General features: G+C 38.6%; 1 long non-coding RNA gene, 1 other non-coding gene and 2 pseudogenes across 5 annotated transcripts; 3 read left to right on the top strand and 1 right to left on the bottom strand.

The window, feature by feature from the left end:
• Window positions 1-37,560: 37,560 nt before the first annotated feature.
• On the top strand, window positions 37,561-37,667 carry LOC144256300 (U6 spliceosomal RNA). The gene has a single exon (XR_013344073.1). It is a non-coding gene; the product is annotated as a U6 spliceosomal RNA (small nuclear RNA).
• Window positions 37,668-53,332: 15,665 nt separating this feature from the next.
• On the bottom strand, window positions 53,333-89,732 carry LOC144256042 (protein kintoun pseudogene; annotated as a pseudogene).
• Window positions 89,733-90,393: 661 nt separating this feature from the next.
• LOC144255896 (uncharacterized) lies at window positions 90,394-112,821 on the top strand. 4 transcript variants are annotated; one of them, XR_013343976.1, is made up of 4 exons: window positions 90,394-90,576; window positions 103,094-103,203; window positions 108,774-108,966; window positions 112,599-112,821. It is a non-coding gene; the product is annotated as an uncharacterized LOC144255896 (long non-coding RNA). The 4 variants fall into 4 exon arrangements; XR_013343975.1 differs by having other exon boundaries at window positions 103,094-103,262; XR_013343974.1 differs by lacking the exon at window positions 90,394-90,576 and adding an exon at window positions 99,255-99,314 and having other exon boundaries at window positions 103,094-103,262.
• Window positions 112,822-123,136: 10,315 nt separating this feature from the next.
• On the top strand, window positions 123,137-124,186 carry LOC144256041 (transcription factor JunD-like; annotated as a pseudogene).
• Window positions 124,187-144,179: the final 19,993 nt, after the last annotated feature.

Below are 144,179 nucleotides of genomic sequence, written 5' to 3'. Positions count from 1 at the left end.
ATTACAAATTTATAATACCGTAAACTCTTCCACATCTATGATTATACCATACATTTATTTCTTGCATTTCTATTCCTGTGCATACGTGTGTGTGCATGTGCCTGCACACCTCTCACTTTCCCAGGGCTGGGAATTGAATCCAGGGTCTCACACATGCTGGGCAAGCCTTCTACCACTGAGCTTCACATCCAGCCTGGGGTTGTGACTCAGCTAGTTAGATAAAGCTCTTGCTTCGCACATGTGAGCCACTGGCTCAGTACCACATAAAAATAAATAACAAAATAAAGGTCTAAAAAAAATTTTTTTTGAAGTAGGGTCTACCTAAAATTCCCTGACCTTGAACTTGAACTTGCAATACTCCTTCCTCAGCCTCCTAATAACTGGGATTATAGAAATGTGTCCCCATATATTGCTTGTGTCTAATTTTTTAAAAAAAAATTAAATTTGTTTTAATTAGTTAAATATGTCTAATTTTTAAACCAATTTTTTTACTTTGAAAAATTAACGTGTGAAATTATACGAAAATAAACTATATCCTCATTTATATTGATTTATATGGATAAGCACCCATACTTCGCTAAGAGCTCCCAGTAGTGAAAGTTGAGTTTTATGCTTGTCTTGGTGGGTGGGTTCCTAGTAAGTGGCAGGCCTCTGGGCCAAGTAGCTTGATGGGAGACTCTGCCCACCGATGTTGCAGCCAACCACAGACACTTATCACAGGGTTCCGGGCTTCTGAATTCAGACAATGCAACCTACTCCCAGCAGCCCACATAACTCTCCAAGGGAGGGCGCTCAAGCCAATGCTGCCGCCAGAGCATGGGAGCCCCTGGCCCTGCCGGACCACCGGAGTGGCTGGAGTGCAGGAGCCCTTGACTTAGCTAAAGCACAGGAGCCAAAGCCGCCCACAAATCATGGGAGGAGGATCCACTGCTTCCGCCGCCGAGGCCACACCAGAGCATGAAAGCATCCGGTTCACGGGAGCCTCTGGAGTGCAGGAGCCAACGCTGCTGCCGCCCAGGGAGAGCGGGAGCCGCTGGAGTACGGGAGCCAGTGACACTGCCACGAGAGCGCGGAATCTAACGCTACAGAGGTGATGGCGTCCAGAACTCAGGAGCCACCAACACTGCCGATAGAGCCCCGGAGCTGCTGGAGTGTAGGAGCCAATGATGTTGCAGCTGGGATACAGGATCTGCTGCCACCAGAGTTGAGAGCCGCCATCACCAAAGGAGGTAGGTGCTGGGAGCCCCACGGGGAGGGTGCAAGCGCCTTGGGTTTGAGGATAGCGGCTTCTGGAGAGGTACTCTTTGGCGACAGGAGTTGCCACATTAGAGGTGGGCTCACCTAGGATGGGCATCTTCATCTGCAATGCAGGAAGTGTGGCCTATTAGTTTGGGGGTCTTGGACTGGAGGTAAGGGTACCTTTGGTGTCTTTAAGCTTTGTTCAGGGGCGGATGCAGCATGAGGATCCTTCAGAGGGGGACATTACCTTGAGGTGTCTGAGTGAAACCCCATTTTGTGGAGGTACAGGTATGAGTGAGGAGATCTTAAAGGAAAGACAAGATCCTGTGGATAGGCCTAGTGTGGGGGGTTGTTGATGTGGAAAGGGGATGCCTAAGGTAGCCCAGCCTTCAACAAAGGGGAGAGGTTCAGTTTGGGACCATAAAGACTTCCTTCCATACCCCAACATTCTTACTCCTGGGGGACAACTCTAGGAGCCAGGAGGCCCCTTACTGAGGGTTCCAGGTCAGAGTGTGTGGACTGCTTCTTTGGCATGTAGGTTCTCCTCACACCTTGCTTTCTATGACAGGAAGATAACAGGTTTCAGTTGTCCCACTGCCTTTTCAATCTCCCTTGGGCCAGACTGGAGCTTAGCCTGCCTCTGGATTCATAGGTAGCCACCATCCAGGTCCCTGTAGAGGTTGGGAATGTTTATAGTTGTGGAGACTAAAGAGAGACTTTGCATGTCTGGACTGTGAGTGTGGGTAAACAAATATGGCTGTGTGTGCATGAGGACATGTGCCTGGAGTATGCATATATGAGAATGAATATGCATCTGTTTGGAGAGGTCTAACTGTATACCTAGGTATTATGTGTTTGCTTATCTGTGTGCATGAACTGTTTTTGTGAGTCTGTATTTGTGTGATGCATAAGTTTGTGGGAATGAGTAAGGCTATGATTGTGTGCTTTTTCGGTGTGTGTATATTACCCTTCCCTTGTTGCACCCCGTCACTCAGCCTGGCACCTTGTTGCAGCTATGTTTGCATCTTGGGAGTTGGCAGCCCAAGAAAATGGGAATACGAAATAAAGGACACAGAATAGAGAAATGGAAAAAAAGGCAGAGGGCAGAGTGTGGGGTAAAGGTGTGAACAGAAATGGCCAGAGCATGCAGGGAAATCAGGGGCATAGGAAGTGGCTCTTCCCAGCCCTGAGTGCTTCCATTTGGGCAGATGCTGCAGCCACTGCCCAGAGGCAGCATATGACATGGGGCCACAAGTGCCTGTTGTCAGAGAACTATAGGAGCTGGGAGTGTGCACCTAGGGGCAAGTTGGTACCATCCTGGATCCTGAGTTCTTCATTGGTTTGCAAAGGTGGTAGCAGCATTCCTGGGAAGATGGGCCATGAAAAGAGGTGTGGCTTGGAGCAGGGACTGGAGAACCTAAGGACAGTGGCTACCTGAACACAACCAAGAGATGATGGACCATATGATCTCAGGATATTGGAGCAGCACGGAGGACCAGTGTGCAAAGGCCACCTGGAGCTCAGGTGCCAGGTAAAGACTGCACTCACCATCTGACACTCTGTCAATCTAGTGGCAGTAGTGGATGACATGGTTCCTTGGTTTAGCTCCTTGCTAAAGGAGGAAAATATTTTTGTGTTAGTATAAAATGTTTTTGCTAGAGGCATTAAAAGAAGGAACTGTGGAGAGAACAAAAGAGGTTGTTCTCTCAGTTTGGGGCTGGGGTCTGGCAGAAGAGGAACTTCTGTAAAATCCTAAAATATAATTCTCTGAACTAAGCTCATGATTATTGACCTTTAGAGGTTTTACTTTATGTCTTCTAGAATCAAGATCTTCTTAGAGGCCACACAAACACTATCTTTCTCAATTCCTTTTGCTAGATTAAATTTGAAAAATTTATTGAATGCATATGGATTAATCTTAGACATATACTTTAACTGAAAGATTGACACATTATGTAAACTAACCCCCATTAGGACATTTTTACAAATTTTCAGAAAGCATATGACATGTAGATAGTAACTTCCATCTATTAAATTGTTCGTGAATGTGTTTAACCACTCACTCACAGGGCACATGCTGATTAAGGATCTGCACTCTAGTATTGCTTCTCCCAGGAATTTATTGAACTTATACTTATTGGGTTCCAAAATAACCAGAGTTTCTGGTAGGTGTTAAATAGCAATACAACAGAAGAAACATTTAACTAATGTAATCTTTACATTGTATGTTTACTTACATGGGCAGGGAGCACAGGACCATACTTCCCACTCATGTTCAAAGCTCTACAACTAGTGTACACAAAACTCTGAATCTTTAAAAAAGTAAGTCCAGCTATTTCAGAAATTTATATTAATGAGTAACATGGGATGCTAATTACATGTTGTCTGAATAGATGATCTACAATTTTTTTCTTCAAGGGAAACTATAGATCTCTCACTAAAGAACCAATTTTGCTAGTCCCAAATTCAAAATATAACCAAATAATAGAAACTTTTCACTTATATAAAGAAGTATAGTGTTCATCAAGATAACAAGTGGATATTTTTACATATGGGATTTATAATGGCTTTTAAATTTGGAAGAAATATGAAACTAAGTAACATTTTTTTTCTGGTAATTTTATCCATTTATTCCACAAATACTTATTTAATACCTATGATGTGCCAAGCTTCACGCCAAGTAGCAAAGATAATAATCATGAACATACTAATGTCTTGTCCTCAAAGAGACTAGATATAGTGAGAAAGCAAGCATGAAATATAGTTACAGAGCAGTGTAATTCTCATAAAGGATATTTAACCCAGTTTCTTGAGGAGAGGAGATAAGAAAGTCTCAGAAACCAAAAAAAGTATTTGAGGCAGGGGGTACAGTTAATGCAAAGTCTGGAGACAGAGTTCATGTATAATAAACACAACTAACAGCCTAAATTATATATGATAGATATTTGGATATGCTTGAAACTTCAAACACTATGTGATCTGTAAAGAGAGTTTTGTAAAATAGTTAAAAGTAAAATTTGATTTTAAATATGCTGAATCCTCATTAAAGCCAGAAATGCCATATGCTACTAAAAACTCCATCAAAAAAGGAAACTAATAGAAAAAATACTTAGTTTAGAAAATTATTACTTTCTATGCCTTCTGCAAAGATGGCTGTAATTTGTTGGGAGAAATAATAAATATTTAGTACATAATTTTAAAAGTTATAACCAGGAATGTTGTCATATATAGATTATACATTCTGCATTTTGATTAATTTATTTTATATTGCAACAGTTACAAATAATAGTTCAACATTGGAATGTGGGCAAACTTTCACAATGCCAGTGGCAGGGTGGAACCTAGGTATCTCTGTATTGCCTGGGCACACACAGCCCCAAATTCAGGATAATGGGACCATGGTACTGAAGTAGCATTGCTAGAGGTTTTTCATGAATTTTGAAATACAGTCCCAACCTAAAACTGCTACAGTCACTAAGTTATTAAGTTTGATTCTGACATCCCACTTTGTGCATGTTCCATGTAATGATTTTATGAAGAAATGCTAATATATTACACTACGGCATTTCCTTTAAAAATAGCATGCTTTCAGTGTTAAGATTTGGACTGAAGGGTTTCTAATGGGCTCACTCAATGCCTGTACCTAGGACAACAGAGTTTTTCAGTCCTTCAGGTCTAAGTACTGGGACAGGCATGCAACTTGTACATATGTTGGTGCACACAATGACACCAATGACGTAATTACATTTGAAATCTAAGCATTAAAATAATTGCAGAATTAAAATATCTATTATCCTAATATAAAAGGTTAATATTGCATAATCAAACAGACTAAAAGTTAGTATTGGGGATAAATGTGTATTTTTAAACTTTTGGAAATATATAATATTGGCAGTTTCTCACAACTCACTCATTGGAGATATTTGCATGAATATTAGACCATTTTAAAGCAATAATGCCTTAACATAATACTCAATATGATTTGTATTTATTTCCAAGTATTATGGCTAAGGAAGGAAGAAAGAAGAGATTAATCCCAGTTGTTAAAATTGGTTGTCTGTATAAATTGGCCCCTAAGGGGAATTTTCCAGATCGGTTTCCTTATTCCTTGACAAGATCCAGTCAAAATCACATTTGTCTCTTTGTCGTGTTACTTTAGCAGGGCAAGTTGAATGAAGGGAACAGGTGCCCATGCATATGAATCAGTGATCATGGCAAAGCACTTATTAGCTGTGGCAGGGCACAGGAAGGCATGAGGGATTAGCGGGAGCAGGAGCACCAGGTTATTTATGAAGGTAATAACAAGGCTCTTGGGGCTGCGTGCACTCAGGCCATAAAGTTTACCAGACAAGCACATCAGGATGTGTAGATACATTGAGGGGGAGTGACAACATGAATAAATATGAAGCACAGATTCTCACCTGTAGAGTTATTAAAAGTCCACTGCAAGAAGATGAACCATTTCAATATATTAAACACTCCAGGCTGCTAAGGCAGAGTCACTGTCACCACCAATGTCATTGTTTGAGGAGCTTTTCTTGTCTCTGTTTTTAATTCTCTTTCTCCTTTTGGAAATTTGAATTTGTTTTCACTCCAGCCACATCTAAATCTCAGCTCTGTGCACAGGCTTAGAAAAGCAAAGAAGCACAGCCTTTCTGCATGAGCTCAGTTAGCCTCTAATTTCTGGGACTTGCTGATCAACTTGTAAGTCAACAGGGAGCCTGCAGTTAGATGAGCTTACTGTATTTTAAATATTAATTTGCTTGTTCATTTGTTCTGAGTCCTCTGTACCTAGCTTCACTGAGCTCAAAGCCTTGCCATAGAATTGTACTGGGGGTACTGAGCCTTGAATGGCTCTGTGGGAAAGGAAGACACTGAAGCAGAAATCCAGGCTTAACCAATATAATATGGAGGCAGAATGTGCAATTTTAAATTACCCTGATGTCATTAATTTGGGAGCCACATAATCTGAGGAAAAATAATTCTACATTTGCTAGAGTACAAAGAGCTCTAAATTGATATAGGCAACTCTCAATAATTTTGCTTCAGGGTTTAACCTCTTCCTTCTAAGGAAAGGTCACTGCATGATTCAATATTTTAAATCCTACTACAACATAATGACATTTTAGGTAGTGTTTGCAAATGCACACTAAGCTGTCATACTTAGAACAGTATTTTCCTTTAGTATCTAAATCAGCCTTCTGCAGAGGCCTAACACTGATATTTTTTATAACTTGACTCCAAAATCTGTAAGAGGGAAATTTTTAAATTAAGGAAAGTCTCACAAGTATTCTACCTCAGAGTCATTAATCTTTCTCTCTACACTTGGCCACGTTCCTTAGGAAGAAAGCAGGGAGACAGCATTTCTTTTCTTTTCTTTTTTTAGTTGTTGATGGACCTTTATTTTATATATTTGTATAAGGTGCCGAGAATTGAACCCAGGGCCTCACACATGCCAGGCAAGTACTTTGCCACTGAGCTACAACCCCAACCCTATAATGGTTTTTCTTAATATCATATTTTAGTATAAAAATGCTAATGATTCTTGCATAGCCACTTTTGGCTTGGTTTGGAGAACATCCTGACAGTCTTTGCTCATGCTCTCTGGGAACTTGCAGGGACAACACATACACACAATGTGTCTTATGCACTTTTGCCACCTATTTTATCCAAAGGATGGACTGCTCATTTCTCAGGAATTTAACAACTTTTTCTGTGGACTTGATTCATAAGCATCTAGTTTTTTTCCAAAATTAGTTATCATCCTCACTACTTTGGAATAGTGCTTGTCATCCTGTGACTGCTCCTGTGGGCTCCATGAAGTGCTGCTTGTTCTCACCACTGTCAAGGTGACAGAAACCCATTATAGCTTGTATTCATGGTATTGAGAGCAGGTCTTGGAGCCTGATGTATGGAGGTGCTTCTGGCCAGAGGAGTCCACTGCCCACCTTTTGCAGTCATCTGACCAGTCCATCTGTGCTCGAGGTCCTGCCCTGCTGGGATACCACTTTGGGAAGCCTTGCTGTTGAGAAAAGTTAGGATTCTGCTTCTGAACAAACCCATAACCTGCAGAAGTGCTCTTACTCACTGCCATGCGGTGGGTATCTTCGATGTCTCTCACTCCTTTGTAGGTGCAGCATGCCCCATTCTGTGGGGTAGCACCTCTACTACCATCATGGGTATGATGGGATCCCTCTGGTTAAACAACAGAAAACTGGTTTTATTTTCTTTTTCTGTAGTGACCCAAGAGTAAACCTGGCTTCTTGTCTCAGACTTCACATATGAGTACAGTGGAAATGGTCCTTTAAGGAAAGTGGGAGGCACAAAAAGATTTCAAGAAAAAACAAAACCATCCCCCAAACTTTTGTGTTTACTTGGGCTGAGACAGAACCCCTCTGTGGGCACTTGCCAGCAGAAATGCGAGCTGCTAGCACAGCCTGGTCTGCCCTGTGGTGGAATGTGCCTTGTGCCATGTGTGCATTTGGTGGCTCTGCTAGGAGGCAGCCTGTGCAAGCTACTTTGCCATCTCAGCAGATGGTGCCTGGGGCCAGAGTTTCCTCACATGTACTTCTTGAGGGCAGCATTCAGCCAGAGAGGTTCTTGTTCATGATTGGAAGTCTGCTGGGAACCTTGGGGAGTCTGCTTGGTGTTCACACCCCTCCTGTGTTTCCATCGTCAGCTCTGGGTGGAGACCACTGTGCAGGCAGAGGCCTGGAGGCTCAGCACAAGACCTGTCTTTGGTCTTCAGACTCCATAAGTCAACAGGAGGTGCCTGCCTCCTTGCAGGCCTCTCACACTGCAGTCCTTGGGGCACAAGCTCAGGAAGGGGCCTGGACTTCTCAGCCTAACTTCCTATCCTGGCTCACAGGTGGGGCTGCACCACTGAGGATGGTCCCTCTCCAGAAAGCTTGCCTTCAGAGGCCAATACCTACTCTGCCTGTACCCTGCCAGTCTGGAGGCAAACCCTTCTGCCTCCACACCCACACTGTTTTGTCCTGCACAAACTGAAACTTGTTTTTTTAAAAATATTTATTTTTTAGTTGTAATTGGATACAGTACCTTTATTTATTTATTTTTATGTGGTGCTGAGGATCGAACCCAGGGCCTTACATGTGCTAAGCAAGCTCTGTACCACTGAGCCACAATCCCAGCCCCTGAAACTTAGCTTTTTATCTCTCTTCTTTCTCTCATTTTCCCCCTCTTCTTCTTCTTTTTTTTAAAGATTAGACCCAGGAGGTGAAAAATGGATACATAAAAATTTATCAACTTAAGGGAAATACTAACATGAAGGGTAGAAGCAGAATGGGATTTTTGCGGGGGTTGAAGCAGAATGGGATGTTTGTTTCTGCTAACATTCCCTTCAGGGGTCTTGAACTGTGTGAAGAAGTGAGATAATGGGGTTTAGTGCCACTGACCTGGACAACACCTGTATCAGTGAATATGAGTGCTTTGCCCCTGCTAGGTGAAGGGGACAGCAGCCAAGACCATGGAGAGACATGCTCCCAAGGCATTGCCAGTGGCAGTTGTGGGAGGAAGGTGTTTCCCCAGCACCTGTAGCTCAATGCTGGGTAGGTGTGGCTTGGCCTCTCCTTCCCATGTCCCTGGCGTGAAGGTGTCCTGAGATTAAGACCTCTGTCTCTGAAGGCCAGTTCTTGACTAATGTCACCAATAGCCCTGTCCTGGAAAAGCAGTCTCGCCCTGCAGCCCACTCTCCCTGAGAGCCCTGGCCTCAGGCTTCACCCAGCACTCTCTCCTGGGTTCCTCTTTCTCTTCTCAGCTGGCTCCAGGATGGTCTTCCCTGGCCCAGCTGACCGAAAAGCCAGGGGAGCACCAGACCCTGGCACCCATACACCCCTCTAAGATGAAGGTTGCCTGCATTGATATATAAACATAAAGAATTTCACATCAGCCTTCTTAATCCTACCTATGATTGAAGCACATTCTAGATCTTTCTTTCACTATTTACAACACTAGGTCTTTCATCTGTGTTCATCACTTTCTTTCATGTTTTAGATAACCATTTACAGCACACTGCAGACCAAACACCTTTCCCACCTATTTTATCTGAGTGAAAGAGGCTAGGGAGGTGTCTAGTTTCTGCCCTCCAGTAGGCAGTGTTCCTGGACTTAAAAAGAGCTGAGATCAGCTACAACAGGGACCTAGGGCTGACAGGTGGAGAGGTGTTGATTAGTGACAAGTGTTTTGGCTACTTAGATTTTTGCATTTTAATAGGGACAATTCCTTAACTGAAAGAAAGTAGTTTCTAATGGTGGGAACTCACTTAGGGTGTTAAGAATGAAGTCTAGGGCTGGGGATGTGGCTCAAGCGGTAGCGCGCTCGCCTGGCATGCGTGCGGCCCGGGTTCGATCCTCAGCACCACATGCCAACGAAGATGTTGTGTCCGCCGAGAACTAAAAAAGAATAAATATTAAAAAAAAATTCTCTCTCTCTCTCTCTCTCCTCTCTCACTCTCTCTTTGAAAAAAAAAAGAATGAAGTCTAGCGGGAATGAGGGCTTCTGGCAGCATCTCAAAAGCTGTTCTGGTAGATGTTCAGTAGAAACTGAAGACTGGATTTTTAAATCAAAAAACCATTTTAACAAAGATCATTGCCTCTTTTAGAACTCCTTTCTCAGTAAGCTGAGTTCTGGATCATTCTAAGATGAGGAGAGATCCCAGCATTAGGTATAATTCTGAGTACCAGCTGTAACCCATAGCACTGAGGGAACTGGAGCCATCTACAGGGTTCCTGGAATGTGGGAGTTCCCCAAATCTTCTGAATGGAGGATTGATGTGTGCAAAGGCCCAGGAGTTGGACAATATCTGCCCATAGAAGAATGAGAATGATGTTGCTATGTCCCCATGTCCTGGGTTTGCAGGGGTGAGACTACAGAGGACAGGAACTGCTCTTTATAGGCATCGTGCCCTTGCTTGACTTCCTCACATCTAATGACTGATTTCTTATTCATTAGAAATCCTTACACTCATTTTAAAGGTGAGGAAAGTGGCTTGGTAAGTTCTTGAAAGGTCTTCTTGTCTCCCAAGAGTGTGCTCGGCCCAGGATGATATTTTTGCCTAGAATACTTCAAACTACACAAAGACATTGCTAATAGAAGCCTAGGCACCATAGAGCTTCTCCAGACACTGGGCTTCTTATTAATGATCTCAGAGAAGAGGCACATATTCTCCCAGACCTATCACAGAGCCTGCCTGTCTGGGATGATCTTCTGAGGGACTCTCTGTGAAGTGTTGGGTACCAGGAGTACTCCCCAGCTGTACCAGCCCTGTGGTAACCATGTTGAGTCTTTCTCTCCTGCAGCTGATGAACTTCTGTAAATGGTTCAGTTCTACTTCTCTGGTTTAGGGAGACATGATCCCATGTGGAAGACACAGCAGAGAGTCGGGGGCTGGGAAGAGTTGGAAGGTAATGACCACAAAATACAAAAGGAGAGACTGAGGCAGAGCAGGCCACCTGCTCCCTGTGACCATGCCTATCCTCCTTAGGATGGTCAGTACACTCAGGCTGGCATATAACACAAGCCCCGGAAGATGGAGCTCAGTGAGTTTGTCATACCCCAATGTCAACTGCTGCTGAAGGGCATCTCTTTAAACTGTAGTACAATACAATGCTTGTTGCTTTATTTTCTTTTTAAAATTTTTTTGAATTTATTCTTATTTTTATTTTTTAGTCATAGTTGGACACAAAACTTTTATTTTATTTATGTGGTGCTGAGGATGGAACTCAGGGCCTTGCACATGCTAGGTAAGCACTCTACCGCTGAGCCACCACCCCAGTCCCAACTTTCAGTCCTATATTTGAGATTCTTTAAAAGGAGAATTAGGTATCACTGCAAAGCATCCAGAATTTTACTAATTTGTTCAAGTTCAAAGGAGTTCCCTTCTTATGTGTGCATTACCCAGGTGCATAATTAGTGTAAAGGAATTTGAGCAGGAGTGAGCACAGTTTGGTGACTCTATTATTACCCAAGATTATCCATTCCTCTTTGTGAGGAATTCAGGCTAGGTTACCTCAATTAGAACAAAAATCTACAGTTCATTGGTTGAGTTCAGACAGAAAATGGGGCTTTCTGAGCTTTGGGTTGTGGGAAGTTGGAATCGCTCCTGTGTGTAGTTGCCTATGAGCTGCATGGAGTGAAGACACCTGAGAAGCTGAGCCAGGGGCTCCTTCTATTTCCATTGAGACACCTGGGAGGACTGTGTTCCCAGTGCATGTGCTTCTGTTCCTTCTTCTATGTAAGCCATTTCCCATAATCCGTGGCTCTAGGTTTTTATCCAGATCTTATACATTTCTCATTGTTTTGCTTAACTCAGGGGTTTTCAAGGGTGTAAAACAGGGAAAGGTAGACTTGGAATCACTTCTGGTACCTTTATAAGCAAATTGAATAACAAAATGCAACCAGCCAACGTGGCTTTCAAGACCCAGGGCCATGGCTTCATTTCTTCAGTGGCCTTTCATTTATTGGGGGCCTGAGGAGGCCTGGCAGGTGACTGTCCAAGGAAGGATTTCTGGTGTGCGAGCACGTGCAATCCTGTGCCTGTGCTTTGGCCAGGTGTCAGAACAGGAGCGAGGTCTGCCTTTCCAGGTGTGCAGTCCTCATGGCACAGATGGTTTCAGAGATCAAATGCAAACTTGCCTGGATCCAGATCTCTGCTCTAGAAGCCTCTTCCGGTAGGACCTGATGAAAACATTGAATCACATGAGACTCAGATGCCCCTTAGTGAGATGAGGATCTCAGCAACCACCTAGGATATGATTAGGAGGCTTAAAGAACACAGAGCAGCCCAAAGAGAAGCACCTGAGGATGAGTGGTGCAGGACCCTAGGCTTTGTGTTCCTAGGTACCTATTTTTTATGCAGCTGAGGAGAGGGTGGTGAAGTATCCTGGGCTTCCTGTTCCTAGGCACCTCTGTCTATGCAGCCCACATTACTGAGCTCAGGCTATTTTGAGATCTTATTTCTAAAGCTATGTGACAGTGATGAGCCCACTCTCATGTTGCCCAAGATGGGATGATACCTTCAGTACAGCACTCCCTGGGAACAGAGCCATGGTCTGAGTAGTGACGCCAGGTGCATCTGGAGTGTGGAGCAGTCAGCAAGCCCCAGAGATGAGCTTTGTGGGAGTTTATGTGCAAAGCTGAAAGCAATTTTGTTTATGAAAAGTTCTAATTTTTTTTTGCTGATAGTTCAATTAAGTTCCCTAAGATGCATGCATTCTTAAAGGGAGACCCAACAACTTTCTAATGAAGAAAGGGAGAACTCCAGCCCAAAGGCTCTTTGTATACTTGGCTTTCCTGACCTCTTGCCTCTGGCAAGTAGTAGCCTAATATTGTGTCTGTAGGCACTGGGTGCTGACTATTGTGGCAAGGTTCTTGACTTGGGTGAGACTCTGATCCCTTAGACCCCTTGGTAATGGCTACTACTGTTTAGCTAATGGGGAAAGTTTGTTTTATTTCAAAGCAGAGCAGATAAATTCACAGAGGTGGACATTACAACATGCAGTGACTGTCTTTGGGAGAATGACAAGGCCAGGACTAAACCTTAGAATAATATTGACTGGAATGTAAAGATTGGTGTTCTCTGCGACCACTCTGAAGGTAGGTCCTGTCCCCACTCCCTCCTCAGCCTGCAAGGGCAGCGCTGGGCTGTGACTGACCTTGTTCCTTTCCTGCATGGAAGGATTTCAGAGATGCCAGCTATCATGGATGCTTTTCTCCAGCCCTCCACAAGTCACACACCTCAAGCCCCACTCCTACATGTGGCCACTCTGCTTATCTTTCTCTATGAACATGCTGTTGTTTAATGATATAGGGCCAAAGGAGTCAGCGATCCATTTTTTTTTTATTTTTGCTGACACAGGAGCTTCCCAGGCCAGGGCAAGGTCACCCAGGGGCTGTTAGCCCTCATTTGCATGATTTTGCTCCTCCTAACCCTCTTCTAGAAGTTACATCTGAAAGATTTGGGCCAATGTCATGGGGCACAGCCGGGAACACCCTTGGCTTTCTGCATGGCTGTGTTTACTGTTCCCTATGCATATTTTGGGCTCTTGGATGTCACAACATGTTTCTCCTCTTTCTTCTGTGCTTTGAGATAGTCTTGAGTATGGAGGGCCCAGTTACAGAATGTCATAATACCATCTCACAATGTTTACAGTAATTTCAGTGTCACTTTGTGATTATTTCAGGGCCATTTTGAAGCATGACTGGAGAGAATCTTGGCCCTCAGCACTTTAGGATAGAAGCCATGAGCAGGAGCAGCAGAGCTGGACAAGAAGCAAGCAGGCTAGACATAAAGGCCTGGTTCTGAAGTCAGAGTGCAGAAAATAAGAGATGAAGAGGCTCAAGGGGAATGATGTACAGAAGCTTTCTCCCTGTGAAATCCTGATCTCAGCAGTACATCTTCCACATAGTGGCAGGGACCTGTCTTCTCAGCTCTGAGCTTTTGTGGTGCATATTTTTGAAGTATTGGAGGAGAGATGAGTGAGTGAGGGAGGAAGAAACAGAACTTTCCCAATTCCACAGGAATGATTGTGTGTTACTTATGTTACACCTTGCAAATTGAGTCTTCACAACAAAAGTCAATGCCATTTCTAATCCTTTCTATACTGCATAAAATAGCTTTATATATTTCCCCAACATATGGTTTATGCTTTGCAAGTAGTAAAATTTATATATTTTGGTCTCTTTCCAAATCATGAACAAATATCATGCAATGGAGTTGACATTTTAATCCAAAAAGTGTTTAAAGTTCACAAATCAGTGTGGCTGCTGACTGAACCTTGTGAAGTACAATGCAACTCTTCCCCAGCACAGGCAAGTCCCAGGTCACTATTTGACAGAGGAAAGGACAGGTGTATGGTACCTTTCTCCATTAATAACCCTTTGTTTTTAGCCAAGTTTTGCCCTGAAATTAAAGGCAAATACAAATGAATAAATGGCCCTCATAAAATGTCTTGATCTTTAAACCTACTTTGTCATAACCGTTCAGTGCCTAAGCACATACAGCAATATCAGGGCAGCTCAGCCCAAATTCTACAAAGCCAGCATCTCCTGGGTCAGGAGAAGCTTATGTCTTCCTGTTGCTCCAGTGGGACAGTCTGAATATTGCCACCCACAGGAGGTCCTGGGGCCTTAAGCTTCAGCTCCACTCCAAGGATGGTCTTACCTCTAGAGCCTAGGCCTGCCTGGACCTGCCATACAGAAGCAAAGTGGGTTTTTTCAAGAGATACAGGCTATGGGCCCCTGCTTGAGAGGGAGGAGCCTGGCCCGGAGGCTCTACCCTAGCTCCACCCCTCTCTGGAACTGTTTCTGATTCATCTGGGTTCTAGAGTGCAGGAACCTCCACCTGTTGGTAGCATCTGCTTCTGGAGCCTTGCCTCTGCTGGCCTCAGACCCACACCAGCTCGTCCTCCATTGTTCCTGGCATTTCCCTGCCATTCTCTACAATCTCCATTTCTCTTCCTTCTGGCAAACCAATTTGACCACCTTCTTGTAAGCCAAGGCAGAGGTGAGAGAAGACATTTGGGAGATGAATGTGTCAGTGACTAATGGGCTTTCATTTGGATTAAAAATCACATATCATAGAATGAAGAGTTGATTTAACAAGAGCCATGGTTCTGGCTCCAGGGAGGGTAAGCCATCCAGGGATTCTGCATCCTGGTGAATCCCTGGAGAGTTCACAGGATTCCATATCTAAGCATGCATGCATTCTCCAGGTGGGCCTGGGCTTCTGGGCTGCCATTTGGTTTTCTGTGTTTTGCTTCTATTTTTGCCTTATTTTGCTTTTGGTAATGACATATAACTTAAAAAATGGAATACCCATCTCACAAGTAGCACAGACACCTGGTACTCTGCCTCTACTGTGCCAGCACCCTTCATGCACAGTGGGCCATTGAGCAGTGGCTGTAGCAACCTTTCTACATAGAAAACACCCCTGCAACTTCCAAAAAATGCCAGTTGATCACTTAGAAGATCAGACTTGAATTACACTGGAATTACATGTCTCCTTAGCTGTACTGCTCCCAATAGGACATTTCCAAATGGAATGGCAAGCAGAGAATGAGTCATAGCACACAGTATCCCTAAATCCATCAGTACTAATGGTCTCATGAACCGTGTGAATTTCTATGTGCTTGGTTGTAGCCCAGCCAACCCCATCATGGTAGGACACAGGCTCTGTGCAGCCCAGCTTACCTGAATTCCCAATCCTTCTCAGGTGAAGACAGGTAAGCAGGTAGGCCTGTGCCTCACTGTTACTCTACAGCTTCCCTTGAGCCAGTGGATACCAAGTGGTCTTGGGCCCCCATGCCATTGAGCTCCAACAGCAACTGAGCTCAGGCTCTTGGATATCAGGGGTACAGCAGAGGGATAGGTGGCCTCCAGTGCCCATGGGTCCCACTACCACACTATTGGCTTCCTCTTAGGCTTCTGCTGCTCCTTTATGTGCCACAATTCAATAAACACAAGTGAATTGGGATAGAGTGAGGCATATGGGCACAATTCTCAGTCCTTTATGAAGGTCAGGTCTTATTCTTTTGAGGAGTTCTTTGTTCTAAGCCATTGTTGTGACTGCCTGAGATAACAGGACCACTAGGATGAGCCCTAGATTGTCCCTGGTGAGGTGCTGGGGCATTGGACCTCCACCCTGTGGGTGTTCTTTCCGTGAACCTGTGCTCAGTTTCCATATAGTGTCCACATACTAGATATGCAGCTCTGACATATGCATTAAACATGAGTCCTGTCTGTTACACCAATTGGTAGTTCTGGTGTTACCTATAAATAAACATGTAAACACCAGAAAAAGCACAGAGCAGGGAAGGGAGGTAAAATCAACTTTACATCTAAATATTTTTATTTTCTTCCCAACAATTTGAATATAAATAATGATATTTTGCTAAAATACTGCCTAAAATACCTGACTTTTACAGACTCTGATGTGGTATCTGCATCCATGACATGAGGTAGACTGGGGCATTCTTGGCCCATTTAAGACTGTGGGACTGTGGCCAGTGCTAGTTCAGGAACTGGATCCTGAGTTCCTTGTTTCCTGGAATGTAGGTTGTAGCAGTGACCTGCTCACGTGTGACTCAGGGAGGTACTGCTCTGTTCTCACATAGAGAGGCCATTCCCTTACTCCATGACATGGCTGCGGCTGATGGTGCTAATACTCTTGGAAGCTTTCCAGGAGCCTAATTTGAGTCCTTTGTGGCAACTGCGGTTTGTGGTCCAAATTATCTAACTCCACACAAGAGCAACAGTGATGACCGTGAGGTTTGCTCTTTGGGAATAGAGGTGCTAATCCAGCAGGGTAGGACACCCATGCCATTGAGCTCTGGTCCAGGGTCCAGGAACAGGCCAGCCAGCTGTCTTCCTTTTCTGAACTCAGCTTTGCTTTCTCATCTGCAATGTATGAGAATCAGTGTGCTAATGCACAAGCTTAGCACAACAGAAGGCCTCAGAGCATCCATTCCTGTCCAGTGCCCACCCTGTGCAAGTCCCTCCCAACCCAGCGCCAGACACCCTGACCCTGTGGCTCAATTCTGGAGAGCATTTGGTGGTGTGTTTCAGTGCACAAAGGGTTGGCATGTTGCATCACTCTGTTCAAAAGAAGAAGAAAAAAATACACCAAGTTTAAAATAAAACTTGGATCTCATCCCCAAACTGAGAATGTTTACATGAAGCATATTGATCACATGAGAAACAAATGTTCTTTTTGGTCTGAGCAGCCCATTAATCTAAGGCATTGTAGAAAAGAATGACTGCCTGAAGTAGCAAGCACAATTTCCAATTTGGATGAGGAATAAACCAGGCTTCTCTTTTCATGTTAGGAAACCCTGTGTTGTGCTCACCAGGAGTCAGCGCCTGCTTATGGTGTGCATGGGTCCCCAGCACTGTCCTTCCACCTTCGTGGGGGCTTTCACAATATAGTCCATCTGCTTTCAGCATGGTGTCACCATCCTGGATCAGCAGCAGCTTGGTCTCTACAGCTCTTAACTGAGAATAATGCACCTTTCAATAAATCCTCTCATGGGCAAGCCTCAAAGAACAAAGATGTAGGACTATAACTATTAACCCCCCTGGAAAACACTGAGTTTAGGAGCATATTTACAAAGAGAAATGAAAATGAACAAAATTGTCCAGACACACACCCAAAATAGCCAAGAGCAATGTGGGTGTGGTCAGCCCTGAGCCTGGCTATGGGGATGCAGGTGTGGTCAGCATGGATCCTGGCCATGGGGTTGAGCCATTGCTGAGGGACAGAGCCAGCTATGCTGCTAGGGCATGGGCAGCTCACTGCTGGGCAGGTTTTAATCATCTTCTGAACAGGCAGCATGTCATCCAAGGCAGGACCACCTCGTCCTAAGGCACAGGTAGAAGTTACTTGGTGTTGATGAAGGATTTAAGTGATTCATATTTTTTTCTATTTTTTTCATTCTAAATGCTTTTTAATTTTTTTAGTTGTAATTGGATACAATACTTATATTTTTATTTGTTTTTATTTTTATGTGGTGCTGAGGATTGAACCCAGCAACTCGCACATACTAAGTGAGTGCTCTAGTGTTGAGCCACAACCTCAGCCCCTCTAAATGCTTTTTATTGTGTCTCTTTTAAAGTTTTCTTGGGACCAACTTCAAAAGAAGTTATCATTTTATGGTTATCTTTTGAATTCTAACATCTACCAATTTGCTATAATAAAACATAAAAATATATAAAGTCTTTTGAGTATGTATTGTGCATGCATGTGTGGAGAAAAAGCAGAGAGTGCCTCAGTTACACTGAAACCCATAACCCAACATGAAGTGTGCCTGAGGTCTCATCTCATCACCCTGGGAATCTCCATGGAGCACCAGAACACATGTGGATGTTAGACCATCATGGCAGCAGGCAAGAGATCTCCACAATAGCCACACAGTTCCTGTCCTGCCTGGACTGAGCTTCAGCCTGAAGGGTGGGAGCTGTACAGTCCTGATGCTGGAATCTGATGGGAGTCAAGGGGGACAGAGGCTACTCTATCCTGCTGCTCCAGCCCTGAGCTGTGTGTCCTGTCCAGGGCAGCATGGAGCACCCCAAAGACACAGACCCTTGTGGAAGTGTTAGAGAGTGCTCAAGGGGCTGTGCAGGTATAGCTGCCCAGAAGGAAGCAAGAACTTCACCCCCACTCCAAGGTCCTGGGTTCTGGAGGCTGCAGCTCAACACAGCTGACCTTCACTTTCTCATGGGTTAACACCACAAGACATATTTTAGACAAAATAAATCACCCTGCAGAGAGGAAAGCGTGACAGGAAGCCAATGTATGGTTCACCCTTTCTGAAGGGTCCATCAGTAACCAGAGCTGTGGCGTCATGAGCAGTGTGTGACCCTGATGCTCTCTCCCATAATCTCTCTCAGAAAACTCCCTGATATTCAGAGCCTCAGCTACCTTCTGAGAAGGACTCATACTTGTGTCTGAAGCCTGAAATCCTGCATCCTGCAACCCATCTATGCAGCACGGACCCAGTGTTCCCCTCAGCAGTGTTAGCAATGTCTAGTGCAGGCCAGCTATGCCTGACTCCAGGCCTTCCCTCTGACATTGATTTCTCTTCCAGGGTCCCATCTCAGGGATGATATTCCCTTGCCCCCAGTGCCAGGGGAAATAGTTAGGGAACAGTGAAGTAAAATGTTTTCAAGACATGGAGAGGGACAGAGGAAGGTGTGAGTCTTCAGAGCTAGGGCCACCCAACATCCATGAGCATGGTGATGTTCCTATAAACTCCAGTAGGGCATCACATGCTGTGATGTGCTGCTGGGGGCATGACCATCATCAGGAAGGGACAGGGGCATGGAGAGCAAAACACCAACAGCTCCTGCTGAAGCAAGGGTCACGGCCGGGACTGGTAGGAAAACTGGACTACACTCTCAGCCCAGCAGCACAACTCTGAAAAAGAGTGGAAGATGTCACTATGGGGCTCCCAGGGAAGGCTCTTGGGTGCTAACCTTGGCATCTCCTGTTCTTCTGAATCAGTTAATGCTTTTGGAGCATATGGAAAATGTGGGGGCTATGGAAGGCAGTGATGTTGGAGGGGATTTTCTGAGAAGGTGTGGTTCAGTGGTAGAGAAGGTCTGGCTCTAGGAGGTTCCTGGAGAGGAGACCACAGGCCCTACAGGTGCCTAGGCCAGCACTGAACTGCTCTGTGGTTCACAGCACAGCACAGGAGAAACCTCCCTGGCATCATGGCCCTAAACTCCCAAGTCCATCCACATGTCAGGCACCATGATGTGCTCACCAGGACACACAAGCACCCCTTCACAGGGGTTCACATGGTCACCCTGACAAGTGCCACGGGCGGGGGGGGCATGCCTGATGTGCCTTCCTCCCAGAAACACACCCAAAGACAACAGATACATATGTGCCATCACACACCCTGTCATGTGCCTGAGTCCACTTGGAGAGCTTTCAGTTTCCCCTTTGACTAAAAAATAGCAATTGTCCTGAAGCATATTTATGGTACACCGCAAGCTGGAAGGGCTTGGATGCAGTCTGCAGAGCCTGGAGTCTAGGCTCTGGAGGGCCTGCATGTCCTGCCCTGACATCCTTCATGTTCTGAAAGCTAACTCCACACTACAGGCTGCACACATGGCCTCTAAGCCCATGTGCTCCTGGGCACATCAGTTACACTGCTCCCACATTAGAGAAGCATGTATCAGAGCATATTCAATTAAATTACTAAGTGCAGATCTTAAGTTACAAATTCTATTTGATTTCAAAATTCTTCCCTTATAGTTCTCAGCACAACCTACATGTCCCAGCAGCCCTCTGTCAATTAGAGATACTCAAAGGCTTACGCTGGTCTGCTGGTGGGGGTTTTCCAGAAGTAAGCAGCAGCACACCATTTCCTTCCTGGCACTGAGGTCTGGTTTTCTTCCCTGGTTTCATGGGGTTAGACCATAAGGAGAGATGGATTAATAGCTGTGCTCACCCTCCCTGAACATGCCAGACCATCTGCTGCCTGGGCATTAACCTAGATGAGCACTTACCACAATTCCAAGATACATTTTCTTCAATGATATGATGAAATAAATAACAACATTACAAAAAGTAAATAAGTGTGTGTGTGTGTGTGTATGTGTGTCACTTCTTAGCCCAAACTACCATATTACTAGTCTATATAACACATTTGTGTTGCTTGTTGCTTGTGTTATTAAGTGTGACATCTTCCAAAGAAAATGGTTCTGTGACTAGAAAACAATGTAAAATTTAAAAATAAAATTTCTAGTTCTTTAGATGAAGGGATATTCTGTTGATTCACATTTTTCAGTTGCCATGACAAAACACCTGAGAGAAACAAGTTAAAAGAACCAAAGGTTTACTTTGTTTTTTGTCTGTGGTCATGTGGCTTTATTTTGTCTGGGTCCCTGATAAGGCAGAACATCATGGTGCAAAGAACTAACATCCAAGTGGCCAGGTGACATTGAGAGAATTCACTTATATCACAAAGTTCCCCAAAATCATTAGCATGTGAACCCATCACTGTATGAATCCTGACAGGTCAGAGCCCTCACGAGACTGTCACGTTCCATAGGCCAACATCTGCCCTAGGGCCAGGCTTGACACTAATGCATGACTGTCAGGATACTAACTGTTTTAGTATCTTTGTCTTAGCCTTGTTGGGCTTCTCAAATTAAAAAAACAAAAACAAAAAAAAAACAAAAAAAAAAAACAAAAAAAAAAAACTTAATAATTTCTCACAGTACATGGGATTTACCCAAATGGTTTTAGTAAAACTAGGATTAAATAAGTAAGGATTGATACGGAGTGTGTGATCATGGCCAGCCAACTGCTGCCCATGGAGTGTTGAGATATATTTATTAAGGAGTGGCAGAAAATCCTAGGCTGGGAAGGTGGGGTGGAAGCAGAAGCAGGCTCCTCCTCACCTGTCCGTGTTCTGGCCCATGGCCTCATTCCCTGTATGGAGCTCAGCCATGGCCTGACATGGATAGGAGGTCCAGGCTTGGGTCAGGCCTCAGTCTGGCTCCATATATTCTGTCCATTTCCACATGGGAACAGAAGAAGGCTCTTCCTTAGTTTATTCTAGTGTTCCTTGTTTTTAAAGAACTAGGAAGTAAGGAAAGAGATGGATATGCATACAATCCAGTGGTTGGGGTTCCTGATCCCCAGTGGGGCAGAATCCCAAAGTAGTGTCAGCCCAGTTCCACTGGGAATATCCCAATTGCTATGAAATCTTCTTGCATTTGTTGTTCCCAGAGCATCAAGGCTTTCTGGGAAGAAAGAGTGAAGAAGAGTGAAGGGTTCAGGAGTTCTCAGTGTCTCTCCAATCGGAACCCCAGAGCTAAAGTAACACTAGCACTCATGTCACTTCCACTTGGGATGGGGAAGGAGCTGGAATATCCTTGGAACACCATCCTCTGTCTATTTCCCCCTGGGACTTAGCAAGCAGTTCCATGCCCTGGTATGATATCCTGGGGAACTAAGCACTCCAGCACAGGGGACTTCAGCCTTGGGTCCACACTGTAGCAAGTGACCCAGGTCTGCACACCAAGGGGTTTCATCTTCAACCAGATCAGGATTCAGTATGACTGCAACAAGGTTGATGCTGGCGAGAGAGTTAGGGAAGGCAGCCTGGAGGCCACCTGGTGCCCATACCACCCTTTCCTGAGTCATGAACCTCCTCAAAGCCTCCACTAGAGACCCCTCTGGATCTCTGTGCAGAAGACCCAGAGAGCGTGTCAGCATCTCTCCCACAGCTTCAGAACTTACAGTGCAAGGAATAAAGCACTTCTGGGAAAATATCATGTATTCATCTCTGGGTAGAAGTAACCTCACCTTGCAATTTCTGTACTTAGTGTTCAGAAAAGGAAATAATTGTTTGCACAAATGTTAAGCTTGCATTTCTTTCTTTTTTTATAAACTAAAGAATTTACATAATTTAAATATACATGTGCATGTACATAGCTCCACATACAGAGACCAATTCTAATAGCATAAGTAGGAGAGAAATATTTTAAGAGAAATATTTCTAAATGTGAGCTAGTGAGCACATAAGAAGAACAATTACTTTCCAAATGACCCTTTAAACAGTGAATGTGAAAGTTAGTTGCAAGACAGAGTTCTCCATTACAATAGCCACTTCACACACTCTGATTGCTCTTGTTTATTCACAAGGCAGCACTTGTTATCTCTAACAACATTTAAGAATTATTTACAGTATTCTGTTGCTTGCTACCTTAATAATATATTCCTTGCAGTTAACTTCAGAATGGTTGGCAGTTTTTACATTGTTTTTCCCAATGTCTATAGATTTTCTTATAATTTCCAGTTTTAGCAATAAATTGCAGAGTGGAGAGTTGTGAACCCCTGGGAATCCTGCCCTCAGCACGGCATTCCCCTGCTCTCCCCACAGGTGGAGGTTTTTTGTCCCTTTCATAGCTCAGATCCATGATACCAGGACACAAACACTCAGAATCACACTTTGGAGTGTACATTCTAGAATGTTCAAGCTTCCTTGACTGCTTGTTCATGACACAGTTTGATTTTCCAAGTGCTATGCTATAAAATTGAGTTGAACAATAGCTATCATCTATTGGCATGACAGCCTTACCAACGTCAGAGCACAATGCATGACTGAGGTGATGCTGGTTCAGACAAACCCATCGTGCAGCCAGTCACATCAGAGTATAGCACATGTACAGTACACAGTACTGATTATGATATTAATATCTATGAAATTGGTCTATTGTGTGTATGTACTATGTGATTTTCATTATTTTACACTTTGCTCCTTTTAACTCAAAAAAAAAAAGGAGTACATTATAAAGCAGTGTTCCATGTTAAACTGGCAGCAGTTTTCTTACCTCCTGTTCTTGGTGTGTCTTCATCATCTGGTATGCCCTCTGACTGATCTATATCATCCATCTGATGTAAGCACTTTCAATGAATGATGCTTACAAAAGGAAAATATCACCAAGTGTCAGATCTCTCAGTTGTTAAGTAGAACGTGACTGCAAATAATCAATGATGCTATGAAATAATGCACAGCCTTAATGAAAATGAACAAAATCTGGATAGAAACAAGTGTGACTCATATACTATTTTGGCAGAGATTGAATAAAATGATAATCCCAGTATTTCTTTTGATGTGACTGCTATCAGGAAATAATTGCATACTTCACAAGTTTATGCCCTTTGACACATTACTTCTACTTTCAGAATGTTTCAAATAAAAATTATGAGTGCCATTATTAGGCACAAAGTTATGCTGCATGAATAAAATTCCTAACTGAAATGTTTTAATAATAAAAAAGTATAATCATTAAATATTCATTTACTAGGAATGATAAATTACATGTGTTCAACTAATAAGATAATTCTTTTAATAGGATACTATAAGTAAATTATTCATTTATAAAAATAAAATCTTTTTATACATTATATATATTTGTATGCACATATATACAAATTTATACAAATGCATATGTATTTGTACATATATACAGTTGTCCCTCAGTACTGTTTCCAGAACCTTCATCTCAGGATATTAAAATATGTAGATGTTCAAATCCTATATATAAAATGGTACAGTATTTACATATACCATAATATTCATATCCCCCTATACTTTAAATCAAATCTAGATTAATTATAATACTTAATACAATATAAATAATACAGAAATAGTTGTTATACCCCATTGTTTAGGGAATAATATGAGAAAATAGTGCAAATTCAGCACAGATTAATTTTTTTTCAAATATTTGATATTAGTTGAATTCACAAGTGCAGAACCAAAGGATGTGGAGGGTTGACTGCATATACTGTACACATAAACAAAACATGAACACACAACAAAATATTGTAGCATTGCATACACACACACACACACTATTAAGGTAGTTGCATTTCCTGATCTCTAGCATCTACCCTTGTGACCATGGTGATTTGAGTTTAATTTAACCTGTGTATTATACAGTCTGCTAGTACTTTCTGGTATGTTCACTTACCCCACCCATATAAACAATCATACAAGATTTGACTGGCTACTCTTTCTACATTTCACACTCCCTAAAGGCATAGGATTGTGAAATTTGTTTTTATATCCTTTTCTATTTCCAGAATTGCTATTTTAAAAAATTATTTCCCCAAAGAGTGACTCACAATTTGCAGTTTCTCAGTATTAAAATAAAGAAAATTTCTGTTTAGAGATGCATTCCTATACTTTTAAAACTTTACTGTCATAATTTCTGAAACTTGTAAATATTAAGTTAATAAAAAGGATGATAATTTGTTTTTAAAGTGGCCTTATTCAATAGTGTCTAACACTACATCCACGAAAATTCCAGTAATTTCTTTTACTATCTTGCTTTTGACAGTTTTTGTCAGACTGTGGTTCTCATTTAGAAGGGCTTATAAAACGTTATAAATATTTTTCAATAAAAAGAATTTTTTTTCAAGCCAGGGATAGTATTTTGGAAGACAATATATAAAATAAATACATTTTACTTTGCCTTTAAATTATTAGTATGTTCCATGAAAGAAGTCTAATAATATATTTGTGTTAAGAAAGATCCATAAGAAGTTATGTTTAGGATTTTAAAATTATCATTAGAGACAAAACTTTTCAATTTAAAATAACTCTAATGTCTCCATAGTACCTTCATCAACTGACAATAATTTCCCAGAAAAAAATGACAATAATTGTATGTACACATTTCCAGTTGACTTCAGAAAATTAGCATATTTCATCCTGGTTCATTTTTTTGAACCATGACACAACATACATGAAAATGGCACAATGCAGTGAAGGGTTCAGTTTTCAAATACTAAACAATGGCACTGACACTATTTTCCTCTTATTTCAAACAATTAAGTTATTATAAAGATTCTTAATCCATTCATTTTCTCAGAAAATGTATACTACAGTGTAAAAACAATTATACACATAACTAAGCAAACAAACAAACAAACAGAAAAGGCTATAGAGTTTAAAGAGTCAATGATTTTGTAATTACAAATCGAAGGGGAATCAGTGAATAACAAGAAATACATCATATATTAAAGTGAGACTTTTCAACACAGAGTGGAGCTAAAAATACCATGTTTTAGGGAATCGGAAGAATCGGAAAGAGGAAATGAATAAATGTGAAAGATCTTTAATAAATACACTGCGCCCTATACCAACTTATCATCCCCAATCCCCATGTGTAAAGGATTAGGGGAGGAGATAGAGTAGAAAATTGGGGAAGTACTGGGTAATGAAATCTAACAAGCATTGTATGTCCATGTACAAATATATCACAATGAGTTATACACATATAAACATGTATGTATGTAAATAATTATAATGTACTAATTAAAATAACAATAACATTGAATGGAGATCAGTACAGTAGAGCAGGTAGATTGTGAAGGAAAATGTAAAAGTACTGTGAAATACAACTGATGAAATTATGTTATGTGCATATATGAATATGGCATAATCAATCACACTATTGTACATAATTATAATATACCGATGGAAAAAAAGGAAAATTTGAAAATCTAGATAGGTTTGGGGAACAAGTCTTTAAGTTCCCTATGAAGCAAGCCCAGATGTGATACGTAAAATACATTGTGAATTTCCTAAGCAAGTTCATAGTGTCCCAGTGTGACCCACAAGCAGTCATGTGATCTTGTGTTCCTGAGAATGGCATGAAAATAGATGGTTCCTTTATATGCCACATACTTTTGCTTAAAGCAGCATGGCATTGAAGCATCAGAAACATACTCATGAGCAGAGCTGAGAAAATCAGAAGTTACAAATCTGTGACCAGCATGCAGGGTGTGATATAACAAATCAGGAGAAGCCAGGAACTTCTCATAGGATTTCATTATGAGTAAAGGAAACTGAAACTCAATTGTGCCTTCCCAAACTGTAATGACTTGGCACTCTTTAAACCTCCAGAATTTACACATGATCCTCAGGAGAAAAGGTGAAGCATAAATGAACTCAGTTTGTGAGTTTTGGAGCTTAGCACCATAGAAATTCTTGATAGATATCAGCCTGAGAAAATACGATATTACATTTCCTAAATATCTAAATTTGTATCATGAGATTATGTACTATACTTACAAACCTAAATATTTATAAATTTTACAATCTGTAAAATAATTGTTTAATTTGTATCCATCTTAAAAAAAGAATAGTAATTGAAGCTGTGGCTTTAACTTAGTGGCAGAACACTTGCCTAGCATGTGTGTGGCACTGAGTTAAATTCTTAGCACCACATAAAAATAAACAGATAAAATAAAGGCATTCTGTCCATCTACAACTACAAAAAAACTTTAAAAAATAGTTGATTTTTTTTCTAATTCAGAGAGAATATTCTTATTCCATTGAATGGAAAAAATTATGTAGGCAAACATTTCAATGTAGTCTATAACTACAATTAAGGAAATCTATAATCATCATTTATTTATAGTCATTAAACAGATCAGATGAACTTTCTTTCACACAATCACTGTTCTTCTAGTCAAGCACTTCATTTCTTATTCCAAAGAGGGAGGTAGATTTTGGATAAAGATGTATCATTTTTACCCAAAATAAACTTACTGTGAGAAGAAAAAAACTGTGACATTAACTTTTAGCTCAACAGTGGATAATGTTTTAGTCAAAAATTTCTTCATTTCTTTTACTTTCCCCAGTGATAGAGGACTAAATACTTCCTCTTTCTAGATCTCTAGGATAAAATACACAGCATAGTAACATGGGGTGCCTTTCCAGGCTAATCACATGGTTTTTCTAAGAAGTGTGAACACTATGTACCATGTGTTGAGAACTAGACCATGACAAATTATACTGGTGAAGCTCTGGCCTCCTTATTAGTCAATTCTCATTAAAGGAAATAGATATATTATTTACTGTGAAATTGTGTGACTGTTATTATTGATGATCTTGGGTGAATACTCTCATATCTCAACTCCTAAATTTTCTCATCTAAACAGTGGGACATAAATACAATCAGAATTTGAAACTCATATGACAATAGGAAGGGAAATGAGTGGATATATGTAAAAGTAGAATAAGTGTTTGGGAGTATCTTTTTTCAAAAAGTATAGTCTACTGTTTATTAGTACTTACTCTGTTGTATAAATTGCCTTGAAGATCAAATTAGTAAATATTGAATCAGTGCATTTAGGGGACCCAAAGTGTTAAATTTCTGGCCTCCTATCCTTTTGTCACATTTTTGTCAAATAATTAGAGAAAAAAAAAACCTTTTCTATGTATAAATCTCTTGAAGCCACTTTATTTAATACATATTGTTGATTGATTAGCATTGGACTTACATTCAATGATACTACACCTCAGACCTGAACAAAGTTATGTAAGACACATATTTTCTATAAGGCATGTCATAGCCCTCTTATGCTCAGAAACACTATGCAGCACTTTTGTACTGATTATGGGGCTGATTTTAAATAGCAAAATTAATAAAAACCACATAAAACTGAAAAAAGTGGCAGTAAACATACCATGAAAATGATGCTTGTCTATGGTATAAAATTAAACTACACTAGAGAGTGTCCTTTATCAGCCTCAGCTTAGAATATGCACATCACCATTTTTTCCACTTTGCACTTGTATGTGTCTGATAATGACCACTGGAGAGCCTCACGTATTGATGTCTGGATATCCAAGAAATTCAAGACACACTATCTGAATTACAAATACATAATAAAGAATAATGAAGACCAACTGAATTTTTTTATGGTCTAAGTTCCAAGTGTACATGTAGCTCACATTTCTACCATCTAAAACTTACAAGACTATTTATGATCTAGTCCCTTCATTCTTTCTTCTCATGCCATGATCATTCCCCTACAATCTACTTTGACTCAGGACCCTTGCACACACTACTCCTACTTCCTAGAGCAATCTTACCTTCTTTCTTTACCAATTAACTATTTTTCCCAATTTTTCCCCAATACCCTCTCCAGCATCCCTCTCCTTTTATTTTCCTGATTAAGCCAGCTCTCCCATTGGGTTTTGTACTCTCAGAAGATGAGAAACTACCTCTTCACACCACTTACCATAGCAAAATTGTACATTTGGTTTGTTTTTTTCTAATGTCTTTTTAATAATATAATATTATAATGTTGATTTATTATTTATCTAATGCTGCCCAGAGTAATTTTGAATTGAACTAAAATTAAATTACTTTTATTTAGGAAGATATATTTTTAGCTTTCTGTTTTGAGTAATTCAGGATTCTGCATTTTGGGTTGTTTTCATTAGTATGATATTTAATTAAAGAAATTTTCATATTCTTTGTCACCTTTGCCTTCCTCATGATCCATTTGTGAATTTTTCTTTGTATATCACATACATATTCCAGCTCGAACAGTATTAATCCCTCTTCTTTTGCAAAGTAGCAGCATTCTTTACTAAACTCACTACTCACTGCTTTCTGTAGTCCGAAGGTCTGTTTATTTGAAGACAAGTAAATACTAAATGATTAGCTATGAAAGAAGGATATTAACACTCTTAAGGTATTTGGAGTATGTAATGAATATATTTGAGTGCTTGTTTTTACCTGTTAACTCATTAGACAAGCAAACATATTAAAACTGAAAGAAAATTATATATAGTCCCTTTGCCTATGTTTTACCTTGGAGTGAGAGTTTCACTGGAGCTGGCGACAGCAGTGGCTTTCTCTCAAGTCCTGCATATTTTCATGGTTTCTCTGAGAAAGGAAGAAAGATGCACACTGCTGTCTTTCTAACACCCAAATCACACACATGGAGTCACCTTATCTCAGGGAAATTTCCACCATGACAGAAAAAAGGGGACTAAATTTTCTTTTTGAGAGAGAGAGAGAGAGAGAGAGAGAGAGAGAGAGAGAGAGAGAGAGAGAGTTTTTTAATATTTATTTTTTAGTTTTCAGTGGACACAACATATTTATTTTATTTTTATGTGGTGCTAAGGATCGAACCCAGTGCCCCGTGCATGCCAGGTGAGTGCGCTATTGCTTGAGCCATATCCCCAGACTGGGACTAAAAAATTAACAGAAAACCAGGGACTAAAATGTCCATCAGTTTAGAGACTGACCTCAATGCCTTGAATTACAATTCAAAGTAAACAGAAAACAGTTCAAAATGCAGGATGTGAGCTTAATGTATTCCATTTAGTTCAGTGCCCAAAATGAATTGTTTCAATGTGTGTTAATCAAACCATCCAGGAGTGACTCAAGGATGTGCTGGAGTAGAGGGCATCACAGTAATTCATTTAGACATCAGAAAAACAACCCCAGCCACATCAACAAGGCCAGGTAGCTGGGTCATATTTTGTGAAACTCCAATGAAAATCTGAACTTTATTGTTGAGTACTTAGAATTATTTTAGGACTGGGATTTTTCTAACTATAAAATTTTAAGTAACATGGCAAATGCCTTGTTCCCAATGGGAAAACATGTAGCAGAGGTGAATGAAAATATTCAGATGCTTTTCTATTTGGTGGAGGCACAAATTACTGAGGATCTGAAATAACCAGAGATGTAGTTATTGAATCAGAATCCACTCATACTAAATATAAACATATAAAAGATTACAAAGCATTTTATATTCTATATTATAAATTATAAAAAATAAACAGTATTAATATTACAATAATACAAAATAGGTAACATTGATGTTCTTATGCTAAATATCTGAAAATGTTTACATACACTATAAAATATTTCTAAAATCAGCATTAAAAATTGGAAAGCCATCTGAGTGATATTTACACAGGATGGTCACCACTGACAATGGTGTGGTAAATTCCTTTGCCATTTTTGGTCATCACACTCAAACCCTAAATAGTAATTGAATCTAAAATCATTTTCTGTGAATGAAATATAAGGCCTTACATTATAATTTCCTTCTGAATATATGGAATCTTGGAATATTATTTCGATGATTAATTTTATGTATTTGCCAATTTTACATTTAGGCTGAGTTCTATAATGTTTCTAAATTTTATACTTTTATTAGAAATTGTTAGGTTAAAACCGAATTAGAAAAAATGTTTTAGGTGCAAGATAATTGCTCATGGTCTGACACTTCTCCTATAATATTGTGGTAGAAAAGCCCTAGGAAAACTATCATAATATATCAATTTATTAATAAAATTTTCAGTAACCCATTAACCAATTTCTGTTTTGTAAAAAAGTTTCTCAAAATGTCCAGAGTTAATCAACATACACTAAAAATATTCAGAAAAATCTTCGAACTCTTATTTGAATGTATACTGCTGGTGATTCATCTATGGTGATATTTGTCAAAAGATTAGACTCTTTAAAAGAAAATCTGAGACAATATTTTTTTTTCTAAATTGATATTTTCATAAATAGGCTATTATCCTAAAATTTCAATCTACATTTCACAAGATGGTTAATATTGAGAATTATACTATTAGGAAATTTTAAATGTACCTCTTTGGACATTTCTATACTGCAAAGAAAGCTAGACAAAATATTGACTTTTGCATACTAAAATATTAAGGCATAAAAATACTGTACTTTGCATTTGAAGAAATAACTTATTAATTATTTTTCAGAAAAGGAATACTAACTCTTGAAAATAACTGAAGAGGGAAATGTAGGGTGCTAAGTTAGCTCTTTGGTACAATTAGTTGTTGCAACAACAGTAGTACCAAATATTCAAGGACTGAATAAAAACATTTTTTTCCCTCCACAAACAAGCAATTAGCTTCTCCAAGGGCAAAAACATATCTTCAAAATGACAATAAAGAAACACAAAATGTGAAAGCTCCATTTGATATTTAACCATGATATGAAAATATTTTTAATGTGTGTATTTCCAGTCTTGAATATAAAATTATATTTAGATAATTTTAGATTTTTTTTCCAGAAAGTATGTGCAGTTTTGTGACTAGGTAGAGTATTATGTATAGAATTCTGTACAGAAAAAGACTGTACAGAATACAGTCTTTAACTTTTGAAAGAATTTTGGATTTTAATTAATTCTATCTTGCAATCCTTTAAGTGCTTAAATTTAGTTATTCAGTTCTGAAAATTTCTGATTGTAGTTTCATACAAATCATGACATGGTGTGAGATGAAACAGGAAATAATGTTAAAGTATGATGTATCAGAAAGGAGCCAGTTGCAGATCCTGTCTCTGTCACTGCTGACTGTGTGACTGCAGGGCACATCTCTGTTTCTCAATTTCCTCATCTATAAAAGAAAAATTAATGTGCCTAATGTATTGAAAAAAACAAATTAAATAAAAAAGTCTGGAAAAAACAAGCTTAAATTAAAAAGTACCCTTAGTTTACAGGTATCCTAATATTAAAATAACGAAAAAGCATCAGGTATGTCTATGTGAAATACTAATTGAAGTATCATTGCTGTTTGGAATGAACACCACTATTTATTACTGTGGAGAATATAAAGTCAACCCAAATATATGTAAGAGAAATATGTCAGATATAATGCTATAAATGGAATTTTAAAAATTAATTCAAATATGTTTTCATTAGAGTTCATATTTTTCTTTTAACATGTTTAGTATTTCTACCAAGAAACAAATTTCTTTCCTCAAATCATAAGTCAATTCTAACATATTAAAAATGTTGTCTTTTTTCTGTGTTTTCTAGATTTTCTATAAAAATATTTAGAAAAAAATCATAAAATCTCCTCATTCTAACTCGTTTTATCAAATAGATATTAATTTTGGATATTACCTTATTTTCTGTATCTACATATCTCTTCACCTACTTGTGGCCCCCATACCACATGGCACCACTTCCTGAATTTTTGTAGCCTTCTCTCATTTGCTCTGGAAATCCCTCACAAATCTGTAGAGACTTCTATCTCTTTAACAAATGGCTCAATTGCATTTCTGTCATATTTTATCAATCATTATGATAATTTCACTACTTGGTTTCTCTTTTATTTATTACAAAAGTGTCCTTGGAAATTTCAAGAAAACTATAACATGTGTAACCACAGTTAAGCAAAAGCAATTTAAAGTTTATGAAAATTTATTTTATTGGCCCAATACCTTCAAATGCAAAATTAAAAAAAACCTGATAAACAAAAACTAAGCTGTTAAATAAAAGAAGTTTAAAATATAAAATGAATAATTTTATTTCATTGACAATTGAATTTCTTCTTAAGCCAAAAACTGTTCTCATATTGAATTTGTTGCCAACACTCACACCATACATGCACAAACATGCCTGGGTGCACGCATTCAATACCAAAGTTATATAGCATTATTTCCTGTATTTCACATATCCTTATTCAATTTATGCAATTGTCCCTCCTGAATTGGGACTTGATTAATACACCTGCATTTATATCAACCATAGTTTTACAAGTTTATTTTAGTAAGAAGATTCAGAGATAGATTTAGTTCAACCTTCCTGTGATAAAGAAAGAACTTGAGAGATACAGCTCAAAGTCTCATGGACTGCTCTATAAAACAATATACAGAGGATGATGAAAAATCCTCCGCTAATGATTTTACCAGCTGTCAACAAGAAGGTTCTGGGTCAGAAGATCCTTCTAAGGATCTTATAAATGTATTACTCAGACATACCCAGGATTCTCTACATAACTACTTATGATATCTCTGCATATTAATCAAATAGAAAATTTGAATAAGCTGCTTTTTTCAACATGTATGAAACTTTGTCTATTTTAATTCTTAAAATAATTGTAACAATGAATCTTAAAATTTCCTCTGTAGTGATGATTATATAGACATGTTCAAAACCAAGAAAGTTTTTCTTTTTTTTTTTTTTAGTTTTCTTCTGTTTCCTTCACTCAAGTCTAAGAACAGGTAATAATATAGCATAAAAGACCTTTTGCTTTATAATTTTGGTAAAATACCTATTAGCATATTTTTTCTTCTAACTTTGATGTAAAAAGAATAGATGATCTTGTATCAGAAATGAATAGTTACCACCTAGGGATAGAAATAATGCTATCCTGTTGTTCAAATGCTAAGAAAACAATTATCCTTGAATTTCATGACCATATGAAGGGAAATAAATCTAAACATCTGTTCTGTAGGGATTGGGATTGTGGCTCAGTTGTAGAGCACTTGCCTCGCATGTATTAGACATTGGGTTTGATCCTGAGCAACACATAAAAAAAAAAAAAGATATTGTGTCTATCTACAACTAAGGAAGAATTTTTTAAAAGTCTGTTCTGCAAACCTAGATGCCCTTCAATAGATGAAGGGATTAAAAATGTGGCATATTCACAAATGGATGATTACTTAGCAATAAAAGAGAATAAAATTATGGCATTGGCAGGTAAATGGATGGAATTAGAGAAGATAATGCTAAGTGATGTTAGCCAATCCCCAAAAACCAAATGTCCAATTTTTTTTTCTGATTAAAGGAGGCTGGATTATAATGGGATAGGTAGGAAGAGGGAGCATGGGAGGAATAGACCAACTCTAGATAAGGCAGAGTTGTTGGAGGGAAAAGGAGAGGGCATGGGGTTATAAATGATGGTGGAATGTGATGATCATTATTATTCAAAGTACATGTATAAAGACATGAGGTGGTGTGAATATATTTTGTGTACAACCAGAGATATGAAAAATTGTGCTCTATATGTATAATAAGAATTGTAATTTATTCTGCTATAATATATAAATTTAAAAAATCTGTAGAAAGAAAAAAAAACAAAGTTCTTTAAATACAAATAATTTATTTAATTTAATTATTTATAATTTATGCTTTGATATTTTAATCTCTTAATGATTAAAAAAATAATTAGCATTAGCATTTAATTTTAATAAATTTTGGATTCAAATATATCTAGTATCCATAGATATCTCAATAGAAACTATTTTACGACATTATTTCATTTTATGCATTTCTTCATTAAGAAGCCAACTGCATTTATTTACAGTAGCACCACTTATCTTTGGGGGAGATATATTGCAAATCTCAGTGCATGCATGAAAGCACAGATAATGTCAAATCCTATATTTACTAATTTTTTTCTATTCATTCATACACAGATTTAATGCCTCTTTCATTTTTTCCTTTTCCATTTTAACTAAGTATTTTATGTCTTTTCATTTTGAAGTATGAGAATAAAACTAGAAATATTCACATATCCTTCTTTGCAATTTTATAGAGATTTGTTTTTATGACAGTTCTTAGCAATGTCAGCATATGATTTATTTCTTTCCTTATTAAATTAAAATCTTTCATCTTTCCTTTTAAAGGAAAAACTGTACAGTTTCTCTTTGAAATGTCTCAATTCCAGTATTACTACTCTTGTACTTTGGGGCTATTATTAAGTAAAAAATATATTACTTGAACATAAATATTGCTGCAATGTTACAGTCAATCTGATAATCAAGACAACTATGAAATGACTAATGGCAAAGTAGAATACACTGAATAGTATGCTGGACTAAGGGATGATTTTTGTCCCAGGTGGGATGAAGTGGGATAGTGTGATATTTCTTCTTGTTACTCAGAAAAACCTTCCATTTTAAACTTAACATTTTTTTATCTTTGAAATTGTCAATTTGATTGAATGTAACTGAAAGCACAAAAAACAAAACTTCAGACTGGGAATTTGCTGCTAAATTTACTGTCATTATGTCAGTGGTCATTTATAAGAAATATTACTTTAAAATTAATCAAAACTTTTTACATAAATATTTAAGAATTTACTTAATCTATATGAGCACATTGAGATCTATCAATTACACTACTTTTTTCATTGTAATTCCTGCAATTATATGATACTTTTTAATACTAAATCCTAAACTTTCTTAATTTTAAATAAATGCTTCTGTCATGTAATAGTACCTTCTAAATTACAATACACATTTTCCCTCCAAAAATTACATGCTTGACAAACTATATTCTAGTCTGTTAAAGGCAAAAAAATATGTTTCTGTTTAAAATATTATTTAAAGTTGTTTTCCCCAAATATTTTATTCATGAAATTATTATTTGAATATTGTGCATAAAATATGATAATATTCATTCAAATGATCCTAATAAAGGAGAATCATAGGATTATGGTTACATAAATAACATAATTCATCATTTTTTTTATTCATTTAACTATAGTGTTTATCAATAGAAATATATTATGAAATCTTGGCATAATTTTGCATCTGTATTTGAACCTACAGATACAATTCTCTGTGCATTTTTCCTTTCTTATTGAAAAATCTTTGAATCTATCTTCATCCAAAGTAATGAATTATGTAGAAATTTTTCAATTACATCCAACTTATTATTAATCCTGGAGGTGAAGGTGTAAATTACTCTCTCTGTCTCTCTGTTTATCATTTCTATTCAGTGATCATTTTTACTTTTATTTGTTAGGACAGAGGAAGATGTGTGTTTTTTTTCATATGTAAATTACCAGGCCACATTTAGAATGTTTAATGTCATCTTCGTATGAGGCTTATATTTTGAAAAGCTGTGGTGCAGAAATGGTGTCTGATGCAAACATCTTAATGGCAAATAAGCTGATTTTTAAGGGATGAAGTTGTGGTAGCACTTAAAAATGATATCTGGTGTGCGTTAGAGAAAAATGCACATAACGTGTGATGAATGAATGAAAATGTAATAGACTTGTCTTTCCTATGTAATTATTTATTCAAAAATATGTATCCCTTTCCAGAAATAAAAATCTAGATGGATTGGATTGTCCTAATATATCTCTTTGGCTGTATGTAAGTAAGATTTTTAGCTATGAACAAGCAGATTGAAAATAAATTGATATGAATAATGGAATAATAAAGTTGTTATGTATGAATAGGGCTTCTTTGAGGATGTATTTTATTCCCATGAATTGAAGTGTGGTGCATTTAATTTTTCCCCTTACCTATAATGCAAAGAAATATATAGCCTTCAATAATTCCTCAAAGGCACTTGAATTTACTTAAGTATGTCTGTTTTCTTTTCCCAATGTGCTCCTTCTTCCCATCCTCCTCTCTTCTTCTTTCCTTCTCTCTCCCCTCTCCTTTCCCCTTCCAGGTCCAGTGAATCCAATACAGGCATCTTTTGAGATAATCAGTGTCAAGGAAGGAGAAAAGAGAGCAAACCAATAAAGGCAGCTTGATGCTGTGAAAAGTTCCCAGAATATTACACATTTGAACCAATTACTTAATCTTAATGATTCTTAATTCTCCTCATGCAAAGTTATTTTAAAGAAAAGAAGTAATATGAAAAATAGAATCTGCCATGTTTTATGCTAAGTAAATATTTATGATTAAAGAGAAACATTTATGCATTTAAAAGCTTTATGACAAAATAAAAGAAAATTGAAAATTGAGGGATGCATCGACAGGAAGCCCTTTGTTTGGACAGCTTCAACACACAGTTTCCTAGTTAACTGCTATTTCTACAGCTAAAGCTTTCTTCTACAATCAAGATAGAAATACTAAAAGTAAAACCTAAAAGGTAACCACATTTAGGAGATGGATCAAAAACAAGGCAATAATCTCAATTTCTTAAGGATAGTGGGAATAATAAAACCTATTGGTTTGTTCAAATATCTCTCTTCTTAAATGATGGAGTGTAATTAGGCTGAACACGAGTGGTCTCATGAAAATCTTCAAAAATGTACTAAAAATGAGACTGAGGCTCTGCAGCATTTATGTAAGCAATGAGAAACTACCACAGTTGGTAGGATCTGCTGGCATGCAGCTCTCAATATAAAAGGACACAACCATTCTGTAAACAAACAAATTCCATGGAGCCCAAAGGATGGAGTCAGGCCCCCAAGATATTGACATTGTGTGTGTGTGTGTGTGGAGGGGGTGTTACTGTGGGTTTTATGTGTGGCCACAAGTGCAGGTTCCAAATATAACCTACTTAAAGAGAAATGGTATCTTAATTTTTCACGCTTCCTTATAGGTGAAGGCTGATTATTACTTATTTCTTCACAAAGGACTTAACAAATAGTGGCTTGATAAACACCAGAAAGAGTCTGCAGTGGTTTTTATTGGTTTTAATCCCCAAAATATTTCTGTTCAAGAAATACCAGGCTCTGTTCACCAGCTGTCTGTACCTTTGATCAGGTGTCCACACATTTGACCTCCCAGCACAGACACTTCTTCTAGGACACCTCAATGGATTTTGACTAGTAGTCCATATCCATTTTATAAAAGGAACATTTCCTTCAGGGCAGATGTAAACATTAAAATAGTCTCACAATTATGTCAGGACAATTACAGTTCTATAAAGGAAAGCAATTTAAGATTTCTCAGTTATTGCTACATGGCTATTTTCTCTAGGGAGAACTAACCTAAGCAGTCTTCTTAAAATTTCTGCAAGTGCTCACTTTGGCAGCACATATACTAAAATTTGAATGATACAGAGAATATTAGCATGGCCCCTGCATAAGGATGACATGCAAATTCATGAAGTGTTCCATATTTTATTTTAAAAAAAGATCTCTGAAATCTTGGACCTAATTACGGGCCTCAAAATTTTAATAGAGCCTACTGATATAAAATGTTTATAGTAAGACTTAGAAATTTTAAAGTCTGAGATGTATTATTTGAGAATGTCTGAATGAACACTATAAATAAAACTGATTATACATTGTTACCTGAAACATATGTGCATAGCAGTAAGTAATAAATTGTACAGTCCTTGCAGTTTCCAATCTCTCTATTCTACCAGCTTATTAAATTCTTGTTTGTTTGTAATTTAATTATCTTTTCAATGATTGTTTTTCCCATATTTTTATTGGTGAATTATAATTATATATATTGATGGAATTTATTTTTATATATTTGTATATGCACACAATCTAACCATACAATCTGGCCAATATCACCTCCCAGCATTTCTCCCCTCCCTCCCTACCTCCCATCTCTTGGTGCCTTTCCTCTTTTGATATTCCTTTGATTTTTAAGAAAGTTCACCCCTACCTTTGCTTTCCCTTTTCCTCTCTAGCTTCGGCGTATGAGAGAAAATATCTGACACTTAATCCTCTGAGTCTGACTTTTTTTCACTTAACGTGATGGTCTATTAATCAAATGATTTTTATCTTTCTTTCCTGCTGTTTCTGTTGCTCCTGAATCTCCCTTTGCTTCTCCTTCTTTCTACTTATCTGGTATATGGAGACTAACACTACAACAATTCTCTTCATGTCCAGTTGCTAGAAGTTTAATTCATTTTACAGTCTTTTATGACAAAAAAATGTTTATCTTTCATTATATACTGCAAATTAACCATAATAATTAAAATGTATGGATTTTGCTCCCAGAAGTTAACCCAAAGACTCCATTGCCCTGCAGTTCTTCCCAAATATTTCTGGGATTCTTCTCTTAACACCTATTAAGGGCTCACACATGCACTAACCATTCGAATCCTCTTCCACTGTTACCTTTTCCCCCAGATTCTCTGCCTGGCTTTGCTTTGAAACTCAGAGAACCTTCTGCCCCTGGTACCTGCTAATCTAACAGGCAAGAAACTGGATACTAAACTGTATATGCATGTGCTGTGCCAGAATAATCACATTGTGTTGACTGGTGGATGGGTTGGAAGAGGCTAGGAAATAGAGTTTGTACCACACCCTAGCAGGATCTCAAAATAATGCATCTTAGGTAAAATAGAAAAGAGAGAGAGCTAAAAAGAATAAGCAACATCTTTCCTGATGTTGAACCAAGGTTGTACTGTTAAGGTACCCATTCTATTCTCAGAATCTCTCAGAGTTTTTTCCTTCATGGCACACCTGTGATCCCAGTGACTCAGGAGGCTGAGGCAGGAGGATGGCAAGTTCAAAGCCAGATTCAGCAAAATCTATGTGCTAAGCACTAAATGAGATCATGTCTATAAGTAAAATACAAAAAGGGCCAAGGATGTGGCTCAGTGATTGAGTGGCCTGATTTCAATACCCAGTGCCACCACCCCCCCCACACACACAAAAGTACTTCCCAGGGTTTTAAATGAGGATAAGTACAGAGTAAAGAGCTACTTTGTAGAACCTTCCTATTATTAAAAATTATTTAGAGAAACAATAGTTTAATAAACATTTCTGGATCCATTCCCAGGTTTGATCTGATTCTCAAACTTAAGTTACTTGACAGTAACTGTCATTTTCTTAACATTTAAGACTCAGTTGCAACATCACTGTGAAAGAATTAAGAATTAATCCTGTAGCCTGTGGCACATGCCTGAAATCCCAGTGGCTCTAGAGGCTGAGGGAGGAGGATTGTAAGTTCAAAGCAGCCTCAGCAACTTAAAAAGGCACTGAGACCCTGTCTCTAGACAAAATGTTTAAAAAAGAGCTGGGGATGTGACTCAGTGGTTAAGTACCTCTGGGGTCAATCCTTGGTAACCCCCCCAAAAAATTACCCCTATATCAGAGAATGTGTGTATAAGATTTCTGTAAAGAACATAATAGCTCACCTGTTATACAGTAAAAAAATAAAGGCAGCCACCTTTATCATCACTGTTATGCACACATTCATCTGATCTGTACAGCTTGACCTAATCAGTTGTGTGCACAATTTTTTTTCTCATTATGTCTTTTGGATCTATGTAAATTTTTGAAAAGCCTGTTGCAGTCAGCAGGCACACCTAAATCTCAGAGGTTAATACAGTCTAAAGCCAAATTGATATTTGCACTCTATTTTAAAATCCAGAGCTACTGAGCTACATTTAACATGTATAGAAACAAAACCAATTTCTCATAAGGCTCTTATTCCATAAAACTCAAATCTCTGTAAAAAGGAATTCACTCAAGATATTGATATTGTAATGATATGACAGGAGAAATCATTAAGCATAAGTCAATCACAACAACTGTACCCTTTCACCTACACATCTCTGGCACATAGCTAACATCATCTGGAAGGATTTTTATCTTGTAAATAGAAATAATCATTCAGCTCATCTTCTGAATATGCATTTATTAACTCATTCAGCACCTGTTACTGAACTTTCATTATGTCATATATGCTGTCCTGGGCTGAGATGCCTTCAAGAAGATAAGTAAACAAAGCAGAATATTTTGAAGTGGAAAGAGATAAAATAAGTCTTTAATAAATCAAGGAAAACAATGAATAAAAACAAATGAGCTAGAAAGTACCAGGGAGGAATATGTATTATGATGAAGTATGTCTGGATGGGAAATGATGAGGTCACGAAATGTCTCTCTGAGGGGACTATAATTAAGATGAAACATGTATAATAAACAGAAACCAGCTGCAGACCTGGTGAAAAATCAGCCTAAGCAGACCAGGCCTTACACAGACTATTTTGTTGTGTTTGAGAAATTAAAAGGGGATTCGTTGGCTGGAATCGAGGGAGAGGAGATAAAAGGTAAGAGAAAAAAACATGTGACAATTTTGGAGGTCAGAAGTTTGGAAGCCTGAAATGTTTGAAGGCCACTGGGAGTCTTTAAAAGTGATGTGACTCATCTGAAAACCATTATCTGGGTGGAAGAATGAAAGTTTCAGGGTAGGTACAAGGCTTCCATGATTTTCGATGTTCAAAGAAGTAACAGTTTGTTTTAAAGATGAGAACACTTGTTGATGTGGGCAGAAGTTATGGTCATTTATGGAGATAAGGTATGTAGAGGTATGGAGGAGGAATCTACTTTCTCCTGAATGCACATTTCCAAATCAAGGACCCTTAACTAACATAGATCTCTTTCCTCTTTCAGCATTCTCTCTCTTCTTTAAGAGGAGGTAAATATAAGAGATGGTGCTAGGAGGAAGGCTTCCCTTTTTTTCAGCTTTTCATGTCACAAAGCAGGTTAGGCAAAGAGGTGGCTTCAGGTTAGCCTGTGAGCTGGAGTAGACACAGGAATCTCACTGTGATACTACAATTAAGCTGTGAGCTCCAATTTAAAATTGATAAAACCCTTCAATTATCTGACTCCAGCATCCCTCTTTGAATAGATTTAAATCTTGAGAGAATCTGTAGAAATATTGGGAAACTCGTGTATTTGGGGAAATTTGCAAGCAAAAATTCGGCCTGAGAGGTAAGGTTTGAGAGATATGTAACTGGATATTTCAAGTATAATCATGAAAAAAAGATTAAATTCCAAGAATATGCCAAAGTAGAGAAGAAGAGTTTAGAATCAGTATTTCTTTACTATTAAAATGAACACATGGGCTGGGGTTGTGGTTCAGTGGAAGAGCATTCACCTCACATGTGTAGGACCCTGGGTTCAATCCTCAGAACCATAGAAAAATAAATAAATAAAATAAAGGTATTGTGTCCAACTACAACTAAAAAAATAAGTTCAAAAAAAGAATACATGTCCTTATCACTTGAAGAAATATATTTCATGGATAGGCAACATGAATCAAAATGGGTTATAGCACAACCTCTCAATATCCTTATACTTTTTTCACAGAAGAGATCAAACACTCCAAATCAGATTGGGTGTCATCAGCCCAAATCACTGAGAAGTTCTCTGCTGAGTCATGCCATCCTAGAGTACCTTCTAGTAATACTTCTTTCAGATTCTCCATTAGCAATTCATCCTTAGCTTGCTCTTTGTAAATGATTTGATCCAAATAAAATTCAACTAAAAATCTCACACACTTCACCTCTGACTCACACACAGTGTACACTGTCATAGTAATTGAAGACATCTGTCCTACTGAACAATGCAGGAACAGGCTTGTGCAGCTTAATCTCTCACACTGATTAAATTATTGCCTTTTGTGGAGCTGAGCAGGAATGAAGGCTGGGAACAGAGGAAACCTTAATTTGAAGAGATGCACTTCTGTATACCGTTAATATTCCGTGCAGTCATTATTTTTTTATTCAAACATATCAATCATCAGTAAATCTCCAGAAAATATTAACTTTTAATTTCACCTTACCCATAATTATTTATTTACATGAATGGGTAACATTAAATAAAAGACTGGCATACTGGTTTCCAACAGAATGGGTTATGATTTATCTTAATTATAAGATATTTATTTTTCATTATGGTCAGTGTTCTGTCAAGTTCATAACTAATATGTCTTAATAAATAAACAGTGAGAAATAATCAAAATAATGGTTGTTTAAAATGCTCATGCTTTTTTAAAACAAATATAGGATTTTCCTCAGATAGCGTTATTACAGAGAAAGAAGCTCTAATTTTTTATAATAATTTTTGGCAGTTGAAAAATTCAATTAAAATGATGTTTGTACTAGTGAATTTAGGAAAGGATAATACTTTTTAAAGATTTTTGATTTCTTGAAATAAAATAATAACTTAAAAATTTTAAACTATTTCTTTAACTTTTTCACAAGGAGTTTCATGCAAAAATTAAACCTATCAATATATCAGGATTTGATTAAAGAAATTTTAAATCTACATAAATCAATTAAAGGAAAAATAAATAAATAAAATAAAGGTATTGTTTCCAACTACAATTTCCTCTTTCAGCCTTCTCTCTTCTTTAAGATGACATAAATTTAGGAGATGATGATAGGAGGAAGGTTTCCCTTCTTTTCAGATTTTCATGTCAGAAAGCAGGTTGGGCAAAGATGTGGCTTCCGTTTAGCCTGTGAGGACTGGTGGTGTCTCAACCCAGAAAATTTATCTGGTTAAAATGTTTAGGATTTAAATTTTACTAGAAAGCAGCCTACATATGAAGATGGACATCAAAAATTAAAATATTGTAGAATGGCACATGCCTCACTATATATAAGATTTAGCAACAGCCCAGAGATTAGAAGGATCCCTATGGAGGGAACAGACAAGAAAGGAGATATAAAATTATATCTGCAATGAGTTGTGAAGGATGACTAAAAGTTTTCTTAAATTCAAAGACATTATTTTTCTTATAACTATGATTTATTTACCATCTGCAGATAGTAGCACAGAGAAAATATTTTCAACCTCAGATGGAAACAATATTAAAGTTTTATATTTATAACATTCTTAGATAAAGGTTTTTAAAAATGTGAAAATTTTAACTTCATTACAAAGATTTTGTATTTTCAAGGTAACAGCTGGTAAAATCTTTCAGGGTAAATATGTATATAAAGCAATAGGGTTTACCTGTTCAAATAATTTAGGGAATCTGAAAAAGAAATAATTAGGAATATAAAATACAAGGAAAAAGTATCAAGGATCCATATCACCCTACTTATGTAAAGTAACTGGATCTTTACTTAATCAAACATCTACTGAGTTTCTGCAAGAGACCATTTCAGACATCTAAAATACCAAAATGAAAGCAATTTTCTTTCATTTTAGAGTCTACAGTGTGGTTAGGAACATAATTTGCCTAGTCATGGTTATGTGGTGCAGGACTATGGCAGAGATAATCCAAAAAAATCAGAGGTAGGGACAGTAACAAAGAAATGGAGAGACAATCAAGACTTCACGGGAAAAGAGTGCTTGATGGTAAGGATGGAAGAAACTTGGAGGAGCAGCTTAGGTAAATAAAATAGCAGGTACTGATGCTCTGATTCAGGAGACCAAACTTACCATTAGCAATTTTGAAGAATGTTTAATATGAAGACATATTTCTTGGGGGATCTTCCAGGAAGAAGATCCACATTTCATTTTAGAGTGTTTAAATCTTAAATCATTAGGCCATATTTCATTTTTGTGAGAGTGTGTATGTGTATGTGAATTGCATCATTTAAAGTACATGAAAAAGGACTTTCATAACATCAACATATATACTGTGCTAGCATTATTCTAAAGAGAATGATATTTTTTATTCCTAGTGCATGAAATTATTCACTTAAGGTAAAAAAAATAACCTATTACCTATATTAGCAAAATAAGTTTATTACTACTTATGAAACACAATTTCTTCTTAGATATTTTTTGATGCATTTATGTTAGGATCCCAAGGCCTGGCCTAGGGCATTGAGGTGTCTGCCACTCCTCAGGAATAAGGAGTATTGAATTTGAACCTAATCTCTTTAAAAATCTGTTCATTTTGCATTAAGCCAAGATGCATGAAAACAAAATCTATACTATCATTAATGGCTAACATTTATTAAGCCACTTACAACATGCTCTTCAACAATGATGGACTTCACATGTATTAATTCATCCAATTCTCACAACTACCTAGTGAGATGAAAACTAAGCACAAAAATAAATCAAGGATCATGTGCAAGGTAGGCAGTTCATGAGGCTTCCCAACCTGGCATTTGACTTTAGGGGAAGTGCTCTTGTCAGCTGTACAATACAGCCTCTCTGTCAACTATCCATGCTAAATTATACATAGGACAATGCCATCTATATCAGTAATGCCCTGAAGAGTAGTAATATATGCTAAGATACTATGCAACTAAACTATCAACAGGATACATGAAGACAAAGCAATCTTTCTTTAGCACCTCTTCTTTGCAGATAACCTGAGGTGTTTTTAATAGTATTAAGTCTGAATCTATGTTCTATACACTAAATACTCTATACTATCTTTCTACATATTCAGTAGTCTACATATGCTCTGTACTCTGACCCAGTTTATTTTGGTGTTTCCCAAATGGAAACAGAGTATGGATTTCAATTTCATGGAATTCAATTTCAGTGTTTATGATTTGGCCTAAGCCACTCAACCTCTCTTGAGTTTCAGCATCCTATTTCTAAAATATTTGACATACATATTTGTGGTACATATTTGACATTCTCTGTAAATTCAACAATACAGTGGAATAGGATTTCTTACTTTTTATATGCATAGAAACATACATTGGAACAACTATCTCTGTACAAAAATATCTTTACAAAAGGTAAGGAGACCAGGTGAGAGATGAAAACACCTGGGTATAGCAAAGAAATATTATTATGTGTTGCATAATCACAATTTTTTGGTCAATGACAGGCCACATATACAACAGTATTCCCATAAGATAATAATGGAGCTGAAAAATTCCTGTTGCTTAGCAAGAGCCTTGAAAATATAATACTGAAATGTGTTTCTCACATGTTTGTGTGATGCTGATGCAAACAAACCTACTGTGCTGCCCATCATATAAATGGTAGTACAGATGGTATAGGTACATAATGCTTAATACTAAAAATAAATGACTGTGCTACTACTATATGTAGTTAGTATACCATACTTTTTTATCATTAGAGTATACTCCTTGTGCCTATAAAAACAAGTTTATCATAAAGTAGTATGCCATGTTATATCTGTAACAACTTCATACATTTCATGTTTATCATGTCTCTTGATTATATCCAAAGACCACATCAAGTGATTGATCTATGCTAGCTAGGTTTATGTAAGTACAAACTATAATGCATATATAGCAACACAATCATATAACAATGCATTTATTAGAATGTATTTCTGTTGTTAAGTGACGCATGTATGTAAGGAAAGAGGCTTTGAAGGATATAGGAAGGACTGATTTATTTTGCATCATGTCATTATAACTCTCAAACTACAATCAGAACAAGCAATAAAAGAAATACACTTCAGGTATGGGCACAGTGGAGTGCATCTTTATTTCCGATGACTTTAAAGACTTAGGCAGGAGAATCACAAGTTTGAGGCCAGCCTGAACATCTTAGCAAGACCCTGCCTCAAAATAAAATGAATAAACAATAAAGCTGAGGTTGTAGCTCATTCTTAAAATGTCTGTGGGTTCATTTTCCAGTACCAAAATAATAATCATCATCATAAACAATAATAGCAATAATAATAACAAAAATACAAACACACATACCCCTCCAGGTGGTAGAAGAAGAAAATGAGACCCAGGTTTGAATTCAGAGACCAATACCTGTCATTTCTAGTAAAATCCAAGTTCAGAAGATTTGCATAGCCCTGAACTTCAGGCTGCTTTTGGAGAATGAGCCTTCAGACTTGACTTGGTATCAGGTTGGATCCCATGGCCATAGGCTCCATGTCTGCCTAGCATACTTGGTGTATGAGATACTTCAGTGTTTAATGGACTCTAGTATCACCAGATTACCAGTTGGCCTAAATGCCAGAGTGACCCTGTGCCAGGTCAACCCCACTGAATTAGGCTACAGATTTGTCCCAAGGTCAAGAGAGCTCTACTGATCCATACTCTGGGCTGCCTCCCATGTTTCCAGACTTCAGGATTACCAAGCCTCAGGCCAGCCACTGCAGCCCAGGTTCATATTACAGACTATCCCAGAGTCAGCTAGGTGTATATAACTGCTAGTAAATCTCCTCTTGGGTCCACATTAGTGACCCTGACTTCAAATAAAATGACATCACCCATGTACTCAAACTCTAAGCCTCCACTGTGCCAGAATAGCCCCCTTGACCTATTCTCTATGCTAGCCCCCTAGTCTCAACTTCCAGCAGACCCATGCACATGTCTTCTCAAGGAGATCCAGAATCTAGTCCTTTACCAATAAATGCTATCCCTTGACTGGCCCCTATAAATATACACTTCAAGAACATGTCCATGGAACCAAAGACCTGGCAAGACTATGGCTAGTCTTCATTGACATGCAGGCCAGTATCCGTGTACCCCATATATCCAGCCTGCAGATGAGCACCAATGGACCCACAGACCAGCTAATCTCCACAGTCCTAGACTCCAGGATAGGATCCCATAGCTCTATGTATCAGGCTAGCAGGTTGACCCCAGGATCTAGATCAGTCACCAGGGACCTAGGTTCACCCTGGTAAACCCTAGAATGAGTTACACCTCCTTAGACTTGGGTTACCCAGGTTCTGCTGGTAACCTCTGCATAACCAGGTTTCAGGATGGTTCCTGTGGATCTTAACCCTATGCCTATGCCTATGGACTTAGGCTCCAGGTCCATTCCCATGTAATGCCCCTTCAATCTCAGGCCCAAAGACTACACTAACACCAGGTCAATCCCCATGAACCAAATTTGCAAATGAGTCCTGAAGATACAGATTCATCTCACCCTCCACAGATTCAGCCAAAGGCTTTAATTTTAGTGGTACAGGTTTCTGGCCCAGTGCCACCAACTCAAGACACCATGCCAGCATACCATAGGAATCTGACATGTTGACCATGCTGCATAGCTTGCCCAGAACTTCTGAATGGGCTGATTAGAGAAGACCTTCCAAGACAGAGTCATTCTTCAAAAACTGAAATAAGATCTTATTTCTTCAAATGTGCAGATGTAAAAATAGAGAAAAAAATACAAACAAAAACAAGGAGACATAATACCACCAAAATAATGCAATATGCTAGTAACTGACCCTGAAAAATTGGAGATATACAAAACTGTCTGAAAAATAGTTCAGATAAATGCATTAAGAAAATTCAGCAAATTTCAAGAAAACTTAAGAGAAAAAAGCCAATAAAATCAGGAAAAAAAATGAACATTCCAAATAAGAATTTAACAGAGATGAGAAGTATAATGAGTGAAATTAAAATGCAATATAAAGTATTAGCAACAAAAAGATTGAGAAGACAAGACAGCATCAAAAGAGCAAGTATTCAAGTTATAGAAGTTTAATGAAAGAAGTTAAAAAGGTTATTTAAAGAAATAGAAAATTTTCAGATTCTGGGGATAAATACAAATGTTCAAATACATGAACGTGAAAGATATAACTTATCTCTCAAGAAAATAGAAAAAGAACTAAAGTAGTCTGGCTTTAGAAGAAAGGAAATAATAAAGATCAGAAAGAGATAAACAGAAACTGTAAAAGTGATAAAAAATCAATGAAACTAAAATTAATTGTTTGCAAACATAAACAATGGTAAACTTTATCTGAACTAAAAAACAAGAGAAAATGCTAATATGTAAAATCATAAATAAAAGAGAGGACATTACAAGTGACATTAGAGAAATACAACAGGTCACAGGAGACAAAACTTATAATAAGTATATGACAATGAATTGTATAACCTGGAAAAAATGAATAAGTTCTTAGGAATACATAGCATTACAAACAAGACTGAATAAAGAAAAGAATTGAACATCTGAACAGATCAATAAAAAATAAAGAGAATGAATTAAAGAGATTAAATAAAGAATAATAAATTATCTCCCTTAAAGGACAGACCAGGGATTTCAGATGGCAGGCCAGAGGGAGTCAGCATCCTGTGTTACTGGATGACCCATATCTCACCTAGTTGGAATACTGCATCTCAGAGTGTGTAAGAGAACCCCTATACAGCTGATTTCCACAGAAATCACCAGCACCCGTGACCCCCGAACAGGGCGTAGAGCCTCAGCATTCAAGCAGCACTCCAGACCTCTGGGTCCCCAAAGCCAAAGCCCGCAGTTCTAGCCCACACATGGCTCTCAAGCACCTTAGCAGAATCACCAATCAGCACTTCTGCAGAACTCCAGACTGTTCTACTCTCATGCAGGTCACTTGGCTACTACCTATCCACAGCATAATGCCATCGTCCAGCTCCCCACAGCTTACCAGACACCCCGGCACTGGAAGAAGACCAACTCCATCTTGGATAACTTTTCTCACCATATTTCATGGGGGCAGCCCTCAGAGTGGTGCTCCATCTGGCCAGGTACCAAGTATCCAACACCCCCAAACCAGTGGTGATAACTCAGAAGAGTGACCACTCAACACTAAAACAGCTCCCAGTTAGGCAGGTGTGCAGTGCAATGAGGGTGCCGCCCAACTGGTGTGAGTCTGGGTGTAAGAAGTCCGGTAGGTGGGAACTGCGAAGTGAGAGGGGAGGGGACTAAAGTTTTTAGCCTAACGGAGAGACCAGGAACTGGGAAATGTCTAGGCAAGAGAGGGAGACTATACCGGGCACACAACTCAGACAAGCGATCCCAAAAAGAGACCCATGAGGTGCACTCTCCTTGCAGGGACTTGCAAGTGGCACTCCCCACTTCCAAATTCTCTACATCAAGACCAGACTTCCCACCCTGGTTACCTACACCATTTTGATGGCAGAGACATCAGCTTAAAAGAGACAATATCACCTATTGGATAAGAAGAGAAACAGAAGATATGGATCTCTAAAACTAGCAACAACCCTGGTTTTTCTTTTGAGTATATTTTTCTTCTATATCTTCTACCCCCTTATCCTCCAGCCCTCACATTCCCAATATATGTGAAAACAGAACTTTGCATTAAATAGGATTTTGAGGACTGAGTCATCTGGATAATTTAATATAGAGGTATTATATTTGCCCTTTTCCCTTTTATTTTCCTTTTTCTTCTTTCATTTTTCTTTCCCCCTCCAAATTTTACTATTTTAACATCTTTTATTTTTCTAAATACATGTGTGTTTGTTATATGTACTCTTCTGTCTTCCAACGTACCTGGTACCTGGCCAGATGGAGAACCACTCTGAGGGCCGCCCCCATGAAATATGGTGAGAAAGGTTATCCAAGTTGGAGTACAGAATACTTCCTGTCTATTCCCTTTCTACTAACTCTCTTCATTAGATTTCTCTGTCACACTCCCTCAGATATATTAACTCTATATTCTCAATCCCATCCCCTCCAAATCATTCTACACGACACTTGCTGTTCATTGTCCACCGTCTGAATCTGTAAACATTTTTACAAAACTACTGATTATATTTTAGACAATAATTGAATCCAACACTTCTATACATTTAGACTAAACTGTAAATGTCTTAATAACAACAAATTGTTATAGGTGGTATATTGTTGATATTAGGATCTGTTAACATTGTCCTTTGCCACAAAGGAGAGGTCTTAGAACCCTACAAGCGCAAAGCAAACCTATAGGGTAAAAACAATAACAATCTTGACCCACAGAGCTGGAAAGGAAGACACATATATTATAATTATCTTCCTTATACTTAAAAATACTTAGCAGATGTGTCTTAAATATATAGCATACAAATATGAGTAAATTTCTTTGTAATTCTTTAGAAAACATTATGAGATTGTATTGCATATAAGAAATAAGTTTGGGGAAAAAAAGAAAGAAAGCATGGGGGGCAACTTCAGTATATATATGAAATAAGTTTGTGAATCCAAAAAAAAAATTTAGAAAATGCCTATTTCAACAAAAAACTGTGACTGTCAGTGCTTCTGTGTTGTAAGTGGAGAAAAACTCTCTCTACACTTAAAAACCAACATAATAGTAAATAGAATACTGATTTTATCTGAAAGAGAGGCAGCAGCATTGCATCAGGCTAGGCCCCCCTTGGTCCTCTTGCTCCCATAGGATTCCCTGTAGGAAAACTCTCCATGAAGAACAATGCAGGTAACTCTGACCCATATTCTCATAATTTCCTTCAAAATGAACCTTACTTGCTATCTCTGTACTGGTATCTTACTTGGTCATTGATTCACCTATGGACAAAGCTTTGATTCTAAATAAATTTATTTGTTCATCTGTATCTGATGTGAATGTATATTACATGAATTGAAATACATTATACTGAATAGACCTAAGTAGTAATGGAATACAAAACACAATAATGGACTTAAAATTGTTTCTCTGTTTGCCACAGGTTCACCAGGAAGAAGTGTACTGTTAAACGGATTTTCCATCAATACAACCCTCTACTTCTGTGCACTCTTATTTAAGTCAATTAGAAAAATTCACTTTACATTTAGGTTAATTATTTTATTAATTTCTCACTGGATAGGTGAAACTCTTTGGCAAGCATCTTGTATGCAACTTTCTGTAATCCTCTTGATAGAGTCTGCCTTTGTATTTCAGTAAAAAATATTCAAGAACTGATAAAAAGAAATAATTTTCCCCTCAAAATAAATAAGGAATCAGAAATAATTACATAAAGGGAGTAAAATTTCAAAGATTTCTAAAAATCTGTCTTTGATAAAAGACTTTTATTAGGGATAGAGCTTAAAACACACTAAATTCATAATTTGGTTCAATTTGGAAACTGTTCGCTGAGAATTTGCTATGCAAACATTATCCACTTAGGGGCTGTGACAATTGAAAAAAAAATGGTAATATTAGGAGGCAATTAGGAGCTAATGATAATTAGGGGGTAATTAGTTTCCATGTGGTCTACTGAGGGTTGGATAGAATTAGGGAAATCTACCTCCTGTCAGATACATGGCTAGAACGAATACATTAAATGGTATGTGTGTGTTTATAAAGGTAATTTGAAAATATTTAATTATAGGAAATAATGGTCCTAATATTACAAATAGAAAATAATATAAGAGTAAATTATAATGGTTATAGATGTATAAATATAGACCAGGTAAAATAGAAACACAGTAGAAGTGAGAGTATTCTTCCAAAACAGAAGATGAATTTGTTTTTTAGTCTAGCACTCTGTATGAAGAAAATGTTCTTTCATTGTCCAAAGGAAAAAAAATGTGTTCAGATATACTCTTTCTGTGAAAACCTTTGTGTTTTTCTTTTATTATGCAGTCTAGTTATCTGAAATTAGATGAGAAGCAAGACTCAGAATGTTAATTAGCACTAAGCTCACATTTACTATAACTGAACCATTTAGTATTTTTGTCCACACACATTTTCCGTTTAATTTTCACAAGAGACAAAAATGGCAGCTCATCAATATATGTTGTGCACAGCAAAGTGCTGGTGATCCAAATATTAAATTGCTTGTGGCATTCTGACTGGCTCTTGATAAGATTAATTTATAATTTTAAAATGAGCCACTTATTCAGTCTTAATGTACAGTTTGCTAAAACTTTCAGGAGTCATTTTTGAATATCTGGTCTTCTCTCCATTTCCAGCCATGACCATGATCACTTGTCTTCACAAAGACACCAGGATTCTGTAGCTCTGTGGCCATACACACATTAAGTTTAAAATCTATTAGTACATAAAATCTATTAGAATATCTGCTCTCTAAAGAAACCCATACAGTGATTTGAAAGGTGAGTAAAAAGTGTGATGTCTTTGTTCAACACATTTGGTGAGCTGTTCTGCAATCATTTCCAATTACCTGAACCATGTGTACAACAATCAGCCTCTATGCTTTAAAGTTAGAACCACTGGGCTTTCACCTCAGGAAAGCTTTATTAATAGTGTTGCTTTGAACTGCCTTTAATTTTATCTGTATGGTCAAGTTGCCACACAAACTGAAAGACAAATAGAAAAGATAGGCTTAAAGATTCCTAAATGGCCACTCTATAGTCAAAGATGTAGTGGTGGAAGAATGAGGATATTCGTGATATAGAAAATATCCACTAAATATATTACCTTAATTACCTTAAATATAAGTGAAGTTCTCTGCAATCAAAGGCACAGTGTACCTAAATGAGTAGTTAAAATAAATAATTTATATGCTGCCTAAAAAAGACTTTCTTTACCTGTAAGGACATATATAACCTGAAAAGGAAGGAATAAAATGTTCTTGCCAATGGAAATCAAAAGAGAACAGGAGTTGAAAGAAAAGTGGCACAGGACTAATCACACACACACCTGAGATAAGAAGCGGGTTTATTTTCAGGAGTCTGACAAGGCTTCTCTGCACACAGAGGGGCAGAAGCAGCAAGGGAAAGAGGTCAACAGCAATTCCCCCTTGAATGTCATCATTTACATGGTGAGAGTGGTACTATGCTAGAATCAGAGCCACAGGCTAGTGGTGGATTTATTCTTGACTGACATAGTAAGCATCCCCTGATCTTGTGAAAGGCATGTTTGTTTCTTGGTAACAGAGACAGGTAGTTTTCCTGTTTCTCAGAGGGGTAACAGGGAAACTGGCATGTCTCTTTATCTTCTCAAGGAGAGAACAGGGAAACCAGTTTCTCCCCATTGCAGGGAGGAACTGGTTATCTTCTCAATGAGAGAACAGAGACAAGCACTTCTCCAGGCCAGTAGGGTTTTGTTTTGTGTGACAAACACAACTTGGTGAATATTTATTTTGAAATTTGAAAGTAAGGGTAAGCAGAAGAAGAAAAAATAAACACAGAAGTCATTATATATATATATATATATATATATATATATATATATATATATACACACACACACACACACACACTCACACACAGGTTGTATTAAAACTATTTTATATCTCTATTTCAAAAAATATATCTACTAGATGAATTATAAGACATCTCCAAGATTAAACTATTAAACTATTTAAAGGGAAAAAACTACAGTTTACCCAATGGAATTAAAATTCCAAATTTTAGTTGTATTTTTTGTTGACTACCTTTGTTTTACTGTTTAACAAAAAGAAACTACTTTAGGTCCAAAAATTTTTTACTCAACATTTAATTTCCAAAATAATATAGAATTAATCTAAATCATATAGCAAAGAATTCTGAAAAGTTAATGCACAATGTGTCACATAATCTTTAATAATATGCACAGTACCATCTTGTATATTGGTTTCTTTTATGCTATCAAAATCAGGTATATTGTGAACTATAGTTTTTTTCACTAAAGAAGATATGTGATGTCCATCCATTTCTTTTTCTTTGGTTATTACCTGTTCTTTTAAATTATCTTTGTCCTCATTTGAGTCAGTAGAACCTTTCTGTTTAATAAAAGCAGGTTCCATTTTTGCTTCAGTTTGCTTTGATTTTCCATATAGCATTTGAGAAACATGAAGAGACTCTTGTTGAAATCCTGCAACTGAACCACAAGTATCTATTTCTAGTGCTTTAACTGCTATAGATGAATCAGAATCAGTTGTAGAGGTGGTAAAATGATCTACATTTTCTATTTCAGTTAGAGAACATTCTTCATTGATTTTTTTTCCTTTCCTTGAAGCTGATTAGGATTACTACATTCTTGTAACTCTTCGTGAATTTGAATCTTCTCATCAGTAACCTGAAGAACTTCAATTAATGGTGGGGACAGTGACATTTTCTGTGTGAATGGAGAGCACAGGACTTTTTCAAGAAACTCATTAACATTTTCTTCATTAAGAAACAACTTTTCTTTCAAATAATCTTTGTTTAAACCATAGTACCACTCTTGCCAACGTCCATGGCTCTGAGGAGATTTGGCCAGTACTATCACTGCATTGTTTAAAGAAACACTGATCTCGGGTTCTTTGGTACTTAATTTATTTTCTGGAGCAAACTGCAAGAAGGAATAAACCAAGTCTTGTGTGAAGAAGCCCAGTTTGTTCCAGAGGGGGTTCAGATTCCACTGAAGACTTTGAGGCTGAATGTGCGGCACTTGAATTAGCAAAGTCAAGGATTCTTCATCCTGATTACACTGCATAGGAGGACCCAAAGGTTCCCTGCTCTCGTTCTGGGGCCATTCATTGCTGGATCAGAAGTCTCGCCATCCGGGGCCCTCCAGGTCCTCGCATTTCTCTATACTGATATCTCCTCATGCACTCCCTCTTCCTACAGGAGACTCCTGGTCAAGGGCCAGGGATGAAGTACTAGGGGAGCATATGCCACCATCCCCAGGTGAGCTCCAAGTTCCTGGGGATGACTCCTCCTCTAGGCCTGGCGGCAACACCGAATGCCTACCCAAGCCTCGCTCTTCCGGCTGGAGTTCAATCTCTTCCCCAGCGCGTGCTGACAGAGACTCCACGCCACCTCGAGGGCACCTGGGATGGCGATCCCAATGTCTATGGGGGCCTGCTTTCCCCACACTCCCAGTAGGTTTTATCTTGGGCTACTTTCTATTTCTAGGGAATAAGTACAGTATTCATAAATTAGGGGTGGGGAAAAGGAAGATAGCTGTAATTATGCTAACAGGAGTAGCTTATACTTTATCAGATAATATACACCTTAAATTTTAAAAAAACTAAAACAAGAGAAAAAGGCCATCGTATAAATATATGGGTTAATTCACTGAAAGGATATAAGAATTGTAAACATATAGGCACCCAAAATTAGTGATTCTAAGCATTAAAAACAGGTATTAATAGATCTGAAAGGTGATAGGCTGCAATGCAATGATAGTAGGGGACTTTGATATACCACTTTCAATTATGGACAGATCACACAGAAAGAAAAATATAAGAAAATTTTCTATATAAAGTGCATTTTAGAACAGAACAGTTAATTTAACAGCACCTGAATACATAGTCATTTAAAATACCCCTAAATCATTTTGAAGTACAGATTACATGTTAGGACACAAAATAAGAATTAATCAATTTTAAAAAACTGAAATGATTGCTGCAGTCTGGCCTGGCACAATTCAAGAGCCACTTATCAAGCAGAAACCAACTTTATTTTTAGAACACATGCCAGACCACATGAGCTCTTAAGGAATTCCCTCAGAGCCCAACTGCCACCACATCTTCCCACAAGCCTCTCAACCCTCCCACTCCTCCTGCTCTTGAGGCCAATTGGCTGGTTTGCATGGGCGGAGCCAAATAAAGCCCCCCCCCCAATGAGCAGCTCCATGGTCTGAAAGGGCAGGAAACAGCCCAATAGCATCACCACAGAGGAGCCAATCAGCTGGAAACTAGAAGTTTGCTGGGGCCGCTGTGAGCCAATCATCAGCTGGCAGCTGGAAGTTTGCTGGGGCCCCTTCGGCTGTGGCTCTCAACAAATAATATTGATTATCTTTTCTGAGTAAATGATATTGAAAATAGAGATTGATAAAAGAAAGGGGCTTGGAAAATTCACAATTAAGTGTAAATTAAACACTATGCTCCAGAATAAAGAAAAAAAATAAAAGTAAAAATTGAAAGTATGTTTAAACAAGCAAAACTGGAAACATGGTAATCTAAAACATGGGATATAGTGTGATTACTTTGTAAAGGAAAATTACTAACAAGAAGTACCTATACCAAAAATAAGTGCCAGGCATGGGTGGTGCAGTAGTGCAGTGGTGCACTCCTAAAATTCCAGAAGCTCAGAAGGCTGAGGCAGGAGAATCACAAGTTTAAAGCTAGCCCTATGCAACTGATATCCTGATTCAATAAAAAAAAAATAACAAAGAAGGGCTTGGAATGTCACTTAGTAGCTAAATGTTCCTGAGTTCAATCCCTTGTAGCAAGGAAGGAAGAAAAGGAATACCCCAAATAACCTAATGGTATACTTAAAGAAAAAAAGAAGAGAGAAAGTGATAAATATCAAGAGTAGAAATTAATGATAACAACTAGAAAAAAGCATACAATTTAAATGAAATTGAAATAATTTTGTAAAAATTGACAAAGCTTTAGCAAAAGTTACAAAAGAGAAGACACAAATAAGTGAAATTATAAATGAAAAGGAGACTTTACAACTGATACTGCAGACATAAAAAAGTATCACAAGATACTACTATGAATATTATACCCCCCAAAATTAGAAAACAATACATGTTTCAAGAGATGCACAGGGACCATCCCATTTCATGGCAGTGCTAATCCAGTGGATTGAGGTGATTTCCCGCACTCCTTTCTATTGCCTCCTGCCCACAAGGTGCAGTAGGAAGCTTTCAGCTAATCAAATCACAAAACTTACTTTATTCTCCTGTGTCTATTACAGCTTCCCTCTGTGAACTTGAGAAAATCAGTCTGTTCCCTATTTTGTAGTTGTTCACTCCTTCATAATCATTGATAAATGTGATTTTTAATGGAGGCTGAAATTGTCCACACAGTTCTGAGATCCTCAGAGATGTAGTTAAATAAAAATATGTGGTACATGTTAGTGTCCAGCATAGACATACTAATGAAAAGAAAGCTAAATGGGAAATGAAAGTGCCATGGACATTAGGGAGAGTTATTACAAATTCCGTAAGTCCCTTTTAAAGTTTAGATTAAGCCTGAGTCTTATTATTGAAAGTGCCTAATCCACTCAATCACATAAACTCTGGAGAGACTCTGACAGTACTGGGCCTCTTGGTTCCTTTTTCTTTCTCTAGATACCCTCAAATTTCATTTAGGTTTTTCACACACACAAAAAAAAAATAATGTGTAGTTCAATGCCTCTCTCTTTTCCATATATTTCACCCTCAAATATAAACTCTCTTCTTAGTTTAAACATTTTATATTAGTAATGATGGATTCACTCACTGTGATATTTCACAATTATTGTTCCTATGAGAAAATGTATTATAAAATCAAGATCCTAGTCTCTTTTTAGAGGCAAAAAAGGTGTCAGTTGACACAAGGCTGTAAGACAAACTAATGGGCATGCATGCATGGTTGCTCACATATGTGTACCCACATACACTCAGTGCCATACACACATAAACATGCTTACACACACCCCACTCCCAGTTAGATGCCTATATATATTGAGCTTAAAGAAAATCTCAGCTAGCAGTCAGACTTTGATATCTTTTTATTTGCTTATGCTTTCAGAGTCGGTGTTGTTTTTATCTTCACTCCTTCCAGGTAATGAAAGAGATACCCACAATTTGTTAATGACATAAAAGCCCACCCCTTGCAAAGCCTTAATATCTGAACAGAGAATTGAATTTTTTACACAGCAAAATATACAAGGAGAAATGACTACCAGTGGGGGAAACCCCTCTGTCAGAGGGGGTTTCAGATCATTTCAATGTTTATATTTGCAACTCAAGCATATTGACCTAGCAATGCAAATAGATGTACACTAGGAAATGCAGAAAAAAATATTTGCACAGAATTGGAAAAGATTTTCTTGTGATCTGAGAAATGAAAATGCAGTTTTCTATATTTGGTAAACTGTAATGTTATTAAGAAACAAACGTTATGTAAAAATAAGATAAGCAGAAATTGATTTGAATATTATTCCAGGGCAAAATAAATAATCACAATGCATTCAACCTTTATTAATATATTCTAAGGGATATTCATAAATGTGTCATTAAAGAAAGTAGGAGGCCTTAGAGAAGAAAGGAAAAATTCTGAGTTAAAGTTGAACAGATATCTTAAAGATATCCCAAATCTTTAAAGGTTAATATATATTTTGAATCTCTAAATAGAATTAGAGTATACAATATCTTTTCAACTTTTTAAACCTAGAAATTGAGGTAGTAAGAGTTCTGAGGAATACATATATAACTGGATGTTTTCCCAATTAATTTAAACTTAGAGTTAATCTGAATTGCACATTTCATTCTACATATTCCTAGGATGGTCAGTGTTGAAACCTGATTATTTTTTAAACACATGAATAAAATATTATAAAAATTCACATAAAGAAGAATTTTGCTATGGTTGAATGAGTGTTCTCCAAAGGTCCATAAGTAAATCTGATATATGCAGATCCCATTTCTCAGTCTCTGTTAGATTGGTAGGCACATGCTCCTACCATGATGTGCTGCCATGAATAGAGGTCCATATTAATGGACTTGAACTCCCAGAACTATAGGTCAAAATAAACCTCATTTTCCTTCATAAGTAGTGTCTCAGGTATTTTTGTATGCTGACAGAAATCTTACAAATACACCACTATTCTGTATTTCAGTCCCTAAAAACTAGATCTCCATTGCTGAGGATTGCAGGTTTCTTACCAGACTTAATACTGGCTAGATAGTTCTTTAAAGAGGCATTACTAGGTGGTCTCATAATATACTGATGAAGTTGCCATGATCTAGATCCAGGAACTTGACTTTGTCTTGGCCAATATCATGATATCAACTTTTAAATTTCACTAATTTACAATGCCAAATAAAATTATATTAGTATGTAGTATTTATTAACTCTTCTCTTTATAGATTAATCTATCTGGGATTGATTTAAAATCAGGAGTTTTTTTGGTGGGCATGGAGTGAAGCTCAAAGAGCTAGCAATATGACCTACATTATGCATGGCATCATATCAGACTCTTAGAGCCTTATCCATTCAACTGCAAAGGGGACTCTATTTCCAGGAGTTCTTCAGTATTTTGGCTAAAAACCTCATTTGAGCTAAACCCATGCTTGTAGTTATGACAATGCAGTTTACTCTGCAGCACCAGGAAGAGAAAGGATGTTGTACATAGATTTCACCTGAGCTACACCCTTGTGTATAGTTTAGAGGAACCTATTATTACTCCCTATAATATTTCATAATTTCATTTTATCCCCACATTCTGAGAATATATTACTATCATATCTTCTTACTTGGTACCATAGAACCTGGTAAATTCAAACTTGCTTAAAACTGCTAATTAACCCATGAGACTCTCTCTCTCTCTTTCTCTCTCTCTCTCTCTCTCTCTCTCTCTCTCTCTCTCTCTCTCTGTGTGTGTGTGTGTGTGTGTGTGTGTGTGTGTGTGTGTGTTTTCTAGATGTACAGGAACCACCTATATTTGTTAGGATTTTTTCCATCCACTGTCAAGAAGGAGAAGGATGACATATGCTGGAAAGATTAAACCTTTGGGACTACTCCACAACTAATGATAAAAAAAAAAAACTGCAGCCTCCTCATTCACAGATATGACAACTCTGAAGTTTATTTTATGTATCCCAGGGGTAACTTGCTTATTAATTGTATCATATATTGACTTATCCACTGGTATACTTGGGATTGATCCCCAAACAAGATACTAGCATGTCTAACACTACTTGGGTCTCAAGAGTTGCATGGGAACACAGACTCAGCCAACATGTAACTAATAAATATCCAGTTACAAATCTTGCCTAGACTCATAAATGTTTGCCTTTTCCCAATATCTCAGTTTGTTTTAAATTATTTTCATTATTTATGGCTGGACTTGTATAACTCTGCAGAAACTCAATTTGCTCATATAGTATTGATCAATCCATAACATACAGGGGCTACTCTATCTTTCTTGGAAAAAATCATATTTATCTCAAATGAGTTAAATTAACAACTATGGTTTGCTCCACATATAGAGCTCATTGCTTGTGGCATAAAGGAAGGAAAGCTAAATGAAAGAATTCCCAACAGCTTGCAGATTGAACTCAAATCTCCATTCCTTTTTGCCCTTTGCCTTAACTTGGATCAAGTTATTCATTTCTTTTTTCAGATTACACTGCAGTTTCAATAGAATATAATTTCATGGTAGATTAATTTGCAATTGTTGAATCTGGGCAAAGGTAAAAAATAATTACAGCATCGAATGACTCAGGCACCCACCTTGGACGACCACAGCTCTGTTTACTCATTAGAAAGTTGCATTTGTACTTTCTAAAAATCTGTAAATCTAAAATTTTAACTTCTATGACTCTGTCAAAAATTGTGCACAGTTATTTTGTTAAATTTATATAAATTATTACTATTAAAACCACAGGGACAGATTTGAGTCCCAATCCTAGAAGCTAAAATATGCAAGGTTATTTGCATATGTTTGCATTTGGAAATTACATATGTGCTAATTTTAGGCTAATGATGTTTTGAAAACTACAAGATTTAGGTCAGGACAGATCTTCAGAGAGAGTGTATTTCTATTTTATTTTTTGCTTTAAACTTAAACATCTGAATTGTGAATTTTATTGCAATGATTTCTAACATTGACATGAGAGAACATAGTAAAGTTACATTCTGATTTAAAAGAATTGATAATTTTATTGAATTACCATTCTTTATTGGAGAATAACATTTAAAAAGTTCTGTCTGCCATTGACCAAGAGAGACTTTGACATTTTACTTTGCAAGCTTCAATCTTCCCTTAGAAAATGAAAGATCAACTTTGAACTTGATATTTTCCCCATAGTCTGTAAGTAGAATATGGGTAAGTAAAGGATGGTTTCAAGGAAACATTTAATGACCTGAGAAAGAATTCTTGCAATTAAATTCTAAATGAAGCTCACCTTTAGGCCAGTCTGACACCTGATGGAATGTCCAGGGGCCTTACTGTCCACTGCTTTCAGTGGTGTTGTGTTGGGGTTTAAGTGTGCAGAGTTTAGCTCCCTCAGCCTGACACTTTGCAAAGAGCTGTGGCCGTGATTTAGGTCAGCTGAGGCAAACCTCAGCTAAGAGGAGGAAAAGTTCTCTTCCCCTTATCGCAAGCCACAAATTCTGCATGGTTTGGCCTAGAGGAAGAATCTTCCTGCATACTGGACCTGGGAACAGTACATTCGGGGATTAGATAATGTCTACAAAGAACTTTGGGAGGGTACTTATCAAATGAACAGGAACAATCTGAATTTAGCTCTGTGTACCCACTGAGACATGATATTTGGGCAATGTAGATGAAATGTTACTGAAGAATTGCTTGCTTTGTTAGAAGAAGAATATAAAAGGAACTTGCAAATAAACCTCAGCATGCAGTTGCAATTGCTGCCTTGGCTCTGCATCCCTGTGTCCCGGTGATTTCGAAACCCTTACCCAGGGACCCAAATGTACTAGACGTTCACAGTGTTGCAGTCCAAGAAGGCTTTCTGGATACTATTATGTCAAGTTTACCTAACTTCTCTCAGCAAGTACCAGTTTCTCTTATTTTGTTTTCTCAATTATTCAAAGATTTTATCTTTATTTCACTATCTTGCAGTAAAATTACCTTTGCTCTTCTTTAGGAACATCTGCCTGTGTTCCAAGTCCTTTTGGTATATAAAATGCCATTGATAAAGCTATTTTACTGTATAGTTCTGGACATAGAAAATAAATGATTCTGAACACATACTCAGTAATGAAAAGCAATCAGTATTCTAAAGATTTTCTTAATTTTGTTTCAGATAAACATGAGACTCCCATGGACTATTTCCCTCACTGTTTTGTAAGCTATAGAAACATTTCAAAGAAGGAACGAATTCATATGCTTGGCACTCCTAAGTCCCAGATTAAATAGCAGATCATTTTATACAGAATAATTATTATATGTATATTTTTTCAGACTATTTCCTGGATGCTACTCATAATTATCTTGCTAATTTAAGCTTCTCGATATCTGTCATATCTTGAATTTTGTCATCAGGTGATTATCAGAGATGTGTCTTTCTTTAATTGATTTTTAAATTTGCTTTACCTTCTCAGGGTTTAAATTCCTGCATATAGCAAAAATTAGGTGCCTGATAAAAACAAAGTTGTACTTACTGAGCACTTTTATTTGCAGATATTGTACTAAGTGTTTTTCACATTTTATCTTACCTAATTGTTGTACCTGAGAAGTCTGTATTTGATAACCACATTTTACAAATCTAAAAATTAAGGTCTCAATTAAGGATTCTTGACCAAGGCTGCATAGCTAATTTCTGTACAACCCAAATTAATATCAAATACAATGATCTAAATAGGGAATCTCATCCAGTTTCTCAATTCCTCCAGAGCAAATAATTTAATGGAATATACTTGGAAAATATTAATAAACTAGAAATAAACCAGCTGTCATGATCCTCTCAAAGCTTGCAGATGGCACCCTTCCACCATATAAATACACATGAACAACAAAGATTTGAATATGCTCCAGTGTCAATTAAAAGAAAAGACAGAAAGAAGAACCCAACGTGAGATTTCAAATTTGAAATCATATTTATCTTTCCCTCACAAATACCTTTTCTTTCTACAAACTAGTGTCAACTAGGGTGCTTGTTGACTATTTTCTTTTTGTTTTACACTATATTGCAGGTCATGTTTGTCAAACATTTTCATTTACCTCTTATGTAACTGAAATGATCAAATGAATAATTTGTTCTTCACTGGCATATCAGGACATATGGGGATATACCACAAATGTTTCCCAGATGTGCTGCCAAAGTTTAAGCAACATGTAAAATGTAGTTTGCATTTAACTAAAGATACATATGGTCACTGCAATGTCTGTCAGAAAGGAAATGGAGTAAAAAGGGTTTCTACAGTTTGCACTGGAGCAGTTTAGGACTTGATGAAAGGAAGAAGTAAAAACTGGTTGGTGTGTTTTCAAGCCAGCTTCAAAGTAACATAGAAGGATTACTTAGTAAATTCTGATATTTGACAATTGAGTATTTAAGAAGGTATTTATCTGCAATCATCAGTGATTCATAAGTAGAGACCCAGTATTAGAGCAGCCACTGCTCTAATTCAATGATGATTGAGGTGCTTCTATAGGTTCTGGGATGTGGTTATACTGTTGATGTTGTTATGTGGCAATCACCATCACGGGTGGTGATTCTAATCCCAAAAGCCCAAAAACTACTTAAATAGGCTAACTACTTTTTATTTTATATATACAGCTGACTCTAGAAAAAATTATCTTCCATCCTTTTCCTACAGGTGACTTTAGTATTTTAAAAAACAGTCCTTTGAGGCTGCTGCCACTGTTTCCATGTTCCTATTATCTTGCCACACTTAAATCTGACCTGTTGATTAGTAATCCTCTATTGTCATACTAGTTTCTGATGATATCTCAACAGGCAGAACCATTAACTTTTTGGAATAATTGACTACTGGTAGTAGTCTCTTAGCATTAGTAAAACCTAACTATATGAGCTCTATAAGTTTCATAATTAATTCTAATTTGCCACTTAGACAACACAGTCAATTTGGTTTTGTGTGTATTGATTCAAAGAAGCTTAGTATCTAAGCTAAAAAAAGATAAAAAGATCAATCCATAAATGAACACATATATTCCCCTATAGTTAGAGAAAAAGTTTATCAATCTTTAGGCCATTATGAAGAAACTCTGTTTCTACAAATTATTAAGTGTTGTAATACTGAACAATATTTTCTCAAATATTTGGAAAGAATATGATCACTTTTTGAAACATAAAAAAATCATGAAACATATGCATGCACCATCCTTTTAAAAAAATCACATTTGACACTTTTATATGACTGCCTTTCACCTATCTTCATAGATATTTCTCTTTCATTCTTTTTTATGAAATGCAGAACTTCTCTCCAAATGTGAGTCTATATTTTTCTATAAGTATAATGTTGTTCTTAGCCAAAAGTATAGAATTATATTTCTATGGCTCATCTCCAAATCCTCCTGGTTTCTTTCAGTGAATTTGCTAATTGCATATTTTAGCAATCCATTTTCTTATCTTGGCCTTTGTGACACATTTTACTAGATATTACATTTTCTTGTGTTTACGTTTTATTTACATGAAACTAAAGTGAGAGTTGGTTGACTCATTGCATTTTGTATACATGGTGCATAATAAATGCTGAAGTGAAGATTATCTTTTCTTGGAGCAAAACTTAAAACATGTGTTTCTTTGCCAGATCTGCTTTGACAAAAAAGAGAAACATAAAATGTTGAGCAGCATATGTTTTGGCAATCTTTCTATAATCCAATCTTCTTAGCAAAGTGAGATTATATCCCTTGCCTCTTTTTGTTATATATACCTTATTACTATTAAATTTTGACAAGTAAGAGCAAAGAAAACCCCATTTCAATTATTGAATTTAATAAAAGTGTGAGGTGTGATGCCTGTTTGTGTGTGTATATTATGGTTACCACATGATTTTGAACTTTGATACAATATGCTATATATGGCATATAATAAAAATACAGATTTATTCTTAAAAATATAGGAAAGAGAAACAATCAAAAGAAGAAAACAAAAATACAATCCCAAATCTTAAAATATTAGTATATTTTTCAAAACACCACTGTTCTTAAGCTAAATTCTTTTCCATAATATAGATTTCTGTTTGTTCTTGCCTCAGTACTTTTGCTATTTCAAGTTTATAATGTGTCAATACCTAATATTCAGATATCCATGCTACTCTATCTACTTCCCCACCCCACTGCCCATTGCTTTAAATTGAATTGCATTATATCTCTAGAAGACTCATGTAAAAAATTTTGTGCTATCATCCAACACAGAAAAAATTTCTACCTATGTATTTTCTGTTGCTTTGACTTCCCATTCAAAAAAAAAATCCAGATTATACAGACCTTCTTCTGAGAGAAGCACCCACCATTATGTTTTTTTATGTTTGCTGACTTGCTTATTATGATCTATGAATCTTGTTCAATGACACTCCGCTACCCCACCAATCTAGGAGCTGTTAGTGTCCCCTCACCTTCTAGTGCAGGCACCACTCACCTTCTCAGCTATAAGAAATAAGCCTCCTAAACCTAGAAAGAAAGAACAAAGAAAGGGAAGGAATTGAGAAATACAGGAAAGGAGGAAAAAATTAGGCTGGGAGGGAGGGAGGCAGGAAGAAAGAGGGATTTCTTCTAATATCATCACCTTTCCAGTTTTAGGTTTTCAACCCACCCCAACCCATCACCAGCAAATATAACTTAACCAAAGAATCTTTCTAGCCTAGAAAGAGCCTTAGTCTGACAGATGACAGCAGAATGGTCTCTGAAATCATAGCTGTAATTCCGAGAGAAAACAGGAAGGTTTGCACTCTGCATTGTCTGCATTCAGACTCCACTCTAGTTTGATCAATAATTACAATGATACTGTTATTTTTAATGTTTATTTTTAGTTGTAGTTGGACACAATACCTTTATTTAATTTATTCATTTTTATGTGGTGCTGAGGATTGAACCCAGGCCCTCCCACATGATAGGCAATGTTACTTAAAGTCTTTGTCACCACATTAAAATGCACAAAATTCTATTTTCTAAGGTTATCAGTGTAGGTAAAATGTGAAGAATAAATTTGCAAAATCAAATAATTTATCTCTCAAAAGCTTCTGAAGAAATAATCTAGATTTTTTCATTATAATATAGTTTTGGTTTGAAAAAAAAAGCATTATCCTGATGAAAAAATTCTAAGATCTAATACTTCCTTTCTGTGAAATGTTTTTTTTTTTTTTTTTTTTATCAAAAGCCTTAAAATAAGATAAAGGCGACTTGTCTGTTATTGTATTTTTTCCTCATTTTTATATTGGTGCATTATAGTTGTACATATTGGTGGGATTTGTTACAAATCCATACATGGACATACATCTTTAAATGTCTTACTGAGCATTGTTTGAAAGACACATTCAAAAACTCAGTTCTTTCAGTGATATGTTTTTGACACACTTACTGTTTATTATTTTATTAGGACCAGAAAACTATTAAGTTATATATTTTCGTCCACTAAAGATGCATATTCTTCTCTCTGGAAAAAAGAGACTGTTTTATTGCTATATATTATATTAATCAAATTTGTCTCTAACTTAGCAATATGATTCAGCATCCTTTCGTGATGGATGATAAAAACTACTGTTTTAAAGTTCTCAAACTATTGTACCATTTTGCTAGTTTACTTTTCTAATAGCTAAAAATCTTTGACATAGTTTCAGATTTTAATATTTATTCTTTAATTGTAGTTGGACACAATACCTTTATTTTATTTATTAATTTTTATGTAGTGCTGAGGATTGAAGACAGGGCCTCGCATGTGCTAGGCAAGCATTCTACTGCTAGGCCACAACTCAGCCCTTATTTTCAGTTTTTTATTTGTATGAGATTCACTTTTTAAATTTTTGAAATTATATTTAGTATTTATATTTTAGTTTTCATGTGTGTCTACGTGCACAAAATTACTAAATGAGGTTATTCAAGCAGTATTAATAAAATAATTCTATGTTGGTTTTAATTCTAAAAGGGTATACATGTAAGTATGTATGCATAAATGTACATGTATATTTATATGTTAAGAATATTAATACCTTTTATTAAAAGCCTACACAACAATTAATTTCTGAAATGTATTTGCTGAAAAAATATTAAACAAAATAAAACATATAGTAGTCATTCACTGTGTAAAAAAGTGGTTTCTGATTATTTCTGGCTTTACAAATGTAAATGTGACATCATTGTATAAACTTAATGGATAGCTTAATTTCCTTTGAAAATATGGACCTCAGTAACAAATATAATTGAGAAGAAATTAATGTTTCAAATATAAATTTATTTTTATGGCCCACTTAATTCTATAACAGGGTCTTAGGAACATTTTTATTTAAACTAAAATTACTAACAAGTAATCTTAGTTCAGGATTTTTAACATTAATAGAGAATATAAATGGCCTTAGGATGTATATTTCATATTTATTCCATTGTTTAAATTATCATCAAATATCCCAATAATCAAAGTTCTGTTGGCATGGAAACTGGTATAAATATACTGGTTAAATGTACTAGCTCTTCAACAGTTTTTCCTACACACAATAAAAATTCTTCAGCATTTGCTTGTTCACAATCTTTCTAGTTTATGGCAGTATGCTATTTAAAAGGTAAGTTGATCCACATGTGAAATATTAGCCAAACAGATTTTAATAATAGATATTTGAACTTCAAATTTGGTATGCCTATTTTATAAAAACAGAGTTATATTGATATTGTAGTAGTGGAATAATGTTGGAGAACCTGATTCTAGACCAGCACTGTCTAATATGGTAGACACTGGCCACATGTGGATCCATGTATACAAGACCAAATTAAGTAAAATTCATAATGTAGTTCCCCTTGGTACTAGCTACATATCTAATGCTCAATATCCTTATATTGTTTCTGGGTATGATGTTAGACAATGTAGTTATAGAAGATTTTATTCACTATGGAAAATTCCACTGGACAGTTCAGGTCTAGATTTCTGACATGTGGCATGTTTCTTTCTCTTTTCAAATGTTAAAGATAAATTTGATCTGATCTATCTTAAACAGTATGAGATTGGACTAATAAGAATGCAAACTACAGATTCTTAATGTATTGAGCAGGAAATTACTATATGAATTACACATTTATCTCTGTACTAAGTACACAAAAATTATGTACTTATTCTTAGATTAAAATGTATAGAATAAAATTCATTCATTCATGAGACTTCTTAAAATTGTTTCAATTGTGAATGATAACCATTTTAATATTAATTAAAATTAATAAATATTCAAAAAAGAGACATTCACAGTAATACATTTTAGATTAATTCAGAATTCACTTATTACTAACGCCCCCCCCACCAAAAAAATTAGAATATGGATAATTTATCCAATGACATCTTTTTTTTTGCATACTGCACGTTTTTTTTCTAATTTTCTTAAATATATGAATAATTTTCATTACTGGACAAAAGTTGGTTATCCTTACTTAACTAACGACTACACAAACCACCACCAGAGATATAACTGCAAGAATAAAAGTCAAAATCAGCTGTTGTTCCAGGCATATTTTTACCTATTCATTTCTAATCATAGTCAGGTGAATTAAATTGAAAATAATTGCCATAAAGTAATTTAATTTAAAACATTTCAATATTTAAAAAAGGAAAAATAAATTATCTATTATTTCCCATCTAGGCATTTCACATGACATCACTCCTGAAGATTAATCATGTTTTAATCCTTTTGTAAATCAAGTTATGTTTCATTCATTTTAATGGAATGAATGTAAAAACCCCATAGAATGCATGAACAAATCATCTTTTGTATAAATTTATGGACTTATTGTTTGATATTTAATGATAGGGATTTGCATTAAAAGTAATACAACTTTCAAAAAATTGTTTTTAAGCAAATTTAAGCAATCAACACAAAGTTCTGTGCCACTTGATTGAAAAACCATGGGAAGACAGAGAAGTTACTGATATGCTTTCATAAAAGAGGTAAGCCCACATTACATGTGAAGGCAAAGTTAACTTGGGTACTGAGCTTGAGGTCTGATTATACAAATGTTGTTTTAGGAGACAAGATACATGATGAAATGACAATAAATTTTATTTAAATCTCATATGTATCTCATACACACATGATCTCTCATATTAAGAGAGCTTAACCAAATAGTATTAAAGCCAATTATTTTAAAAAGGGGAAAATATAAACCAAAATTACAATATATATTTTTCATTAAATTATACCAACTTAAAAACTGCTTCACATTTCAAATCATAGATGAAATAAGGAAAGTTCATAATATTGTCTAATTACAGTAATCAAAAAATTAAGTTCTAGGTCTGAGAAAATGATTTTATTTCTTGTAAAATACATCAATTCTAATCATCTTGCATTAAATGCACTGTGATTTTTAACCATATGTTTGAAACAAAACAAAAATATATTACCTGGAAAGATTTAGTGCTAGTATAAAAGACTGGTTAACCATAAGAAGATTTGTCAGTATAATTAACTACATTACACGGCTGAGGGAAAAAAGAAAAATGTGGTTTCATTTCAGAAGATATTTAGAAAAAATTTATGATATAATAGACACTAAATTTGATTTAAAAAATAAAATCTTGGTAAACAAAAAATATATGGTTATCATTATAACCTTATGAAATATATTAAGAAAAAAAACATACAGTAAATATCATGTGAATGGTGACATTTTAGATGTAGTACTAACAAAGCAAGAGCAAGATAATTGTGACTGTTAGGTTCAGTCCTGAACAAAATTGTACTGGAAATCCTTGCAATAAAACAAGATAAGAAATAAGGGAACAAGAAAAAGAACAAAAAAGCCAAAAATATTTGGTTTTCTTTAGTAACAAGAAAGGAGAGAAAATTTCTAGGACAAAAGATGAATACACAAAAATTAATAGCTTCCCAGTAAGGAGTGGAAGCTAATCAGAAAAAAAATATTGTAACAACAGGAACCAAAAAAATTAATAAGCAGGACTTTCATTGTGAGGTTTAAAAACATTGTTGAAGGGCATATAAGAAAACCTGATGTCAACATGCCCTAAGTTCACGAATGGGGTGAACTTAATTATAACTAATTACCCACTAACTGTTCTGGAAAATTAATGCAATAAAAATGAAAATCCCACAGGATTTTATATGCAACCAGACAGCATATATTATTTAGTGGTTTAAAGACAGACAAAGAATCTAAAGAAAAAAATATAAAGTCCATAAAGACCCACAAAAACTAAAATCTTGTCACCTGACCAAATTAATAACTGTCACATGGAAGAAAAGAAATGTAAGCACCTTCTTCATAACAAAATTAAATTTCCAGTGCTAAAAGAATCTAAAATGTGAAAACTCTTAGATGACCTCATGAAAAGGAAAAAAATCTTAAGCCTCAGAGATCATAATCATAACAGAAATATTAATACATACCTTCACCTATACTTCTCAATAACTTTTGTAGACAGATATTTAAAATTACAGAATTAGTTTGAAAAGTCAAAAAATAGATTTTTGCTGAGTAGTATCTATAATCAGAAGTTTTCTATTCATTGAGAATTATTTTAATAGGATATTCAAGCAGACTCTTTTCTTAGTATCTGTATTTTCTACACAGAGCCTGGCATGAGAAGCTTAATACATGTCTCCTGAATGAACATTGGAATGCTTAAATAACTATCAATTATCATTTATCAAAACTGCAGATGTGAAAGAAATAGGGGTAAAGCTGAAACAACATTGCCCTGGAAATTGCTTTTATGAATAAACTACAGATAACAACTTGTTTACTTGTCATTTGTCTCTTTCTCTTAAAATTGAAAGGCAGAATGTGAAAATGCAGCCCTTTCTTGGCAATATAATGTAGCTGGCTTCCTAAATAATTACTTCAGAAGCTGAAGAAGCTTTTAGTAAATTCATCTTCTTTATGACTTTTTGTCAGTATGTATTGACCTTTTAACATTCAAAACACTTCCTATAATTTCTGCGTCAGTATCAGTACATGATATGCCACCATTCTTAGTAGAATCAATATTCCCTTCCATCTCTTTTTCATTAAGTTTACTGACTAGATATGAAGAGCATTGTTCCTCAACATTGTAAGGAGGTGACACCTCTCTGCAACCCCAGACCAAAATTATATCAGACTACACTTAAAGGAATGACTATCTGAGTAATTCCATGAACCAAAGCGACAACAACCAAAAATCTTTTTAAAAGAAAATCTTATTTGTCTTTCAATTCATATGATTAAAAACAACATATAGGCCAGTGTTTCTCAATGAAGGAGGGAGGAGTGAAAGACATTTTGCTGACCTCCACACATATGTGTTTAGCTATGTCTAGAGACATTTTTCACTATAGCAATTGTGGAGGGGCACACAATTACTTTCATCTCTTGGAATGCTTCTAAACATTTTATAACTCACAGGACAGTTCTGTACATCAAAGATATTCTCAGGAAAAAAAGGTCAACAGTGCTAAAGTTGAGATACCTTGATGTAGAGAAACTGAGTGCCTAATAAAATGTTTCTCAATCAATTTTATATTTTAAACAATTCCCTGGTCCTCTCTGCTTAATTCCATGTAGTGATGTTAGCAATACAAAAACACAGTAAGATTATTAATTACAACTAACTCTTCCATGGCTACCAAATAGAGTTCCCGTGGTGTCCTCACCTCCATCACTTAATGATCAAGTGTTTACAGCAGATAAGCAGATATTGGCTTTTAAGTTTATAAGACTATTATATAGAAAAGATTTGATTTTATATAAGCTCATGTAAAAACAATGATTTATTAATTCTGCTTAAAACAGTTGTTATTTGGATCAATATGAAGTTTAGAATATAATGAATCCTGTCTCAATACTCCCATTTCATCAACACTACAAAGTTATTCTGGGGAAAGATTATATTCATCAATTTTCTTTCTAAAAATAAAATATATTTTTCTTTCTTCAATATTAAATCTGCATATCTCTGCCAAGACACTCCTATCCACTGGACAAATGCTATTTTCAAAACAATGTGACTCCCCCCGTCCCAGAACACAAAAGTAATCTTTCACAAAACTGGCGATGCATCAGTCAACTGTTCTTGCTCACAGAAAACAATTACTTTTTTGAACAGCCATTAGGTTACAGATAGAGGCATCCCTGTATCATTTTGCTGAAACAATTGTAAACATGGTCAAACTGGACATACATAGACTATGGCATTTCTTTGCATTGTTATTTTAAGACAAATGAGGAAAACATTTTAAGCATGTTGCATGTTCACAAAATGATGCCAACATTGTAATTGTGCCTCAGAATTTCCATATTTTAACAAGTATTCTAAGAAAAATATATATGTAAATGATATGAGCACACAATTCACAAACATGAAATATTAATGGTTAACAAAAATGGTTAAACTTCATCAGTATTCCAGAATATGCAAATTAAAACAAAGACTCTACACCTATAAAATGATCAGAGCAGAGTAGAAGATATTCTTTCAAGTTTCTAGTGCAGAAATATATTAAGTCACTACTGTCTACATGGAATGTTCATACAAATGAATATTTGAAAAGAAAATTTTAAAACCACCTAATGGACAAATCTTTTATTTTTATTTTTATAGCAAATATCATGACATTGAAGGATTTTATACGACATTCATATCCTGGTAGATGGGCTACAGTGAGAGTGCTCTGTCAATCTGGTTCAAATATATTTTCTAGTTATGTAGAAGTTTAATTTGTTAGAGATTCTATAAAGAATGGTGTGTTCTTATAATTTACTATAGCAAATTAACTTGTCACATAGGAAGAAGAATATCTCCTCTTAATTGCATTTGAGTTAAAAGCCCAAATAATATCACAATGCCCAAAACAAATTCTTCCTGTTTCGGGCATTGGGAGATTATTGGGAAGAATTTGTTTGGGGCATTGGGAGATTATTTGGGCTTTGAACTCAAATGCAATTAAGCACTTTACTACTTAAAAAAATGAGGAGTTGTCCCGGTAAAATATAAAATGTACATTTCATTTTCTTTGTTTCTATCACTGCAAACTCCAATTCATGTTATACAAAAAGGCAGGTAAGGTCAAATTTCATTGAGAAGGATTAGGAAACTAAATTTTAGTGCTTTTTGAAATTATTAGTTCCAAAAATATAGGGAAACATAACTTTTCTTAGTAGAGGCTGTGTATACCAACTCATGCATTGGCACATTAGCTTCTAACTCACACCAAACAAATGAATCAGAGAATAGTAAAAATGCAAAAGTATAAGAACAATATCTTGACCTTTTTTTTTATTTGGTTACCAATCGGTTTCTCAGTGCAACCTTTTGCTTGCCACCATTTCCTTACAGAGGTTAAGTCTAAAATGTATTCTAATAACACAATTTCACTAAGAATAGGGTCTCTTGAACTAGTGTCTAAAGTATTATACAAATGTTTTAAGCTTCCAGGTTAATATAATTATCACACCTGAAAGTTACTACCAGTGCTTTGGTATACAAAAAGAGCAAAAAAACAAAAGCCAGGAATGTTTTAACAATACTACAACATAGGTGGGTTAATCAGTGCACTCACTCATGCTTTCCACCACCTATCCCCCAAGAAAATAAAATACATAATTCTCATACTCACAATTTAAAAAGAAAATCAAGAAAAAAGGTTTTCTTCAAAGAATTGATTCCCCTCCATTTGTTTTTCTGCTCTGAAAGAGAGAATTATCTGCTAGCAACAGCACTTGCTAAATGAAGCATTTCTTGAGATAAAGTTGCATGGTAGGGGAGAAGAAATTTTGCCACCTGTTTGATAGTCATTAGAATTTGAGTGCTAAATCTTTCACGGTATTTATTTCCACCCTTGAGAAATTAATTAAAGACTTGAGATGGTAAAAATCATTTCCATTGTTTTCCAGATAGATTCAAATTATGCATACAACATTGAATTCTAAGGATGTTAATAACTTTTCTACTGTCCTTCATCACCCCACCCAAACAAAACTTGAATGTTAGACCACAAGAATTTGTACAAACACACACACACACACACACTCAACTTCTGTTATGAAGAACTAGGAAAATATTTTAAATAAAAATCAGACATAGAATTTCCAACTCCTGAAATGAATTAACATCTATAAAATAAACTTGTCATGTTGATTGAAAAAAATGAAAAAAATCTTAGTTTAATTAATTCTGTATAAACACATTCTGTATAAACACACCTGCTAGGTAACTGTGGTTGACAAGATTTGGTTATGATTACAAATTTCATAAACATTATGGAATAGCTTTACATATTATGATTATATTTATAGCTTTGACTATAAAATGATTGATTGTAGATCACTCCCTTGCTCAAAACTATGCAATGGCTCACTCAACTCTAAACAACAATCAAATCCTGCACTCTTAGATTCAAAGTTTCTTTTCCAAGCTCTCTTTCACTGATTCCACATTTCAACAAAGGATTCAAAAGAAATATATATTTAGTAATTAGAGAATAAGCAAAAATACAAATTAATATTTCAATGTAATAATTTTTTCTTTAAAGTACATTGCTTATACATATTCACAGCTATAACTTTTTGTCTATTGCTAACCAAGTTATGTGGAAAAGCTATTTTATTTAAATATTTTTAATAGAAAGGAAATTCATTTCATGTAAATCTGCTAATCTTATAATTTAACTGTATTGAGGCACTTTAAGTATAAAAACTTCAAACACAAGTAAATGTGGATGATTTTTTGAGTACTAATTTTAAATACATTTCTCCTAAACCCCATTCAGGTTTCTTTTTCTCCTAGTCAGTCATTCTTTTTATCAAATTCCTTACATCAAACACAGTATCCTTTAACTGCAAGCATACTAGCTCCAAGATATAAATTTGTCTCAAATAGTTTTCTCTGTTATGATAAAAGATGTGAAAATAACTCAAATAACTCCTAACTTTAAGATTAGTTGCAATATTCCAGCAGATTATAATATTATTTTCTTTATCGAATTACCATTGGTGCACCATAACTAAGTATTTTTATGACTGGTGAACTACTTCCAATGAAACTACTTCCAGTTTGTGCTTGCATCTGAGTATTTATCAGCAATAATGAATATAATCTAAATTTTGTATCCATTCTTTAATAGGAGAGATACCCTAAATTGCTCTTTAGTAAGATTGTGATATATTATATATATATATATATATATATATATATATATATATATATATATATCCAACACTATTAAGTGAATAGATATAAACAGTGCTACAGACTTAAAAATTAGCCTCTCTAAATTCACTCATACATTGAACATTCATACAGTACCTGCTACATGCCAGGAATTGCATTAAGAAACAAGGAAAAAAAAAACCCAGCAATCAGGATACTTGCTTCTAAGATATCATCATCAGATAAATAATTACTTTCCAAAGGATTAACTGATATATTAAGATAACATTATCTACCAACAAATATCATGTTGTATAATTCATATAAACAATAATAATGATTAATTTCAAACTTTGTTCAGAGTCCATAAGGGTATAAGTTCATATTTAGCATATAAACACCAAAGTTTTTTAAAAGTCACATATTTTTCTTACTATAATATTAAAGGATTATTTTCTTCTGGATCAGGCTATCTGTAAGTCTGCATCAACAATCAATAATATCCACTATTCAAAAAATAAACTGCAGATCTGGCCGGCGGCCAGTTGATGAAATGGTATTATTTAAAATGAAATATAAACTAAGATTGGGTTGAATCATCAAATAAAAATATACCTAAGTGGAGGAAAACTGATTAGGCATTTCAAAGTACATGATACACCCAAAAGAGTGATTTCTAAGTTGCCTTTGAGCTCTTGGATTCAAAGAGCTCTTAACACGATAATTATGCTCTTTTTAAGATTTCAAGGTCTTATCTCATTGATTGGTGAAACACTCTATATTTTTGAAACCAGAAAAATGAAAATAGAAAATTATACAAGGAACCTTGGAAATCATGATTAAGAATCATTTAAAATTTTTGAAACACCTTCAGTGAGAGATTTAAATGTGGGAAGGAAGAAGAGAGGGGAGAGACAGAGGGAGAGCATAAGCATTAGTTCAGCACAACTGTCCACATACCCTAGACTCAGCTTGCCACTTCATCCGTCATTCTCCTCACATTTGGTTCTTAAACTTTTGGTACTCAATAATACAGGATTTGAACTTTTTGTAGTCGTAATCAAGCCCTTGGTCTTCCCATGATAAGAAACAGTGTCTAGAGAGGTAGGCAACTCGATCTGAGTTAAGAAATTTCCTACATTCAGAGAAATGCCACTTTTCAGGCTAGAGTCACTTCCTGGTGAATCAGGTTTAAAAGCTCAGAAACAGTAGCATACTTGCTCATCACTTGTTATTTTACAGCTTGTATTTCATTCAACAATAACTGAGTAACAACCCAGATTTTAATATTCTGCCCATTCATCTGCCAAAGACAAAGTATTGAAGGGCATTATCAAGGCCAACAACCACATAATTGTTTACCACTGTTACCTAGTTCTATAATATTTTTAAGATTATTGAATTTCTTTCATTTTCAAATTAAAATAAATTTATTTTTAAGCTGACACATATGAAGATTTTCAAGGTGTTCACAACAATGTGTGCCATTTCAGAGACATGTGAGGACATTCCAGTGGTAAACTATTATTTTATTGTGGCCTTTGTTTCTTTTAAATTATTTATTGGTGCAATTCATTCTGACACACTCATACTTTCATAATTTGATCAATCTCATTCCAGAATACACCTGATTTCCTTGCTCTCCCCTACTGATATCACTTCTATCATTATTATTTAAATTAATGCAATATATCTATATCTATATATCTATCTATATATCTATCTATATCTATATCTATATCTATATCTATATCTATATCTATATCTATCTATATCAATATATATATATATATTTTTTTTTTATTTTTTTATTGTTGGTCGTTCAAAACATTACATAGTTCTTAATACATCATATTTCACAGTTTGATTCAAGTGGGTTATGAACTCCCAATTTTACCCCGTATACATATTGCTGTATCACATCAGTTACCCTTCCATTGATTGAAAAATTGCCTTTCTAGTGTCTGATGTATTCTGCTGTCTGTCCTATTCTCTACTATCCCCCCTCCCCTCCCCTCCCCTCCCTTTTTCTCTCTCTAACCCTTCTACTGTAAATCATTTCTTCGATTTGTATTATCTTGTCTTACCCCTCCTTTCCTCTTATATGTCTTTTTGTATAACCCTGAGGATCGCCTTCCATTTCCAAGCGGTTTCCCTTCTCACCCCCTTTCCCTCCCACCTCTCATCCCTGTTTAATGTAAATCTTCTTCTCAAACTTTCGTCCCTACCCTGTCCTTGTTTACTCCCCTTATATCAAAGGGGTCATTTGGTATTTATTTTTTAAAGATTGACTAGCTTCACTTAGCATAATCTGCTCTAATGCCATCCATTTCCCTCCAAATTCTATGATTTTGTCATTTTTCAATGCAGAGTAATACTCCATTGTGTATAAATGCCACATTTTTTTTTATCCATTCATCTATTGAAGGGCATCTAGGCTGATTCCACAATCTTGCTATCGTGAATTGTGCTGCTATGAACATCGATGTAGCAGTGTCCCTGTAGCATGCTCTTATTAGGTCTTTAGGGAATAGACCGAGAAGGGGAATAGCTGGGTCAAATGGTGGTTCTATTCCCAGCTTTCCAAGAAATCTCCATACTGCTTTCCAAATTGGCTGCACCAATTTGCAGTCCCACCAGCAATGAACAAGAGTGCCCTTTTCCCCGCATCCTCTCCAGCACTTATTATTGTTTGACTTTCTAATGGCTGCCAATCTTACTGGGGTGAGATGGTATCTTAGGGTGGTTTTGATTTGCATTTCTCTGACTGCTAGCGATGGTGAGCATTTTCTCATGTACTTATTGATTGATTGTATGTCCTCCTCTGAGAAGTGTCTGTTCAGGTCCTTGGCCCATTTATTGATTGGGTTATTTGTTATCTTATTGTCTAATTTTTTGAGTTCTTTGTATATTCTGGTTATTAGGGCTCTATCTGAAGTGTGTGGAGTAAAGATTTGTTCCCAGGATGTAGGCTCCCTGTTTATCTCTCTTATTGTTTCTTTTGCTGAGAAAAAACTTTTTAGTTTGAGTAAGTCCCATTTGTTGATTCTAGTTGTTAACTTTTGCGCTATGGGTGTCCTATTGAGGAATTTGGAGCCCGATCCCACAGTATGTAGATCATAACCTACTTTTTCTTCTATCAGATGCCATGTCTCTGATTTAATATCAAGCTCCTTGATCCATTTTGAGTTAACTTTTGTGCATGGCGAGAGACAGGGATTCAGATTCATTTTGATGCAAATGGATTTCCAGTTTTCCCAGCACCATTTGTTGAAGATGCTATCCTTCCTCCATTGTATATATACATTCCTCCATTGTATATATACATATACACACACACATATGTGTGTGTGTGTGTGTGTGTGTGTGTGTATACATGCAGGATTCACTGTGGTACATTTACACAAATCAAGCATAATTTGTTAGATTTGTTCACTAGTATGTCCCCATATGTTCTCCTTCTCCTCCCTCTCAAGCAACTTCATCTATTGGTTTCCCTTCTATTTTTCTTTTTGAATTCCTTTTTACCTCTCTCTAGCTTCTTCATAAAAGAAAATATTCAACACTTGACTTTCTGAGTCTGGCTTATTTTGCTTAGCATTATGTTCTCCAGTTCCATTAATTTGCCAACAAATGCCTTGATTTCATTCTTCTTTATGGCTGAGTAGAATTCTCTTGTTTATATATACCACATATTTTTATCCATTCTTATGTTTATGGGCACCTGAGCTGGTTCCATAACTTGACTATTGTAATGTACATAGCATAAATATTCTATCTGATTTTGAACTGTTTTAAACAAACTGAAACTGTTTTAAGATAGAAACATAGAAACACAGATTCCTTCAATTTTTCTTTTTTCAGTACAGGAGAGTGAACTGAGGGGCACTCTATCATTGAGCTATGTCCCCATTACCACCATCCATCTTTATTTTGACACAGGGACTCACTAAGTTGCTGAGGTAGGCCTTAAACTTGTGATCCTACTGTGACAGCCTCCTGAGTAACTAGGATAAGTGTGTGACACAACACCCAGCTGAGTCATTTAACTGTTGAATACAATTAACACTAACTTATATTATGCACTCAGTTTTGTAGTTTTGACAGTTCTGATGTCAATGGAGTAATTTTGAATACTTCTATTTTTTACATCAAATTTTATTAAGAAAAATTCCATTATTCTATTAAAAATGCGGCAATACTCCTTATTAACTTAAAGAACACTTGAATCTACAAATTTTCATAAAACAACCTACATCTGAAGAAAGCAAAGAAATATCAAAATTTTAATGTCTAGCATCTTAGTTTTTACTAATTTCGGCATTTATGTGATCATGCAAAAATTAATATACTTCCTGGGAACAGTGATGCATGCCTTTACTCCCAGCAATTCAGGAGGCTGAGGCAAGATGATTATAAATTCAAAGCCAGCCTCAGCCACTTAGCAAGTCCCTAAGCAATTCAGCAAGACACAGTCTCAAAGTATAAAATAAAAAGGTCTGGGGATGTGGCTCAAGGTTTAAGTGCCCCTGGCTTCAATTCCTGATACTCCTCCTGCACGCCCCCCCCCAAAAAAGTAAAAGTGTTGGGGGAGTACCATTAAAATAGAAGAGACATCAGTAGTGTAGAGGAAAGGGATTGTACTTATGTGTAAATAGGGAGAAGATTTATTTTATAGAGTTTTGGGATAACATCATGCAAGTTGCTTATCACTTTTACAGCTGCACTCAATAAATACTATTATATTTAACTAAGCTAAACCAGTACATTTTTACCTTGGGAATAAATATGTCTCATATAAAATTGAGAGTATCTGATATACAATATAAATTAAAGTTATAAACTGATTTTGTTTATATTTCCCTTATTGAAGGATTTTTTTCACTTCTCAATCAATAGTTTAAGAAGCACTCTCAAAACAAGTTGGATATTTTTTTCTTACCATATGATAAATGTGAAAAAAATGGATAAAAATAATAGGTACTTTCATCATAGCGTGTTATTCTAGTAAAAAAAAAAATCAGTGTAAGTGGAAACAATATCATTTTATTTTAAACTAAGATTTCATCCTGATGAGTAATCTGAGACCAAATTATTGCTTTTTGGAAAGCAATATGTGTATCCTTATATGATATTAAACATCTAAATAATAAATTTTTCCCTGTCCAACATGAAGGATGGCATTCTATTCTTCTTGATCAAAAGAATACCATTAAGTTTAAGCATAAACTTCATTTTCCATGTTGCATGATATGCACTTTGAAATTCGGTACCTATCTCCTACTTATTTCTCCTCATTTATTCCAGATATGCTTTGTTTCTGTAATGTTTTCATTGCCCTTGTATCCATCATCAATACTAAAATTACAGTAAACAAAAATTTTATTTAACCTATTTGTCTTGGTTCTGAATATTCACAACAGTAAAATAAACAATTTAATCGTTTATGAATAAAGATAGTGTGGAAGATGAAGAACAGTATTTCTGCATGAATACAAATCTATATGTCTAATACTCACAAGAGTTATGCCTGACATATAATAGTGAGTAACAGCTAAACATTTTAAACTTAATATAAGCTGAGTGCAGTGGCATGTACTTCTAATCCCTGCAATTCCAGAGGCTGAGGCAGAAAGATCTTGAGTTCAAAGCCAGCCTCAGCAAAAGTGAGACACTAAGCAATTCTGTCTCTAAATAAAATATAAGATAGGGCTGGGGATGTGGCTCAGTGTTTGAGTGCCCCTGAGTAGTTCATTCACTGGTGTTCTCTCTCTCTCTCTCTCTCTCTCTCTCTCTCTCTCTCTCTATATATATATATATATATATATATATATATATATATATATATATATATATTGCATTATTTGCATTGTATTATTTCTAAATATTAGTTTTAATGTGAATTAGGGAGATTGTTTTTAATATAAATTAACATTTCTGGTTCAGTGAGTAGAACATTTTCCTGCTATTTTTACCCTACTCTGAAATTACTAGGGACCTCCACATTGAGAGTAAGGGATGGATGCAGAGCTCTGCTGCCCCTCCTGGGGCACTATGAGGAGCCCATTACAGAAGGAGGAGAAGCTCCATCATCCTCACCATGTTGATAGGTATGACCTAGATCTGGCTACTGTTAGACCAAACACCATTTACTTCAATAGTGAGGAAATGGTAATAAGAATTAAGAAGAAGTTATTGTACATGATATCCTAAGTGATGAATAATTACTTGCTATATATAGGTACAGGATATTTGTATGTCAATTTGATTTACTATGTAATCTTTTGGTACTAATAATGTTGAATTTAGAAAGTAAAAACAGATACTTCTCAATGGCCCACAGTGTTCACCCTCTGATGTCAGAGTCCTGTGATATTTCTTCCCCAGTGCACTAGAGTTAGTTGTCCTAGGTTTTGAGTTGAAGACATTTGTATTCTTGGTACTTTGTTTCATCCTCCCTCTCTTTCTCTATTTTGCATTATGGCTTTGTCTCAATGTTTCTGTTTATTTGTCTTCCTGCTCATCAAGTCTACTGCTTTCACTGCTAAAGCTATGAAAATTCTAACTTCTCATTGGGAGTTCTCACTAGTGAATTCTTCGGATATGGCTTTTCCACAAATATATATTGTCTGTGGCTCCTGCTTTGGTAAGAGTGCCACTCATTTTACCCCAGCCTGGCTCCAGTCATTTCTTCTCCTTCTCCAAACTTGTCTTCCAGCTCTTTAATGTCTTAACCAAGGGGCAAATTCCATAGGAAATAGTATTTTAAGATGCGTTTTGAAATTGTGGTATTTATACACAATGCAATGTTACTCAAGTATAAAGAAGAATGAAATTGTGATATTTTCCAGGAAAAGAATGGAACTGGAGACTGTCGTGCTAAATGAAATAAGCCAATCCCAAAAGACAAAGGCCAAGTGTTCTCTCTGATAAGCAGATGCTAATACATAAGGAGAGGGGAGGGAAAAATAGAAATACTTTGGATTACACAAAGGGGAATGAAGGGAAGTGAGCAGGGATAAGAATGGGAAAAAAAATAGAATGACTTGGACATCACATTCCTATGTTCACATATGAATAGACAACCAGTGTAACTCCATATCATGTACAACCACATGAATGGGAAGTTATGCTATGTATTTGTGTAATATGTCATAAGACATTCTACTGTGATGTATAGTTAAGAAAAACAATTTTTTTAAAAAGGCCTTCTGTGAGCCCTGAAAAGCAATCTCTCCTTGTTATTCTTACAAGATCTCCTTCAATTTTTTTTATCTTTTAGGATAATTTGCCTGATTGAGTTGTCTTGTATATGTCTGAGTTTTTTCCTAGATGGTAAATTTTGAGGGATTTCTTAAAAGTATGGTATAAATTTATGTATAAGCATAAACATAAATGTAAATATTGCATGAAGGACTGATCCATTTATGGTTGACCATTGAGCTACATCCTCAATGGTTGTAGTGGTAGAAGCACTGGCTCACCATAGAGGGAGGGAAAATTGTGGACAGATTTGATACGGAAAAGAACCTGAGATCAGAAAAGCAGCCTGAACTTAGCTGATCCAGAGGCTACACCATTAATTTGTGTTTAAAAATGAGCTTTGTTTCTCTCAACTGCCCATTTTGAACCAGTGCAGGAGCCATCTTGAAGCAACCACACTACAGGTGCTGTTGTGGGAGCATGGGTATCAGAGCAAGCATTGACATATTGCCCCAGCAATCACCTACCATGTGATCCAGGGTGTACCTAGCAGAACATGAGTGAAACAGGCACTGGTACAGAACAATGGTATAAAATAGAAAAGAGAAAAAACCACACAGATTCAGTCATCAGATCCTTATTAAAGGTGCCCAAAACAAACATTAGAGATATACAACCTTTTTTTTTTTTTTTTTTAACAAATGCTGCTGGGACAACTGGTTGTATGTAAAAGAATAAAATGAGACCCTTATCTCTGACCCTGAAATCAACTCTGTCTGGATCAATGACTTCAAACATTGATCAGAATCTATGCAAATTCTAGAAGAAAATGTAAGGTCAATACTCTAGCTTTTAGGCACAGGCATTGAATTTCTCAATAGAACCCCTAAAGCCCAAGAAATGCTGCTAAGGGTTAATAAGTGAGATGACATCAAATTAAGGAAGCAATTATAAATGTGAAGAGAGAACCCACAGAATGGGATAAAATCTTTACTAACTACTCTTCTGACCCAAGATTAATGTCTAGAATATATACAAAGTTCAACAAACTTAACAATAGAAAACCAAATTACCCAGTTAATAAATAAGGGAATGAATTAAACAGATACTTCTCAAAAGAAGAAATAGAAATGGCCAACAAATGACTAAAAATGTTTAACATAATTAGCAATTAGGGAAATGCAAACCAAAACTACACTCAGATTTCATCTCACACCAGTTGGAATGTCAATGTCAGTAATCAAGAATACAAATGATTATGAATAGAAGGTACACTAAGCTGCCACTGCGTGGGTGAAATGTGAAGCCTGTGACACTGGGCCAGTCCTGGTTCTGGTGGCTGGAGGTAAAGAATATATTTCAGAAAAGCTCCATAGAACACTATCATCAGCTCCAAACTCATAGTAAAGATAGACATGGAAAACCTTATTGGAACCTCAGTAGATCTGACTATAACTGGCATTCTCAAGAAATATTTCTATCAAAAAGTAGCAGAAATGAAAATCAAAGATATGTTCCTACCACTTCAAGAAGTTCCTGTACAAGCCAACAATGTCTAGCAGATCAGGTAGTTTTTTTCATTATCAAGCAAATACTCAAGCCACCAACACAGAAGAGATCACAAAAATGTCTTTTTATCAATGTTTTTCACAGTGACCTGTTAGAGTCATGAAATAAATTCTGTGAGTAACTGTGAGAATGTTTTTAAAAGAAAATAAAATATAAAGTCCCAGACTGCTTTGTATAGATCTTTTGCCTAAATAATGCACATCTATAGGAATATTGAGGTCCAATTTAATATATGAGAAAACTATTGATAGAAGGAATATGATAAATAGAGTATATATTGACTAAGGAATGGCTTTCAGTCATTTGTTAATGGGTGTCACTTGGTGTCCATGATGACAAGGTTAATGTGCAGTCTGGCTTTATATTACCATGACTTTCACGAGCCACTCACAGCTTTGTAGATTCAAACAGCAATTCTTTATTTCCAAACTCACACCGGACCTCTACAAACACATTCTGGGGAAAAAATTCACCTATTCCACCAGGCTCTAATCAGCAGGATACGCCCTATTCCCGGCAGGGTACACCTTAAACCTGGAACCGCCCTAAACCCAAAGAGCGGGATACTCCCTAAAACCAGCAGGATGCACCCTAAACCTGGATCCGCCCTAATCCAGTAGGATCCTCCCTAAACCTGGATCCACCCTGGTCCTTGAGTAGGGTCACCTTTCTCAAACATACATGCAATGTCACTGTAAATGTCCAAGGCAAGTCCATTTCCACGAGTCCTTCCTCTAAGCAACATGGGGTACGCTGGCAAGGAAACTGTCATACCTACTTGGCTAATGGCTCTCAGCATATTAGGAGACTGATTTATAGTGAGGTAGAGAGAGGGAGCATGGGAGGAATAGAGGAACTTTACATAGGGCAGAGGGGTGGGAGGGCAAGGGAGGGGGCAGGGGGTTAGCAAGGGTGGTGGAATGTGATGGACATCATTATCCAAAGTACATGTGTGAAGACATGAATTGGTGTGAACATACTTTATATACAACCAGAGATATGAAAAATTGTGCTGTATTGTTGAGGGCCACGAATCAAGTCAAGTTGGCACCTGGCAGTTTGCCAGGAGGAGTGGTTTGTGAAGCAACACCAGTGAGCCATTAAGATGATGAGGATTCCTTATTGGCTGACTGCTGTATCTAGATGATGTTAATTAAGTTAAGCTGTGTGTAATTAGTTAAGCATATATACCTCTGCTGTCTGGCAGAGAGGCGGCTCCTACTACCTTGGGTGCCCGCTACTTTGAGTTCCCACTCAGTTCCCGCTGAGTTCACTCGAAATAAAGTAGTTCCTGCTTCAACCTTCAAGTTGCTTGTCACCTCTTGCTGGACTAAGGCACTGTATACGTGTAATAAGAATTGTAATGCATTATACTGTCATTTATTTTAAAAAATCAATTAAAAAACTTTCAAAAAAGAAATATATATAGTCTTAACAAATGGAAAATACTTTTGAAAATGATAGGCCTCAGTGTATTATTTGTAATTATTTTTCTGCAAATGAAAGCTTAAAACCTTTAAATATAAGAGATACTTGGGAACTCAACTTGCTGATCTTTTATTGATAAGCCTCTTGAATATTTTTCAAAGAAAGAAAAATGACATAAAGTTATTAACACATTTTTTTATTGCCCTACTGCTGCTGAGAAAGACTTACTCTCATTACATTTAGTAACATATAATGTGTCAAAAGAGAAAATGGCTCACACAATTGCTGAAAAAATATTCTTACAGCATATAGTAAGAATTTGTACTATTTGTACTATATATCTTCAGATTTGTACTATTGCAAAACATTTAGAATCAACACTTCTTACTCAATTGAAATCTAGTGTAGATATTGCAGGCCAGCTAGATGAAAGCACTGATATTAGAAGATCATTATTAAAATTAAAATTTTAATTGTTTATGTCAGGTATGCATGGCAGGATGATTTCATGGAGGATTTTTTGTGCTTTTTAAATTTAACCTCTCATTTAAGTGAATTAGAGATTTTTACAGAATTGTAGAAGTGCACATTTGGTCAATATGAATTAAACTGCAAGAAGTGTACAAGAATTACAACTGACAGAACACAAACATAACTGGAAAACACAGCAGAGTAATTAAAAAATTGCTAGAAGTTACTAATAATAGTGTTGTGTGGAATCATTCATTTTTCATGATGTATACATCATGAAGCTTTAGCATCCAGAGCAATTCCACACAATCCCATGGAAGTATTGGAAAATGCAGTAAATGTTTTTAATCTTATTAAAAAAGCTCACTGCATAGCTGATTTCTTGAAAGATTGTGTTCAAAAGTTGAAACTAATTACACCCACATTGGTTGTCTCAAGAAAAAAATCTAAGCAGGGTGTAGGTGGTAAGGAATGAGATTCACAGTTTTCTCATTGGAAAAAAAAAAACTCATTTAGCCAATATTTTTGAAGATGATTTTTGGGTAACAAAATTGGCATATTTAACTGATATTTTTGCATTTTAATGAACTGAGTTTAAAAACTACATAGGAAAAACCATGGTATTTTCCAAAATGTTGAATGTATCCAAGCATTCTCAAAGAGATTGTTGTCAAGGCAAGTAAGGCTTAAAAGTAATCGTCCTAGTCACTACATGTTCCCAAGGTTTTTATGACATATTGAAGAGAACATTATTAATAAAACAATTTGAAGGAAATGAAATTAGAAGTCTTGTTGTATCTCACTTCTCTATCTCAAATATTTAACCATTTCTCTCCAGGAGAGAAACTTGAGACAATAAGGGAAAACAGTTTTCTTTCCCATTTGCTTTTCAAAACCCTGAATCAATGATCAAGTTAAACTTAGTACCTGAAGAAGAAAATCAATTATTGCAGCATAGTTCTTCATATATGTTGAAGAATGATTATGAGATCCTAAGTTTATCAGCATTTTGAATTAAGATAGAAGGAGCCTTTCTTTATTAAGTAGACAAAGGATCCTGCAATTACTACCATTCACAACAGCTAGTTTGAGTGAGGTGGGCTTTTCCATCTTAACTCAGTTAAAATCAAAGGGAGGAGACAGACTGCATGGCATTGCAGGTATGTGGGTAGCATCATCTTCCTGTGCTCCAGACTGGAAAGAGCTGTTGAACAGAAAAGCACACTTGTCACGTTAAACAAAAACTTCCCTAGCTTTTGCTTTTGTATCATTTTTAATGTTATTTTGTAATATTATCCATTGTATTTAATTGGTAGTGGAACACTGTGATAACTTCATTATGCTTCATAATATGCTTTAATATTAATAAAAGCAATGATTTTGTTTATTGAACTAAAAAAATACAAACAATACAAAATTCTGGAGAGGATCTCACTGTTTTAGGGATTGTAAATTAGCACAACCAGTATGCAAATCAGTACAGAGGATCCTCAAAAGACTAGGCATGGAACCACCATGTGACCCAGCTATACCACTCCTCAGTATTTACCTAAAGAATCATAAGTCATCATACCACATTGATACATGCATAGCATGTTTAGAGTATAGCCAAAGTATGCAACCACCCTACCTGTACTACAACAAATGAATGGATAAAAAATAAGGTACATATACTCAATGGAATTTTATTTCATAAAGAAAAATGAAATTATTTCATTTGAAGAAACATGGATGGAACTGTTATGTTAAATGAAATAAACCAATCACAGAAGGTCAAGTGTCATTCATGTTTCCTCTCATATGTGGAAGCTAGAGAGAAAAATGGAAAAAGAAGTTTGAAGTCTGGAATTTCATGAAAATTAAAAAGAAATCAGTAGCAGAAAGGAACCCAGCAGGTGGGAGAAAGGGAGGAAGGGGGGAAAGTTGGGGGTGTAGGGATATTGACCAAATTGTATTGTTATATTTTGTACATGTATGGATATTAGTCAACAAATTCTATCATTTTATACAATTATAATGTACCAATAAAATATGGAAAATGAAAAAAATAAATTAATTAAAAATGTAAACAAATAAAACTTTGTGACCTACTGTAGACCTATAATTTCTTCAGGTAAAAGAGACTGAGGGGTATCATTAACTAATCAAGCAGCATGTCAAGCCAATCCATTCCTCTACACATCTCTCCTTGCTCATATGGCTGCTCTGCCTTGTGTGAATCTTTTTTTTTTAATTTTAATATCTATTTTTTAATTATTGGCGGACACAACATCTTTCTTTGTACGTGGTGCTGAGGATCGAACCCAGGCCGCATGCATGCCAGGCAACCGCGCTACCGCTTGAGCCACATCCCCAGCCCCTTGTGTGAATCTTTCCCCTCTCCAGATCTTGGGGATGAGGATGCTGAGACTCAGATCTCTACAGAGAACTGTTTTAGTACAATTAATTACACACTCATATTGACATTACTTGTAATTCTTAGTAAGTTTTCTACCTATGGGAAAGGTTTTGCTATGAAATTTCCTCATTCTGATTTTTACTTTATGATATACCATTAGATCTGTAGGCAGCTAGTACTTGTGTAATAGGAAAGATCATTATTAAAATGTCTGGGGTTAGAGCAGAACAGGGAGGTCAAAGAAAATGACAATTGCTGTTTTTAAAAAAGAAAGGAATGAGCTTTGGATATAATATAATCATATATTATAATCATCTTAAATACAATCAAATTAATATTAAATATTTTTATCTTGTGCTATTTCAAAGTATGTAATAATTGGGGTTTATTGCAAAATGTACAGAAAATAAAAGCCACTAGTGAGTACTGCCTCATAAACAGCATAAAAAGGGAGCAAAAATAGAAAATGAATTCTATCACTGCCTTGTGCTCTAGAGGCTGTAGGAAGGCTTTGATAGAGGTGGGAGTGACTGTAGACCATGTCTTCATTCCCATTAGTTCAGGATTCAAATGTGACATTCAGTTTTGAAACACTGTGCTGATATCTCCCTGCTGTACTGACTCCAGCAACTTGGGTTCCAGCAAAAGCACTGTGATCATTTCAACTGGGGCTCTCGGTCTTCTTCAGTACATGCTACTTGCTTATTCTTCTTCTTCTTTTTTTTTTTTTTTTTTTTTTTTGAGAGAGAGAGAGAGAGAGAGAGAGAGAGAGAGAGAGAGAGGAATTTTTTTAATATTTAGTTTTTAGTTTTCAGCGGACACAATATCTTTGTTTGTGTGTGGTGCTGAGGATCAAACCCAGGCCGCATGCATGCCAGGCAAGTGCGCTACCGCTTGAGCCACATCCCCAGCCCCATACTTGCTTCTTCTTGAGGTTCATTAGTAAAACAAAAGTATTGGACTGAAGCAGAGGAAACCTACAGCAACCCTCACCCCAGCCACCAGCCAGCAGAACTTTTAACTGTTTTTTTTTTTTTTTTAAAGAGAGAGGAGAGAGAGAGAGAGAGAGAGAGAGAGAGAGAGAGAGAGAGAGAGAGAGAGAATTTTCAATATTTATTTTTTAGTTCTCGGCAGACACATCTTTGTTGGTATGTGGTGCTGAGGATCGAACCCGGGCCGCATGCATGCCAGGCGAGCGCGCTACCGCTTGAGCCACATCCCCAGCCCTTTAACTGGTTTTAAGCTGCTCACACCTGTCACCCAAGAACAGCACATGCAATCCCCAGCAGCAGCAGCAGGAGGAGGAGCAGCAAAGAACTAGTAGCCCAGAACCTTTCCAATAGAACAAGAATTCCTGGCTGCTGCCCAGACAGCACTGAGAAGGGGAGGTCAAAAGTTCAGGTTGTTGAGGGGGGATGTGTGCTTCTTGATCTGAAATAGGCCAACAGTTCCCAGCTGGTACACAGGGAGAGGCTGGCACCGGTCCCAAAGTAATCCAGAACTGGGGGGGGGGGGATTGTCCCATCAATGACAGAAGAGTTCTATTCTGAACCAGAAACCATCAGGAGTGAGGGTGGTCAGGGAACTGCCTCTGCCATGGTCCTTGACATCCAGACCTCTCACTCTCAAGGATCTTCACCAGGCCATGTGACCTGGATGGCCTGATGCTAAACAGCTGGACCAGAGCTGATTGTGAGCAAGACATGAATCTGCCTCCCATCATGGGATTTAGAGTCGAGGAGACTGTGGCAGTTATGAAGGCTCTGGTGAGGTGGCTGATGGAAAGGCATCTTGGGGTTAGCATGGGCTGATGGTTGGTTCTTTATACCAGTGAGGCTGTGGGCCTGGGCTGCCCCCAAGTGGTCAGCTAGTGCTACCTGAGGGAGACAGCTTGTTCCTCACTTTGGTGGATCATAGCAGCAGAGAAAAGGAGGAATTAAGAGGACCTTAGTGGAGCCATGTGGATGGTGGCAGCTGTATCCTACAGGCACTGCCTCCCTTAGCCACATTTCTGCTGGAAGTGATTGAGGCCCTTGGCAATCTGGGCCCAGAATTACACTATAAAGCTATAACAGGGGCAGGGGCTGGCTCAGAGGAAAGGTGCTCACCTGGCATGCATGAGGCCCTCATTTATATCCCTAGTTCCTCTCCCTGCAAAAAGCTGAAATCATCCTGGGCAGGAAGACTATGGCTTGCATTTTCTTTCCCAAAGCAAGAGGTCAGATGTAGGACCAGGACAACATGGGGACTTCTTTTCAAAGCTGGCAGATCTTTCAAGTGTAGCACAGAAATTATCCAGTCCAGGCAAAGGACAGACCTGGGGACAGGGCTGGGGAGGGCAGATCAGGAGCACGGGGTCTGAGGCCTGGACCTGAAGTCTCTCCCCACCTCGCTTGCGCTCTCATCTCATCCTTTCTCTCTTTCCTTTTTTTTTTTTTTTTTTTTTAGCTAGATGAACTCCTTCCTTCTCCCAAGCGAGGCCGGGAAAAGCCGAGAAGAGCTGAAATGTCGCGGTCGGCCTGGGCGAAGCTCCACGGCGCCCGGGACAATGGGGCGTTGGGCCAGCCACGCAGGCAGGCGAGCGATTGGCGGCGGCGCTGGACCCGGGCATCGCTGGGGGCCAAGGCGCATGGGTGGGACGGGGGGCGGGGCCTCCTGGCGGGAGGGCATGACGGGCGGGCGGGTTCCCCAATCGCGAGCCGCGAGGGGCGCCGGCGGGCCTGTGAGCGGGCGGCGGGGCGGGGCCGGGCCTGCGCTGGGAGTCCTACAGCCGCCTGGGCCGCGGAGGGTGAGGCGGCGTGGAGGCACCTTGCGGCGGCTGCGAGCCAGCCGCAGTGGGAGTGGGTCCAGCGCACGGCGACGGCTGCAGCGGCAGGACCATGGCAGTGCCCACCGCAGCCGGGGCAGGGAAGGCAGCCACAGGCTCTGGCCGTGGCCGGTGCTGGCCGCGGCGCTCGTGCTGTGTGAGTGATGCCAGGGACCCGGGTGCGGGCCGGCACGCGCGGGTCATAGGGGTTACGGGGGTCGCGGGCCCTGTGGGCTCAGGGCGCCGAGGCGAGAGGGTGCATGGCCGGATCCGCTGCAGGGCGGCGCGGAGCCCCTCTCCGCAGGGCCTGGGGGCGCAGCAGGGTCGCTGACCACCTTACAGCCTCCGAGGCTGAGGGTCCTGGAGCCCGCGCCACAGGGCCGCCACCTAAACCTGGACTCTCCATACCAGGCCCTCCAGGGAGCGCGCTCAGGGAGCCCAGCTCCTGGCCGGCTCCACCTTTGGGATGTGGTGGAATGTGGCAGGTTTTCGGTCTGTGGGGCCTTTTATTGGTTCGCTTCCTTGTTTGAGCCAGTGTTTTATTTTACCTCCTAAGGTCTATTTCCAGGGCACTCAGGTCTACTCTTAAGCCTCAGTGGTAGAAGAGCCCTCAGTGCGCATTGTCTCATCTGCAAAGCAGCAGAAGAAATTTACATTACTTCTGGACTTGAATGCAAAGGGCCCTAAATACCAGTGAGATGACCTGGCTTAAAACAATTTGGTCAAATCCACAATAATTCCAGAAATAGTCACCATAATTTGAGCATTTAAAAATGCATACTTTTTTAAGCTCCTTTTAATGGCAAGGTGCTAAGCAACTCAGTGAAACCCTGTCTCTAAATAAAATACAAAACAGGGCTAGGGATGTGGCTCAGTGGGCCAGTTCCCCTAAGTTCAATCCCCAGTACCAAAACAAAACAAAACAAAAAACTTTTTTTGTCTCACTAAATATCCTGACTCAGGTTTAGCCTCAGTCTCAATTTAAGTGAACTGGATGAGTTGTTTTATGGATAGCTTAAGTAGTGTCTGCCACAGGACTTTTCCTGTGTTGTTGTTCAAAGCAAAGTACTTGTTGCTGTCTCATAATTTGGTGAAGTAATGTTTATGAAGACCGCCAACTGCTAAGAAACCATAGGTCTTTTCATTTCTTTTGTTTTGCAAAATATCACTTGCATCACAAAATCTGAATATCAGAGCTTATCAGTGATGTGTCTCATGAAAGAGTCCTTAGTGGAATCTTTGGAACCTGGGAAAATAGATGGAATTCTTCTGGATTACCAAATTTTCCTTTTAACCACTGTCTCCAGGGGCTGTAAAGTGTAAATGTGAAAGCCTGTACCCAGCAGGGATTGACAGGTGAAGATGCCTTTTGTATATACAAGACATGAGTCTTCTGTATTATCTCTTCTGATGAAAAAGGAAAGATTAAAGTTTGGTGAGAGATGTATGTGATGGTGGTGGTTAATCAAGTAGACTAGTAGAAAGTAGCTTAAGACTGAGGCCTATCAGAAATCTGTGTGTTTCAGACAGAATCATTTTGCATGAGAAGTCAGACAACATGGAAGCACTTACTGCAATCTCTGTTAAATGCAGGGTAACGAAAATAGCAGAACTGGAGAACACCTGGAATGAAGTGTTGCCCAATTCTAGAGTAAGACATAAAGCCAATTAAGAGGGTTTTTTTTTTTTTTTTTTTAAGGCACAACTGGAAAACAGAGTATTGAAAATATCACTAAAATAATAGCCATCTATACATTGGACATACCTCTTAAGTTATGAGAGATGAATGCCAGTATGTGGAAAGCAGCTACTGTTGCTGGTTAATTTTAGAAAATGTTGAATGTTTCTTCTTGCCAAATCATTTATTTATTTATTTTGGTTGTGGATGTTGCACATAACAGTTCTTCTCTTACTGGAAGGCTAGTATTCTTTTTTCCCCTTCGGAGCTAGATTCTCACTAGGTTGCCCTGGCTGGCCTTGAACCCTGGGCTCAAGTGATCCTTTTGCCTCAGCCTGTCCAGTAGCTGAGGGGGACAGGCATGCATCCTTGAGGTTGGCCAGAAGATGTTTCTTAAGTTTGATCTATAGAGTTCCTCAGCAAACATTTTATTAAGCAGCTTTTCATTGTTAAGTACCTAACTATTCAAGGAAGGACCATCTGGTTGTAGTAACGCACAGTTCTGTGGGAGAAATACTGTATAGGTACTGCAAGACTTCTTTTGAAACGGGTGCAATGGGAACTTGAAGGAGGGCCATCACTTCAGACTGAAGGTCAGACTGGAGCAAGAGTTCTTTAAACTGCATAGGCTTCTGAGGAAACTGCACTTGGAATAATGAGTTAACCTGTGGGTAGTTCAGTGTGCTGGGAGGCTGAGGTGGGAGACCCAGCCAGAGGCCCAGCTCACCAGGAACCTCACCTGCCACTCCTAAATCCATGAAGGATGGTTAGGGTGGTGTGAGGCAGAGAAACTAGAGGGCTGGCCTAATAACCCAGGGGAGGAGGATGGAGACCTGGATAAAAGGCAGGGGATATGAGGAGAGGACACATGGATGAGCTAGTGAGGAAGTGAATTTGATAGGAAATTGATTTGGTGTGGACTTGAATTGGGAGGTGGATAACATGAACCATAGGTTTGGGGTTTGGAGGCTGGATCTGTTTCAGGAAAGGGTACTTTTCACATATGAAATGGAAAAATAGGAATGTTGGGAGAAGGCAGCCCTGGAGGTACATTGGTATGTTCAGTCTGAGATGCTGGTGAATTGTCCAAGTGTAGATGTGGGAGACAGTAGGGTAGATGGTTCCGGAAGTGAGGAGAAAGCTCAGGTTGGAACAACAGATTTGCGAGGTTTGTGTGACTAGCAGTTAAAACTTGGGTTGATTGGACAAGGTCGTCCAGGGAGAATGCATTGAAGGAGATAGGGAGGCCCAAGGGTAGTCCAGGGCTCAGGGGAACCTGGGAAAGAGGCTCTGAGGAAGAGGAGCACTGAAGGTGCTGGTGTCAGACACCAGGAGAGAATGCAGCATTGTGGGTAAGGCACTGGCCGGAGGAGGAGAGTGGATGTGATATGGACTCACCAGATTTGGTATTTGGGTAATCACCAGGTAGGAATGAGCACACAGTAGGTGAAGAATCCTTCTGTTTTTGCACAACCCATTTCAGTAAATAGCTCTGCTCTCCATCCAGTCGCTCAAACTCAGAAACCCAGGCTCCACTTTGACTCCACTTTGATTCTTTCCACCTTTCCTTTCCCCACATCCAGTCAGTTCTTCCATCTCCAAACGGCATCTGGAGTTACTCCCACCCCCCCACTCCTGGCACTCCAGGCAAAGTCACTGTTTCTTACCTGTTTCACTGGGATAACCTAGCTGGCCTCCCCAGTTCCTCCTCAATCCACTTTTATCCATTTACAAAAATGAATTTTATTAAAATGCAAATCAGATTATTGCTTGCTTGCTTAAAATTCTGAATGGCTCCCCATTCTCAGACTTTCCTACATGGCCCTCAGAGATCTGTGAGATCTAGTTTCTGCCACTTTGTGACTTCAGCTTATGCCACTTACCCCTTGGTTGACTGTACTCAAGCTGTTTTGCCATCTTAGTGCTCTTTGGCTTTCCCCAACTGCCCAGGACTAGCTCCTTTTCACATGGAGGTCACCAGGTATCACTTCAGGACCATCTATCCCAGGAGATTACTATTTGCTAGCCCTTTTAGTTTACTGTTTTTTTATGATTTTTAACTATTAACTTCTAACTATTTGATTTTTCTCTTTTTTTTCTCCATCAGAATTTGATATGTTTTTTTAAATTTATAGACAATATCCTTATCATAGTGGGTATAATAAGTGTAAAATATCTGTGAGGCATAGACATGGCCTGACAGATTGTCAGTTGTTTGCAACATGGTTAGAATTGGTTTGGCACATAGAAAGTCCTCAGCAAATGTTTGTTGGAAGAATTTTTTCCAGAGCTGAGGATGTGGCTCAAGCGGTAGCACGCTCGCCTGGCATGCATTCGGCCCCGGGTTTGATCCTCAGCACCACATACAAACAAAGATGTTGTGTCCGCCGAGAACTAAAAAAAAAAAATATTAAAATTCTCTCTCTCTCTCTCTCTCTCTCTCTCTCTCTCTCTCTCTCTCTCTCACTCTCTCTTTTAAAAAAAAGACTTTTTTTCCAAGTGTGATTTCATGCAGAGTCTTTTTTCTTTTTGTACCAGGGATTGGACCCAGGAATGCTCTGCCACTGAGCCACATCTCCAGCCTTTTAAATTTTGAGACAGGGTCTCATGAAGTTGCCCAGGCTGGTGTTGAAACTGCCATCCTCCAGCCTAGCCACCTGAGTCACTGGGATTACAGGCATAATTTATTTTCCCTCTTTAATTACCATTTTATATTTCTTCAGAGATTTAAGAATAAGTTGACATTCATAGACTAACTGCCATGATTTTGAAATTAATATATATTAAAAGTAATGTTTTTTTTTTTGTTGTTGTACTTGTTTTATATTTTTGTTTTTTGATGCTTCTTGACCAAATTTAGACTTAGACTGTACCTCTGCAGTTGAAAGGCTCCAAATCTTGTAACCATTTCCTTAGCTTTTTACTTATTTACTGATTGTGATAGTAAAATAAAGACTTGAAGGGGCTGAGGTAGTGCACCTCAATGGTAGAGCACTTGCGTATCATGCAAGAGATACTGGGCTGACTCTCCAGCACTGCCCAAAAGAAAAACTTGTCAAAGAGTGTATAAACATACATATACACACTCTCACACACAATCTCTCTTTCTCTCTCTCTCTCTCTCTCTCTCTCTCTCTCTATATATATATATATATATATACACACACATATATACAATACATATATATGTACACATACATATATCACATCTTATGTGTGCATATATATTTGTGAGATATATAGGTATGTGTGTGTATATATATATATTATATATTAATATATATATATGTTATATATATTAATATATAATATATTTTATATATATATACTCTTTTTTTTACTACTTGTATTTCACTTCAACTCCTGGATATTCATTGAGCTCAAATGCTACCAGAAAAGAGGAACTAAAGACAAATACTAAGTGAAAGACAGCTACATATAGAAGTTCATTAAATGTAAATTTTTAAAAAAATTACTTTTTTAGGTGTAGATGGACACAACACAATGCCTTTATTTTTTTATGTGGTGTTGACAATCAAACCAGGTCTCGCCCATGTTAGGCGACTGCTAGGTGAGTGCTAGGCAAGTGCTGTGATAATTGATCTCTACTGCTGAGCCACACAATCCCAGCCCCATAAAATATAAATTTATTTTCACAACCTCTTTATTTACTTATTCAACTAAATAAATAGCTTCTGGGCACAGAATACAGGGGAGCCTGTGTTCTAGTGGTGGCCTCAGATAGGATACCTGTACTCAAGTAAATAATGACTCTAAGTCAAGAATATTAAAGGACAGTACATCACTTTTAAGGAAATGATCCATCTACTATGAAAATTTGTAGTACTTTTAAAAACTGGAGAGAACTTATGTGGCTTAAAATGGTTTCTTTGTTTTTGTATCAGAGATTGAACCTAACCACTGAGCCATATCCCCAGCCACTGCCCCACATGATCAGCTTAATGGGGGAAGGGGTTTGTTTGGGCTCAGGGTTTCAGAGGTTGCAGTCCGGGGTGCTTGGCTCTGCTGTTCTGGTCCTGTGGCAGCACTGTGACTCATGGTGGGACACAAGGAGGAGTGAGGCCCTCATCCCCAGATGGCCAGGAAGCCAGGGGAGGGAGGCAGGCTGCAGCTGGGTCCCCCTCCCCTCCAAGGGCACCCCTCCTCCCACTAACTAGGCCCTGCTGCTTGACAGTCCCACCACCTCCCATGGCACCAAGGGCTGGGACCAGGCTGTCAACACACAGGCCTCGGGGACAGCTCCACTAAGTGTGGCCTGACTCCTGACCCCCTCACCTGCTTCTCACTCTGCCAGAGGCAACCTGGTGGTGCCAATTCACCTGCTTCAGGCCACGGTTTCTGGAATGTTTTCCTTGGCCTCATTGACCCAGGATCCTATTCCCTTGCCTTGCCAAGTGCTCCCTGCCTGTGCCCCAGCATTGGCTTTCCTTGAGCCGGTCCTGTCCAGTCTCTGGCTGGGCTTGCTGTGTGTGCATCTTTGCTGATCCCATCCAGGTTTGACTTAGAGGCTCATCTGGCAGAGACAGATGTCCAGTTACTGTTTGTTGAATAAACGGTGACTCCCACATGTATCCTTGGTTCTGTGAACTGCAGGTTCTCAGCCAGCTGACATCACTCCACGGTCACAAATCTGCTTGAGTGTCCAGGAGCAGCTAGAGCTCTGTGTTCAAACTCAGCTGCACATCTCCCCCACCCCAGCTGTCCTCTGGTCCCCTCCTGGGTACCCTTCTCCTATTGCTGTCTGTCTGCCTCCCCTCCTCCCCCCGCTCACCTGAGCCCCAGACTGTATTGGTTCATCCTAGGATCCTTTCCTTCACCCTGCCTCCCCACCTAACATGCCTCTACTTGCCCCACCCTTCCTTTCCACTGGGCTGCGACAACTGTCAATCATTTTAAGTTCAGATTACTGCAGGACCCCCCTCCTAAATGGTCTCCCTAAAGCTGATTGTGTGTCCTTAAAATCTGCCCTTCCACCTCTGTTGTGGGCAGCCTTAATTGGGCTGTTCCTCTGAGCCCCACATTTGTCCCCATTCCTCCAAGATAGACTGGGACCCTCAGCTTGGCTCACCTCCTCCCTGTGTCTGCCTGCCTCCCTTGCACACACTGCCTTTTGCCCCTTCTCTTCATGGCAGGCTATTTCATGTCTCCTTGGTTTTGTGTACAGTAGCACACTCTCCTGGTTTTCCTCCCCCCTCAGGTGTAGACTCAAGTGTTCTTGGCCTTGGAAGTCAGAGTGCACAAAGGACCTGTTGACTGCTTCTCAGATGGCTTTGTAGGTGTCGTTGGTTGGGCTGGGTCCAGGCTTGAGCGGCACTGTCACTTTTGACTACATGCTGCCTTTTAGTGGTGAGGTGCATGTTAGAAGCCCTGTTCTCTGGACAACGCTAAGGGAAGGGTCCTTTTGGTTCTGATTTCGTTCCTACTCTTTAAACTCTGGTATGACTCAGCAGACTTCTGCTCCTGGGAGAAGGCCCAGGGAGAAAGCAGGCCCACCCACGTCACCATGCAGGGGCTCCTACATATGGGGGCTTATGTATAATGAGGACCTAGAGCTGGCCATCAATTCTCATTTCACTTCATTCCCTAGGCTGTTGGTTTTCCCAGAAGTCAGCAGGAAGCTTGCTTCTTCTCTCTGTGAGGTTCTGGGCCAAGGCTGGAATCATGTCACAGCCTTCTTGGCCACTGTGCCATAATTGCAAATCCTAGGTTTGAAAAGAATCTGTTCTTATTCAGACTGGGGTTCCAGTCTTCAGTGACATGAAATGTAGACTAGAACAGTACTTTCTGTATATCTCAGTGTTCTTTATGTTTGCATTTTCACCATTTTAATTAGCCCGTAAAACCTCCCTTTTATGGCTCTGAGGGGAGCTGCCTGAATCCACAATACTTTTACTAGGTATTTTCATAATATTCTCAGTCACTTAAGAAGGTGGGGGTGGGGCTGGACAAAGTGCACCATTCCTAATTGTTTAAGAAACCAGTGAAATTGTCCCTTGCTTGAGCTGCATGGAATGTAGGCTGAGGGGGAAACCTGTGTGCAGTTTCTCTTTCCCACACAGGAGAGCATCTCTAACAGGTGCTGTTCACGGTCACATGCACTTGGTCAGGGACTGCTGCAGTGAGCTTGGCCAAAGTCCTTTGGATTCCAGGCTGGGGGTATAGCATGGTGGTGGAGTGCTTGCTAGCATGCACGAGGCCCTGGGTTCAATCCTGAGCACCACAAAGAGAGAGAGGAAAAGGCATTTGGATTCTGCAGACAGTGAGGTACATGGAAACCATGTGCACCTTGAAGCAAGCGTTCCCACTGAACCCTCCCTACCTGAGGCATTCTCTTCCTTGTCCCCCATAGTGTCACAGTGTCCCAGGGCTCCCAGTCTCCCCATCCACAGCATCCTCTGTCCAGAGGTACCTTAGTCAATGGTCACCTTCATCACAAGGTGACCAAGGTGGTTGCTGGAGCCTGAGTAGGATGGTGGGAGATGAGGTCTGAGAGGTTTGCGAGACTTGGCCACAGAATGCAAGGACTGAGCCCATCCCGATGTGGGAGCCATGGAGAGATTGAGCAGAGACAGGATCTAACTTGGGTCTCTCACATCATTCCTCTGGCCCTGTGGACCACCGTGCCCAGTGGGTAAGACACCAGTGTGCCCAGTGGGTAAGGCTCTGCAGCAGTCTACGAGCAAGACCACGACTTGATGGGGCAGGGAGCTTTGTGCTCTAGTCACGGGTCTCAGTAGAGATCATCTGTTTTGCCCACAGCTTTGGAGGCTGTGGTGAGCAGGAGGAGTCAGGGAAGGGTCCCAGAAGGCTGATTGCCATGTGCTGAGGGAGAAGAGGGTGGGAAGGTACATTGAGGGGCGGGACTCAGGAGCTGAGTTTGAGGCAGCCAAGTGACACTGGTAAGGTGCTTGGCATGTGGAGCTGCTCGGAGTCTGAGCCTGGGTGAACGAGCAGAGGAGTGTTGACTAGAAGAGGTCAGGGAGAGTAGGGAAGGAGCGGCAATAGGATAGGAATAGAATCAAGGGGGAGCAGGATCCAGAAGTAGGTCTGTAAGACGAGCTGAGAATGAATCCTGATCTAACCACCTGGAGGTCGAGGCAGCCCCTGAGAAGGACAACACCAGTGTAGTCGCCAGTGTGGTCTTGGAGGTGAAGGCTGAATATCCACATTCAGGAGAAAATGGGAGACTGGACACGGTGAGCAGGGCACACAGTTCTTTTAAGATTTGTAAATAGAGGACGAAAGGGCCACAGCTGCAGGGTTGAGATTTGCCCTTAAAACTGGGATTGAGTGTGAATGTGGCACTTAAATGGCTGGCAGTGGTGATTTCACAGCCAAAGGAAAGGTCAGGGGCAAGAGGGAGAATTGCCGGATCGGCATCCTCGGGTGGCAGGGCAGAGGAGCTGCAGGTGGCTCTGCAGAGACTACCCGCTTGCCCGTGGCGGGAAGGCAGGACCTGTGGGCAGATGCTGTGGGGGCAGAGGTGGCTTGGGGGTGTGAGAAGTTCCCTTCCCGGTGTTCGGTTTCTCAGGGAAACAGGAAGTCAGACAGTAGTAAGAAGGAGAAGCTGGCAGAGGTGGAGATTTGGAGGAAAGTGGGCTGGGAAGGGCTTTTCTGCATCCCAGATTGCCTCATGCAGAGAATGAAAACGGGAAAAGTACCCTCTGGCCTGCCTGGTGCCAGGGAAGCTCAACTTGATGTTCTCTGTCCAACACAGCCTGGCGAATCTCTATGTGGGTGTCACTGGCTTTTGTTGCAGTGAGACAGAACCAAATCTGTGGAACAGGCAGAGAAATTTACCTGCTTCTCCAGGTTCGATCAAGCTGTGTGAAATTCGCTTTTCCTTTTTACATCCTTGGCTTGCTTATTAGGCTGGTGGGCAGCTGAGTCTGGCCAGCTAGATCCAGGCACTGTCCCTGGTCTGGCTGCAGTGATGGGTGGATGGGATATGTGGACGGACTGCTGGGCGTGTTAGGAGCCTTCATGAGAGGCAGGGCTGTTGGGAGTGGCCAACGCACACTTGGTATGCAGGAGTTGCAGGTGAGAAAGGCAGGGTCTCCTGGAGGTCAGCGACCGCCTGTGGAGGGTGAAGCCCACCCTGTGGCTGTGTGCTTTGGAGGCTGGGAAGGGAAGCAGTGCATACAGGAGGACTTGAGGAGCGTGTGCTGGGGTGGCTGGGGGACGTGGGTTTTAGCTTCAGACCAGGCAGCAGGATCAGTGAACCAGGTATCAGGGACACTGGGAAGCCAGAGGAGATGTATAAAAGCCTGACTGTGAGGAATGGCGAGGATGCAGGCCCTGACACAGAGTCTGAAGCACCGGGACCCAGCTGCGGCTGTCACAGCCTGGGGCAGAAGAAAGGCTACCATCACAGTCCCGACACTTGACTGTGCTCCACACACTCCCCTACAACACAGCACCATCTGGCCCAGTTGTCAGCAATGCCGAGCCAGAAAAACCTGGGTTTAGGTTTGGCCATTTGGGTGACTGGCCGGGGTAGGCCCAGTCTTAGCCAGATCACCAGAAAAGGGAAGGTAAACACGGAAACCAGGAGCTGACTAATGGCCAGGGCAGCCAGAGCGCCCTGGGGAGGACGATGGTCAGCAGGGGATGAGGGAAGTGGGCTCACTGGTCGGAGTCCCTTTCTCTTTCTGGAACTAGCCGATCGTCTAGATTTGGACTCAGTCCTGGCTCCAAGAGCTGCATGTTCCCATTAGCCAGAGTGATGGGATGGTTCAAATGAAAGGCACGAACTAGTAACCAGCTTTGGTACAACTAGGTCAGGCCTGGCCTAGAGTGCCTAAAGCCGGCTAGGCATATTGGATAGTATTTCTGCTCAAAATCATTAACTGTAAACGTGGCTGCTTGGCCTCGAGCCCACAGCTCTGCAGCCAGGCCTTGATCTGGCTCAAGAATCCCTAGGAAACTTGTTTGTGACTTTAGAGCCTGGCTTTCCTTGCAGGGCTCTCTGTGGAGACAACTAGTCAACAGGGCAGAGTGAGTCAGGGCTGCTAACTAGCCCCTTCCTGCATGAACGGGTTAACTGGCTCTCCTGGCTTCCTGCTTGGTTCTGAACTCCAGTGCCCGGGGCTGCTTTTCTGCCTACCCACAATAGCAAGGGACTTCTTTTGTTTGCTTCTGGTCTGAAAGAAGGGCTTGTTTTGAAGTTTGGACCACAAATAATAATCTATCATTCCCTATAATAATAATTCACCCTCTTTTAGCAGAAAAAATCTGCTTGATGTAGTGTGGCTATCAGTTTATTTAAAAGAATAGCCAAAAGTGCCCATTGTCTCCTGAGAATAAATATTTGGAAGATGGTTGGGAGGAATGGGGGAGTGCCCTCTTCTCTCTGGCCAGAATCATCCTTAAGGCCTCAGTAAGATTCTGAAACTGACCATCAGTCCTGACGACAGTATCGCTCTTTTTCTGCCTGTTATGTTTTAAGAATCATCAGAACACTGCACATATTCACTACCAACAGTTTGTTTTAAAATCTCTTATTTTGAAGGGCTGGGTGAGTTTAAGCTAAGAATTTTAAAGAGCCTCAAGGAGCAGCCGAGCTCAGTGCGCCAGCGTGTGTTTTGCCCACTGAAGCTTTTCCATTAGCTGAGCCCAGGACATGGCAGCGAAAACATCCATTGCTGGCTACATGAACACAGCTCTGTTCTCAGGATCTGAAATCAGAGGCCACTGCAGGAACTATTATGGATTGTTGCTAAAATGGGAATCTTTACTCAAAAAAACAGACTCAAACTAAGTGAAGGTTAGAAAGAAACGTATATGCCCCTAAAATTCTTAGCTTATAAATATATAGTCCAATGCTTTAAATGTAGGTGAAGAAAGTTCCGGGGGTCACAGTGCAAATCTGAGAGCTGCTTAGAGGAGTAGGATGTGCCTCACTTTGCCGCAGACAGGCCACGGGGGCAGCTGCAGGCTCTCAGTGGGTGAAAGAGAATTCTGGAACTCCATGCGCCAGGGACACCATGCCACAGAGGCCACACGGGAGTGGAAGTGAACTTTGCCAGCTGGGAGGGGCCGTCTGAAAAGGCTACACGCTGGTTCCAGCTGTAGAGCGTCTGGCAAAGGTAGAAACAGGCCAAGAAAGGTCGCCAGGGACTTGGGGACAGTGAACCAGGGCCCAGCTGTAGAGATGCTGTGTGTGGCACTGTGATAGTGGACACATGTCATCGTACCAAAAGAGTACACACAGAGTGGCCCTCACGTGAGCTGTGGGCCTTAGTCAGCAGTGCTGTGATGGGCTTGCTGACCAGCTGAGAACAACATGACTAACGGGAGCCGGTGGGGACATTTGTGAGAATTCTCCACTTCCCATTTAATCAGTAAACCTAAAACTGCTCTTAAAATGTCTGTTGGTTCTGAAAACATAAATGTTAGGTTTAGTAAAACTGATAAAACTTACACAGAGATGAAAAATTGTGCTCTATATGTGTAATAGGAATTGTAAAGCATCCTGCTGTCAAAAAATTTTAAAAAGAGTACCAAAAAAAAAACCTTTAAAACTTAAGACCATCAGCAGTTACTCTGTAGGAAATCTTTGGAGTATCCTGCCAGAAACTTATAGTTCTGTTTTGCTTTTTGTTTTAATCTTAATCTTCTTATTTTTTTGGTGGGATTTTTTTTTTTTTTTTTTTTTTTTTTTTGGAACTGGCAGTCAAACCCAGAGTTTTGCGAATGCAAGGCAGACACTTTGCCACTGAGCTACATTCCAGCCCCTGTTTTACTTTCTTAGTTTTAGTTTTGGGACAGGTTCCATGGGTGTGTGGAGCTTGCTTGCCCTGCCCCGGCCTCCTGAGTCGCTGGGCGTAGGGGCGTGCACCACCCTGCTCTGCAGTGTGGTGTGACAGCAGTGAGTTTCTGTGTCTGCCGACCTCCTTTTGTCTTCTGTGTCACCTGGTGAGTGTGAGCGTGGTAGTCACACCAAGCCTCACTCCTGTGCTTTCCTTCTCTCCAGGGACAGCTGGTGTGTCAGCCTTGGAGGTGTACACACCCAAAGAAATCTTTGTGGCAAACGGGACACAAGGGAAGCTGCCGTGTGCAAGTTCAAGTCCACTAACGTGACTGGTGGGTTGACGTCCGTCTCCTGGAACTACCAGCCCGAGGGGGCTGACACCACAGTGTCGGTAGGAGCGCCCTCTGCCCCACAAGGCCTGCCGCAGGCTTCTCTCCTGCTGTCCAGTGAGGACAGTCCATTCTTCGACTGTCCTTTTCCAGAAAGAGTGTGGTCCTGGTTTTCTGTAGGCTGCAGGCTCTACTCCAGGAGAACATGAGTAGTGTCTGTCCTGCTCCTGGTGCCCACTTCCTATGCCCCTCCAAGGTCAAGCCCCCCGTGAAGTCCTCTTCCCTGCAGGGTGGCCTGAGCTGACTGCTGTCCCTGGTTGTGGTACGCCTGAAGAACACTTGCCCTGTTTCCATTTTGGCTGTTTTAGGCATTCTCCTTGCTCCCCTCCCACCTCCTCCTGAGCCCACAGGCTGACTGTGCGACAGACATGTAGGGTCTTCAGGAAAGGTCCCAGCATGGCTTTCCTCTCACCTTTGGATGCCTGGAGAGGCAGCTGAGGGCGGAACAGGCAGGGCCTGTGTCGGGGGTTAGTTAGAAACCGGGTGGGTGCAGGGTGGGTGCTTATTAGACCTGGGCTAGTGGTCTGTAAAGTGGAGGTGATGCCCCAATGTGGGGCACTGGAGGAGGAAGGTCGTCAGGAGGACCTGGGGAGCAGGCCCTCAAGGCACCACCCCCATGCACCTTGTTGTGTTGCTCTTGTCCTGTCACACGTCCTTGGAACTTCGCCCCTGCTTCAGCAGTGCTACACATTTTAGGTTGTGAGCAGTTTGCAGGGACAGAGTCCATCACCCATCCTTAAGTAACAACACCCAGAGAAGCACCGTGGTTTGAACATCGCAAAGTCCACGTGCTGGGAATGTGACCCGTGTTCCTGCGTCAATGTAGTAAGAGGAGCTTGGGTGCCATCACACGGTGGAGCTCTCCATGGCCCTAGGGCTCCAGAGAAGAGGAAGCGGGAAGATCTGGCACTGGTCCATCTCTCCGGGCAGTGCCCCCAGCCATGCCCTGACGTAGCAAGAAGTGCCCACACCTCCCCCTGGAGCTCCGATGGAAAGGCTGGCAGCAGTGACTGCCTGCTGGCTGTTGGGGTTGCCGAAGTCCGTGATCTCGGGACTTAACTTCTGGTGTTGAAAATGTGCCCTCTGCCATTGCTGAAGGGACAGAGGATTGCCAGTCACTTGTCTATAGATCATGAGCTGCTCAGGGTCTCCTCTGGGGAAACTTCAAGTACATACAAGATAATCCTAGCGAGTGGAAGAAAAACACCATTCTGTCTGGCCAATTGGCTTAATTTTTGCATGTGGTATTGCCAAATCTATGACCTCTGTCCCCCAGGTGAAAGCTGTTGCCCTGTACTGGAACCTACACCTAATTTGCAGATTCAAGGACTTAGAAGACGAAGACCTCTGAGTGGCCTGTGTGGGAGGTGGGGAAGGGTGAGGTAGAGTCGGGGTGTCAGATTCATTCAGCTTCCTCACGGAGCCATGTGGGTGTGCTTTTGTGTGGGACAGAGTGCAGAAGGCATGGCCTAGAGGTGTCTGCAAGGAGCCTCCCCTCAGGTAGCTATAAGGGTGAGAGCAGACTCCATGTAGAGGTCTCAAGGACCAGGGATGGAGTCATTCAGCTGCTCTAGACAGGGCGAGGGGTGCAGCCATCAGCATTGCAGAAGGGCAGACTCCATGCATGTGTTCTCTCAACAGACTGCAGCTAACTTGTGAGGCCTTCCCTCTGCTATTCTCTGAACAGGGGGTTGTTCAGTCCACAGACAATAAAGCAGGCCAGCCACATTGCCATCCTGCCACTCAGGAGCTGCACAGGAGGATCATGTGTTCAAGGCCAGCTGCAGCAGTTTGGAGAAACCGATCTCAAAATAAAATAAAAAGGGCTGGGCATGCAGCGTAGTCGTTGAATGCTCCTGAGTTCAACACACAGTGCTACAAAAGAGAGGAGAGGGGGACGGAGGAGGAGAAAGTGGGAGGAACCACCGTGCAGTACCGCAGTGCTGGAATTATCCCTGCTGTGTGGGTTGAAGAAGATCTGCATAATCCAAGGCGTAATGTTAAGAGCATTGCTGGAGCCGGTGAGGTGCTACACACCTCTCATCCCAGCAGCTTGGGAAGCTGAAGCAGGAGGATCACGAATTCAAATCAAATCCAGCCTCAGCATCTTAGCAAGACCTGTCTCAAAGTATAATGAAGCCTGGACTAGAGCTCAGTGGTAGAGCAGCCCTGGGTTCAATCCTCAGTACCCCCCCACACACAAATAAGAATGTGCTGTTTCTGGTTCACATTTTTACCTAATCAATTTATACTCACAGTTAACTACAGAATGCAGTTACTGATTAAAGGATTCTTTATTTCTAAAATATAAGGATACATTCAATCAGGGAGCAGGTAGCCCTCTGCCTCAGAGAGCCACGGTACTTAGGTGCTACCATTTACCTGGCTCTTCAAACACTGGAGTGAGTACTGAGAGTGTTTTGTCAACAGCAGTGAGCGTGTGCTCAAAGAGACCTCTGCGCAGTGACCCCCTCCGGGTGGGGAGGCGCTACCTGGCTAGCCGCGGTGCCTGCTCAGGCACCCGTGTGTTTGCAGACAGGTCTCATTGTTCTTCCAGAACCCTCTCTTCCTGGCCCACCTTTCAGTATGTTTTTACTTGGGAATAAATTTGATACAAGTAGAATTCAGAGGTACATTTCTCTCCAGTTATCACTAAAAGGATCGATCTACGTCGGGCCATTTGTTTCTGGAAACATTTTCAGTACTTAAGGCCCTTTGTGAGTCAATATTTGAGGGAAAATATCGAAACAAAGCACATGAAGGAGAGTGTGGGGGAGGAGTGTCTGTATGTGGCCCCTCGGTGGTGGCCCTGGGTGTGGCCCCTGGGTGGCAGGGGCTTGCCTGGGAAGCCCCAGTACCAAAAGAAGAGATTTACTGCAAAAATAGGTAGGCTGGTGTGGTCTTGTTGTTGTCCTTCTCTTTATTATTCCTGCGTACGAAAGTGACTGTCTCCGCAATGGCAGGGTCATCTCCAAGTTGATCTTGTTTCATGGTGTCCTCTGCAGTCCTGAGTAGTCTCGTTGGCCCTCAAAATCCAGGTCCGTGGGGACCCCATGTACCCTCAGCTTCTGAGCACCCCCTGGAGCAGACTTCCCTGAGCTCAGGGCACCTCCTCCCTTCCTCTGGACCCACCTCTGCCAAGGCCTCTACTGACAGGTCCCTGACCTGAGTCACTCTGTCAAATCCCAGGGGGAGAGGGAGTGACCTCAGACAGCTGATCAGCTTGAAGGAAAACCACCCAGTGTCCTGGGTAGGAGTGGGGCCTTCTCTCTAGGAGGGACTTTCTGGCCTCTGAGGCTTGCTGGCAGGTGCAGGTGCACTCTGTGCTGCCTCTGTTCCTGGCTCCTCTGCATTTCTCACTCACATGGTTTCTCAGTCACCTCCTATGTAAGAGCTGCCATGTGGTTGGCTCAGGCTCTCCTGTTGATGGGGCGAGCCAGTTGACTTGTGCACCTGCAGTTGGCTGGAGAGATGACCAGCTGGGCAGCCATAGTGTGGTCTTACATTTTGACAGTTGGGCCATGTGTCTCATGTCACCAGCAGGCTGGCCTGGGCTTGTTTGCAGAGTGTTGGGTGCGGGTCCCAAGACCAGTGCAGGAGTAGAAGCTACGAGACCTGTGGAGGTCTAGGTGTGACAGTGGTGATGTCCCTCGGGCCTTATTCCATGGGTTAGAGCAGGTCAGGAGACTGGCCCCGATTCTAGCAGTAGAGAGTAGATCCTGCTCAGTGGACGGTGCTGACTGCACTGCGGAGATGCTGCTGCACCCTGCGGACCCCTCCCCGCGGTCGTCATGGGCAGGGCTCTGTTATCAGCTGTGGGAATGCTGTCCTCTGAGCGTCTTCTGCATCTTTGTGGATTAGCCTTTGGTTTTCCTGCAGCTTTGGGATGCAGGTAGGAGGTCTCTGTGATTCGGTGTGGACAGTGTGGTCTGTTGATCTCACCCACGAGGGGCCTCAGAGAGAGCACCCCCACCTAGATGCCTGCACCTGGGCTTCGACCCCCCAGTTACCCCATCAGTTACTTCAGCCTGTTTCAAATTGTGTTCATGTAATAAGATGCCCGGGTAATGGCAGCTCGATAATAACTGGTGTATGTTTAGTCGGCCTGTTAGACAGACCTGGGTTGCCTAAGTACCTCATTCAGCCTGTGGATTCATGTGTGGATGCTGTTCTTAGGGCCATATTAGAGATGAAGAAACTGATGCGCGGAGCCTCTCCGCTGGAGCCACATGTGGTGCTGGGGGACTGTCCTGTGAATCACACGGGCCCTGCTACGTTACAAGCTCGAAGCCCGAACCTTGGGCCTGGCCCTCCTGGGGAAGTCGGAGCTTGAGCCACCCAAGACCGCAGCACACACACGAAGTTCCACATTGTCAGGGCTCCTGGCTGGGATGCTATTGTGTTGTTATTGCTGCTGGACAAGTCAGACATGCAGACAGCTGGCCGGGGGAACCTCAGCCTTCGCCCAGGGCTCGCTTCCCCTGGAGGCAGGCACCTGCTGTCCGGCTGCTGCTCCTTGTGTGCCCTGGGCTGGGCCCTGACTTGAGCAGCTGCTTCACTGCCGTGAAGAGACCTGTGCTTTAGTCCATCAAGGATTTTTCTTTATATTTCAATGGATTGTGATTCTTTAGTTTTTTCTTTTCATATTTTAAGCCAGGAAGAATAGTTTTCTGATATTAGAAGTCAAAGAAGGGGCTGGGGGTGTTGACCAGTGGTAGAACACTTGCTTTTCTTGCAGAATACCCTGGGTTTGTCCCCCAGCACCAAAAGATTGAAAAAGGAAATAAAAGAAACAGTATTTGGAGTCCTGAGGACCACTGTGCCATCAGTAGTTATACTGAAGATAGTGGGCACAGTGGTGCACACTGTGATCCCAGCAACTTGGGAGGCTGAGGCAAAAGGATCCCAAGTTTGAGGCCAGCCTCAAGCAGTCTATCTAACAAGACCCTGAGCAACCTAACAACCTGTCTCAAAAGAAAGAATAAAAAGAAAAAATTGGGGATATAGCTCAGGGGTAAAGCACCCTTGGGTTCAATCCCTAGTACCATACACAAAAATAAATAAATAAATAACAGTACCTGTTTATCTAAAATGACCAGTTCAAATTGATGGTATCTTTAAGTGGCACCCAGTGTGTTTTCCATAGTTTCCACAGGTCTCAGGTTGACAGACATGCCATCTGGTCCTGAAGACTGGTTGCTATTGCTAAGGTTGCAGAGTTCTGTGTTACTAAAGCAAGGGATGTTCCTGAGGAGGAGTGTTATGTTGTTACATAAGCTTCCAAACGTAGGAGAGAAGTGTAACAAAGTGCCTGTGCTGGCTTTAGAGGCACCACCTGTGCCTAGCATTGGTGGACAGGGGTCCAGGAGGTCCTGCAGGGGAAGTCTTCTTGCAGACACACAGACGAGGGAGGTCTGTGCTTTAGAACCAGAGCCACAATCCCGACCGTGGTTGAGACATGTGTCCCGCAGGCACGTGGTCACCCAAGACCTCTAATTCTGCTTCTCTTCCAGGGCCCAGTCATATATGTGCAGTTAGACCACTCCAGCGGCCATCACAGTGACAAGATCAACAAGTTGGAATCCGTGGTGTATGCGGACATCCAGAAAAATTAAGACCCAGAGCATCCTGGACAAGAAACAAACCCAAACTGGACTCTTGTGCAGAAAATCTAGCCCATAACCACGTATGGCCTTGGGGACCCAGGCAAGGACACACACACGTGTAGACCCAGAGGGAGGAAAGGCTGTGGATGAAGGACATGTATATTCTATTTAATCTTCCTGCTGTGGGGCCAGCATTGCATGTCGAGAAGATGGTGTGAGGGTGTGAATCTGCCTACGTATAAACGTCTTGCCGTTTTTGTACATGCTTTTGGGGTCATTAAGAGTTGGGATATTTCAGAAACATTCCTGTCACCACCATTTATATGTGGTTGTCTTTCAGAGACAGTAGCAGACTTCTGTGTTTCCAGTGGACGTGGCCTTTTAATCCAAGGGCTGAACCAGTCTTAGCATTTATTGTCATTGGAGGAAGGAGATCCAGTGGTGGACACGCAGCCAGGGGCCCTATCATACACGCAAGAAATGTTCATTTGGTTGTAGCTTTTAGACAGCATCTGTTAACTATGCCACTTACAGAAAGTTCAACAAATTGGTTTGGTGCTTTTCTAAAACATGGGGCAAATTTTATGTGTTGTGTCAACTTACTTAAATGTCGCACCCTTTATGTCCTGTCAGTGTGTGGGTTCATGACACCAGGTTAGCAAGGATAAGTGTGCCACTAGGTGCCACTGGTACCGCTCCCCTCCAGGAGCCTTGTATCAACACATGGGGGTGATTTGATGGAAAGGCCAGGCTGAGCTTGGGAGTGTGGTACCTGTGGAGGAGAAAGGTATCAATCACATTCTTGGCCCTGGTCCTTCCTCCTTGGGCTAGAGTGGCCATAACACATGAAGCCAGAGAGGCCTTGGCTCCCTCCCCACAGGGGATATGGGAAGGGAACTGGGCTGGCTGGATCACCCTGGTGGTCAGATGGCTCTGGTGGTCAGATGGCCCTGGCCTTGCACTGCATAGGATGACCTTCCTTCAGAAGCCTCAGGCCTCCAGCAAAGCAGCCTCGGGCAGTCGGCCGCCTGGTCTCCCCAAAGCTTCCCACCCCCAAGACGATTGAGGTTCAAGGGGTCAAGACTTTTAGGAATCAGTGGGAGTAGAGTGGCCCCGTGCGCTCTCTTCTCTTCCTGTTTTGGTGTTGTGGTTGGTTTGTCCCACCCCCCTTCGCCCCTCGTTACTTGAAACAGTGAACAGTGGTGGAGGAAGGAGAGGGATCTGTTTTCTCATTTTCCTCCACGGCTGCCCTGCCACCTCTCTGCGTTTTCAGGTTTTCCTGGGCTGGCAAAGCTCCTGAGACCATAATGCAGGTTGCATTCTCCTATCTTCCAGATTGCTTTGTTTTAAAAGAAACATTTTCCCCTTTAGAACTGCCCGGAGCCCTGAAAATGGGAAGACTGTCATCTAAAATGTGGTGGCAGGGGCGTGGGCCCTTCCCCTGGAGTCCTGAGAGCTGCTCCCCCTCCCACCTCGGTCCCCTGTGGGAAGGGTGGGAAGCTGCATCCTAAGAGCATTTTAAAGGGAAAAGGCACAACTTGGGTTAAAGGTACTCCAAGGTGGTGAGTGGAAAAAGGGCTGCTGTGGAGCCTGCCGTCCACTCCTAAGCTCTGCTGCTCCCTGAGACCTGCCTGCTGCTCCCCGGCTGCAGCCACACTGTGTGCACTCGCCAGCCCCAGACGGGTTTGGTGGACATCTGCTGGCCATACCTGCCCTTCAGCTGGCTGCCATTTCCACCCAGCACTCTGGACTTCGACCCTGAGACCTTTGCCTGTTTTCAAGACCTCGGGAGCCCTCAGCAGGCTCCTGTGTGGGTGGCTGGCCAGAGTGTGGTGGGGAGGCCCAGTGCCAGAGCTCAGGTGTGAGCCTGCCTTCTCTCCTTCCTGTAGGACCATGCGAGTGGGAGGCCGGTGCACTGTGGGCTCCACACACTTCTCTTTCCTCCCCTCCCTGACTCCTGGCCTCCCTACCCAGTGGACACCTCACACTGTCTGCCTCTGCCTCATGGGAGAAGATCCCTCCTGACCCTTCCCCCAGGGCAGCGAGTGTCCAGAGTGCTGGGTCTGTCCTGGCCAGCCTGCCTGCCCTGGAAGCTGCTTGGAAAAGCCTCTTACCAGAGGCTGGTATCCAGGAGCAGAGCCTCCACCCACTGGTCCACCACTTCCCTCTGGTTGTTTGGCCCTTGTGACCAGGGCCAGACTTGTAACCAGAGAAAGAGGCCAAATTTTTCATGAGTCTTGTGAAGGGACACCTAAAAGGGATCACCTAGGAAATTAAAACTCCGAACTATCTAGTTGCTCAATGGAAATGTATCCAACTAGGGAAAAAATGTCAATTAATTATTATTTTTGATCTTTTTCAATTGTACTTCTGTGAATATTTTAATACATCATTTTTAATTTCTGAATGTTATCGTGTGGTCATTTTTAATCAAACAGAAAAAAATATATAAAACCTTTTCATTTCTTCTATCGCAGCCACACCTGCCTTTTTATTCTTCAAACACATGAGCTTCTCGGCCTTTGCACAGCCACTCCCTCAGCTGTTCATGCTTGTTGACTGGGTGAGCAGATGGATGGGTGGATGCATTTATCCATTCAACAATCTATACTGAGAGCTCTTCTGAGCCAGGCACTGTGCTGAGCACAACGAGACAGGAGTTAAGATAAAGCTCCTACCAGAACCTGCTTTGGCTTGGGGACCACAAACACAAGTAGGAGTAACAGACACCTTAGAAATTGTTACTTGGTGCTTGGTACAATGTGCCAGGCACTTAGCATTTCTTATTCTGTTACAGCTCTATGAGCTAATAATAGTTGCACTAATTTTATACCCATTTTCAGAAAGAGTGTCAGGCTTAGATTATGACTTGTCCAGCCACAGTCACTTAGCCAGTGTTAGGAAAGGTGGGGCAGGCCCTTCTGTCTAAAGTGGAGCCCTTAACTTCTGTATTTAAACAATGGGGCTGGGTGCCTGATGAGTTCCTCAGGAGCTAGGTGCAGGTGACGTGAGGGAGATGGTAGCATGCGTGGTAGAGATACAGGTCGCCGGGGGTCTTTATCTATTGAGAGCTGTGTCACAAATAACATGATACACCAGACGTGGTGGTGCCCTCCTGTAATCTCGGCAACACAGGAAGCTGAGGCAGGAGGATGGCAAGTTCAAGACCGGCCCCGGCAATTTAGCAAGACTCTGTCTAAATTAATAGAAGAAAAGGGCTGAGATGTGGTTAAGTGCCCCTGGTTCGCTCCAAAAAAAAGTGGTCTTCTAGGCCAGGGATCCCAAGTACAAGTCACTATTAAGGCACTCAAGTTTTCTGGTGTTCTGTTAATTCCATAGATTGCCAAGGGTCCGTGAGGAGCCCTGGCCGCATAGCTTTACACTCTTGAGTGGGAGAGAGTGTTGGCAGGAACATCCCAAGGTGACCCTCATAGGCCCAGGAGTAGAACGAGAGGGATGCTGTGCTTCCCTGGGCACAGGAGGCCACCAGTAACGGGACTCCTCCTGCCAGCTCTGGTTTCCAGGCTGCACGGGGACATAGACATGCTGGCCAAGGACACAGGTGCTCAGCAGCCATTTCACCCCTACACCCTTTATTTTATATCTTCAACCACATGGACGTTTTCTAACAATGAAGATCTTCCCATACTTAACAAAGCATTTGGGGTGGTGCAGAGATTAAACCCTAGCAGCTCTGCCTGGAGCTAACCCTCTTTTCTTTTTTTGATACAGGTGCTCTCCCTAGGTTGCTGAAGCTGGCCTCCAACTTGAAATTCTCCTGCCTCACTCAACACCCACACCCCCACCACAGTGGCTTGGAATTACAAGAACAAAAGCATTTTTTTTAAAAACACATTTATAGGGCTGGGGCTGGGGCTCAGTGGCAGAGCACTTGCCTAGCATGTGTGAGGCACTGGGTTTGATCCTTAGCACCACATAAAAATAAACAAATAAAATAAAGGCATTCTGTCCATCTAAAACTATAAAAAATTAAAAAAAACATTTAGAAAAACAAATCTTTGTTTTCTTCTATTGCTCAGTTTATAGATTCCCTTTTTCTCAGAAATGGTTTCTTTGAGTCAGGACCCAACATATTCTAATGAAGATTTCTTTTTGTTTTAAAACCAAAAGGAGCACACACTAGGCCAGGTTGAACCCACATCCCAATGTTCTAATAATAAGAGAAAACCCACCCACGTGCAGCCCAGGCTGCCTTTCCCAGCCTTGTGCCCAGAAGTTTCTGAAAAGACAGGGCCTCGTGTTGTTCACACCTGCATGACTTTCCTTAGATCCTTAGAAGCCATTTCTGAGTCTTGGACCTGTAAGCGTCAGTTGTTGCTGCAGTGCCGTGATGGCCGTTGGTCCTGATGTACTATAAAAATTAAAGGCAGACCTAAGCACTCTGAAGCCCTGGCCTGCCCTCCGCCCTCCTCACATCCCTCCCAGAGGCCTGGGCCTGGCTGTGGGGCCACAGCTGAAGGCTGGGGCTGAGGGAGGCCTGGCTGTTTACAGGGGAGGAAACCACGGCCTCTGGGCTCAAAGGAGTCCCCAGGGAGCGCTGCTACTGCACTTCCTCCCGCAGGAGGATGAGGGCTGTTTGTGGCCGCAGTCCTCAGCCCAGGCTTGGAGTTTCAGTCACCATTTCTCTGGCCTTGAGTCTTCCAGACCACAGGGAAGGGCTGTTTCCTGTGGTTGGTCTCCCTACCTCTGGGAAGAGGAAATCTGGCAGGTTTAACATTCTCATGTTTGCTTTTGAGTCTGGCCCCAGAGACATCCTGCTGTGTGACGGACACATCTGTGGTTGCTTTGCCTGGGAAGGGGCATTCAGTAATTTCAGGTGCCCACCTGAACCACTGCGGGAGTGTGATGTGGGCAAAGGTGGTGGGGTCAACCCATCAGACTCCAAGAGACTGAAGTTCAAATTTAGACCATGTTATTCATTCTTTCTCTGCCTTTGAATAGAAATTTCTTATTGCAAAGTTTTTTTTTTTTTAACCAAATAAAAGAAGCAAAATTTGCACTTACTTTTCAGGGCCTCTCTTAGAATGTACAGTAAGCCCGGAGAAATGCAGAGCCCTTCAGGACCTGCCCTCCTTGCTGGCACAGCAGAGCACCAGGGTTGGACTGATGGCCGGCCAGCCACTGCGTGCTGGCTGGTGTGCTGGACTCACCGTGTTGGTCAGAGGTGTGGCCTGGGCAACCTGACTGTGTTCTCTGGAGGCCATTCTCTCCTGGGCCACACCGGCCTTGTCCTGCTGTAGAGAAGTCCTGGCTAAAACATCGGGTTGTGTCTGGCATCTTAAGCTCAATGCAGATATGTACAGACCCACACCACCCTATGTGGTGGCCCAGGTCAGGTGCCATTTAAGTTTAGATTAAATTTAAATTTCAGGTCCTCTGTCACTCTGACCATGGAGCTTGGTGGTTCCATGTTATGGGGGATGTCACGTTGATCAGAAATAGAACATTTCCTTCCCGTGAAGTTCTGTTGAATGCACTGCTATCAACCACGCAGAAACCAGTGACCTTCAGATGTGTGTCAGTGTGCCAGGTAGGGTGAGGATGGTGGGAATGTGAGTGTGAGGGGATAATTCTGTAAACTGGGCCCACTGTGCAATCCCATATGCATTCTTTTCCAAGAAGCAATTTACCTGCAGCCCTGCCTGGCCTGAGTGGACCGTACTTATCACATTCCTCAGCCAACCACCTGTTATCTGCAGGAGAAATGCAGGCCAGAGATAATGTCAATGGGAGGAACCCAAGAGACTTTTGTGACCGGATCCTGAAACTCTGGGAGATAAGGGTAGTTCCTCCTAACCATAAAATCGGTAAGAATTTATGGGTAAGAAACCAATTAGAACCAGTCAGCATAAGCCAAACAAAGTGACCTAAAATTGTCAGTGCAGTGGGGACTTAAAAATCTGATGTCATCTTGCTGTCAATCAAAAGTAAAGAAGTGAGCCTGAGCAGGACTCTGGAAACCTCTCTTGAATCCCCAACAAAACTGGAGTGCAGGACAGGTGCATTGTCCCTCTCCTCCCTTGAGAGTGTCCCCTTTCCCTTTCCCTCTCCCTTCCATGAACTACTGAACTAAGCCTATTACTCTGAGCAACATCTGGGATTTTTCCGACTTGGTTACACGAGTTGATAGCTCCAGTTATCCTGCTTCCCCACATGTTGAAGTGCAGCATTAGAGACGCACACCAGCATATAAAACAGGGCTTATTTAAAAAGGGTAACGTGGACTTCTCTGGGAGGGAGCAGGGAGCCATAGCTATCCCGGTATCCCAGGAAGTGAGAGTGTCCGCCTTTCTATGTGCCACAGGCTTCCTTTGTTCTCCTGGTCTTCCCCTGTCTCTCTTCTTCCTGCTAATGACTGGGCCAGGAGATGCTCGGAGGGAGGGCCCCAAGGTGAGAAGAGAGGGGCTGGAGGGGCCTGGTGGAGTGATCTGGGCTGGAAGAGGCCCAGGGTGCACTAACTTTTATAACTCCCTGGAGGGAGGAACCATCTCTGGGACAGGTCACCCTAGCAGCTGGTAGGAGCAGGGTGGAGGAAGGGCTCTGAAGAAATTAACATTTCAATCCCTCCAACTTCCCAAACCCAAATTGGCCTCCATTCTCTCCATTGACCCTCTGTTCTGACTACCTGTCTTTAATTCTGTCTTGTGAATCGGGTTTGAAGAGGGGTCTTTGCATTGCCTCATTTTCTTGAAAGGCCCCAGCTCTTGTGACACCCACACCCTCTCTTCCTGTTGGAATGGACACCTGGTGGGAAGGGTGGTGCCTGGGGGCTGCCACTTTCTGCCACGTCTCCTTTCTCACTTCTGCTCACTCCAAGTGCTTGTGGTCTCAGGTGCCACACGTGGCCCAGGGCTGCCTGCAGCTTGCCACAGGCCTTCAGAGGCTGCACCCCTTGCCAAGAGACAAGCATGAGCACCCCCCTGCCCTGGTGAGCTCAGAGCTCATCCTAAGCCACAGCAGCAGTCAGTCAGCAACCCAGGAGGAGCTCTGAGGCAGAGGCATTTGAAAGCACTGCTCCTGGTGGAGGGTCCCCAGGCTCCTCAGGCATCAGACATGAGGTGAGCTCTGCCTTAAAAGCCTTACATTCCAGACACAAAAATGGAATTCCGTCTTTAGGGCAGGAGGAATTTTTAGTAGTATAAGGAAGGGTCTTTGTCTTAGCAAGCTCATCTTGCCAACTGTAGGCAGACGGTGGCGTCCAAAGTTCAGAGTAAATACTTATGTGGCCTTGCAGTTTAGCCCGACACAAGGAACTGGACATTGACCAGCAGGAGGGCAGGAGGGACAGAGATGATGGGAGCATGTGAGGGAGGTGAGCACCATGTTCAAGAGCAGTGGCAGAAGGTAAGGAGCAGCCGGGGGCTGAAGAGTCAGGAGCAGGGTGGGTACCTGAGCAGACCCAGGCAAGGGGGTCAGGAGTGCAGACCTGGGTGCTGACGATACCTGGTGGGGGGGAGGGCAGACACACTGTCCCTTTAGCAGGCATGGCACCACGCAAAGGCTTGCCAAGGGTCAGTCTTTACCTGGCTTCTGTGTGTTCATTTTGAGCACCACCTTGAAGAACCATCTGATCTGAGTTTGTTCTGCCTCCTCCAGCGTCTCATGTCAATGCCCTTGTCTCCCTCTAGGGCACTTCCTGGTTGCAGGTCACCCTAATTCCAGGCTCACATCATTACCTCCCCGCCTCCATCTTGCCCAGCCCACTTCTAATCCATTCTCCATAAGTAAAGTGGCTTAGGGCGGGGCTCAGTGGTATAGAACCTGCTCCCAGGGCGGAAGGCTCTGGGTTCAGTTCCCAGCACCAAGAGGAGTGGTGGTCTTTCCAAAGCTAATTTGTGCATGCACCTCCTCAGGAGAGTCATTGGGTGACTGCTCCTGTGGGCGGGCTGTGCCCTGAGCCCTCAACCCCCAAGACAGGGCTGGAGTTGCATGTCCCATGGCATCACACACCCACATGCTCAGTGGGCTTCTCCAGGCCCAGACCCAGTGGGCACACCCTGAGAACTTAACTTGTACCCATGGGTATGATTATCAAGATAATATGTATGATGTAACATGATTGCATGACTTGGTAATAGTAATAAAAGTAATTTAACCTGATTTATTTATATATAATTATATATTTTATAGATATTTAATATACATATAATTGTATTCTTATATATTCATAATTTTGAATATGTGTATCTCTCTCTCTCTCTCTCACACATACACATATTTTTATAATATTTTCTTTAAGGTAAGCAGGGTTTGGGGATGGGTTGGGTGAGGGTAATGGTGAAAAGATCAAGGAAAATTGCCGAATTTTTTATTTGAGCACTCTAGGGTAGTTGCTGGTACCCAATCCTGTATGGGGTAGAAAGACTACACGAGGCAGAGAACAGAGTGCTAGTCTTGAGGAAGGCTTTGCGTTGATGTTTGTGATTTCTCCTAGATATCCACATGAACATGTCTGAAGGTTACAGGAGACAACTGGGAAGAAAATGGATATTTGGGAGACAGAGGAATTCAGAAAATACTGCCATGAGACTGAGCATGACCCTGAGTATGGGTAAATATATAGAAGTACAGGGAGCATTTCTCTGAGGTGGGGCTTAGAGAAACCTATATTTAACAATGTAGAAGAAAAATCTATGAAGGATACAGAGAGTGAGGGCATCCAGTTAAGGAGATAAAAATCCGGGGAAATGTAATGACATGGATTTCTGGAAGAGATAATTTCAAAAAGAAAGGCAGAACCTCTTGTTCTGAAAACCACTAAAAAGTGATCTTCAGGGTGGCAAAGGAGATTTGGTGCCATACTGATTTCTGATGATCTCAATGAAACCCCTGTTCTTAGGTGGTGGGAACTGAAGCCAATCGGATGATTTATGGAAAAATTTAGGTCAGCATTGTGAAGGCACTAGCTGGAGATTGATTTTCTAATTGTGTACAATGAGATAAAGGGAGAATTAGCCAGGTGTTAACATTTATGGTCTCTGAGATGTGGGGAGAGTTCATTCCTGCAAATACTTGTTTGTGACTGCAGAAATCTTTTTTCTATTAACATGTTTGCCACCTACACCCTAGAGTTGATTTTTTAAAAGTAATATGGCAGCCCAATAGTAATTTCTGAAGAGTAGGAAGGGTGCTGGGGCAAGGCAAGGGATGAAAGTAGAAGATAGATAATTAGATATGATCACTGTGTAACCATGCATTTGGAAATATTCTGCTCAATTCCATTAACATATGCAATGAATATTTGTTAATTAAAAACAAATTAAAATTAATTATTCTATTTGCTCACTGAAAGGTAGGCACTCAACACTGAGGGAGAGATTATCCTTATGATTTGTTTTCTGCTTGTGAAAATGGTCATTGTCAGTCACCTGTAAAGAGAACTAATTAAATAATTTGGGGTGGAATAGTATGGATTTGAAATGCCTTGTTATCCCAGCATGATGAGGTTACCTGATGGTCACTGAAATATTTGAAGTGTGACAGTACATCCATTGTCAAGGTAGTTTATTCCAGGTTTATCTTTGGGAATATAATACTTTTACCTTATTCATTCACTATTTGTTGCAATCAAGTCATTCAATCTGCACACCCATAAAATTACAAGGATACTAAGCTCCACATGCAGGAGGGGATGCTATTTTCCTGCATTGTTTTGAATCCTTCAATATGAAAGAGTTGTTTGTTCCCATTACTTATTGTCAATAAATTCAATCATTTTTTTCTTAGTTAATATATACTTATTTGTTGCTTTCACTTATATTTTACCATTAAAGTTTTTTATTTTATTGCTCATATTTTTCTAGCTTTCATTCTTTCAGGATATTTTACCTTTGTTCTTATGTCATTCATCAGGAATCCACATGTGAGACACCTTGGGAGACTCTCCTCTTACTCTTCCTTCTCTTCCTCCTACTATGTTCAGGCTCTTTTATTATTATTATTTATTTATCTTACCAGATCCTAGAATCAGCACTTTCTCCAGGGAAATATACACATTTTTACAGGTATTTTTAGGAAAATTTGTGTAATTTGTCAGGCCCAGTGCAAGATAAAAATTTGAAGTCCCTGTCTAAAAGCAAGTGACCTGGGCCATTGATATCATGCCACCGAAATATATATACTTTTTTCTTCTGTGATCTCTTCACATGTCATGGTATATTTTGTCGTCTTTTAATTGCCCTTCTTATTACAGCATTTAAAATTATTAGCAAGACTTCTAACATTTATCTTTAAAAATGCTATATCAATTTTAAATTCAAACTTAGAAACAAGTCATATTGTAGAGGTTGAATATTCATCTTGTGTTCATAAATGCCAAAGCAGTGAATATGTTACACAGAACAAGTGCAATTGTTTTTACTACACCTTGATAACTGTGAAGGTTTCTCCACCTGGTTTGTTAATGAGTTTGATAGAACTAGAAGAAAAGTGACTGTGGGTCACCCTGGTTTCCCTTTTCCTTTACATTCTCAGCTGGAGAAGTGGGCTAACAAAGAGAAGTGCCTTGAGTGACAAAGCTGTCTTCTTTCTGTATTTGAATCTAATTCTGGTGGACATTACTGTGTGGCCTTCCTGGGTTTCATTACCCTCCCTTTTATTACTTACTTGTGCATAGAACATGGTCACATTGTACCCAACTTTCTCTTAGCTCCCATTTTTTCTTGGCCCACTGGAATTCTGTGATTATGGGAATGAAAACTCAGTGTGCATGAGGTGGCCAAATGCAGCATACCTGCAGGTTACATTTATGTGCTGTGTTCATACCTGTGGTCCATTGCCTTCTTGGAATTTACTTAAGAAAAATAAGTAGTAAGATAATATCAATAAAATTTATGATAGAAGTAGCAGAATATTCAATCAAGGACAGGTCCACTTTGAGCAGGAATCCTGACTGTGTAGGAAGAGCATCATGGGGCTAGTCCCCATTTCCCTGCCTTCTGCCTCCTCCTCCCTCTCCATCATCCTTCCCTCCCTTCATCCCTTTCTTCCTTCCTTCCTACCTTGCACAATAGTAAGAACACTAAGTAGGATATATGTACTCAGAAAACATAAGTGAACATTATACTATTGTAAAGTGTAAGTACAGAATTATTCTGCAAATAACTAGAAGTTGTTTATCTTATGCAATTAAAATTTTATATCCATTGAAGATCAGCACTCCAATTTACCTTAACCACATGTCTTTGAAAACAACATGCTACTCTCTGTTTACATTTTTTTTACCACTAGGGATTGAATCCACAGCACTTAACAACTGAGCTACATCCACAGAATTTAATTTATTTATTTATTTTAAATTTAGAGAGAAGGTTTGAATCAGTTTCTTTTGGCCTGGCTAATTTGATGAGGCTAGTTTTTAACTTGTGATCCTCCCACCTCAGCTTCTGAAACAACTGGTATTAAAGTATGTCCCACTGTGCCCAGCTTGCTTACTGGTTTTTCCTCAAGTTTTTAATTTTAATAGAGTCATAGCGATTTTCTTGTGTGTTTTAGACTTTATACTCTTCTCAGGTGATGTGTAAGTAATTTCTCTCATTCCAACAGTTGAGTCTTTTTTCTATTCATGTTTTACTGTGCTGTGCAGAAGCTTTTGGCTTAATGTAATTCTACTTTTCTTTTTATGGTTCTGTCCCCTGTCCTTTTACTGTCATAGCCAAAGGACCATTTTCTAAAGCAGTGTTGTAAAGTTTTTCTTCTGTGTTTTGTTTTTATTGCTCACAAACTTATGTTCTTCTTTCTTTTTTAATTTTAGATTGAAAAAATAGCTACTTCATCTGCTTGTGTGGTATAGCATGATATTTTAATACACGTAACACTGTATAGTGATCAAATCAGAGAAAGATCATATCTGTCACCTTAGTAGTATGGGAAGAGATTGGTAAGTGGGACCCCAGTATTTTCTTTCTTCCCTATGTAAATATTGAGTGTCATCAGCATCATCTGTAAAAAGACTATCCTTTATCCATTATGTATTATTAGATCCCTTCTCAAAGATGAGTGTGCAGCGAGTGTCTGGGCTTATCCTTGTTCTCTTTTCTGTGCATTGTTTTGTATATTTCCTTCTATTTCAGAACAACAGTGTTTTAGCTCTTATAGTTTATTCTATCTTTTTTTGCATTTGTTACAATTAGTATAGAATTGCACCAGTTATGTAATTGTATAAGCATGCAAGGTAATGATATCTAATCTATTTCATAATCCTTCAAAATCTCATTTCTTTTTGCCTCCCTTCACTTCCCGCTTTCTAATCCAAAGTGCATTTTTTCTTCCCTAGTGCCTTCCATTATGAATTAGCATCTGCACATTAGATAAAATATTCAGCCTTTGTAAGTTTGCTATTGGTTTGTTTAGCTTAGCGTGGTATTCTCAAATTTCATCCATTTGCCAGCAAGTGCATAATTTTATTATTTTTAGGGTTCAGTAATATTTCATACACACACAGATATATATATATATATATATATATATATATATATATATATATATATATATATATATTCACATTTTATTTATCCATTCATCTGTTGAAGGGTACCTAGGTTGTTTCCATAGTTTAGCTATTGTGAACTGACCTACTCTACATTGATGTGGCCACCAGCAATGTATGAGTGTAGCTTTTGTCCCCCATCCTAATGAAAAAAAATATTGCTGGGGCTGGGGATGTGGCTCAAGCAGTAGCGCGCTCACCTGGCATGCATGTGGCCCGAGTTCGATTCTCAGCACCACATACAAACAAAGATGTTGTATCCACCAATAACTGAAAAAAAAAAAAGATAGGTATTAAAATTCTCTCTCTCTCTTTCTCTCTTTCTCCCTCTCTCACTCTCTCTTTTAAAAAAAATATTGCTTGTATTCTTGATAATTGCCACTATGACTGCAGTGCAATGAAATATTGAAATAGCGTTGATTTTCATTTCTATAATTGCTAAAGATGATGGTCTGTTTTATGTGTTTGTTGATCAATTATATTTCTTCTTCTGTGAAGTGTCTGTTCAGTTTCTTAGTCCATTTATTGATGGGTTATGTCTCTTTTTTGGCATTGTTTGTTGAGTTCTTTATATATCTTGGAGATTACTGCTGTATTTGATGTGTGGTGGTAAAGATTTTTTTTCCCATTCTGTAGGCTCTCTCTTCATGTTATAGATTGTTTCCTTTGTGAAGAATAAGCTTCTTTCTTTGAATCCATCTCATTTATTGATTACTAATTTTACTGTTTGTATTTTAGGAATCTTATTCAAGAAGTCAGGTCCTAAGCTAACATGATGAGAATGTGGACCTTCTTTTTTTCTGTTAGTCATAGGGTTTCCATTCTCATGTCTAAGTCTTTGATCTACTTTGAGTTGATTTTTGAGCACAGTGAGAGATAGAGTTTTAATTTCGTCTTTCTACATATGGATTTCCAGTTTTACCAGCACCAATTGTTGAAGAGGCTATCTTTTCTCCAATTTATGTTTTTGGCATCTTTTTCTAGTATGATATTTGTCTACATGTCTGTTGGTACCTTTTTAAATGTTTTTTTAACTATTTCTCTGTAGTATAGTTTAAGGTCTAGTATTGTGAGGCATACTGAGTCACTCATTTTGTTGAGAATTGCTTTGGCTATTGTGGCTCTCCTATCTTTTTTAAAATTAAGTTAATGCTTGCTTTTTCTAGTTTTATGAAGAATGTCATTGGATGTTTAAAAGGAATTGCATTGAATCTGTATAACTACTTTGTTAGTATGGCTGTTTTGACTATGATCATTCTGCCTATCTAAGCGCCTGGAACATCTTTACATCTTCTAAGACTTTCAATCTGTATTTTTAGTGTTCTGTATTTTTCATTGTAGAGGTATTTTAACTCTTTTTAGATTGATTCCCAAGTATTTTGTTTCATTCTCTCTCTTTTTTTTGAGGCCATTGTTAATGGGGTGGTTTTCCTAATTTTTTTAAAGTGGATTCATTTTTAAAGTATAGAAATATATATTGTTTATGGGTGTTTGTTTTGCTGAATTTATTTATTAGTCAAGAAAGTTTTCAGGTAAAATTTTTTGAATTTTCTAAATATAGAAGCAGGTCATTAGCAAATAGTGATAGTTTGAGTTCCTCTTTTCCTACTCATTTAACTTTCATTCTTTCTTCTAATTGTTTTGGATAGAGTTTCAAGGATGTTGTTGAATAGAAGTGGCAAAAAAAAATTGACAAAAAAGAGTATCCTTTTTTTTTTTTAAATATAGAGGGAATACTTCAAATTTTTCTCCCTTAAGAACAATGTTTCTGAGGAGCCGCTGCAAGAAGGCCAGGCACAGCGGCCCAGCCATTCCCCTGCCTCCTACCGGTGCTTTGAGGTCAGGGGGGAGCCAGAGGATAGAAACACCCCTCTAAGGCGATGAGGCCCTGAGCCTGGGTAGTAGCACCAGTGGCAATGGCAGCAACTTAGCATCCCAGGGCTGCTTCTGAGGCGCTGACACTGAGCCTGAGTGAGCAAGCAGGTGTTGCGACTCCAGACAGCGGCTGGGATACCTCCCCCTCCCTGGGCGGGATGGGCGCACCCAGTGCAGTGGCCCCCGGCCTTTGCCCTCCTCACTTGACCTGGAGCTGCTCAAGCTCGCCTCTCCTGAGCTGGAGTGCCTCATAATCCAGTCCAAAGGGCTGGTAACCACCACAGGCAAGCACACAGTTCCTCTACCCCAAGGTGGCAGACAGGGAGGAGCAAGAGTTCACAGAGCGCTTTGTGAAAGCCCTGGAAGATTTGCACAAACAGAACCAGGTTGTTGCCGGTAGGGCAGCCTCTGCTGCTGCACGGAAGGAAGACCCTCTGGCACGGCATCCACGCTTAGGCCCCCCATTCACCCCACTTCGGGGAGATGGCTATAAGGAGGCACCGCTCTAAGCTAACCTGAGCAGCTAGCGGATGGCTGGCAGGAGTGCTGGGTGCTGCCACTGTGGCCTTCACCGCTGATCCCATTCCCTTCCCACTGCATCTGCCCGGTAGCACTGGGGCTGCTGCGCCTGGCAGCGCTCAAGGACTGGCCACAGATGGTGGCCGACGCACCAAGCTTCCGCAAGAGCCCGCAGCTGTGGCCCATCGAGGTGGACACGCAGGAGCAAGATCGCAAGAGGCTGGCCAAATGCATGGCAGCTTCCAAGTGACACAAATGCAAGCTGGAGTGCATCTCGCACTTGGAGGAGAAACTGAAGATGCTCAAGAGCCAGATCAGGAGCCTGCTGAGCGAGCAAGTGGTGCAGCTCAAGCAGAAAGTTATTATCCACGTCAACAGCAGCTGCCAGTTGCCCCAGCACCAGGTGCCCACATACTGAGCCCGAGCGAGGGCGCAGCCTCCCTGCTTGAGGAGCTGGCTCACAAGGGGTGGTGCATGGGTGCCTCGGATCTGGAGAGCGTGCGGTCTTGGCGACACCCTCCCCATGGGTGTCCAGGACTTGGAGAGGGCGCAGTCCCCAGGTATATCCCTGAGGGCAGCTCTGGACTTCAATAAGCTGGACCCCCTGCTCCCTGGGCGCATGCCACCACCCCTTTCCTGGAGCTGTCTCTCTGTGTGACCCTGTGTTGCACAAACCCAAGAGCTGGGTGCTGCCACTGTGGCCTTCACCGCTGATCCCATTCCCTTCCCACTGCATCTGCCCGGTAGCACTGGGGCAGATGTCCATTTGTACACACCACTGTGGAAGGGGCTCTGTGGGGCGCAGCCACCAGCCTGCCTTTTCTTTTACTTTATTTATTTATTTATTTATTTATTTATTTATTTATTTATTTATTTTTTGCCATTGGAAGAAAGAAGAACAAAGTGTTGATTCTGCCCTATTTATGTTTCTACTCTGGAACAAATGGTTGTGTGTGCATGTGTGTTTCCTTGTTTTGTTTTGTTCTTTGTTTTTTTTGTTTGTTTTAGTTTTAGTTTTTGTTTTTTTAAGAAATGGGAAGAAGAAAAAAAATACTATGACTTTTCCTAGCTCTGGCTACCCTCTTCTGTCCTTCTGACCACCACTCCCTGTTTGTTCTTTTGTTTTTGTCTTTCTTTTCATTTTGCTAGGAGTCCACATTCCTGTTTGTAATCCTTTGTTTGTCCAGTTGTCTGTTTGCACAGTCTCCTTACGCCAAAAAACATATAATAAATAAATAAATAAATAAATAACAATACAAAGAAAAGAAAAAAATAATGTTTCCCTGTGTTTACCATTGACAGCTTTTATAGTTTATGATATATTTCTACTATACATAGTTTTCTAGCGTTTTGATCATGTATGTAGTCACATGCTTTTTCTGCTATTATTTAGATAATTTTCTGATTCTTGTCTTTACATCTATTTACTTAATTACTTTATTGATTTTCATGTTTTGAACCAACCCTGCATCCCTGGGACAAACCCCACTGATTATATTGCACTATCTTTTTAATATGATTTTGTATGCTGCTTGTCATAATTTTACTGAGAATTATTACATCTCTGTTCATCAGGAATACTGGCCTGAAATATTCTTTCTTCGATGTGTCTGTCTGGTTTTTGCATTCGGTTGATATTAGTTTCATAGAATGAGGTTAGAAAGGTTTTGCTATTTTCTATTTTATAAAATAATTTTAGAAGAATTGGTGTTCATTCTTTTTTCAACTTCTTGTGGAACTGGGCTGAGAATTTCTCTGATACTGGGTTTCTCTTACTTGTTAGGCTTATGATAAATCCTGGCTTGGGAGAATTAATGTAGTACATTCAAGACTTCATACTTTAGAGGAGAAATGACTACCCTAACATTAGCCTGCTTTGACAAATGTTAATCCTCAAATAACAATATTTTTAAAACATTGTTTTGCTTTCCCCAGGAGAGGACTAACACCTCCAAGACTCCTTTTTTTAAATGTGTGTGTGTGTGTGTGTGCGCGTGTGTGTGTGTGTGTGTGTGTGTGTCCAGAGTTTTGTGGTCACTTGGTAAAATTGCATTAAATAACACAGCCATGACTCCATTTGGGGTACTTTATTCAAGATTTTTAGCTCACATCTTAATTTTTTTTTTAAGAGAGAGAATTTTAATATTTATTTTTTAGTTCTCGGCGGACACAACATCTTTGTTGGTATGTGGTGCTGAGGATCGAACCCGGGCCGAGCGCATGCCAGGCGAGCGCGCTACCGCTTGAGCCACATCCCCAGCCCACATCTTAATTTTTTTGATCTATAAAACACTTAAAGTAGCTATAATTTCTATCAGAGTCTCTATATGGAAGTATGGAATGATGAGATAAAATATTTTAACACTCTAACTCTCCAATATTATCAAATTTATTTCTAATGGAATTTAATGTTATTCATACTCTTGACATAATGCTCCTTAAATAAATGTAAAAACCTTGAAATAAATAAAACACAAGAGGATCAGTCAAAGGAAGTGACAGACCCTATGAAAGAAGGATGAAGATTATGAAATACTTCTGAATTAATAGGTAAGTTCCATGAAAAGTGGAATCAACATGTTTCATGTGTGTGTATCAGGATAATTACTACACTAAGATACTATTACAGTGTTAAGAAATAGGGAAATAAGAGGAACATTATCATAAACATCATGCTGAATTTAGCAGGAAACCCAAATATGAAGCCTAGAGATGTTTTGTAGAAAGCAACAAAGGTAAGCAAATATCATCACTTCCCTTGCTGCTGAGGACAGAGTAGAAGGAAATAGTTTACAAACATATTTTTAATAAATTCAATAAAATGCTTCATTTCAAGGGAAATGAATGAACCAGGCTGGGTAGAAGGAACTGTCAAGTTCAACTTGTTAAACTGTCTTTGACACATCTATGGCCAAGATGGAAAAAAAATGACTATTTCCCATGAATAAACTCAGTAATAACAGAAAGTCTTCTCAGGCTACACTTTGAATAATGCTGCAATGTTCATTAACTCTGGTGCTTCTCACAGAATAGTTGTTATCACTGCTTACCTGGAGTCTTTTCTTCCCCAATGCTGCAGTATAACACTAGAGAAGCCCACTGAGGCAAGTGTAGAGTGAAAAGTAAAGCTTTATTAAAGGACAGCAGAAAAGACTTCTCCCAAGAGAAAGAAGAGGACCCAAAAGACGGAATCCGTAGAAGGACGAGGTCTTCCCTTTTTTATTGCTAAAGTCTTCTTTCAGTTTCCCACACTCATGTCTTTTGTTTCCCAGGTGGAAAGGCCCAAAAGGTGGGAGATAGGTGGGCTGGAGGAGTAATCTGGGCAGAAAGGGCCTGGGGCAGTTTTGGGATTAGCACTTCCCTGTTTGCTGGAAGCTGTTTCATTAACATTTACTTAGGATGGTCTCCAGGCTTAGAGGACATTAATATTTCAATTTCCCCAAGGGCTGCTCTAGTTTCCTGAACTCCATTCTCTACAATGGCCTCCATTTTATTTATCTTACTGGATATGAGATCGGATTTACCTAACTGCACTGAGGACTTATATTTAAATCTGGCTTCATAGTCACTCAGTGCCTGAAAAACTCATGGGTTAAAAGAAGTAGGCATCCAGGGCTTTGAATCTTCTTCAAAAAAAAAAAATTCTTTTTTTTCCAAGTTTGACCATTCTGACATCAATACGTGAATTCAGATATTTAGGGTAAAGCTGTACTTTGATGACCCAATTACTTTTCTCCTTTAAAATTACAAAAATTTCTATAGAAAATGCATACATTTCCTGAACACCCAAAGTCCATTTTCATTGATTGAGTGAATTCAAATTGCCTTTGGAAAACATTTTTCCTTTAAAGTTTTCAGTGAATAAAATTATCCTTTGATCTTTGGGTGAAAAATCAGTGAAAATACCTTTGAAAGTTTAAATATTTTTCAGGAAGAGATAAAGTACCTTTCTCTGAATTATTATAAACTTATTTTATTATAGAAAAGTCAGTAATGTGATAATAATAATTTGGTTTTTATTGATGTTGTCTTTTTTTTCTGGTTCTCTTCCTAGCAAAACAATGTAGGGCCTCTCACTAGACCCGGGATATGTATAGCTTGTTGTATAAGAAAATAAATAAACAAATAAATAATACAAACTAATGTTTTATGTGAGTGTTTATACTCTTAAAATATATTTTTCAGGTTTTTCAATTGAAAACAATTCAGTGTAATGACACCCAATATAAATGGATATGCCTCCCATAGAGCTTTATTTTCCAAATTACTAGTTTCTGACAAGTAAATATGAAGAGTGAACTGAGACATCTTCTCTTACACAGAAATCATGGAAGAAATGGAGAGTGAGAGATAAGAAGAAAATAACCAATGAAATGAAGAAGGAAGAAAGTAGAGAAGAGAGAAAAGAAGGAACAAATTTTACTAATGATGTTTCTCATTTGGGAATGAAGACAGTTTAAAGCACCTTCTTCCTGAGGGAGCCAGTTTTTCTTCCAATTACCCCTTCCCATTGTAGTCCATCTTCTCATTCTCTCACCCTCATCATACCGAATATTTAGCAGATATACATTGTCATTATGAACCAATCTGTGCTTGAAGATAATTTCTTCAGCTTCTGTACAGTCCAGCTTAGCCATGAGCAGGTAGTTTAAGAACTGTGGAAAAAAAATGAACTGTAGATGCCAATCATGGAGGATTTTCTCTTTCCCATTCTAGGAACCAAAATGAGAACCTCTTTTCTGTTAATTTTGGCTGAGAAATGTAAAAGAAGGTCCTGACTTGCCCTGTTCATGTCCAAATCTACTAAATATTATGAGCATAAGGGAACTTGATCTGGACAGAAATGACTCACAAGACCCTGTTATCTGTTTCTGGTAGGTTAGTGTTAGTAACTACCACAGCTCAGAAATGCAAGATCTACATGAGAAGGGTTAGTTATTACAAAAGAAGAAGAATATAGATCTCTAAATATCACCAAATGCCTACTATTTATCTGATTAAAAGGACTGTGTTTCTCAGTAATATCACCCACAATTTATCTGACCCTTAATGTCTATCAGCATGCCTCTTTACTTGGACTACCTTCATTTATTTCAACCAGATATTTGTTGAGAAAGTAAAAGAAAGTACTCTCATTTTATAGATAGTATATTGGAGGTGAGATGGACTTAAACAAAATCTCAGAAAATTTTCTCAAAATTTAAGTGTAGTAAAATAAGTTTAGAAAATCTTTTCTTTAGTATTCAAGAATTACTAACTATGGAGCAGAGTGATAAATGATCATTTTTTATTGATGTATAAGCATTTTTTTAATGCAAGGTACTAATTTATTCACTAAGGTCTTATGTTCACTGTTCTCTAAAAAGACAATGAAAATTGTAAAACTAGAAAAGAAAGAAAGAAAGAAAAAAAAACAAAGCTTTTAAAAATTATTTATTCTCAGTGCAAATTTTATTGTTGAGGGCCAGACCTAGGGCAGGCCATGTTTGAGGCTAAAAAGATCACCAAGCCTACTGTGATTGTTTTAATGAACAGACTTTATTTTAAAGAGAGTTGTTGATTTACAAGAAAATGAAGCATATAGAACCATGTTCCCATATGCCTTCCCTTATTCAAATTTTTCACTATTTTTTGCTTGGTATATTACTGAGAAATATTTGATGTAAGCACAAAATCAAAATATTTTGTCAATAGTGATGGTATTAAATAATTATTAATGGTGATACATAGTTTAATTATTCATTAAAACACTAATTTTACAGATTTTTAAGCATTGACAAAGAATATTGTCAATTTTCACCATGATATTGTCTTATAGATTAGATTCCCCATGACAGAAATCCCTGTTCTTCCCTTCTTTAGCATCTTCTACTCCCCGTGATTTCTTGGCAATGTTAAACATTTTTAATTTTTTGACTTTTCCAGCATGTCACAAATTTGGAATCACAAAAAAATGTGCATTTCAGACAATATATTCTTTTCCAACAATATTTATCTATGATGCCTCCATGTGTTTTCATGTTTAATAGCAAATTTCATTTTTAAAAAATTTTTGAATGACCCTCCAGTGTATGGATGTTTCATAGTATTTACATTAATGAGAGGTAAATAGCTACTGAAGTCTCTCTTAGCTGCTTCCTGCTCTTAGCAATCATGAATGAAGATTCTGTGCACATTTGTATGTAGGTTTTCTGTGGACGTAGCTTTCAATTTCATTGAAATAACCTGAGAAGTACAATTAGTGGGCCATACTAAGTCTATATTTAATTTTTAAGAAGCTACCAAACTGTCTTTCAGAGTGGCTGTTCAATTTTGTTATTCCTACAGCAATTTATAAGAGTTCTTCTTGTGCCCCATCTTTGCCATCTCTTGATATTGTCAGGTTTAAAATTCTGTAAATTTTTATAGGTGTGTTTAATTTGTAATTTCTTGATAACATATAATGTTTAGCATCTTTTTTCTATGCTTTCCAAATATATACTTGTTTTTCTGAGGAATATATGTATTTCTTTCATTTAAATTTAAAACAATTGTATTAGGGTAATACTGAAATACAATAAACTATATACATATATCATTCATACTTTTTCATGTTTGGACATATATATTTATCAGTGTAACAATGACCACAATCAAGCTTTAAACATTAATAGTTTATGAAGATGGCTTTGTTGCCCTATTGTAATTTATACCTCTTGCTTCCTCCTCCTACAGGTGGAGTTGGTGGGGGGGAGACTGACTTTTAATTTTGATACATGATTCAGTAAATTGGAAATGACACAAATTAATTGTCAGAGACTTAGTCTGCAGTGATGGTGACCTCAAACTTAGTGTACTCATCTGTAAGATCAGAAGCCTTCCAATCAGGACGCAAGATACTGGAAAGATATGGACAAAGTAAATAATGAATCAAGAGTACTGCCTGACACAGAGAAGGCTCTTGAATTCTGGTATCTAGTGTTACCATCCATGCTTTATCTTGGTGATACATAGTACATGTGGGAGACTATAACTCCATAGTTTCTTTTTTAATTTTAATTTATTTGTTCCTTTTAGATATGCATGATGTAGAATATATTTTGGGATATTATACATACAAAGAGTATAACTCATTGTATTTAGGATTCTATTTTTGTGGCTCTATATGATGCAGTTACTCTTGTAATGTGTTCAATACAAAGATAAGAAAGTTATGTTCAATTCCATAGTTCATTTCTGTCATCTCTAGCTATAATTCTATAGACCTAAGTGTTTTCAAGACTTTTTCCTTATTGGTGTTATTGAGTTGAATTCTCATAAAAGTGCCCATCAAAAATAAATTATGTAGTGTCATTTAAAATGTTGTGGTATAATTACAAGAATTACCTTGTTTTAGACATTTTAATTACTGAAAATAAGCCATGTAATCTGTTAAACAACCACTCACTTAAATGGCTTCCAAGCCCCTGGCAACTTACTCTCTCCTTTCTAACTCCATGAATTTCAATTTTTGGATATTTGATATAAATATAGTTATAACACAGGTTAAATATCATGTCTGATTTTGCTTACTTTCTTAATATTTTTGATATTTGTCTACATGGTAGCCTGTATCAGTACTTCATTTTTATTGCAGAGTAATATTCAAACATATATATAGATGCTATATATAGATATGATTTGTTTGTATGAATATATCTATATGTACATGTGCTTACTCAGACATGGATACATATAAATACATAGACACATTTGTTTAATATTTCTGATGAAAATTTGGATTTTCATATATCTCCTAGTGTAAAGGGTGATGCCATTGATATTCATGTTCAAGTGTTTGAATGTGTGTTTTAAGTTCATTTGGAAATATAGCTAAGAATAAAATTGGTAAGTTATGTGGTAATTCTATGTTTAAAATTTCAGCAATCATCAAATCCTTTTCTATACCTACTCTACCATTTATATTTTTAACAGAAGTGTGTGTAGCTTCCAATTCTTTTGGTCATCTCTAACTATAATTCTATAGACTTCAGTGTTTTCAAGACTTTTTCTTTATTGGTGTTATTGAGTTGAATTCTCATATGGTGCCCAACACTTCTATTTTTTAAAAAGTGAAGGCATTCTCTTTTTCATGGAGTACTCTTTCATGGTATTTGTTGGATTTCTGTTGTTCAGGTTGTTGTTGTACTAGTTTTGGTAAAGGAAAGTGAACACTAAAGTGGTCCAAGAATGATATACATCTCCTACCTGTTTTGTTCACAGGATGTCACTAAGTCACCCAAGGTTTCCACAAACTTGCAATACTCCTGCAGACTCCTGAATAGTTTTGATATGAGCATGCATATATTAATAGACAAAAAAAAACAGAAAAGCATCAATAATCCTCTAATAGAATTTCACTGAAAAAAATATCAGGAACTGTAATGCAAGAAGACAAAAAATAGACTCAATATAAATGTCTAAGATACAAAGTGAATAAAAATTATAAAAATTAATGATATTCTAATGGTGTCAGATATAGTGAAAATTAAAGCAAATGTTGAAAAACTGATCCAGATACAGAAAAAAAATCCAGAAGCTATTTGCTAGCTATTTAGATATCTTTGATCTAGTAGAAAATTTAATCCTACTTTATTGATTTTCATCAGAGGTAAAATGTTCTGAAATAGAGAATATTATTTTAATAAGAGTGACAAATTTGTTTTGTCAGAAGCTGAGCTTTTTTCCTCCACTTTGTCAGAAGCTGAACTTTTTTCCTCCTCCACACTCTCATAGTTTTATTATTTAAGTGTCAGCATTGATCAACACCAAAAGAGTGAGCATGCCATCATAATTGATTACAAGCCTTTTTTTAAAGAGAGGGAGAGAGAGAGAGAAAATTTTTTAATATATATATATATATATATATATATATATATATTTTTTTTTTTTTGTTTGTTTTCAGCGGACACAACATCTTTGTTTGTATTTGGTGCTGAGGATCTAACCTGGGCTGCATGCATGCCAGGCGAGCGCGCTACCACTTGAGCCACATCCCCAGCCCTGATCACAAGCCTTTTGAAGACATGTCAGGATGAGAAAACTTGTCCACACTATGCCTATTAATAGTGAAATAATGAAGTCCAAACAATACTGGATATCAAAGCAGATGATGAGCAGTAGAATGGTGTGAGTGGCTCTTTTTTTTATGGGGAGCTTCATGGAGAAAATCTGAAGCTTAGAAGAAACATGATTTTTGTTTAAGTCTCTGAAAGAAAATTATTATGTATCTGCTTGAAAGAACCACACAGTCTCAAAAGTAGAGATCACTGAATGCCATCAGTTCAAGAAAAGAGGCTCCTGTGCTTTTAGCTCATGAGCAGAAATGAATAGTGGTGAGTGAGAAATAGAAGACCAAGCTAGATTTTATTTGGTGTTTGAATATCTGTGTTCAGTTCATTTGGAAATATAGGTAGAAAAGAAATTGGTAGGTCATGTGGTAATTCTATATTTAAAATTTTAGTAATCACCAAATTCTTTCCTATATCTGCTATACCATTTTATATTCTTAACAGAATTTTGTGTGGCTTCCAATTGTTTCATTGGTATAGGGGACATGGTGAGGATCAATAAGAAAATAATTAGCCATGTGATGATATTTGTGATTTTTAATTTGAAGCAGGCCCATGAGAAGCCACTGAGGCTGATGGTGATGGCCTAAAGCACACCCAACTTGTAGATGGTGCAGGTGGAGAGTTCCTTCATGACCTTGGCCAGGAAAACAAACACTTTGCATTTGAACTCACATGGACTGTCCTACTCTTCCCCAAAATTTGTTGATACCAAAAGTCTCATGGTGAGGATCATAAAGATGTGTGTTAGAGCCATGTAGTTATTGGGAAGTCAGTAAGCCTGGGCTTGGCCCTACAAAGACAGTGGCAATGTAAAGACAAAGCAGGAATATGTCTCCTGAGATTTCAGTGCCAGCTTGTGGATAAAAAGTAATTCTTATGGAAATAAAACTGAAATATTTGTTCATATTAATGGGTATTCTTGGAAGAAAAACAGGATCATTTTATCACAACAGGATTTTTATGAACATTCTTTCAGTCAATCTATTACTCTCCATAATCTTTATAATTATCATTTACCAAAACAACAGAAAAAATTGTATATAAATCAGTGTCATATTTTTTATATTAATTTCAAGTAAAGATCTGGTGTGGAGCTCTTTCTTCGCTGGCCTACCACAAAGAAAGCCCTTGCTGCATCCCCAAAAACAAAATTAAAAAAAATAAACAAATAATAAATTTTAACTCAAACATCCCTTATTCTTCAGAGGAATATTTTTGTTTACTCCCGTTTATATCATGAAATTGCTCAGATCTTACCCTTGTCTTTGAACCTGTATACACTATGTTTTCCTTTGTATCATAAGTTATATTATTTAATGGCCAGTGTTTGTTTGATTTTTAATCTTTCCCACAGACTTCTTAAAATTAAAGATGGTGTCTTATTTGGCTTGGATCTACAGTATCTGAAATACTTTTGCTTACAATAAAATTATATACCAGAAACTGTGGATTTCATGTTTGTATAGGCAGAAAGAGTAATATTAGGCTGGGATGGTCGATCAGTTGTAAAGTGGTTGTCTAGCAAGTGTGAGGCACTGGGTTCAATCTGCAGAACCACATAAGATAAAAGTGTTGTGTCCATCTACAACTAAAAATATTTTTAAAAAAGATATAGGAATCTTCTAGGAAAATAATCCCAACATGCCCATTTCAAAGTTTTTTTTTTTAATTTTATTTTATTCAAATGTTGTATTGTAAGAGTTTACAATTTTTTCCTCCATCCACAAGACCTTGATTGAAATCAGATCCTATAAAATTCAGAACATACCAAATTAAACCTGTCACATTGCAGTTAGAATATCCATTACCAATGAAAATGTAAAAAAAAAAAAACTGTCTCCCATAAACAAGTTTAAGAAAAATTGGAAAACTTGTGTTAGTATGATAGTCGAATATTTGTTATATGACATTCCTTATGTGACTCCTCTTATATCTTATTCATTGAAGCACTGAAACACCCAGTGTATTGTTTCTTCTTTACAAAATCTGCCCATATTTTCAAACTTAAAGTCATTCTCCTACTAATGGCTGTATTTAAATAGTTGCAAACCAGTGTGCAAAACTTCACTCTTATGAACTAATTACCATTTTCTTCTTCATATAAACCAAATAAATTCCTGAAGGTTTTGGTTTATGTACCTTTATGAATAGGCAAATTTGACTGGATTGAAACTGCACTTGAAAAATATTTTTGTAAAAGAAAAGAATAATAACTCAGAATACCATTAGTCAAGATTTGGATGGAAAATAGAAGAGAAAATAGTGCTCATGATAAAAGAAAATATATTTTCTCTAGGTTATTGTAAATTGCTCTTCTTTATTGCAGAAAATTTATTAAAATTATAATAAATCAATTTGTCATTTTAGTTATAGAAACATTTATATATATAAAATAAGCAAAGGGCTTGAGTTGTCACTCATTGGTAGCATTCTTGCCTAGCACTTGTGAGGCTCTGGGTTCAATTTTCAGCACCACATTAAAAAAATAAGCAATTTTTAAAAATTATCAGGTATCTAATATATGACAGTAGGATGCACTTTGGTATAATTATACAAGCATGGAATATATCTCATTCTAATTAGGACCTCAATTTTGTTAATTTAATTGATGATCTCTTCACTGTGGTAGATTCTTATATGTACTACCTAGGAAAGTTATGTCCAGTTAATTCTTCTTATTGAAAATTCTCATAATTATATAAATTATTTCAATAATTATACATTAGTAAAGAATAACTTTAAAGCTCTCAATATAGCTGGGAGAAGAGAAGAAGTCTAGAAAATGTCAGGTATCAAGGAAAAAAAGTTGTATAATAGAGGGGGAAGTTCGCAGTATCCATTTAAATGAGCCTATGATTGTCTGTAATAATAGCACTCTGCCATGTCATGAAAAATTAGTTTGTTTTTATTTGATCACAAACTTAAATTTATTCTAGTGTTTTAGTGTGTATTCATATACTTGGAATTTTTAAAATTACAAAATTCAGTGTATCTACATGAAAGCAAATACTAGTAATAAAAAATTCTATTATCAAATTCTGTGTTCTTTCTCAAGGATTAGGCCTTCATAAGGTAGAACTCTAAAAATACAAGATCAACTAAAATATTAGCATTCCAGATTGATGTTGGATATAAAGAAACAACGTTTTATGATATATGAAATACTAAACTGAATGCTTGGCCTATGGTTGTGTATGCTAATAACACTATGCCAAACCATGAAAAAATAGTATGTTTTATTTTATTACAAACTTAAGTTTATTCTACTATTTTGATGCTCCCTGCATGACTAGTATATTTTTTTAAAAATTTAAATTAACCTCCATTGAATATCTAAGCTGTAGTAAAGATCAAGGTAAAGTAATTTTTATATAGTAAACCAAGAAACATTTTAAAGGATGTAATGTCACTTATTTTATGTAAATGTATATTACACATTTTATATGAGGTTACTACACAAAATAAGATAATATTAGACAGAAGTTTTATCAGATGAGTTTGTGAGCTTGGGAATTGCCAAAAGAGGTTTTGAAATATTTCTAGTTCTAAAAAGTAATGCAAAGCTAGAAAATATCAAACTTTTAAATTATTATACCTTGTGAATATTTATGCTGGAAAAATTATTCATGTAAGACAATAATATTTGAGATATTATACATTTTAATAATACTATCAATTTAAAATGATATAATGAGTATTCATATAAATTATTGTACTATGAAAGTACTGTAGTAGTAAAGAAGTACTGTAGCACATTAGGAATAAATACCTGTGTCTCATTTATGAAGCAGTAAAAGTCAGACGTCAAAATGCATTCCTTCAGAGCCTCCACTGCTTCCTCTTCCACTCAGATTTGGAACTGAGACTTCCAAGATGAGGTTATATGGGAGAGAGAGCTTTAGCTCTTCTCTCAGTAGACTGGTAATTTTGACATTGCATCTGAAGTCTGACAGAACCTGTCTTATTCAGAGGGAATTTCTAAATAACAGATTAATATTCCTTTCATTATCAAACAAGGGTAACAAGCAGTATCTAGATGAAAACTTTTTTTGTTTCTAGCTCTCATTTTCTAAGATCAGAGTAGCCTGGGTTGCTGTTGGCACAGCAGTCCTAGAAACAAAGCCAGGAAGGTAGCAATGGTGGGAGGTTAGAAGAAAGCAGAAGAGAAAATGAGGAAGAAAAGAAAGAACTCATGAGAGATGAGGTAGTTGTGGTTGATTTGGAGGTAGGGTTTCTCCAAGTTTCTTAGGCCCTTGCTAAGTTGCTGAGTCCAGCCTTGAACATGTGATCTTCCTGTTTCCCGTCAGCCTCCCAATCTGCTGTAATAACATTTGTGCACAATAATTCCAGGCTATGCAGTTGTTTAAGTATTGGAAAAACATAATCTAGAATAGCCAGCATTATAGCATGTTACAAGATAGATTCAGTACCCCAAAGACCTCCAATTTTTACACTTTCCTAGTTGTCCTGAGTCTCTAGCAATAAAAAATCTTGTTATTGTCTGTTGTTTAGCCTTACCCAGAGTGCTATATACTCAGAATAACAAATGTGGCATTTTTTCCCAGCTGTTTTCCTAAACAAGGTGTGTTTAAAATGCCTGCTCATCTTTCCATGTTTGTTTGCTTATTAATGTTTTCTGGCTCAATTATGTTTCAATTCATTGATGAGTTCATTTTTTGATTAATAATATATAAACAATTACTGAAGGATAACTTTATTGCTTTATGTTCTTGCAAAATATCAATAAATAAATTACAGTGTGTGTGTGTGTGTGTGTGTGTGTGTGTGTGTGTATGATACTGAGGATGAAACCTGAGTTCTCATGCTTGCTTGGCAAGTGCTCTACCAATGAGCCACATTCCCAATCAAAAAAAAAAATCATCAACCTTTGCATGCAAAATTTTGTGTGGACTCCAGCTTTCAACTCCAATAAATAAATTCCTAGTATGATGTCTGTAGATATATGGTAAGAATATAGCTTAAAGCAATTGCCAAACTCTCTTTCCAGGTTGGCTGTACAATTTTGTGATTCCCTTAGCCATAAATAAGAGTTGTTCTTGTTCCTCTTCCTTTGCCCAGCAGTTTGTATTGTCAGATTTTGGAATTTCAGCCATGCTTATGGGTGCATTACTTGCAATCCAGTGTGATCCATGATGTTTAACATGTTTTCCTGTTCTTGTTTGCCATCTATATTTGTTGGTATATCTCCTCAGATCTTTCATTAATTAAAAAAATAAGTAAAAATGACATACAATAAACTACATACATTGAATTATCAATACATTGAGTTTTTGTATATTTATATCTGCATAAAACCATCACCACAATCAAGACAGTAAACATTGACATCACATCCAACGAGTTCCTTGTGTCCTTTGGAAATCCTGCCTCTTTCTTCCTCCTTTATATAGAAACAACCCAGAACAAAATTTTTATCATCATAGAAGAAAGAATAATTTGGAATTTATATAAGTACTCATATCCCTGGTCTCCATAGAGGGTGAACTTTGGAAAATCTTCCCTAATTTAGTCATCAGTAAAAGCATGACTCTGCCTATCATGGTGGCACAGGACTGTAATTCAGGTGGCTCAGGAGGCTGAGGCAGGAGAATGATAAGTTCAAGGCCAGCCTCAGCAGCTTTGTGAGTCCCTGAACAACTTATCAAGAGGCTGTATCAATGGGAAAAATATAAAGAGCTCTGGATTGTCTTATTAGTTAAGCAACCATAAGTCAATCACTGATAGTAAATTAATATAAAAAGTGAGAATGTCTCTGAGCATAATGTCAGATCTTAGAGAAAGGTAAGGATTATATAAAGAAACTGGAATAGGTCTTGATATATAGTAGGCTTCAAATTCCTGGAGTTACCAGCCAAGATTTAAGTCAGAGATACAGAATACATAAGGCAATGTATAGATTCCCAGTGCCTTTATTTCACCAAGAGCTGGTATTCTCTACAATTAAGTAGACTTTTTTTTCTGTCACTATTTTCTGGGCTTTTTGTTGTTGTTGTTGTTTATTTGTTTCTTTGATTTTGAGTTTATAGTCTGATAATTGTGATTCATATTATTGCCATTGAATACTTTTATCTTCTTCCTAATTTTTTCTTCACTACAACAAACCATGTATCCATTAAGTAAACACTTTTCTTCCTGCCCTCGCAGGCCTGGAAACCAGCACTTCATTTGGGTCTGTGAGTTTACATATCCTTGATAGTTCACTTGAATGAAATTATGATATATATATATATATATATATATATATATATATATATATATATATTTTTTTTTTTTTTTCCACACTGCTTTGTTTACTGAGTTTAATGTTTTTGAGATTTATCTATGTTGAGGCATGTATCAAAATTGCTTAGTTTACATGGCATATACACATATGCATAGCACATCTTGAGAAAACACTCTTTGGTTCAAGGATTTGGATTGTTCTCACTTTTGGCTACCATAAATGTTGCTGCCATAAACATCATATGCAAGTGTTTGTATGTACATTTTCAGGGCATTTAGGTATATAACTGAGAGTAGACTTGGTAGGTCATGTGATAATTATATGGTGAATTACTGAAACATTGAAAGTTTCAGTATACACTGTATACTGTATACACTGTATGCCATATTACATTTCCCAGAAATTTATTGGAATGCAAATTTCTTTAAATTATCACCAACTGTTATTATTTTATTTTATTTTTGTATTTGTTTCTTAAATGGAGCTGTCCTGGTGGGCTTAATGTGATATCTCACTCTTGTTTCAATTTCTTTATTTGCTACATAGGAAGCTGAGGATGTAACTGAGTGGCAAATTACATGCTTAGCATGTTTCAGGCAGGTTATGTCTCCAAGTCCTACTACCAGAAAACAAGGCTATAGGGATGTGGACTCAGGGACACTTTACTTCTGAATATTCCCCATTGTTTTTTTTTTTTTTTTTTTTTTTTTTTTACCTGAGAAAGAGTCTCTCAAAATTTTGAGGGTTGGCCACCAACTTGCAATTCTGCTGACCTAGCTTCTCAAGTCAACTGAGGATATAGGTGGGGCACATGCACACATTACTGCTGAAATATTTTTAGAGAGAGGGCACTATGTAGCAACTTTTTGAAAATAAAAATGACAGTGTACTTTAAATAGGACTTCACTAAAAGAATTAATAAGAAATTGAAATTAGGAAGAAAGAAAACAACTATAGCATACTGGTGTCACATAAAAAAATAAGTAGAAACTGAATAAAGGCACAAACAAGATGAAGACAAAGGAAGAAATAACTCACAAGGCCCTTCAAAGCAATAGAGGTTACTGTGATCTGATATAAAATTTTTGATTATTTACAATCATTATTTTTTGTACAAGAAAATAAATTTAAAGTGGGTTGAACACAGAACTGCATCCCTAGCCTTTTTTTGTTTTTCCTTTGGGACAGGGTCTTGCTAAATTACCCAGAGTGACCTCAAACTTACAGTGTTCCTGCCTCAGGCTGCTGAGTAGCTTGACCTACAGGTGTGCTCCAGATGCCTGGTTGCTACAATAAATTGTGAAATGACTATAGACAAAAAGTTCTACCTGAAGTAGACCTTTATTTAAAAATAATTTTAAGATGTAAAACATAGGGAAAAAAAGTATTAATGTCTGAAATATAAAATTTAAAAAAAACTGTAAAAATTCATATATGCAAATCAAGACACTGATATAGATATATGGTAAAATTGTACACATGTCCTTATTAGTGATGTAGATTACTTACAAAAAAATGGAAGCCTATGAAAGTACTTAATAAATATTTTTCATTTAGGGATATATATATATATATAAAATTTTATCATATATATATGATAAAATTGTTTTAATGAGAATAGAAAAGGTGCTTTAGATCAATTGTAACAGAAGCTGACTTGTTTCTCCATTTGGTTTGAGAAACTTTTATTATTTGAGTGTCTGCATTGATCAGCACTACATGACTGAGCATGCCATCGCCATTGATGACAAAATTGTGGATGCTCACAAAGATGGGGTCATTTCTCCACATCATTCTTATGAACGATGGCATGATTCTATATGTACAGTACAGGATGTCAAAACAGCTAATGAACAGCAGGATGGTTAGAGTAGCTATTTATTTTTTCTGAGGAGCTGCTTAGAGAAAACCTAGAGCTATGAAGGGACATGCATAATTGTTTATGCCTCTATAAGAGAAATATCATGTATCCACTGAAAAGAACCATAAGGTCCACAAAGAAAATAACTCTTAAAAACATCATAATGAGATAGAGGCTTCTGTGGATGTAATTCATGGTAGAAAAGTACATTAATCATTGAAAAAGAGAATACCAGGCTGGATCTTATTGGGTGTGGCTACAATATAGAAAAGGAGGTGGTTATAAGTGGACATGGTGAGGATCCATAAGGAAACAATTAACCACAGGATGGTGTTTGTGGATTTAAACTTGAAGTCGGCCAAGCTGAGAAAGTGGGTCTGATGGTGATAGGGCCAAACTGAGAAAGTGGGTCTGATGGTGATAGCCTGAAGCATGTAGAGGATACAAAGACAAGTGCTTTGCATTTGAAGTCACCTGGAATGTCCTGTACTTCCCAAGTATCTTTAAATACAAAAAGCCCTATTGTTAGGAGCATGAGGATGTGTGTGGGGAGGTCGCTGAGCCTGGCCTTGTAACAAAAAAGGACATAGGGAATATGGAGGCAAAGCAGAAATTTGTTTGCTGTGATTCTAAAGTAAGCTTGGGTATAGAAGGCATCATTTCTTATGGCAATATAACTGAAACATTGGCTCATCTTCATGGCGATGTTGGAGCAAATGATTTGTTTTTAGAAAAAAAAATCTGGAGCGTTTGACATTACTAACATTTTTATTAACATGTTTCCTGTCTTCATCTCACCCTTTAAGTCACTAGAACATTTTACTTAGATATTTTTATTTCAATTGGACAGGCAGTGATTTCCCTCTTCAATGTCAAGTCAAGGTATGGGTTTTGGTTAGTGGCAGAGGACTGGGCTAGAATTCAGGAAGCCCTGCTGTCATGACAGCACTGAAGTAATTAAATTAGTAAAAAAAACAATTCCACTCAGCTTCACTTATTCCTCCAAATCATGATTTTGTATATCTCAGCTGAGTTGCAAACTTGTAGTAACAACTTTGCTTTCTTTTATATTATAAATTATCTAATTTAATTGGTATCATTTATTTGACTTTATTTGTTTTTCATGAAGGCTTTCTACAAGGGAAGACACTTTTCTATCTGAATTTGTATGTTCAGATTCCAGAACAGACACATTGGTTAATTAGGACTGTTGGTTTCCATGTTAGACCTGTGGAAATAATACCCTTCTAGGTAAACCATATCAGGAGCCCCAAATCTCATTGTTTATTGATGCAAATAAGAATTGTCAGGAATTTATTAGTATATATCTTTCTCCCTATGAATAACTACTTTTATATCATTAACATTGTGGATACAATTGAATAATGATAATCATTTTTTTCATAGCATTGTTGGAGTAAGCAAGTGAACATAAGAAAGAATTTAGAAAATGATTGACATAATTTAACACAGTACAGAATTGTTAATTATTCATATGTGATTTATTAGTATATAACTCTAACTTGGGAGAATTCTTATAATAAATAAAGATTTCACATCTTACAGAAACAATCTTTAACAGTAAGATCTTTTGCACATATTATTCATTGAATACAAAATCTAATTGAGATTTTTTTTAGTCTTTCAATTCCATCAAGAAGTACTTTCAGATGTTTTCAATACTTTCCAGAAAAAATATACTACAGCTGCTATGGCCTCCTTCTCCATTAACAGTAGTACTAAAATGAACATTTTATGTTTACATTATTTCTCACTTGTGAATTAGATAAAATAGCTCCATCATCTAAATGAAACTGGGTCATTATTTACAGAAACCATTTCTCATGCTCTAAAATTTGTTTAGCTAACTAGAGGTAAGAACTTCTATTTTCAGAACTCCTTCAGGTCATCTTTTATATGTAGACCTCACAGAACTGCATGTACATGGTGAAAATCACACTAAATAACAGGGTCATGACACCAATTCAGACACTTTTCTTAATATATTTAATGAATGCCCTAAATGTTTTGATTTGTAAAAACACTATGGAAGTGGTCAAAACTGTGAAGAGATTTGACATGGAAAGTAAGAAACACAGAATTAATGATTTTTACGATCTACTGTCTTATTTTACCCAAATATATTTCTAATTGAAGGCAGAGTAATTAAGAGTCTCTACTCTTGACAAAAATTCATAAACCAGGGCAAAGCTATAGAAAGAAATACAGAGAAACACAGTGGTCTCAGCCCCAGGAAGTCCAGAGTCCCTGCATGGATACAAAACAAGCACCACCTGAGCAGGATAAAAAGCAGGAGATATTGATATTTAAGTTGTGTTCAGTGATGAATTTGAAGCTGTATTCAATGATAAGTGAGCTAACATTATTTTTTGGTGTTGAGCTACTATCTAGGGTGTTTGTGTGTTTTCTGAAGTAAGGAAACAACAAAGAGTACTGCAGATTAGGACATAAAAAATTAGAAGGATTGCTGTCATAAATACCAGGTGAAGATGAGGTTAAAACCCAAATGGGGAATCTCAGGATGTTTAAGTAGAAATCAAAAAAGTACAACTTTAACCAAAAAAACTCATCAGTTCACTTGCCTCTGAGTAGATAGCTGATGCAAATAAGTTCCACTACACTCTGTAAATGCAATTAAATATTTGATTCAAGGGAAATATATAATTCACACGTTGGTAGAAGGACCAAATTTCAACTTTTTAAGGTGCTGTTGGCATATACATGACTGAGGATGAAAAGAGGCAGTCCACCATGAGTAAGGTTTAGAAAACCTGGAAATCATATTAGACTTGTGGCTATTTTTTGGATGATGGTACAATATTCACTACCTCAGACTCATCTTAAAACATATTCACCGAGGTGCTGAAAGACACATGAGTGTTCAGGGATAGCCACTCAGCCACTGAGTCTCCTACAGGAAAACTCTCCCTGTTTCCCAAACTTAAGACATCCTTCCATGAAAGCCTGAATTTAGATATTTGGGAAACACACTGAGAAATATCTCTCACTACTATAATCCACTTACCATTTGCTATTCCTTCAAATTCACACTATGTCATGAAGGCAATTCTTGACTTACCTTATATAAGCACCAAAATATGAAGTTTGTGAATATTTCGTGACTGGCTTGGTATTGTACCTGAATAATATTTTTGCAAAGGAGATTTTCTTTTCTAATTTTTTAAATTTATTT

The sequence above is a fragment of the Urocitellus parryii genome, chromosome 7, assembly GCF_045843805.1.
Source record: "Urocitellus parryii isolate mUroPar1 chromosome 7, mUroPar1.hap1, whole genome shotgun sequence".
Taxonomy (NCBI): domain Eukaryota; kingdom Metazoa; phylum Chordata; class Mammalia; order Rodentia; family Sciuridae; genus Urocitellus; species Urocitellus parryii.
Note: the sequence above shows the minus strand (reverse complement) of the source record. Positions and strands in the feature narration are given on the sequence as shown.